Source organism: Hemibagrus wyckioides, linkage group LG19 (genome assembly GCF_019097595.1).
Source record: "Hemibagrus wyckioides isolate EC202008001 linkage group LG19, SWU_Hwy_1.0, whole genome shotgun sequence".
Taxonomy (NCBI): Eukaryota; Metazoa; Chordata; class Actinopteri; order Siluriformes; family Bagridae; genus Hemibagrus; species Hemibagrus wyckioides.
The window spans coordinates 15,526,604-15,670,782 of NC_080728.1; the positions used below are offsets into that span (position 1 = coordinate 15,526,604).

Consider the following 144,179-nt stretch of genomic DNA (forward strand, 5'->3'; position numbering starts at 1 on the left):
GCCTGACTCTTGCAGTTCTGGGTTATGACTTGCTGCATCCTTTGGTAATGAAAACCATTATTCAGCGCACCACAGGCACCACAGTGTGATAGTATAGCTGATATGTGCTTCAGCAGGAATAGCGTACTTAACTGCCTGCCACCTACCTGAAAAACACCTGACCCAAGGTCTCTAAAACACAGCGGGTGGAAGAGTCTAACAAATGTGAGTCCAGCCAGCCTCGACTCATCCTGGCCCAACACAGAGGGCACAAGGGTTTGTCCAGCCATCTCTTATATACAAATTTTTATGATGAAAAAAAAATCTATCAAATGTGCAATTTGTTTACACTTGGTTGAGGTGGAAAAATTAGTCTATTAATTAAAAAAAGAGATGAAGTGAGTAATTGAAATGGATTTTTCAAACAGAAAATAATTTAAATATAAAATTAAACATAGCCAAAGACAGCATTCATGCACTGTTTTTGTTAAATGAAACAAAAAATGTTCTGTTCTCAAATGTTCTGATGACATTTTGATGTAATTTTGCATTTAGAATATTTTTAGCAAGACTATAGAAACAATTTTTTTTCTTTTGTTCATTTTCTGAATATTTTTTCACTGTGAGAGATGTAGAAATGTCAAAAAAAAAAATTGAGGAAGTCAGAAAGAAAGAAAGAAAGAAAGAAAGAAAGAAAGAAAAGTCTACAAGCATTCAAAAATAGATAGTGCCCCAGTACCGAGCCCAGTGGAATGCCCAAGGCTTAATACAGTGCTTCTTTTGTATATTTGGAATCTTAATTCTAATATAGAGGAGAAGTCTGAAAATAATCTTTTCCTTGGATGTGTAAATATTTATATCAGATATCATTAGAAACAGTTGTATTTGCCAAGTTTGTGTGAATATATGACACTGGTTTTGCAGTAGCTCTCTCACAAACAACACACACAAATAGCAAAATATTAATGTAGCAGCATATAGTTGTAGATGATAAGTGCATATGCTGTGTAGCCTGTGGTATCTAGATATTTATATGTTCTATATGTTAAGAAATATGCATTATATATTACTATTAGTCCATAGTCTAATGGCCTCTGGAAAGAAACTATTCTTGAATCTAGTCCTTTTGATATGCATAGATTTGTAGCACCTCCCAGAAGGGTAATTTTAAATAAAATAGAATGAGCGAGATGTAAAGGGGCCGGTGATAATTTTAGCTGCTCATTTATTGACTCGAGCCGAGAACAAGGCTTCAAGGTGGGCAGGTCTGCTCTGACGATCTCCTCTGTGGCCTGGACTATCTTGTGCAGTCTGAGTTTGTCTTGCTCGGTGGCTGAGCTGAACGAGACAGTGATGAAACTGCAGCTCTGACTCAATTACAGCTCTGTAGAAATGAGTTAGCAGCTTTTAAACAGTATATATTTGGTGCTATTTTCAGGATTAGTCTCCCATTTCAGGTCCTGAGGGATGAAGGTTCCCAGAAAGCCGAAGGATCTCATGCTGTTTAGGATGGTGAGAGGCTGGTAAAGGCTACCTTCATCTCCATACTTTTAAGAGCCATTTTTTTTGTCTCTGCACCTTAGGATAAGTCAAACTACCTCCCTCCTCTACGCAGTCCCATAGTTCTCCTGTACGAAACAGATGATCATCATGTCGTCTGCAAATTTCAGGACATCTTGTGTATTATTTAAGGTTTCAGCCCTCTAGAAATATCAACTGATTAATGATGCTGTATAATAATGATGGATAATAACATGTACAATGTACATGGCATATAAGGGTTACGCCAACCAATTATCATTCTCTCTGACACACACACACACACTCCTTGAGGTTTAACACATGCGACAGGGTGTTATTGCACACAAGCTAGATTAATTGCATAGTTAGGAGTCAGATCTGTTGACTGGGGATAATTAACCTTTAATATATTCATGCTAGAAAAAAATAGACCAATCTTTTTTTTTTAGGAAAGTATTTAAAGACATGAAATAGAAATGCATGTCCCTAGACGATATCTCCTTTCCGTCTTTCAAGATATCCATAAGTTTCATGCAGTATTTTATATTTGGATTCTAGCAAAGTCAGACTTCACACCATGCTTGTGTCTGATGCTACTATCTGCATTCTGCTATGAAAAGCTCTGCCAAAGAGAATAATTTATGCTACTGTGTTATTTAGAGTAATAACAACTTATCAAACGAGTGACAGTCCTGATCGGAAAAACGTCACAGTAAGCATAAGGAACCTTCTAGGATGTGCTCGAGTGCAGTGACATAAAGTGTCTGCAGTCCAAGTCAAGCACACAGCAGCTTTGTAAATAGCTTAGTCTTGACCATAACGCATTTCTCCATCACTGTCATATCTGTCTTGTAAATGCGTTTTCGGCAGGAACCGGGTGGGTGAGCGTCGATGAAGCGCGCTGGTATCGTGATAAATGGAGTGATATGTGCACTCTCTTCATCCAAACGGATGTTTTATAAAAGGCAACTGAACTACTGTGGATTCATCAGCTGTCAGGCGTGCTCATCGCTCTGCCCTTACACTGAACCCAGGATCCTGTAAAGACTCACCACAGACAGTGAGTGACAGAAGGCGAGATGAAGATGAAGATGAAGGACGCCGGTGGATGGACGCCTGTCCATTCGTTTATCTACTCGGATTTATTCTGTATTCTTAGATTCTTTATCAATCTGAGTAATCCTGTGAAGTCCAGGAATGATCTCGTGGGCAAGATAGTTGAGGATTACACATGCAGGCTTTAATTTCATCACATGTTCTACTTTATAAATATCAAAGACACGCACAGAGTTTAATAACTTTGTATATACTTGCAATCTATTTCCAATTATTTATTTATGACCGCAGCTAAATAATGCAAACCAAATCAAAGCATAAACTAAACTGAGTTCAGCAATTGTTTAATTAAAATATATTTCAAATTTTCCATAGTCTCCCATAATAACGTTTAGCCTGATGTTTAATCCGTCTTTAGCATCAGGATTATATGGTAAATACGGATTATTTGAATTAAATTCCAATTTCTGATGATCGGAGACACTACTGTTATCTGTTAGCGTAACTACAGCCATATCTTCAGGCCATGTTTGACGACCCTTTCACTACCTTGTGTCTCAATGCATGTGCTTCATGATTTAAGCCTTGCTCTGCAGTTAGGGAGATTAAAATTATATATATATATAACATGCTAAATTGATTTTGATGCAACAGCTGTACTGAAAAATGAGAAGGTATACAGCAAGTTGGTGGAAAAGTCTAATAGGCTAGTTTGCATTTTTATACAAAATCCAATTAACTAGATACACAGATTGGCTGAAATTATGGTTCTGTAACCTTGTGGAAACCGAGTGGTTTGTATGTGTTCAACCAAAAGGTGTTTTCCAATTCCTTTAGTTTCAGAACTCCAATGTCTACTGTATAGCTTCATATTCCTGTTCCTGGCTCACTGTGAAACCCGATGCTATGTTTACACATGCAGCAACCCGCAGAGACAAAAAGACCTTTCATTTTCAATGAGAGCTGACGACTTCCTGGGACATGAGCGACAGTTGCAGTGACTACCAATGGGAGTGAAGACAGTAGAGCACATGTGATCTGTGGCAAAGAACACACACTGCTTCTCCTACATCTTATATGATGCATATACAATAGAGCCTTTTTATTATTATCACCACTCATACATTATAGCACAGTGGAACTCTTTTCTTTGCATATCCCAGCTGAGGAAGTTGGGGTCAGAGCACAGGAGCAGCTATGATGCAACACCTCTGAAGCAGAAAGGGATGAGGGGCAGTGGCAGTGCTGGGGTTTGAACCCCAACTTTCTAAAAAACCCAGAGTCTGAACCACTTGAGCTACCACTGCCCCAGAGGACATATACTGGAGAATTATATACACACACCAAATCTCCCTTCAGAATGTTTCATTGTAGCAGCAAGAAAACTGATTGGGTGTCAAGTGGAAAATGGACTGCTAGTCATTATGGCAATGTTGTTACTATGGTGACTTCATAGTACACAGACTAGTGACTTACTGGTGAGCTATAAAATCACTTCTTGCGAGGTTTAGGATGTTTTTCTGCTCACATGTTTTTGTTTATTCTGACGTTTGATGTGAACATTAACTGAAGCGTCTGACCTGTGTCTGCGATTTTTATACATTGTGCTGCTGCCAGATGATTGGCTGAACTGTGCAGGTGTCCCTAATAAAATGGGCAGTGAGAGTATGCAATATAAATGCATACTGTTAAAATCCTGGCAGGATACAAACTAACTAAAATTTGAAAACAAAAATCGAAACTAAATGACCAATCTTAACAATTAAACAATTTAAAAAAATCTGATTACATCAAATTCAAACGTGAGAAATAAAATTTAGATTTGATTTGATGTGATTGTTCTTGACCCAGCTCTTTCCATTTACATGACTCATGTGTATAACGCCGTGACAAACCAGGAGGAAAAAAACGAGGCAGAGTAGTCAGGAGAGGTGAGATGGAGACTACACCTTTAGTGATGGAGAATGGAGATGTGACTCTGTTGTTGTTTCAGTTGTTTCTGTTGCCCTTATCATTGAATTTTGCCTTAAGAACTGTATTAATTTATTTTGGCAGTGGAGCCAGAACTGTATCTTTCCTCTGGCATAGCCTGGGAAATGTCTTCATAGACCACATGGTTTCTTTAACTACTTTCTTTAAGTGATTGAGCATTACAAAGCAAAGCAACACAATAACAGTGTGCAACACCTATGGAACCAATATATAATATTATTATTATTATTATTATTAACAACAACAACAACAACAATAATAATAATAATTATTATTATTATTATTATTATATATTGGTTCCATAGGTGTTGCACAAACTATAATAATAACAACAATATTATTATTATTCTTATTATTATCATCATTATTATTATAGTCCACGTTTGTCCACCAACTCATCCTGCACGTTAAATTGACAAAAAAACAATTTCTTTATTGTGACAACAAAATGAGGTTAGCAGCTCTAATTAACAACAATGAGTATTTAAATAGTTAGTAATGGATAAAAACCAAAATTACAGTAAAGACAGTGTGAACAATATAAACAATTGTGCAGTGACAGCATACTGTTATAAGCGATTATGGTGCAAGAGGCTGTTCTTTGTAACAGCCTCAGTATTGCATGTGGGGATGTTGTAGCTTAGTGGTTAAGGTTGGGCTACTGCTCAGAAGGATGTGAGTTTGAATCCCAGGTCTGCCACCCCTGGGCCCCTGAACAAGGCCCTTAACCTCCAATTGTTTAGCTGTATAAAATTAAATAAATTGTAAGTTGTTCTGGATGAGAGCAAATGCCAGAAATGTAAATGTGGGTTCATTAAAACAGTAGAGGTACCATTGTAACAGTGTAAACATTATATATACACATTGTGATTGTTCATAAAAAATATAAACTAAAGTGCAGCATGTTATACTATTATAAAATAAAGTGCAAAGACAATGCCTTATACAACAGTGTTGCACGTGTGTTCATGAATTATCCATGAATTTCCCCACTGAAATGAATGGTGGAAATCATGAGCTAGGATACACTAGCAGCACACTAGCAACCACTTAGCAGCACCCTAGCAACCACTTAGCAGCACCCTAGCAACCATCTGGGATACCCATGTAACCACCTGGAATATCACAGCAACCTCCTAGCCACACACTAAGAACCACCAGGGAGACATAGCAACCAGTTGGCTAGCAACAGACTAGCCATCAGATGGAATAGCATACATACCACTTAGCAGCACCTTAGCAACCATCTGGGATACCCTAGAAACCACCTGGAATATCACAGCAACCACCTAGCTGCAAATTAGAAACCACCGGAGATAACAACTACCAGACTCTAGCCATAAGCTAGCAACTTTCCAGCTGGAATGTCAGAAAAACCACCTAGCAAAACCGTAGAAGCCATGTCACATAACCTAGCAATCTCCTAGCAGCAACTTTCTAGCAATATCCTAGCAACAATCTTAAAAAGATACATCCTAACAATTGCCTTGCAGCACCCTAGCAACCAGGTGGTATACCATAGCATCTCCTAGCAATGCTTTAGCAACAACATTGCAACATGCTAGCAACTATCTGAAAAATCATAGCAGCTACCTAGCAACACCCAGGCAACCATCAGGTAATACCCTAACAACCAGCTAGAATATCAGCTCATCCACACACTAGGAAGCACCAAGGATACCATAGCAACCAGGTGGTATCATAGCAATCTCCTAACAATGCCCACACCTGGTAACACCCTCCAACCACCTAGCAACACCTTAGCAACTACTATACCTAGCAATAAATTAGCAGCTTTTTAACAACTGAGGAAAGCTGCTCAACTGTTCATTTTCTTTCTTTAATCATTGTGCACAGATTTAGAAAGTAACAGTTGTTTCCTCACGCGAGCCAGGAACTACTGCTGCTGATTCCAATCCGGTCCAGACATTCCAGCTCTCACACTCATCACACTCATGTGAACACTTACACACCTGTTTCTAGTTCAGAATCAATCATCATGTCAGTTTCAATCATGCTCATTTATTCTGCATGCCAAGTTCAGCGTTCAGCTCTGTGGCAAATCTCAGTGTTTGTGTTGCGTTTGATTTCACAGTGCTTTTCTTTTCATTTGATTTTGCATTTATTATCCTCATGTTCTTCTTTTTGTTTGTTTGTTTTTTGGAAATTCAGGGTAACTGATGCCATTTTATACATCTCTGCTTCATGACAGCATTTCAATGATCAGATAATAGAGATATTTTACCTTATTTCAGAGTGGCCTGTATCAGATGTGGAAAAATCTGTTTACACCTTTATCCAGTCTGTGCCAAATGGCAATGTAACTGCAGTCTCTGATTTCTAGCTTTCTGATTCCTTTTAGATGAAAGTGTAGAGTTGGGATTTTCTATTGGATTTCTAGGGTACCATTTTCTAAGCAGTCTAATCTGTCTGTGCTCAGCCAGTACTCACACGCCCTCTGGCTGCCTGGGCCAAAACCAACACTGATTTATCACTGACCCTGTGGGCCAAGACTCTGGACCAAGTGTGGATTTGGCTTGGTGCAGTAGCACACCCTTAATCTCTCTAATGAGGTGAAAAGGCCATGGGATTGCAGGCAGTCTGCAGCCTTCTCAGGCCAAGGAGGAGCTAAGTGAAGGAGATCTGTGGAAGATTATCACAATCAGTGGCAAACTCCGTAATATCTGCTGCCCGGTTTTCCTTTTTTTTTTATTAACAAAAGCAAAGCAAAATGTGACTAAAACACTTCATATATTTTTTTTCCCTTTGGTGCTGGTGTGGCATCATCAAGGAAATTATTTTACTAACCTTTAATTAATTTTATAGTAAAGCTCTAAAACCATTTTTACCAGAGGGCAGAAGATATATATATTCATACATATATAATGTGTGTGTATATGTATATGTTTTTTTCTAGCCTACTAGGGGCAATATACAGTGAGGGAAAAAATGATTTGTTCCCCTGCTGATTTTGTACGTTTGCCCACTGACAAAGAAATGATCAGTTTGTAATTTTAATGGTAGGTTTATCTGAACAGTGAGAGACAGAATAACAACAAAAAAAATCCAGAAAAACGCATTTCAGAAAAGTTCTACATTGATTTGCATTTTATTGAGTGAAATAAGTATTTGATCCCTTTGCAAAACATGACTTAGTACTTGGTGCCAAACCCTTGTTGGCAATCACAGACGTCAGACATTTCTTGTAGTTGGCCATTTTTTGTAGTTGTAATTTGAGCCCACTCTTCTTTGCAGATCCTCTCCAAGTCATTAAGGTTTTGTGGCTGACCCTTCAGCTCCCTCCACAGATTTCCTATGTAATTAAGGTCTGGAGACTGGCTAGGCCACTACAGGACCTTAATGTGCTTCTTTTTGAACCACTCCTTTGTTGCCTTGGCCGTGTGTTTTGGGTCATTGTCAGGCTGGAATATCCATCCACGACCCATTTTCAATGCCCTGGCTGAGGGAAGGAGGTTCTCATCCAAGATTTAACAGTACATGGCCCCGTCCATCGTCCCTTTGATGCGGTGCAGTTGTCCTGTCACCTGGGGATGGTGTACTTGGGGTCACAGGCGAGTTGAGTTGATGCCAAAGAGCTGGATTTTGGTTTCATTTGACCACAACACTTTCACCCAGTTCTCCTCTGAATCATTGTTCACTGGCAAACTTCAGATGAGCCTGTACATGTGCTTTCTTACCTTGCGGGCGCTACTGGATTTCAGTCTTTCACGGCGTAGTGTGTTACCAATTGTTTTCTTGGTGACTATTGTCCCAGCTGCCTTGAGATCATTGACAAAATTCTCCAGTGTAATTCTGGGCTGATTCCTCGCCGTTCTCATGATCATTGAAACTCCATGAGGTGAGATCTTGCATGGAGCCCGAAACCGAGGAAGATTGACAGTCCTTTTGTGTTTCTTCCATTTGAGAATAATCGCACCAACTGTTTTCACCTTCTCACCAAGCTGCTTGGCGATGGTCTTGTAGCTCATTCCAGCCTTGTGTAGGTCTACAATCTTGTCCCTGACATCCATGGACAGCTCTTTGGTCTTGACCATGATGGAAAGTTTGGAATCTGATTGATTGCTTCCTTCTGTGGACAGGTGACTCTCCCTGAGAGTGCTCCTACTGTAATCTCAGCTCCTTACCTGTATAAAAGACACCTGGGAGCCAGAAATCTTTGATTGTTAGGGGATCAAATACTTATTTCACTCATTAAAATGTAAATCAATGTAGAACTTTTCTGAAATGTGTTTTTCTGGATTTTTTTTGTTATTCTGTCTCTCACTGTTCAGATACACCTACCATTAAAATTACAGACTGATCATTTCTTTGTCAGTGGGCAAACGTACAAAATCAGCAGGGGATCAAATAATTTTTTCCCTCACTGTATTCATAGAAATGTTCCAAAGGTAAATGTTGATATATGTGTATCAATATGTGTGATAAAAAGGGAAAAACATACAGTACTGAATTGTGGCAATAAAATAATTTATTTGTTTATAATGATTTAAAAATGTCTGATAATGTTTGATTTCCATTCCCTGGTAAAAAAAAATAAATAAGTTAAATCATTTAAAGAGTTAAATTATTTTAAAATGTAAGAAGTTACAGTTTATATTACTGTAACATACGTGATAACAAGAAAGATCAGACTTAAAAGGGAATCTGGGTGACACCGGATTACAGCACCCCAATGTAAAATGCCTTCCCACATCCCTGCATGGAAGACAAAACCTCTGTGTGTATGTGTGTGTGTGTGTGTGTGTGAGAGAGAGAGAGAGAGAGAGAGAGACTACCTCAAGCTGTTAAAGACATTTTTTTATGCATCCTCAGTACATTGACAGTAGCAGGACAGGAGTGGATTGAGAGTAGTTGGTTGTTTTAGTTTAAGTTGAGAGAGAGAGAGAGAGAGAGAGAGAGAGGAACCTGCAGATGTAATGGAGCATGATGTCGTTTCCTCCAGCACACAGATCAGCCACAGATGGACTGGCATATTAGTGCTGAAATGAGTTCCTCTCTTCATTCGAAATGGCCCAATGTCTCAATGTCTCCATTACATCAGCAAAGATCGAAATCCTACCACTACAGGGAATGTATAGGATGAGACATTGAATTTTGATGCTGTAGAGACTAAAGCTGATGTAGGAGTGCTAGAATAGTAGTGCTCTGGTCTGATATGAAAAAAGGCAACTTCAAAAAATGTATAAAGGAAGCTATAAATGCCAGTGCAGAAAAGAATAAAGAAGAATTACAAATGTTTTGCATAAGCACATATTTAATAAGGCAACATCCATCCATCGTCTATACCCACTTTATTCCTAATTAGGGTCACGGGAATCTGCTGGAGCCTATCCCAGCACACATTGGGCAAAAGGCAGGGTACACCCTGGACAGGTTGTCAGTCCATCGCAGGGCCACATATAGACAGACAACCACACACACAAGCAATTTAGAATCACCAGTCAACCTAATGTACGTTTTTGGCCTGTAGGAGGCCTGCATGTTCTCCTTGTGTTTTTGGGTTCTTCTCTGGGTACTCTGGTCCCTCCCCCAGCCCAAAATCATTTCTTCTAGGCCAGCTGACATCACTAAATTGTCCGTAGTGTGTGAATGAGTGAGTGTGCGACTGTGTTATGTGATCGGTTGTTGTTCGTCTAGGGAGTCCCCTACATTTTGTCTCAATTCCCCTGGCATAGACTTGTGGGGGGTTTTTCTACCCAATTTTGTCATCTGCCAATTTCAATCCATTACACATTAGCCATCAACCAGTGAGAGAGCGAAGGCTAATATGTGTTTTTTCCAAGACCCATAAACCAGCCAGCTACATCTGTTTCAACTGCTGCATCATAGGGCAGCATAACCACCTAGGAGGAAAGCACTATCTGCCCTCTTCCGCATACTTGAGCTCACAGATATCCATGATTGGCTAATATCTCTGTGACTGACAGGAGATCCAGAGATGACAGGAGATCCTTTTGGCTCTGGTGTCTTTGGGATTTGAACTCAGAATCCCCAGACGAATGAAGTAGCCTTTTTATTTAGGTCTAACTAGAATATCACAAAAACTCTTCCTGAAAGTCTTTATTCCAAAAGGCAAAATGAGTCAGCTTTAGATATTTTTTTATGCTGCCATGGCTCATTTCACTTGTCACCAAATCTCCCGATCTGCGCCAGCCTTTTCAGTTTTCAGAAGCCAAAATCAGGAGCCGTTATGCTTCCCCGATCAGACTCCAGACTCAAACCGAACGCCCCCGGCTCCACGGAAGACTTCCGCTTTCCCTGCGCGAGCGCAGCACGCACCCATCTGTTTTCTGCACCCTCTTCTTAGCAGCATGTGGTGGTGGTTTGATATCAGTCTAATTCTTTCAGAAGACTCCTCTCAAGTGGTGATCTAAATGCTGTGTAATTTGGAGAGAAAAGGCAAGCTGTGTGTGTGTGTGAATGTTTTTTTGTTTTTTTTTCAGGCTGTGTCAGGTCTCTGTTAGCAGAACGGGCTAATTATGGGCAGAGAGTGGGCTGCCAGGACCGGCTGTCTCCTACTTTCGACTTGTTGCTTATTTTGGTGAAGTGTTGCCATCCAGATAATAGTGGCTTGCAGCTGTGGCTTTTATTACCACGACTACACACAAGGGAAGGAAACCACACACGTGTGTACATATATATAGACACATACTGTATATACAGACTGATGTACATGGACACACCTACGAATGAGCCAGCACACACACACACAGACACACACACACACAAAAGCAAAATCTACTTAAATTCATATCCATACCTACTCACCTTCACACACAAATAGACACAGCAACTTCCTGACGCTTCAGATATTCATCAGACCGGTTTATTACTGTGAATTGCAAACAAACAGTACCTGCTGTACCTTTTTACAAAGTCCTGATTAATACAGCACCACACACACACACACACCTTAAACACAAGCCATTGCACAGCACAAATGTGTCACTCTAGTCACACAGTCTGAAAATTGACAGTGTGTGACAAGAAAGAAAGAAATTGTAGTTTCTTTTGTTGGTTGGTTATTAAAGCTCAGATCTAACACTAATTCATCAGTGGATAAATGATGTCAAAGATCAAGGAAAAAAACACACACACATGCACACAAGAAGAACCTCATCAAGCAAATGACTCCTCAGAGAAGAGGTCACGGCACACCATCCGTCGTCATGGTTACCACTATTCTACCCATCAGAAACAGTGGGATGCTGACCCGGATCAGGACACCTTGATCTGTCCTCTACGTTACAAGGCTCTGTTAAATGAACGAGCGCCTCACACACCGGGCGATGGTCCCTGCTAGCAAATTAGGTAACTCTGTACAATGAGCCAAGCCAAAATTGATTATGCCATCGAGAGTTTAATCAGCGCTTTCTCATTGAATTAAAGCATCCTAAATGGTTTATGTAATTAAGGTGTTAGCCTGGATGAGACTACCAAGTAAGATAGCATTGTTCCAAAATACTCCCTGTGTAAAAACGAGCATCACCGGCCAGTTGGGATCTGACTCTTGGGATCTGATTAGAATCTCAGCTGACTAGAGGGGTGTTAAAACAAATTCGGACATGCATGCCAACTGAATCGTTATAGACTCAACAGCTGCAGATTCATCCATCCAATGCAGGTGAGACACAGCAGCTCAAAAATCATGAAAAAGCAACACAGTAAAATACACCAATCAGGCATAACATTATGACCACTGACAGGTGAAGTGAGTAACACTGATGATCTCCTCATCATGGCACCTGTTAGTGGGTGGGATATATTACACAGCAAGTGAACATTTTGTCCTCAAAGTTGATGTGTTAGAAGCAGGAAAAATGGACAAGCGTAAGGATTTGAGCGAGTTTGATGAAGGGCCAAATTGTGATGGCTAGACGACTGGATCAGAGCATCTCCAAAACTGCAGCTATTTCCTTTCATGGAAACGGTATTCCCTGATGGCTGTGGCCTCTTTCAGCAGGATAACGCACCATGCCACAAAAAAATGGTTCAGGAATGGTTTGATGAGCATAATAACGGGTTTGAGGTGTTGATTTGGCCTCCAAATTCCCCAATCCAATCGAGCATCTGTGGGATGTGCTGGACAAACAAGTCCAATCCATAGAGGCCCCATCTCGCAACTTACACAACTTAAAGGATCTGCTGTTAACATCTTGGTGCCAGATACCACAGCACACCTTCAGGGATCTAGTGGAGTTCATGCCTCGACGGGTCAGGGCTGTTTTGGCAGTAAGAAGGGGACTAACATAATATTAGTTGGGTGGTAATAATGTTATGCCTGATCAGTGTATGTACTGTATGGTAATAGGAATTGAGGGAAGTCATGAGCACCGGCAGCTCTATAGCATATAGATAAATATATATCTCATATCTCCCCTGTCAGAGTAACTCACTCATGAAATGCTTTCAACCTTTCAACCTGACAATTACGCCATGCGTAAAAAGCATATGATCTCGTCCATGGAAGCCTGGAGAAAAGCCTCAAATTTGATTTCCTTCACCTTCAAGCAGGTGATTGGGTTTTTTTTTTTAGCAATTTCTGTAAGACTTGTACAATCAATTGACTCACTAATTTGGAGGACTGATTCAAATCTTAATGTGATTGACCACGGCTTCATCCTTAATGTAAACGGCCACGGCTTCATCGCTCCTGAAGGTTTTTTTTAACCGAGGCTCCGAAAAGGGGAGGCTGATCAGAAAAACGAGCTCGTCTCATTACCGCTCTCATTATCATTCTGTACAATCAGCGAAGCGCAAAAGAGCTTGGGGAAAACTTCACGAAAACTGGAGTTCAGCCTCAGAAAAACAGAACGTTGGGGAGCAAGGCAAAGAAATGAATATGCAGAAATTCAAGATGCCATTTTAGTTAATTCCTCAACCAGATGGCATGTGAGAGACGTTTCAGGAAAATATATTGCTGAAAGTAACAATTCTTCTGTATGGAGTGAGCTGAAAAGCTACTATTCTTGCTCCTGATGTGTGTCAGCTCTTGACATTAGATGCAGTTTAATATATTGATGTTTTGCCTTGGACTTTTTTTTTTTTTAATGGATAAACTTTCAAGACATTTTTTCTATTACTCTCTGTCTGGAGTCTGGAGAGCTGATTTCCGTGTTTCTCAGTGATGGAGTGAAGGTTTTATATGGGAAAATAATCGCTTTCATTGACAAATATGTTGCATTTCCTCTGTGTGTGTGTTTAAGGGGACAAAGATTGCAAGGTGACTCTGACACTGGTTTTGGACATAAAAGTGTATCTCATAAAATTTGTTCTATTCACAACAGTCACTCTAAGTCAAGTCACCAAGTTCTTAAAAGAAAAAAAGAAAAAAACAGATTAACTACCGTGTCTGCTAACAACACACCGTGCCAATCTCCCCAAATACACACCGACTTCCAGGTTAATTAAAGTTATTTACTCGTCCTTGAGGGAAGATAAAAAGATGTCACCTCCTTCTCACGCCTGTTTGTTGCTAGGAGCAACACACCCTGCCACACTCATGGCTCCAGAAATAGCGTATTGTGCAATCTGGAAGGCAATAGCTGAGGACTCGATAAGTAAGAGATGGGATGAAGAACCCAGTATCAAGATGGGTCGATAACATAATGGAGGACAGTAGCAGAAGGACAGGGGAAGGGTGTGAGGGGTTGAGGGATACGGATACGCTTGACTGGAAAACCATTTCCACATGAAAAACAGCTGCTTAGAGGCCACAAGATGGGTCATTAATGCAGCCAACAGCATGAAACAAACTACCGCTCGCCCCGGAAGGTTGTTTACAAGTCATGGAGAAGGGCGAAGGCAATGCTTTTGCTACTCGGCTGCTCACTTTTATCGAGATGCATCCATACATTCTATAGGTTTCACATTTAGCTGAATTTCACTTCTCCAGGAAACCCGGCGAGCATCATATGGGCCTGTTTCGCTCGGGCTGTTGCCATGACGACCGGCCCCATTCGATGATGCGCATGAACCTCAAAGCCTCGTCTTCTATTCACAGATTCTCAACACTCGAGCTGAAAAAACCCGGCAGATTGGATTCAGAGCCAGGGTTCGAAGAGAAGAATGTGCACGGATTGAGAAGGCGCTCGTTCTCGTCCGTGATGGGAAGTATGTTCAGATGTCTTTCTGAATAAACCATTAACTACTTCTTTAGCATTTTTCTTAGGTTTCTCAAAATGCTCTGCCGTGGTCCATCAGAAAGACTTGCTTCTTTTTTTTTTATTGCTTTTTCAGGGTGGTAACATCTCCATAAATATCCACGCAATACTCCTAAAAATCCATGCAACACCTTATTTAACAGATCCCTGACAGAACAGCCTCCACAAGAATACCAGCGATTTTAAAAACCTGAAATGTCTACTCGAAACTTTTTGGGGTTTTTTGTGTCTAATTTGCTTCTCGGGTTCGTTTCACACGACTCACACTAAAAGTGTGTGAATGCTGTGATTTGAGACTGGTGACATCAGGGGCTTGGAGGTGTTGCCATGTCAACATTTCAAGCAATTATTATTATTTGCATGAGCGTTAACCCTTGTGTGGTGTTCGGGTTCAAACTGACCCATTATATTTCTACTGAAAGAGTTTTGCGTTTGTTGTAAATCATCAGCGTTTGCAGACAGACTTCTGAACCAGTGACTGCAATAATCTTTCATTTCTAGTGCTTCGATTGTTGTTAATCACCTGGATTTGCTAAATCAGTTCATAATATTAAACATTAATTGAAACATTGCTCTGTTTCATTTTTTATTTTATTTATGGCAGCAAGCTCTTTATTATAGTATATTTTGTTAAACAAATTATAACTTTAAAACAAAATCAGATGACAGTTTCATGTTAAAGGTGATCTAGTAATTGTAAACAATAATCAGAAATCGTATCTATATTGTTTGGGATTGAGTAAAGAACAGAACCAAAGGGTCCAAAAAGTGAACATAACACAAGGGATAAAATAACGTGCAATTACACAGTTTCGGGATCATGTCCATCAAATTTAAGATGCTTATGAACAAGTATCTCAGAGAGCAGAAATGGCTTTGATATCACCTTTTTCTATGAATATAATATAAACTGAAAATTTATATATAATATATATATAGACAGAGAGTGAGAGAGGGTGAGAGAGAGAAAGAGAGAGAGAGGGTGTGAGAGAGAGAGAGAGAGAGAGAGAGAGAGCTTTTGTCAGGAATTTTACAATAACTATAAAAAGTTTTACAGTAAATAATGAGCCAAACTGCTCTCTCTCTCTCTCTCTCTCTCTCTCTCTCTCTGTCTCTCTCTCTCTCTCTGTAGCAGAAGGGAAACTCTGTTTTGCTCCAGAACTGAACTAAATTAACTATTCAACTATGTTATGTTTAATCCTAATTTATTCAAATATTTTAATATGTATTCATTGAGTCACCTCAATTTTCTTACATATAATGGTAAATAAAGGCTTCTAAGCCCTGGCTCTGTTTTTCATACTTTGTATCAATTTATTCTCTCTCTCTCTCTCTCTCTCTCTCTCTCTCTCCTATCTTTTGCTTTCTCTATTTCCTTCTCCCTCGCATTCTGCTCTCTGCCTTGCTCGTTTTTTGTACCTATTTATTCTGTCATTCTCTCTTAGGTCAATCCCACGGATTTCCCCTTTTAGGTCCTTGAGTAAGATCCTCGATCCTTAAACTGAAAAACCACACTGCTGATGTTACTCCTAGGGTTAATATTATACTTCGTTTGACTAGCTGCACACTGAAATTAGCTCACAGCAATGAAGATGTCTGTGAAGTTTTTCTTCTTTCTGTGTGTAGATGTAAAGGGATTTGTTTAGGATTGTAAACTACACTATCTTCACGAAGCAGGAAGTACATTTGTAAAATCCTCCACACTGTGGCCGGACGACTGGTATACATGTGTTATCAGGGCTAAGCCATGCCACCTGTATTTCAAAGATAAAAAAGGCATTTTTAACACTCTCTTGCTCACACACACACACACACACACACATGCACACACATACACACACATGCAGGTGAAAAGGACAGATTAAGACATGGACAGATTGAGAGTTCCATATTAGCAAGGACATGCTGGGAGCACCGGTCACCGCCCAAATAGTGCTCCATCATGCCCTACTTTTAGCTTTCTTCATACTGGGCTTGGTCTCACAAGCACCTGTTCAATATGGATATCAGCTGGCCTACACACACACACACACACACACACAAATAGAGCGTGATGGCAAACGTGGCTCCGCAGTCTGATAAAACTGAATCATCACATTATTTAGAGTATTCATCTGTACAAAAAGTGGCATACACTTTATAATCAGCTCAAGAGGGTTAAACAAAGGAGAAAAATATTGGCACCCCCCCACACACAAACCCAGAGAAGAGCGTCAATTCACTATGTTTGTTCATGAACATATAATGAATAACTTTTTTCTGTGTGTGTGTGTGTGTGAGTGTGTGTGTGTGTGTGTGTGTGAGTCAGAGACACAGGTGGTGACAAAGACACGCAAGAAAAGTTCGATTCCCCGCCCCCTTCCCTTCTGTCCCATCTCCTTTCACCTGTCGTAGTCTGACTCTAATTACGGTGGGTAGGTGTGTGTGTGTGTGTGTGGCATGGGAGGCAGCCCCTAATTCTGCCACACTTGTCTTGGCATTAGGAAACTGTCAGACAAAAACACTTTCAAAAACATTTGGAGTAATGAAGCAAATGTCCATCACCCAGGCAATTATGTCCCATGCTGGTGCACTTTCGCTCTGTCTCACACACACCATCATGAACACACGCATCAACACAAGCCAACAGCATATCGGTTGGCTCCAATAAAGACTGAAGGATCCACACCGTCATAATGAAAAATGTAATAGCTTTCTATTCCTTGGAGTAAAAAAAAAAGAAAAAAGACGCAAACGGATTAAGCGGCCTTTCACCAGCCTGTCAATCACATCAGCTTCAACAAAATCCCCTTTAATCTACAACAATGATGTCATCGGTCTGCATGGACAGAAAATTTCCTGGACTTCAACAAGATACAAAGACATGGTCTGTCTTTTGGATTTAGTTACCTGGATGTTTTGCATTTTAAAGCAGCATTAAGTGACGTTTCTGATTAAACAAGTCCTATCTTCACCGTCTGTGTGTGTGGAGTTTGCATGTGCTTTGTGGGTTTCCTCTAGTTTCCTCCCCTGATTGGCATCCTGTGTGTGTGTGTGTGCCCTGTGATGGACTTGTACCCTGTCCAGTGTGTTCAGAGTCCCATAGAATAAGCTCCAGGTTCTCTGTGTGCTGTAAAGGATAAGTATTACAGAAGATGGATGGATTTTTATCTCTTTTATCTGTTTACAGTAATGTTCTTAAAAGTCAGCAGTTCCTGTAATCACTCATGTTATTCTCTCTCTCTCTCTCTCTCTCTCTCTCTCTCTCTCTCTCTCTCAAATTGAATAAGATTGAATATGTAGCTTGCCATTTTATGCCTTCCTCTTTTTTACTGAAGACTTTCTCCTGGTGGAAAACTTACTGATGTCTACAAAACTAGAACACTAGAAACTCCGTCCATCAGCCAGGGGTTGTGAAGGCTAACAGGTGCTGGATGGATGTACTGAAACATTAACAAGTCTTCCTCTTTTAATACATTCATAACTATGTATGCTTCACTACCTGCATTTTAAGAAAAAGTGTCCAGAACTGATCTTTTCTACTATGGTTAGGGGGCGGAGCTAAAGTGTGGGCCAGACCAAAAATATGTAAATAGAAGCTTGAACTGAAGAAATATTAAAATTATGTAATTTAATTCAATTAATTTTTTTTTTGTAAAGCACTTTTAACAATGGACGTTGTCTCAAAGCAACTTTACAGAACATAAGAAATATAGTAAAGTACAAAAAGTTCAAGGTTAATATTAGATATAAGACATTTAAATGTATTTGTGTTTATCCCTGAGGGGGGAAATAAGCCTGGGGTGACTGTGGCAAAGAAAAACTCCCTTAGATGGTAAGAGAAAGAAACCTTGAGAGGAACCAGACTCAAAAGGGACTCATCCTCATTTGGGTGACACCAGAGAGCGTGAATTATCATAAACACTGGAATTTTTTACATTATATCTAATACAGTTATCCAGCCTCAGTGTTTGTCTTGTGAGAATTTTGCATTCTGTATGGAGAAATATGTCTGTTCATTTATATATACATATACAAATTTGTATATTCTCTCTCTCTCTCTCTCTCTCTCTCTCTCTTGTATGTGTGATGCGCATGAGGACACACTCATAGTCACTTAGATCTAGACATGATCATGATTAAGGTTTATGGAAATTTGCTGGTTACAAAGACTTCATTTTACTCAACAAAGAGAGAAAGAGAGAGAGAGAGAGAGAGAGAGAGAGAATGACAGAATGAATAAATACGAAAGATGAAAAAAATAGAGCAGAATGTGAGATGTGAGGGAGAAGGAAATTGAGAAAGCAAAATATGAGAGAGAGAGAGAGAGAGAGAGAGAGAGAGTGAGAGAATGACAGAATGAATAAATACGAAAGATGAAAAAAATAGAGCAGAATGTGAGATGTGAGGGAGAAGGAAATTGAGAAAGCAAAATATGAGAGAGAGAGAGAGAGAGAGAGAGAGAGAGAGAGAGAGTGAGAGAATGACAGAATGAATAAATACGAAAGATGAAAAAAATAGAGCAGAATGTGAGATGTGAGGGAGAAGGAAATTGAGAAAGCAAAATATGAGAGAGAGAGAGAGAGAGAGAGAGAGGGAGAGAGAACTGGTACAAAAGATGAAAAACAGGGCAAGGAATAGAGCAGAATGTGGGGGAGAAGGAAACGGAGAGAGAGAGAGAGAGAGAGAGAGAGAGAGAGAGAGAGAGAGAGAGAGAGAGTTTGGCTCATTATTTACTGTAAAACTTTTTATTGTTACTGTAAAATTCCTGACAAGCTAGGAACAAAAATCATGCCTATAGATGCACCCTAAAGAGAATTTTCTTGCACATACTAAGAGCACCTAGAGGGCGTGTCATCTCATTCTCTTGCATGTAGGGCATCCTCTGGAGCACAGCATCTCATTTCCTCCCCGGGAAGGGCACCCCGGAGGGCATGGCATCACATTTTGTTGCACATAGCCGCACCCTAGAGAGCATTTCATCACAATTCTTTCCATATGAAGAACATCCATTGGAGTACTTCATCACGTTTTCACTGTAAGGGCACCCTGGAGGGCATTTTATCACATTTTATCTACTTAAAGGCGAACCCTAGAGGACACTTTTGAATGTTTTTCCCTACCACATGGGGCCACCTTTTGCCCCAGCGAGTTCCCCAGAGTTCAGTTAATACATTTATTTATTTTTCCTAAGAAAGACGGCAGAAAGTGAGCTATATTACTCTAGCAGTGCCCTTGTTTTAACCTTGCCGTCTTGTTCTAAATGTGAAAGTCTGTTTTGCCAAAACAGCAGAAAATGAACTAATTTTTTCATCACTGGATCTGACTGACACATGACTATGTTACACATGTGTACATATCACATACACAAGGTGTAGCCATGACCTCTGACCCCAGTAAATTCCTTTAACCTCCATATCTGCAGGGTTTCCCCAAAGTAGCTACCCAATAGAAAAATCCCCCATGAACACAACTGTGGTGTTCAAGTGTGTGTGTGTGTGTGTGTGTGACTTTGTATCACACCAAGCTGATAACTAGAAAGAGAAACAAGCAGAGGTGAGAAAGAAGAAAGTATCTGGAATCTGACTTCACTTCAGATGAAACAGGCTCTCCATTACACCAATTAGCCCCGGAGAACGCTAGGGGTTTTGCAGGAGCTGCTTCACTGATTAAGCCAATGAATGACTGACGAATTAAGGCAATTTACCCATCAGATGCTTCGTCTACCTAAGACGGCGAGGTAATTAAGAGTAACTGCGTATTCGTCTGTGTGGTGAGGGATATCTGTTTGAACAAGCAGCCCCACACAACGACAGAGCAAAGTGGCTAATTGGGAAAGATGAGGTCTGGCAAAAAAGACATCAAGTATACAGCTGCTCCAGTCCACGTTCACATGCCTACAGAAGCTGTTCATTATTCATCAGGAGGTGAACTTGTATTAGATGTATTACAGAATGAGAAAGTGATTTACTAAAGCGCAACACTTTTACTTTTTTTGTTCATTATTTCTGAGATATTAGTGCATCGAGGGTCATGCTGATGTCACAGGGAATCCTTTTTCATTGCCAGCGCAGTTACGATGCCCTTTAATAGGAGAAGACTTTTCAGATATTTTCTCACAGAAAACCGTGTGGTCAAAATTACAGTCCGAATTCAGTGCACTTATATGACGCAGTTGCATTGAGTTAGAGCAGCGAATTCGGCTCGCCTAGTACGCGATCTAGGAGATGACGGTTGCCATGGCAACACAAACAACATTTTTTTCTAGAGTTTACTAGAATGGTATGCAAGAAAACGGTGTTTCCAGACGTGGAAAAGGTCAGAGTGCAGTGCTTGGGGTGGTGGTAGCTCTGGGTTAGGTTAAGGCTCTGGGTTGTTGATCTGAACACTGGGTTTAAAGCTCCAGCACCCCCAACCCCATCTCCTCCAGGGGTACTGCATCATGGCTGACCCTCAGCTCTGATCCCAACCATCCAAGAATGGGATATGCAACAACAACAAAAAAGATTTTCACTGTGCAGTAATGTATATGTGAAAAATACTGGCTTCTTAATTTAACAGGAAGTCTATAGGAACTCAAAACCCGCTGTGTGTAAACTTGTTGGCAAGAAAAGCATCACAAAACACCAGTCCGACAAATTTGCAACAACTGGGAATGTCCAGATGGAGAGGACTCTCAGAGGAATGTTTGCAAGAACCTTGAGAAATCCACGTCAGAGCAACGGAGGTTTCTACCAAATACATACTGTATGTATATCTATTTATACACACACACACACACACACACACACACACACATTACAACTACTTCCCTCTGTTAGGCAGCAGATGAAAGGCTGAAAGAGATGCATGGAGGACGTGATAAGGAGTCACACAGAGAAACATTCGAGCTGGAGGTCAGCGCAAACTCAGCAGCCAACTGAAATCAAAAGGACACGCCAAAAGAAAAAGTTTAAAAGCCGCTATCAGTTCTGTCAGATTCTATAAGAGATGCAGAGGGAGTTATGAACAGGTGAGAAGAAGAAAGAAGAAACCGAAGGATGAGAGGAGGAGGGAAGAGATGCTTTGGATCTCGAGCTCTGTAATGGAGCCGTCCTGTGCGTCATCCCTCCTGGATTAGAATTCCGGCTCGTATAAATAGGAGGGATATTTTTAGTCCTTTGGAGCCAGTCCTCTCCTTCCCGCTCTGCCTTTCCTGAAGAGTATTAATTACCAACCATCCTTTCAGACTAATAATATGCTTATTAATGCTCTAACCAGAGTGAATAGGAAGCGCTGTATGCGAATCCACACCATTTTAATGACTCGGGCCATTAAAAGGACAGCAAAGGACGCAAACAATTATAGCGGCATCAACAAGGAGATTCCCAAAGGCCTTTAATTTCATTTTTAGCAGCATGTTAAACTATTAAGCTATTAAAAATAGCATGGATTCAAATAATAAGCAGTTAAACAGCAAGAAAGTGAGAACATGGAAAAATATAAGAGTGAGAGAGAGAGAGAGAGAGAGAGAGAGAGAGAGAGAGAGTCAATATTATGTCACCGTTATCCAGATGGTCTGAGGAAAAACAAAATCTTTTGATTAAAACATTAATAATCAAAAGGCACTAAATAAAAGACATGTATCTTTCATTCTTTTTTCCTTACACATAACAATCCAACAAAAGTGTCAGATATTAGCGATCCTCATATCAGCCTGGTGTACTATTTCTATTAAAAATTATTTTTTGTTTATGTTTTGTTTTTGTTTTTAGTGAAAAATTTCCCTGATGATGAAGCAAAGTGACCACAAAATGAGTGAATGACTGATGGAGAAAATTCTTTCATATTGCAGCTTTTCTTCGCACTGAAAGACAAACAGGAAAGGGCAGTTGTATAGTCCCTGCTGCCCTCAAGTGGTGCAAAATAAAACTGCACTTTATTGAAGTCAGGGGTCTCTAGGGGTCAAGTCCCAGAGCAACATCATACTGTATTCTTATTAATAAATATCCGCTTGTCTGCCTCTCTCTCTCTCTCTCTCTCTCTCTCTCTCTCCCTCTCCCTCCCTCCCTCTGTCTTTCTTCTCTCTCTCTCTCTCTCTCTCTCTCTCTCTCTCTCTCCCTTGCTCCATCCCTCCCTTTGTCTTTCTTCTCTCTCTCTCTCTCTCTCTCTTTTTCTCTCCCTCGCTCCCTCGCTCCCTCTGTCTTTCTTCTCTCTCTCTCTCTCTCTTTTTCTCTCCCTCGCTCCCTCCCTCCCTTTGTCTTTCTTCTCTCTCTCTCTCTCTCTCTCTCTCTCTCTCTCTCTCTCTCTCTCTCAGAATCAGAGCAAAATTGATAATTTAATTGATCATTTAATTGATACTCGTCTTCTATTTGGCTCGGTTTCACACTGCACATAATTAGAAACCAGCAAGCTGAAAAAAGACAGATTTGCCAGCCGTGTGTAAAAATCCCGAAACACACTTTTACTTTTTCTTCTTCAGCCCAAATATCTAGAACACATGGCATTTCTACAGCACTTCAGCTCTATACTTCAGTTTAACAGCTTAACAGCATGCACCTACACACAAATCACTGCCTGTAACCCAGAATACATGGCATGTTTGGTGCGAGTCAGTTCCAAGGCACTAGTTTCGGTTGGAAAACGTCTAAAGAACAGCTCCAAAGAGGAAAAACACCAAGCTTCATTTCGAATGGACTAAACACTGCATATGTGAAAGCATTATTACATGCATCTCTTACAGGCAGTGCTTCACAAGCAGACAGTGCTTCTTGTTTCTTTACTTGTGACGCTTTCCATGATAGCCACTGTGTAATGATGCAATTATGACCCAAACATATCACTTCCCCTGCCCCATATAATGTACTCTTTAACACACACCCACACCGACACACAAAAAATCCACACCTGCAGATTGTTAGTTCTCAAAACACTTGCCATTATCATTCTTCCCTTATTTATTCATTCATGAATTCATGTTTAATTAGTAGCCCTTTCTCAAAAGTCACTTATTGATGGTTTGTTGCTTGGCTGCACATCTGCACATCTGCACATCTGCACATCTGCACATATACAATAAGAAATAATTCTACACTGAATTGACATCAATCAAAATGTTACTGTATGTGACTGTATAACACATGCTTAATAGTTGACGTTTCATATACGGACACATTTTATAGAAATGTAATATTATAATCATAATCATAAATGAATATTAGGTATTATTAGGGGGCCAAGCACCATGAATCTTTTTTTATCATCTTCTTCTTCTTCTTCTTCTTCTTCTTCTTAACTGCTTATGCAGACATGAAACTGAAAAAGTTTTTCTTCTTATTATTAGTATTATTATTATTATTGTCCCATTTATTAATAATTATCGATCTGAACCATTAGTCCTAAAGACATTTTACTTTGTTATTTTAATATTTTAGTCCACCTTCTGTTAGATAATTTACATAAAACATACATTTGGGTTTATACATGTGCTGCACATTCTAAAACATGCATGGTTATGAAATGAGATAACACTTTTAACACTGTATATTGTCACAAAGCTGCTTTAGAAAAATACAAACATTCAGGATACGAATGCTAAATTTGATGGTGATGGTGGTGAGGAAAAACTATATATAAAGAAAAAACCTTGCAGGGAATCAGACCGAAAAGGGAACCTCATCCTCATCTGGGTGACATGAAAAACGTACATTTGCAAAGTAGCCCTAGGACCTTTGGTGTATCTTCACAAATCTGGTGTTGGAATAATTTCTAATTTGGTTCCACATCGTTTTGTGAGTCTGTATGTGTATATCTAATTATGACTGAGTTATTTAACCAACATGGCTGCATTTTTGATTCAGAGGCTGAAAAGTTCATTTATCAACAATCTTCTGTGGCCAAATATAGCTTGTGGCTATAATTCATCATCCACTATAGTGAAAAAAATGTAATAATAGTAATATATATATATATATATATATATATATATATATATATATATATATATATATATATATATATATATACTATATATATATATATATATATATATATATATATATATATATATATATATATATATATATATATATATATATATATATATATGATTATTATAGAGGCACTAATTAGACCCATAGTTTCTACACTAACCTGCTGCAAGGCATTGTGGGATTACAGGTGTGTTGCATATTCTAAACCTGATTATGATGATTATAATATGAGATCAACATTGTCACACAGCAATTTTACAGAAATCTATAAATCCTGGAGGAATTTTACATTTATACCTAATGAGCAAGACAGTTGCAAAGGAAAACTCCCTGAGATATTTGGCAGACGCCCTTATCCAGAGGGACTTACAATTTATCTCATTTTATACAACTGAGCAATTGATGGTTAAGGGCCTTGTTCAGGGGCCCAGCAGTGGCAGCTTGGTGGACCTGGGATTTAAACTCACAACCAGTAATCCAACACCTTAACCAGTAAGCTACCATATCCCGGAGATGATAAGAGGAAGAAACCTTGAGAGGAACCAGACTCAAAAGGGAACACATCCTCATCTGGGTGACACCAGAAAGTGATTATAAATCATTTCCCTGTGTACTAAATGGTCAAAAAGTGTGTTTGTGTAATCAGGAAATTCATTCCAAGTCTATTGGGTTGAAGTTATCAACTGTTCACTTACTTGAGTTCCCACCTAAGCTAAGATGTGAATGATGGGAGTACATGGTGTCCTGAAATCTATAAATCAGGGTGTATTCCCATTGTACTCACTCCCAGTGTCCTAGCGATAGGCTCCAGAGGTTGGCTCTTTGTGTATTATAGTAAATATTAGAACTTACTGGCTAGAGGAAGTAATAAGCAGTAAATAAGTGGTATGTGTGGGGGTGTGTGGGTGTTTATTTATCATTATGCACCATCAGTTGTGCACCTAGCTGTCTAACCAGGCTTGTATTCATTACACTGCATCAGTTAGAGGCACATGCTGAATGCAGTATCGCTCATTAGCATTTCTTATGCTGCACATGCACATTGCTGTTGCTTTTACACACACAGTGTGCACGTGTTTGTGTGTGTGTGTGTCTGTGTGTGTGTGTTATGTATTTGTGCAGTGTGCCGTAACAGACTAGCTGCCAATGATAGTTATTTGTCATCACCACCACGCCCGCAATCTGTCCTCAAATTGTCTTGTTTCCAAACGCAGCCGATTGCATTTTCTGATACGCCAACCGGTCACCTCCATTAACCTCAGACCTTCCAGATGGATGATGTGGAGCTTAAAATACAGACACATCCCATGGACTCAACAGCAAAAACAGCAAATAAGTTCAAAACTTACACAGCAAGATATGGTAGGGGTTAGAAAATGGAGGCATTCATTCTTCTCCCAAGTCAGTGTCTAATTTTAACACCTGCACAATTCATGCCTCAGGTGTGAAGCCACTTTGTATTAGACGATGTGCTTCTCAAATCTCGTATCTAATCATCTCTTCCCTCGCTCCCTTCTTTGGCTTTTGTGGCAGAAATATGCGATTTAATTCAGGTGGTGCCTTGCCTCAGCCATTTACATCTTCATCACAAATAAGCACGTTATCCGTGAGACATTCACCACTTGCTCTTTTTCATTAAACTTGAATTCCGTTTAGCAGAGCAGGCCGGTATGTAACAAAATAGCGCTGAATAAATGGAGATTGCCTCGTTAATATTTAAATCACAGTGGCTAGAAATGTTATTAGGTGGTCCAGTAAGTATTCAACAGGTTAAAATAGGTTAAAGTTATTGTTACGAGTCTCTTATTGTCATGTTTTTATGCATTTTTGTTTACATCGCCATATGTGTATTGTTTTGGTTCGTGTTCATCATGCCTCCCTTGTTGTCTTGTCATTGGTTGTTCGCCTCACACACCTTGATTAGTCTCACCTACACTGATAGTGAGATTTTGTGTCGTACAGAGGATAGCGTAGCTTCATGGCCTGAACGATGCTGTGCGGTCATGTGTTGTGTCTAAATTCTATTTATGTGGTGACAATTTAATGTGGTGCATGTAGTGTAAGTGGGTGTTAAAGGACAACTCTTTCAGCATCTGAGACCAGTAGAGCCGAGACAGCAACTGAACTTAAACATGCGGGCCTTTGTACCTTTGACCACAGGATCTAGACCTTTAGACAGATATGCTACTGGACGATCAACACCACTATGCTCTTGTGCGAAGACTCCCACGGCCGTGCTCCCATCCTCGGTGACATAGAGATAAAATGGAATGTTGTAGTCAGGAAGCCCTAGAGCTAGAGAAAGTTCAGGGATTGATTGAAGTTAACGGAATGTTCATTCCACAGCATCAGGAATGCCTTTGAGACAGGGTTGGTGCAACACTTTGCTGTGGTCAAGCATATATTGCCGGCAGAAATTAATCAGTCCCAGACAACTGAGGATATCTTTCTTTGTTTTGGGTGGATGGACTTCCATTGTGACTCTCAGGTCATCAGATGAGAGTTTGCACTGTCCCTGCACCAGAGGATTACAGAATTAGAGTTTTGAAAGCGAGGCCTTAGTTCAATATCTGGAGCATCAGAAGTTGTGGGTTTTTTACAGGCTTAAAAATGTCCAGAAAGGAAGAACTTTCGCAAATTGGTTCCAACCAGAACAGAAAAAGGAGTTAAAGGCCCCAAGTGGAAAACAAGAAAATTTCCAAAAGATCACAAACAGTTGTGTATTTTCAGTTTACGCTTTGATTACCATGTCTCTATAAACCCTTTTCGTTGCCTGTATTTTTTGCCTAGTCCTTTAGAGTGTAGAGTGTGGATCACCTGTCCTGTGCTTGTCTTCCAACTCTGAGTATTGCCTAGCATTTGGGACTTTCTGCTATTCCTAATAAACTGACCACCTGTAAGCCTTGTATTCTGACCCAGCTACATGATTTAAGCTTGTGCTGTTCTAAGAAATTCATTAAACACAGGGTGCTGTGATGTGGGCAGACTTATAGGTACCACTCCATCTTGATTATTTAGGTGTTTTATTTCTCTTATATGACAAGAATTTAAAAATGGCCCGTTAAACTTTATCTGTTTATAGTTGTGTCTAATGTTTTATTTGTGAAGTTAGTTCTTATCAATGGCATTACAGCAGCTAGAAACTATCCTTGTCTCCTCACCAATCTACAAGTCAAACTGCAAAACAAGCATTACTCTGTTCTGAAGCTGTTCCAGTGTTATACAGCTTTACTTCTGAATGTTACCAAGCACAAAACTGCCAAATAAATGTATTCTCATCAGAAATATCACCACAACAAGGAACTCAAACATTTTATCCCCACAGTGAAACATGGTGGTGGTAGCCTAATACTGAGCCCTGTCTTGTTTTGGTTGTTTCTCGGACACTGGAGACTCCTTCCAAAAATGGCAATTAAATGTATCCTCACCAAAAAACATCACCACATCATCCATTTTTAAATATGTTGGTGAGTATCTCTCCCATTGTACTTTTCCACCTCATGTCTTGCACTGTTAAAACGAGGAACTCAAACGTTTTATACCTACAGTGAAACATGGTGGCGGTAGCATAATTCTGAGCGTTGTCTTTGGATTGTTTCTCTGACTCCATATCCTGTCGCTAACTCTGACTTTTTTTTGTATGGCCTCCTCTAGATAATCATTGTTTTGTTGTCATATGCTTCTTTTTGTAACATCACTCTGATTTACTCTTTCTCAGAACTTTGTCCCAGACTTGTTTTGATAGCTCATATTCATGGTGTTTCAGTTCCAGTTGTAATATTAAAATCATGCAGAAAAGTTCAAGGGGTGTAAATACTTATGCAAAGTACTGAATTATATTATTGTTTACGCTTGCAATTCAGATCAAGGTGTATTTTGGCTCTAAACTTGGAATACACCTACTGACCAGCAGGGGGCATTGTATTTCAAAACAAAAACTTTAAACTTGGTGCTATTTAATAATAATAATAATAATAATAATAATAATAATAATAATAATAATAATAATAATAATAATAATAATACAAAACCAGTGCACATTTTATGAATGGCAAAATAGCAAATAAAATTTTAATATACCTGCACAGAATCAACAAACAACAGGGTAAGTTGTTTCCAAACACATCACTTATATCATCCATATAAAATCACTATAAAATGGCACTCTTTAATACTGCTTTGCTTAAACTTCTATGGGTTTTTCAAACATTCCCATGATAAGTGGTACAAAAGTCTCTCTCGCCAGATCATGCAATGCTGTCAGTAGGCACAGCAGGAAAAAATCAGGATGAGCTTAAGCCGGAGCCATGTTTCTCGTCTCAACCTATGACTTATCAGCAAGAACGAAAGCCTTAAAACTGGGGAATTTTTCATTTCTCCCAAAAATAAGATGTGTTGGCAAGGAAAGAGAGAAAGTGGACTAAATAAATAAAAGTTGTAGTGGCTTCAGTCATTTTAGGGTAGATGTTTAAGCATATATTTCTATATTTTTTTTAAAAAGATCACGTCAATCTATTTGGCTGTTTAGACATTCACTCACTTCTCATACATTCTCTAGCATCACAAAAATAGAAAGTACAAAAAAATACTATTAGCAGGAAAAAAAGAGCCACGGAAATAACACTGGTGAGTCAATGATCTTATAAAAACAGCGGGTGGATAGTATGCGAACATGAGTGTTTGGCGCGGAAACTTAGCAATACTCTGATGTGATGTGTCATCTCGATTGCTCGTCAAACAGTGAGACAGAAATATGTGAAATGATTTGGCACTGTCAGTGAGCGCTGTCTTTCCTCCAGGACAAGTCTCTGAGATTAGAGAGAAAGGGAGTGTGGGATAAGTCCATATTAAGGCACTGTGACATGGAAGGGGCTTCCGGGCACCATCTCATCACCCCATTTGACGATTAGGATGTAGTCTCCTTTCTCCTTGACTGTATATGTGACGTTGTACATCCTGTTACCCATGTGCTTGACATAGACCTCTTCACACGGAGTCTTTGGCCCGTGCACACCCACCATCAGCATGTTTGTCCCTGCAGAATTAAATCATAATGATTAATAAGCCTACTCAATTAGGGTATAGTTATAATTTAATCATTCCTTGGGGTGTACAAACTTTTGCACAGCAACTGTAAGAGCACATTAGTGCAAAGATATATCTGTGACTTTAATAACAAGTCTAGTGGATTTTCACTACTGGTTTCTGTGGGTTAGGATTACAGTGAAGAGAGGTGTGGTCATCTCACCAGCTTTACTGCAGTCTACTGTGAAGGTGTTCTTCTGACCGATGAAGGCTTTAGAGAGACCGGATCCCCGTGACACCACTTTGCTGGCATCGGATGAAAATTTGGGCAAAGACGCAAAAGAACCGGCCATGGTGGATGACTTCGTGACTGTCTCCACCAGCACAGACGAGGTCTCGTGGAGACTGTGTCCCCCAGACAGACGTGGACCTACACACAGCGACAAATAGAGACACATTTTTAAAGAGCACTGCTGTTTGCTAATAATACTGCATGGAACTGGTCTATATGAAAATATTACATAGATACTGTGATAAATTAACACACAGAAATGCCCATACACCTGTATAAGGCAAGCTAGCCATGTACTGTATCTCACAGCACTGTTAGCCAGCCACACTATCTAAAGATTAGTCTAATAATCAGATCAGTGCTTGGTTTTTAAGACATAGCTACTTAGACTAAAACTTGCTAGCTTCTTGTAAATAGATTTGCAATTCAGTTTAACTAGCTACTAAACAGAAAATCGTCCAGTTATACTAGCAAAGTAGCTACCATTAGCCTTTTATGTAGACCAGTAGCTAATGTCAATAGCAAGCTAGCTAGCCTTAGGCAAACTAGCATATTGTGGAAACCAGTATTCTGTATGAAGCTAGCTTTTAAGCAACTATAGTCAGCTTCACTACTTATATCAGGCTGTTATGCAGTGTAGCCTAACGCTAATCACAAGGTTGTTAGCAAGTCAGATAAAATTAGGAGTAAAGTATAGTGTAATTACAAGGGTTGCTAGCTAACTTTTGACGAAACTATTGTATTGTAGCCCTCACACTCACAAACTGGTGGCATGTTATAATGGTCTCATAGAGGAAGAGCATGCTACAAGGAAATGTCACAAAACTAGCTGTAAATATTAGATATTTCTGCTGTGTCTGCATTCATTTTCTGTCGTGTATTCTGTTAGCAAAAACTAGCATAAAAATGTTCTTAGTATTATAAAGTTCTTAATTTGCATCCACTAACTCATTAGCAAACTCTTTACTTATTCACTCTCTCTCTCTCTCTCTCTCTCTCTCTCCCCCACACACACACAAACATTCAAGCTTTTTATAGAAACCTCCAATTCAGCAATATTTAGCTCTACAGTGTGACTAGAGTAACACAGGAAGTGCAAAGAGAGCACAGCTATACAAAAAAATAACAATAATTTCTTTCTTATACTCTAAATAAAGTAGATCAATTTTCACAACACAATGTCTCACCAGAAACTTTAGCTTTGAAGGGGCTTCCGACGATATGCTGTGGTCCTCCGTATTTAATGGAGATGAGGTAGCTGCCGGGGGCCATGGGTGTGTACGTGACCTTGTAACCCTCGGGACACTCTTGGCAGTCCATCTTCACCTTGGAGGGTCCGTCGATGGTGACAGAGAGAGCTCCGGTTCCAGCGTTGACTGTGTTGACAATGAATTCCGAGGGCACACCTTTGAGAGATGGAAAGAGAAGGGATGAAACCTTTTCAGTACTTAACACAAGAGGAAATATTTCCTAGCATCAGCATCAACCTGTATCTTATGGGTTTTTTTCTCCACTGTACAGCAGAACAGGTTCACAATTAAAAATAGCCCATATGTCATTTATTCTATAACACATTATAACTCCCAGTATGGATATTATACGAGAGCCTGTAGTCTAGTTCATTAAAACAGTAGGATTTATTGTTACCACTGTGAAGTTGATTATTTTCTAATAACCACACATCCTGAAGCAGTCTAATGGCTAAGAGGATCAGGAGAAGGTTCTTCCCTCAGGTCATCAGACTCTTCATTACAGACATGTCCACATTAAGATCCCTTAGGAGCCCATAAAGACTCCACTTACTCTTTTTGCCCTTTCTTTTCGGTTACTACATGTAACATTAATTCCTCATCACTGTTCATATTGTTTCTTATGTTTATTCATTTCTTAAATTAATTTAGTTACATACACAGTCTAAGGAGGAGCAGGTCGGCTTCTCATTTTGCCGCATATAACTGTGTATGTGACAAATAAAATGCTGAATTCTAACTCATGAATCTTGAAAATGTTTACAAGTTTTGAGAACAAGGTATCGTTTTTTTTATTAGTTCATAGTTACATGTGGAACATCTATAAAGCAAGTGGGTTTCTTTAATCACTTATGTTATAGAAGTTAAATTCTACTGTACATAAACATTCCTTACAAAAAGTTCTGTGATCTCTCCCACTGAAGTTGTTACTTAGCGAAGACTATCGAAGACATAATAGAATAGAATGGATGCATTAATATAATCCTGTGATTTATCTTACAACCGCAACTACATTCGGAGTTGCCTTAATAGAAAGTTCATCAACCCTTTCCGACTAACAGAATTGAGAATTTAAAATCACTGTGCTGTAAAAGAAAGATAGAAACTTCTCAACTTACAGTATTTTACCTTACCTTTACCTTATTTTACCTTTTCTGTGAAACAGGGGCTTGCTCTAGTATAATATACAGTACACTTTGTGTTCATTATTGTTTTTCCTGGGGTGTACAAACATTTGCACTCACCTATATTTTGACACACTGCTCCTGATACATATTAATATAAGGCTGTGTGTGTGTTTTGCATGAGTGATGTCGGTTACCTGTAGTTCCTCCCTCCAGCCCTGGGCCAAAAGCAGACACCATGCCCGGGTCTCCTACTTGACCTGGTTCTCCCACACGGATCTTAAAGGGGCTGCCAGGAATATGGCTTCCATTGAAGCGCACATCGATGGAGTGGACACCATTCTCACGTGGGATGAAGCGAATCGCATGCTTGTCTGAAGAAAGGAGACATAAAGTGTTTTGAAACAGAATGCTCTCAAAAGACATCTATTTGATTGTGTCTGTGTGTGTGTGTGTGTGTGCGTGTGTGTGTGTGCTCACCGTTGTCTAGTTCTGTGATGTAGCACTCCTCCACTGCCCCAGATGGTGTGTGAACCTTGGCATCAATCATACCCCGTGCTCCGTTCAACTGCACTGCAAAGGAAGCTTCCTGGTTCACTTTCAAACCCGTTTCCTATAAAACAAATAGGAATAGTGATAAATACATTTCACTGTGCTGTATTTATGAAAAACGGAACCTTTTTTTGAAGGCATTGATTTATAAATCAAAGGCACACATGGGTGCCGTCTCAGTTGCAGTAAAGAGAAAGATCAAGACAGGGTTTTTATTCCTTTAAGTTGTTAATGTTTTAGGAGATGTCACGTAGTGTCATATACCAGCAATGAAATTAGTCTCACCTACCATGCTTAACCTTAACTCTAGCATCAAATCATCTCTGAATGGTGTGCACTTCATTAGTCATGTATATGTATGTGTGAGAAAGAGCAAAAGAAAGAAAGAACAAGAGACAGAGAGAGAGAGAGAGGGAGAGAGAGAGAGAGAGAGAGAGAGAGAGAGAGAGAGACAGAGAGAGAGAAAACCCACCTGTAGGCTAGTAACAGTAAGTCTTCGGGCGTCGTCAGACAGCGTCGCTATGGGAACGATGAATGGACTGTCTGGGATATGCTCATCATTGAATTTGATTGACACCTCATAGTCACCTGTCAATCATCGAAACACACTCTTTAACAATCTCATTAACACAACATGGATTATCGAGACATCACTAAAACATATTTACAAATGAAGTTTAAATAAAAAGGTGACTGGCTGTGACCCTGTTTAATTCGATCTTACCAGGCTCTTGGACCACATAGGCCACTCCGCAGGAGCCGTCCTTCCTGTCTTCAAATGAGATCTCAGCTTTACTGGGTCCCTCAACAGCGATGGATAAACCACCGGCACCTGCTTCACGCGTCCAGATACTGAACTCCGCTTCAAAAAAACCCACAAATGAGTCTCAGTGATAAAAAAAACCCTGAATGGAGCAGTGTTTAATTTAACTGGGCGTTAGTCAACATCAATGTAAGTGCACTTAACATACCTGGCACTCCGGCTACTCCTCGGTCGAGACCGGTACCACCTGCACGCACTTTATGGGCTCCTCCTTCCCCCAGGGGACCTACGGTGAACTGGAAGGGGCTGCCGGGGACGTGCTGGCCACGGTATTTCACGTTGACTGTGTGAGGGCCCATCTCCTGGGGCACAAAGCGCACACTGTAGGTGCTGTCTTCACCCTCGATGATCTCTGCATCCTCCATTTTTCCAGTAGGGCTCGTCACCTGAGCCGTCATCTCCTGAGTACTAGCCTCACCTGAGAGAGAGAGAGAGAGAGAGAGAATGAAGCAACAGAAAAAATTTATAAACTTAACTAACCTATTGACACAGAGTCTAAATTTGGTCTGACGGTAAATAAACCTAAGTTCACACTAATGTCACCCCCCTTCCTACACACACACACCCTCGGATTGGCGGGACTGGATGCCACTGAAGGGCCCCATGAAACCTCCGAACACATCTCTGAAGGGATCTCCTCCAAGCTGTGTGCTCTCCTCCACACGCACTTCGCGTTTGGTTTCTCCTGCCCGCGTCTTGCTGATCTCAGTGCGCTCGGTGCGTGTGTATGTGTGGCTGCTGCGCGTGAAGGTGCGCGTTAGCCTTTCTTGGGCCGACACCATCTGAAACCAGTTTCCTGCAGGACGCACGGGTCCAGAGAGAAGGAGGAAAGCCAGAGTAAGAGAGAGAAAGAGGAAAGAAAAAGCAGTAAGACAAGAGGAAATCAGGACAGCGAGAAAAACCTTGCATGCTGTGCCTACTTTTTATTCATTATCCCTTTTTTTTAAATCATTAGCTCTCATTAAAACAATAAGCAGGTGAAAAAGTGGGAACAAAGAGCAGGTGGTGTGACAGATGGAATAAGGTGCCGAAAGGAAAAATAGTACTTGTCCTCCAAAGTGTTTTTTTTTTTTTTCCTCTTCCTCCACTAAGATCTTAATTCTGTAACGGCTCGGTTAAGCTGTAAATTCGCCTCACCTGGGATTTTGAGGTTGAGGTCGCAGGTGCTGCCTACAGTAGCTATAGATGGAGCCTGCCTCCTCCGGGTGATGCTCTCCTTCATCCTGCCCTCCCCCAGCACCTTCACTGTGAATGGACTTCCTGTAGAGAGGTGGCAAATAACAAACATCACAAACTGCAAACTTCTCATTTCCCATATGTAGCATCATTAAGGCATCCAAAAGCTTCAGTGCAACAATATGGCTATGGCTCAAATACAGGACAATTCCTAAACTAAGGCTTCATAGTGAATGATGAAAAGGAGACTTTTTGGTTGCGTTTCAGTGTGGTACGACTGCAAAGCACTGATGAAAGTGGAATGCGTTATAACAGGAAATGAGTCATTTCTGATCTAAAATAAAAAGCAATCTCTTACGGATATCACGCGACGTAAGAGCAATGCAGTGAAGGTTCTGCTTTTCTATGTGGCATTTATATGTCTAATGAAAAGCAATAGCATTAAGTGCACTGTTTTTCACTTTATGAAAAATAGCATTAAGTGCACTTTTTTTTTACTTTCCTGCTGTAGCGGCTTTGCTTTAAATGTGGATTGCATTTACCTCTGACAGCACATTATTTTTGAATGTTTTCCACTGAAGAGAATTTTGTATTAAATGTCCTGTTTTTCCATGTGGTGTGTTTTCTGTAGGTCACTAATAAAGGGCTTGAATGGTTTTTTTGTTGTTGTTTTTTATGATGTATTTGAAATATAATGAAAAGAAAATAATGGCTTTAAATCTTTTAAAGCCAAAGAAGCCAAAAAATGGAATTCGTGGCTGTTTTGTGGTTCCTATATTCAGCATTGAATGTCTTTGTCATGTCACACTACACAGTGGTGGTTAATATGAAGCTCACATGAAAGCAGACACTCAGGGCTTTAAGAATTTGTAGTTATTCCAAAGTATTACTGTTTTTACCTAGCCTAGTAAGGGCAATATATTTAGAAAAAAAATTGCTTGTTCATTGATTATCTTCAACCACTAAATTTCTGTGTAAGTTTATTCAACAGATGGAAAAACCACATGTCTGACACTGAAAGCCAACAGAGTCCAGACTCATTTTATATCAGACTTGCAGAGATAAAGTAATTCATTTGTTTATACTGATTGAAAATGACCCATAAGTCAATTTCAATTACCTGGCACGTGCTTGTCCGCAAACTTGATGTTGATGATGTAGGTGCCTGGCTCTGTGGGGCAGTAGGTCACTTTGCATGTCCCATCCTCGATGTCCTCACAATTAATATCCACTTTACTGGGACCTTCGATTGAAAGACCCAGACCACCGTAACCTAAAAGATGATGGAGAGATATTCACCCTATCATTATATCGATTATGAGACCTGCTCAGAAAATGTAATACATGTATGTGTCTGTGTGTCTGTGTGTGTGTGTTAATTATAAATATTCACAGACTAGTATTTAAAAGTGCAGCATGGCATCCCACAAGGTTCTGGTTAAAGCCTCCTAATGTTCTCATTTACATTTCTGGCATTGGGCAGACACCCTTTAAGGGCCTTGATCAGGGGTCCAGCAGTGGCAGATTGGTGGACCTGGGATTCAAACTCACACCATTCTGATCAGAAAACCAACACCTTAACCACTAAGCTACCACATCCCCCAATTCTCTTTGTGTACATATCCCCAAGAATATATAGTCGACTTTCCTCTCTTTGCTGATGACACAGCTGCACTTACCAATATAGCTGTGTTTAGCATGAAATGGAAGACTGTTTTACGATGGTAAATGAATGATAATAAATCCGTCCATCTATTTTCTATATCGTTTATCCTACACAGGTTTGCAGAGAGCCTGTTAGACCTGTTATCGCAGGGCACAATCTACACTCACACATTCACACACTACGGACAATTTAGAGATGCCAATCAGCCTACAACACATGTCTTCGGAGGAGAAAACCAGAATACCCAAAGGAAACCCCCAAAAGCTGTTCTGCTCTCAAAAGGGTTGCTGATTTCATCCCACAGAATACATTTAAAAAGTCAAAGCTAAGTCTTCAAGTTACAAAGGCTGGATATTAAATTTAGATGATTTCGCACTTGCTGATTTCCTGAAGCATTACAGCCCACCCCGAGCATCGGAAGCAACACTGCTGAGAATGCTCTTTTTTTCTTCTTCTTATTTTTACATTATTCTTAATATCCAGAGAAAAGTCAAACCTGTTCTATTTGGACTCTGGAATGTTTTTATTTATTTATTTATTTATTTATTTATTTATTTATTTATTTATTTGCACAGCACTTTATGATTTTAGTAAAATGAAAAGTTTATTAAAAAAATATCCTGCAGATTTTTTTTGGAATAAGATGTCATCTTTGCTTAAAATAAATATCATCTTTGCTTAAATACAGTCTTTGTTCAATTTCATCTTTACAGCTCCACCTATTATGATTCTGTGTCTCGTCAATTGAAATATGGACTCTCACCTGCGTTTCTGGTGTCCACGATGAACTCGGCCACCTCAAAGGTCTGTCCCTCCACCAGACCTTTACCGAACACTTTCACTTTGCTGGCGTCTCCGATCTCTGACTGCCCCACCATGATCTTGAAGGGGCTGTTGGTCACGTGTTTGCCGTTCTTCTTCACGCTCACCACGTGCTCGCCTACTTCCTTAGGAGTGAAGGAGATTCCTGAGGAGAAAACAGACAGAAGATGACTCCTCCATGAGCTGATCATTAATAAAGCATAAAATCTCAAGAAGTAATGGAGTGAAGTGGTATAAAGTGTGTGTTTTTGCATTGATTAATTATTTTATCTTCACAAGTCTGAGTCAGGACTCTGTTGGCTTTCAGTGTGAGACGTGTTTTTGCGTCTGTTGGATAATTTTAGTGGCTGAAGATAACACCCTCAAATTTTAGATACTTATGAATAAACACCTCATAGATATGAAATGGTTGGATATCACCATTTACTATAAAGACAGAAACATTTGTGTGAAAAAAAACCTAATAATTATGGATAAATATACTGTATGTAGTCTCTAACAGGCTAGTTAAAAACAAAAATACTTAAGACACAACTGAAAAGAAGAGGGAAGAGTTAATTACAAACATAGAGGCCTAACACTCCTAAAAACACTGCTCCCACATTAGAAAACAAAGACAAGCATTAAAAGAGAGAAGAGAGTGAGATTCAGTTGGTTTGCTCACCGATGTGACGATTAGGAAGTCTCTTGAGCAGACAAGGCTCTTCGTTTCCAGATGGAGCTCGGATGCTTGCGGTGAGAGAGCTCAGGTCCGTCTCTGTTATCTTCAGGGACACGTCTGTAGCTGTGCCCACGTTCAACTGGGACGTTCTCATGGAGTCATCTCCTTCACAAGAGAAAGAGCGGGATGGATAAGGATAAGAAAACCGAGAAGAAGGATGAAGCAGGAAGGAAAGATGGAGGGTTTAGTGTAGAATTCAATTCAATTTTATTTGTATAGCTCTATTAACACCTCATCCTCATCAGAGTGACACAGAAGAGTGTGAATTACCATAAACACCAGAGAGTGTGATTAGGAATAATGTCTTTTCTCCAGTTGCATACAGACAGTTGGAGTTGAATAACCAGGAGCTCCTGAGCAACTTATAAATTAGCTCAACATCAGAGTTCTTAATACCATCATTTAACTGTATAGTAATATTATGTAAGATACATAAGGGCACAAAAGGAGTGCTGTTGTTAGAAAATAATCAAAAACTGTGTGCTGTGATAAGCGGTGTGAAACCTTGAAGAGTTTTACACACACACACACACACACACCTGTAATCTTGGCTGTAAACGGGCTTCCAGGGATGTGCTTGTCATCAAATTTGACGATGATATTATAGTCTCCTGGTGCAGTGGGCAGGTAGGACACGGTACAGGTGCCATCTTTATTGTCCTTACAGTTGATCTCTGCTTTAGACGGACCTTCCACTGCCAGAGACAGTCCACCTGAAACCAGAGAAAAACTGAATAATGAAGCAAGGGACAGCAAACAAAACTCAAAAAACCTTTAGAGGAGTTAAGAAAACACCTTCTCCTGCATCCTTGGTGACAATGGTGAAGATCGCAGGTTTGTTAATCATGCCGTGACTCAGGCCAGGCCCATACGCAGTCACATGACCACTGTTTATGGCATCGACGTAGAACTGCAGTGGACTTCCTGTTGATGGAAGTAAACAGAATAAATACGTGGCTTCGCTTTTGGTACACGGAAGTGTAACATAATAATGACACAAATATATATAGATGTAGATAAAGAAGTGATTTATCACCTGGTATGTGGTTGCCATCATACTTGATGTCCATCTCGTGCAGTCCTTTCTCAGTGGGAGCGTATTTCACTGTCACCGTGCCGTCCTTATTGTCGGTGATGTGAGGCCGGGCTGTCTTCCCAGAAGGCATTCTTACCTCACCTAAAGAGCACACAGTGATACATTCATTCCTCTGGTGCTACATGAACTGAGACGCTAAGTTTTTTCGGGAATGTTTTTTGATAAATCATTGCATTTGTACATTGGCACCCTTCAAGAAAAAGTGCAAAACTGATTATATAAAAATGATGAAACTAGCTACTCCTTTAACAAAAATAATTCTCATACTTTATTGTAAATTATAGTATTTCTAAGAGTGATGCAGTAGGTAAATAACTACTCATGTTACTGTCCTCTAGGTTCTCAGGATTCCTCCCACCTCCCAAAACCAAGGACGTGTGTGTCTGTGTGTGTGCGCATGGTGCAGTGCAACTGACTGGCATCCCATCCCAGGATGTATCCCAACCCCAGTGTTTCCCTGGATTAGCTCCACTGAATCCCTGACCAAGATAAAGTTTTCTAAAAACGATGAATGAGTCTTTTCTCCCCGAAACATATATAGAAAATTCTTAAAATCTCCATCAAAATATATCTTTAAATCATGATAAGCGTCTTTTAACCCAGAAAATAACAATCCATGTTTTTAGTGGTAGAAACACCTTGCTTATTGGTCATCTCAGTCTCTGGATTTGACCTCTAATGGAACTTACTAGAATCAAAATGTCCACAGATGTTCGTGTCCAGCATTAACACAAATATGAAGTGTATTTAGTTGATTATTTAAAGCTCAGTATTTTCACATAACAAGGTTTTAATAATGATGTGGATGTTTTCAAAACTAATAATGCAATTATTAGTCATTTCAACCTAGCAAATGTAGCAATACAAGTTTTTTATGAATAAAAACATGAATATGAATAGACATCATTTTATGAATAGACATCAGACCTCAATTAACCCCCTATATGCGGTCTGGAGAGTCATTATGTTATAACATTGAGCTAATTAAGCTCAAACTATCACTTATTGCATGCTAATACTTCATTAAGGGTGCCAATAATTTAGAGCTGATATCTAAGATCTCGTTTTATATGGTTTACGCTCGGATCAAACCTGTGATCTCTCCTTTCTGCACTGTAAACGGGATGACCAGACTGAAGGGTCGAAGCATGGGCTCCATGCCATTAATAGCTGTCACGGGTTCCTCTGTGGCCTGAAACAGAAACCGTTTCATATAAGCATCAGTGACTAGTAAAACCATCTGAGAGGATCCTAGTCAACAGAAACAAGAAAGCCATGCACAAAAGAAGTCAAGAAGGTTTCAGTTGAAATGCTGACTTAGGTAGATGAACTGCAGTTGAAATGTTGCAGCTGAAGTGATTTTGAAGAGAAGATGGATGGAAAAGGATGGCTGAGGGGTTAAAAACCAGTGCATGAATGGGATGGAGACTGTATAAAGGAAAGTTGTGGAGAGGGCTTTAAATGTGTACCCAGTGAGGGGAGTAGCCCTGGTAAGGCGAGTAGGGCTGCTGTAACTGCACTTTATCGCACGGCTCCTCTATTATAGGAACGGTATCACACGCCTGGAGATGGAGGAAGTCACATGGTTAGTTGGCTGAATTCACTCTCATGCATTTTATCTGCCACTCTTGCCAGCTAATCAACATGACCCTAGTACACAAATAAGCCTCTTAGTTACAGTTACAGTTATCTCCTGAAATTTCTCCTGAAGGTGCAGGTTGTAGCTTTAGATGTACTTTGTGACACAGCGCTGCTAAATGCTCAATTCTGATTGGTCGAAATGGGTTGATCGTTGCAGCAGCAGATTTATATTAATGTTCTCACTGTAGGCTTCAGCAAAATGCTGTGATATAAGAGGAATGCTGTTATTGGATAATTATCTGTTTATGTAGAAAAGCAATGTTTTTTGTTTCCTCATATATGCAAATATATGTAAATTTCCAAATGGCAAAAAATCATAGCATGCATTTAGAGTAAATAGTATATAGAGTGTCTTTAAATGAACTTCAAATGGTTAAATGTTATGAATATTGATCAGGACCATTTCTAATTGGTTATCAATCACAAAGTTCTAATCGGTCCATTTTTTTCTATTCCAGACCCCAACACATTTTATTTTCCAATCCAACTCAGTAAATACCGACCACATCACTGGTTTACGAAGGTCCTGACGCTGTACTAGAGCATAAATCGCAGGTTCACAAGAACTATCTGATCTTTACATCCTGACACATCTCAATTTCACATAATACAGCAAGTGCTCACCACCACATGGAAAGGGCTGTTGGGGATGTGTTCTCCTCCAAACCGAATGGTAATGATGTATTTCCCGGGCTCTGGAGCCGTGTAGTAGATATCGAACGTTCCATCTGAGTTCTCGACCACGTCCACATCCAGTTCCGCTCCGTCGGGGGTGGACACTTTGCATGTGACTTTTCCCTTCCCAGCAGCCTTTGCATCTACAGTGATGACCGTTTCCTCGCCGATCTGAATGGTGGGTCCGAGTCCAGAGCCTGGTAGGGATTTAACATTTGATTATTAATAATAATACAAGGATGACTTTTTGTCCAGAAACTTTTCACAATATTAAGTGTTGAACTACTCACCCAGGCCATGTCCTCCAATGGAGACTGCAAGCAAACATTACAGATAATAGTATTAGTAGTTAGCTAGTTAATTCTATTGACTGACGTCTATTTCACAATCATATGAAGTCCATAGCATGACCAAAGCAAGCAGAGGTTTTCAGATTTGGTCATATGCTTACCTGTGACCAAACACTTGCTGGCATCTCCAGTGGGCAGCGCATGGATGCGGTACGGAGAGAACGGAATCTCGTCTCCTCCATATTTGATGGTGATAGTGTAGCGACCTGTCATGTCCGGCACATAGGACACTGTGTAGGTTCCGTCTCTGTTATCCCTGATGTTCGCTTTCTTTGGCTTTCCCTCTGGATCCTATTCAAAAAACATGCAGTTTAACAAGCAAGTACGTCGTATGTGAGGGCTTTTCACACTAGAAATAGTTAACTCTGGGTCATTGTAACAGAATCTTGTTTGGTGTTTCACACTGCTAATATTTTACCTGGGGTTAAATCCTGGCTAATCATAATCTAACATTTTAACATCTAACAATTTTTTGTGTGTGTATTTGCTTGGTCAACAGCAGGATAAATACAGCATGCAACTGCTGTAAATATCAGCTTGTGCTTTTTGATCAGTGAGGAAAAATGTCAGCATGAAAATCCTCCCTGGCCTTTTTAAGCCTCCCGAGAGGCACAAAGACAAGAAAACAGAGAAAAAGACAAAAGATAAAATAAAACTTGAATATTTTACTACTGTTGTGACTGTATGAAGCAGGATATGAGGAGACGGGGTAAGCTGTAGGACTACTTGGTGGTTACGGTGTTAGACTGACTGGTTGTGAGTTCAAATCCCAGGTCCACCAAGCTGCCACTGCTGGGCACCTGAGCAAGGCCCTTAACCCTCACTTGCTCAAAATGAAATAAAAATGTATGGATAAGGGCGTCTTACGGAAATGTAATTAAATTTCTGCTGCTAAGCATCAAGCCATAGCACCACTACAAAAGCTCTGCTATATCTGCATCAGAGCAGGGTTTCATAACCCGGCAGTACTAATCCCTCTTCTATATTACCAGCGTGAAACGTTCCTCCAGCCGAGGTTAAAAGCAGGGTTTATAAGGACAATATCCTGGGGATTAAGCTCAGTGTGAAAAGCCCTTATGTGTATCATCCACATTTCAAACTCATACATCAAACAACATCAAGCAAAACATGGCTCTTGCTCATGGATATATGAATCTACAGCTGATATCATTCCCATCCCCTAACTTTAAAAAAAAAAGAAGAAAAAAAGCAACGAATATTGTATGAAAAATATGTTATCTATGTTTTAGGGAGCAAAGCTTCTTTATTAGTTCGTTATGTAATGGAAACCACATTGAATAATTAGATCACACTCAATGGAGTGTCAGTCCACAGAGACCAGCAGAGGTAGAATATTACAAAAAAAAAAAAATGAAGGATTTTCCTGAATTAAAATACATATTTTCTGTGCATTTCGCAGTGTTATTAAATATTTAATCTGTTACACTACAAAAAAAACGACATCCTATAATCCTGAGAGGTTTACACAACCAAAAGCACTGAGGCTGATGCTGAAGCGAGTGCTTAGCATGAATAATTAGTAAATTACTGACTTTTATTATGTATTACTGAAACAGAAACCAAGTAACAATCTTAAGGTTTAAGGTTTAAAAAAGGTAAACACTTAAAGAATCTACAGTAAAATGTAAAGAATTAGCTACTATTTCATCCTTAAAGCATGGAGCGTGGAGCATAGAGGTGGTGCAAGAAAGGGTTTTTACAAATACCACAAAAACTAACAATGTATTTCACACATAATATCATGTGAAAACACTGTAAAATGTAAAGAAAATATATATTTGGAGAAACACGATCAGAGCGCTGTAGAAATTTCATTTCTGTACTTGCTCTAATACGGTATCGTTTCTATAGTAACCACATACATAGGGATTTGCACCCAGGTTCGAAAAAACTACGTATGATTGTTGAAGATTTAAGGTGTTGTTTATTAGGAGACGTTTATCTAGCAGTTATAGAGGGACTCTCTTCTCAGCACACTGTTTGTAAGGGTCTAGTAAAAGGTTTCTGGCATAATTCTTTACAACAGACTAACTGAATTTTGTCTTATTGACTCCAAGAGCGAGACAAAACAGAGGCCAGTTGAGGGAATGACGACAGCAGGCATTATTTTGTTTCATGGATGTAAAAGATAATAAACCGTTACCAATTCTGACGTCACTGATAATTTTAAAAAGAAAAACTGAGATCCCAACTTGCGCAACAGTAAAAGCAATCATCAGGTGATACTGAGATTGAATACTGACGATGGATATGAGAGACCATGCACTCTTTCTCCAAAAAATAACAGCAACACTAGAGTCTGTGAGCTCATGGGGAATTGTTTCTTGCCATTGTCGCCTCATTAGGGATAAATTAAAATTGATCATTTCTATCTATATTCCTGTAAAGCTGCTCTGTGACCATGTCCAGTGTTAAAAGTGCTGTACAATTAATATTGAATTGAATTGAATTGTGCTTTAGTCATAAGTGCCCTATGATTCAGCTGTTCAAAAATATGTGGCTTGATGGTTTCATGTGTCATGAAAGAAGCAGGTTGTAAGAAACTACTGGGACAATTCACTACCAGACCACCAGAGGGGGTGCTGGCGGGGTGAACTGCAATTCCTTGTTCGGTGTCATGTGTTTAGGTCATGTGTCATGTCACCTGTTAGTAATCATCCCTAATGTGTTGCATTATTTATACCTGCCCTTATTGTTAGTTATTGTTTCACCGTCACTTGTTTCTATGGTGATTTTTGTTATCAGAATCAGAATCAGCTTTATTGCCAATTACTGTGGGTTTTACACGTACAAGGAATTTGCCTTGTTGTATTGGTGTATTAAAAAAAATATACATAAACATAAAAATCTAAGAATTTTAAGTAAGGCTAACTGTGTAGAAAATCTAGATAATAATAGTGCAGTATTATACTGTATTAAAAAAGTGAAGCAGTGCAAACAATTAAATTACCAACGCTACAATCAGTGCAGATGGAAACGTTGACTGTACATCAATTGTACATTAGTGACCAGTGCAAAACTCTCAGATTGAGGTAAGAAGATAAGCTAGAGGTGCAGGTGCTAATGTCCAAGAAGGTGGATAAGAGACCATGGTGGGTCCTGCATGTTGCTGATGAGGCCAGAAACTGTTTTTATGGCATGAATTATATTGAGTTCTTGTGTTTTTTCAGTCAAGTTTCCAAGTATTGTTTATTTAAGTATCGTCTACTTTCTGTTTTGTGTGTCACTTTGTGATATTTTTATTTATATAATTGAATTGTCCAAGTACTGTAGTTTCTTACACCGGTGTTTGTAGCTGTTCTATGATGGCAGAGAGCTGGATGGCGGGTGGAAATTGTAAGGTGACCAAATTTGGGAGAAAATCAGGAAAAATCCAAACAAACAAAGAAACAGAAAAGGTTTGTGTTGGAAAATTGCTGGGGTATAAGTGGAATAAAACACTTTTACATGCATGTTTCCTTTGTTTCGCGTAAAATCCTCAACTTTGTGGTGGAAATAATAACTCTACTTTGTGTCTTACTCCTTACTTAATTCATCCCTTCAAGAATTATCAAAAGGCATGCTTGCACATGAGTAAATACACTCTAACAGCACATTTGTTTACAGCATTCGTTTCTGAGTAAAGTTTCCACCACTTCCTGTTGTGTATAAGGCGTTATACATGTTCATGGCATAGCGCCTGAGCCATTAGTCCTGTTACAGGAACTATAACTCCCAATAGCCATCTCAATGTTTGTGTCACTTGTTTAGCTGAACCCTAAATGTTCTATCTGAGTGTTTTCACTAAGAAAATGTAGAATTAAGAGATTTTAGAAGTACACTGACAGGAAAAATAACACATCCACTGGGTAAACTTATTCTCTGTATGTTTCTCAAGCGCCTTACGGCATATGATACTCCACTCCAGAACTCTGCTTTACACTATAAGAGGTAAAAGTATAGGGATCTAGGTCACTGGGTGCAAGAGGGTATGGAGGCTCAAAATCAGGGAGAGGAGGTAAGGGAAGGAGGGGGGAAGACGTCAGACATGATGAAAGGGACGGAAAAAGAGGGGCCCGAAAACAGGCCTTACACAGCCTTTCTTAAGAATATAGAAGGGGATGGTGCCCTTTACAATATGGCTGTCCCACACCCTCCTTCCCCAGTCCTCCACATACAGAGAGACCTCGCGCCTGCACCCATCCGGATCCTGCAGTTGGGGTCAAAGGTCAAGATGTGGAGCAGGAGTAATGAATTCTAGTCATAGAATAAAGTGTTTGAGGAATAAAGCTGAAGAATGAATCATGTGGCTCACCAGGATTTGGACAGTAAGGAGTCCTTCACCAGCGTCACGGGCATCGATGGTGAATTCTACTGGAAGGCTGGCAGGGACACCAGCGGCATTCAGACCAGGTCCGCTGGCCCGAACTTTACTGGCATCATGAGCAGGCAGGGCTTTTACCTTAAAGGGACTAGTACAAACCAAAGAACAACAAAGCAATGGTGTTAAAGCCTTGTTAGATTAGTGATCATGAGGAAACTGATCATTAGGGTAATGCTGTAATTGTAATGAGTAGATTGCGAATAGGACAAGATCGTACCTGCGCGGTACTTCCTGGTCAGCATATTTAACATAAACGGTGTAAGGGCCGTCCTTGGAGGGGGTGTAAATCACAGTGTGAGTACCATCACCGTTATCTGTAATGCTTACCGGCTCTGTCGCTCCTACAGGGGTGAAGTATTGAAATGATTAGATCAATAATGTTAAAATATTGTTATTATTGAACAATTAGATCAATTGTAGGTAATCAAAGTGTAAAATAATGCTTGGTGTTAGCTCCAAAATTATTGGCACCATTCATGAAAATTTGAGTTTTCGAGTTCATTGAGTTTTTGAGTTCATTGAGTTTTGATTTTGATTCTCAAATGCAGTTTTTTCCTTAGCAGCCTTCCAATGTTTAATAGCTTCAGTTAACACCATTGAGGCTCTTGTTGGTACACATGTCGTCTTGGACCCTTCAACATGAAGGAGATCGCAAGTCTCCCTATGATTCTATATTCAGGTTTGTTTTTGTCTAAAACACTGATTTCGTGATGTTTTTTGTTGTTAGTTGGATGTCTGATTAAGGAAATGATCTTGTTGAATAATGTCCTTCACACAATGTTCCATCTTTTTATTATAACTTATAAGGTTTGATATTCAAACCTCTGCTGAAGGACTGAAGGGTGCCAATACTTTTGGAGCATTTATCAAAGTCATAGTGTATTTAATAAAAATAAATGTGTGTATGGTATGTGTGTCGTGGGTGCAGTAAGCTTTTACCAGTTGGGCTGTAGAGTAGCACCTCTAGTGGGGCCAAGCCAGCGTTACTGCAGTCCACGGTGAAGGTTTGTGGAACATGAGCTCGCACACCATTTCCTAGGCCTGGGCCAGAACACCTCACCTTACTGGGATCCACCAGCTCTCGAACTGGGACTCTGAATGGACTGCCTGTGTGGCAGAAACATCCAACATGCTATTTAACACAATCCTACACTCTTAAAAAAAGATCCTTGAGGTTCGATATAGACCCTGAGGTTCTATACTTGGCTAATAGAAACTTTTCCCAAAAAAGGGTTCTGTGTAAAACCTTTAAGAGCAATGAACATTTTATACTAAACAGTTGTGTAATTCAAAGAATGCTGAAGGTGAAATCAGTGCCATTAGTTTTTGGAATTGTATCTAATATGAAGATAACTCTGTGAGATGTTTTGAATAAATGTTTAGGAATAAGAAATTCCTAGGAAAAGAAGATCAAATAGTTTATCAAATTTGCGAAATAATTAAACCTGAACTGACAGAAACAACTCAGTAAGGGAGAAGTTTTTTGCTGTTAGACAATTTCTTCATGACACAATGCTGTTGTTTTTATTGAAATACATTTAAAGTGTGCTTCAATTTGCTGCATTTTCTTGTCAAAATGTAATAATAGTAAATCATGACAAGGAGAAGAAGAAGAAAGAAGCACAAAATTATTCTAAAAAGAGCCATGAAAATTGGATTCAAACAACCCCATTGGGTTCTATTCAATGTACGCTTCATAATGTCTCCATTTTGCAGGTCCATATCTGAAGCAAGTGACAGAACCATTTAGGTCCTATATAGAATCATTTCTTTTAAGAAGAAACAGTCTTATTATTGTCACATATACATCACAGCACAGTAAAATTCTTTCTTCACATATCCCAACTTTGGATGTTGGGGTCAGAGCACAGTATCAGCCATATTGCAGCTGCCTTGGAGCAGACAGGGTTAAGGGCCTTGCTCAGGGTCCCAATGGTGGCAGTTTGGCGATGCTGGGGCTTAAACCCTGATCAACAACCAAGAGCCTTAACCACTTGAGCTAACACCACCCCAGAATGTAAACCTAATAAACCTAATGAAGCTCTCAGGCTACTACTAACTAATACTGATTTATCTCAATTTTATTACCCTGCTCTCGGGTTAATGTAGAAAAATACTAATAAAACAACAAAGGAAAGCTTTGAGATTGAAACTTTGATTTGCCTATCCTGCAAAGGGAATATCCCACCTGGGATGGGAAGGCCTCCAAATGTGATGTTAACGTCATACTCTCCAGGAGTGAAGGGAATGTACTCCACACTGCAACTGCCATCTTTATTATCCTTACAGGACATCTTAGCCTCAGATGGGCCCTCGATGGCCAAGCCCAGGCCACCTGTACCAGCACCCCTGCAAAAAGAGACAGACAGATGCTTTCCATGATTTTTATGCCAAATGCATTAACTTTTCAGAATCTATTCCCAGATCCAGACTTGACAGCACGATATATTTCAGAGTAATATTATTTAAGATGAGAAAACTCAGTAATAAGTCAAAATAAAATATGTACCTGGTCTCCACAGTGAAGCAGTTGGATTTGTTGACTAAGCCCTCTTCCAGACCTGGTCCATACGCCCGCACACGGGTCGGGTCACAGCCTTCTGCTACTGACACTCTGAACGGGCTTTTAGGAACCGGCACGTCGTCATACAACACCTCGATCAAGTGCACTCCTGGACATACACATGCACACCATGTTACACTGTATGTGTAGAGTTAATGGGGTAATTAAAGGTTATTTCTTTTCATCAGAAGGAAACTGACTCTGTCACTGCAGCTCTAAATGCAATATACTGTACATTAGAACCATATCACTTTAATCTGTACAAAATCCTTATCCTAACCATGCAGTGCTTTTAGGAAATTGATCCTTCTTGTGAAATTGTGATCAGAAATACAATCAGCTTTTTTATTTCTACTAATGTCTCGTCATTTTGTTTGTAGAGGACGGTTTATGTACTTCATTAGTATTATTAAACCAGATATTCGGCGCTCTTCAGTTTAGTTTAATAAGATTATTTTGTAAGAATGAATCTGTAATGAGAAGCTGAATATGAGCATAATGGTCCATACTGGTATGAAACACTGGAATTGTATCCAATCAATTTTAGATGCTTATGAACAAGAACTTGGGCCATCTCATATATTTACATTTATATCTTTGAAGATATAAACATGTGTGTAAAAATAATATAGGCTATGGATATTTTGCCTCTACTTTCTAGACTACTTTCACATGAGCCACTCTACCATTGTGGAGTGTGACATGACAAACACACACCCCAAAAAAACAGATAAAACCAAATTCCATTTTTTGTCTGCTGGTAAAAAAAGAGTTTATATCTTTAGGCTTGTCAAGCATATAATTAGAGCTCAAAACCGTGCTGCTTGTAAAATTCATTAGACCAACCGTACTACCCTAAAACACCACAGGTTGACGCAAATCTCAGCATCTTGTGTTATTAAATGATGCAGAAGAGGAGATTGAAAAAATCTGGTTTCAGTTCATTACTTCCTACATCCAGGACCACTCTCACTGGCTAATCCTTCAAGCTCAAGGCCAGAGATGTTGCTGGGAAGGAGCTGGACTCTCTAACAATAGTGTCTGAAAGGAGGATGCTGTCCAAAGTACGTTCTTCATCTTGTCCATCTTGGACAACACCTCCCAACCACTCCATAACATGATGGTTATTCCAGTCTGAGGAGTACGTTCAGTGACAGACTTATACAACCACAATGCACCAGGATGCCACAGAAGGTCATTTTGCTGTGGCCATCAAACTACATAACTCCTCCCCCTGAGCATAAGACACATGGCTTTTGATATAGTTTTAGATGTTCACGCCACATTTATATAATATAAATATTTTGGTTAACTTATGTGCAATCATTTTTCAGTGCCATAAACTGTTACATGTGCAGTAAATTGTATAACTATTATAGATAGATTGAAGTAATTTCTAAAAGTGTCCCAAACTTTAAACCAGTCTAGAAACAGAGGCCTCTCTTACCATCCTCATAAGCAGTGTACTCCACTCTGTAGGTCCCATCCCCTTTATCAGTGATGTATGCGTCTGTGCTGGAGCCTGAAGGGTTAATGATACAGGCTTTGATATGGTTTCCTCCGGTCAGATTGTGAGTGCGGCTGTCCACAATAAAGTGTGTTGTGACCTCTCTGAGGACCCCTGTTAAGCCACACAAACACCAGAAAAAACTTTACAACACACTATACACAAAACACAAAGACATACATCAGCAACTGGATGCTAGCAATTATTCCCTCTTTCATTTAAGAAAGCTGGACAGACTATATCATTAAAGCACCGCTGCATCACCCTCATTAGCTAAATTTTGGAAAACAAGATAGTAAATTGTAAATGGTAAATGACAGCTTTGACGTAACTTTCTTCTGTTTTTAGGTATTTACCCCAAGCAGGTAAACAGATTTTTTTGTGCATATTATTATGGAGATTATTATGTATTGCAATACATAATAAATAATATTATGCAATAAAATTGAAACGTGGCCCTTGCTAAAAAAGTGTATGGATGTCCAATGTTTCTGCTGGGCTAAGAAGGTGTACCTCTAGGTTCAACTCCTGGTCCATAGACTTTGATCCCGCTGGTGTCGACTGCAGGATCCACCTGGACGCGGGCAGGAAATTTTGGCACAGCATGTCCACCATATTTAATGGTGATGGTGTACATGCCATGGAATGGGGGCACGTAGGTGATGGAGTATGTGCCGTCGCTGTTGTTCTGGATGTGCACTTGAGCCTGGGCACCCGAGTCTGAGATGATCTCGATGGTGAGATCAGCATCCCCAGCTTTGGAACAGTCCACAGTGAAGGACGCAGCCTCGTCCACTTTGCCTCTCTCTAAACCTGGCCCGCTGACCGTCACCTTGCTTGGGTCGAATACAGACTGCACCATGGCTTTGAAGGGGGAGCCGGGGACGTGCTGATCGGCAAAAAGGATGTTGATGGCATATTCACCCGGTTCAGTCGGCAAATAGGATACGGAGCAGGAGCCATCTCCATTGTCCTGGCACTCAATCTTGGCCTCACAGGGACCCTCCACCGTCAGGCCTAGCCCACCAGTGCCAGCGCCTTTGGTGTCTATGGCAAATGGAGCTGGTTTACCTACAATTCCTCCTCTCAGGCCTGGGCCATAGGCTCGCACCTTAAGTTGAACAAAATGCATTCAAATATTATTAAATATATATTCATCATATTTAAAAGCAGACCTTTTACTTCAGACAGTGGAACTGTGTGACTCTCCTACTATGCACATGACTGTGGTATGTAATAGATCTACTTTGTTGTTGAAAAATGCAAGTTTTCCAGATGTACTTAAACTAACCCCTGTGGTCAAGCACATTCTGGCTCATATCTCCCTAGACAAATTAATTACAACTCCAACATCATCTAGTCATTTACTGCAGCGGTTAAATATTCTGCCGTGTCATATTTGATTCTCAAGTCTAAATAGGTGAATAGTATGAGATGGAACATGTGGCTCACAGAAACTCTGTGGGATACTAATGACCTCATTGGCCAAGTAATTTTATCCTCAGTTAATTAAAGAAACAGTGAAGTCAACACTCATGCACATATGCACGTGCTCACAGACACACACACACACACACACACACATCAAGAGAAGGTTAATGAGAAGGAACAGGCACAGAAATGTTCTGAGGGAATGCTGATGGACACATGGCATTAATTACCAGTAATGAAGATTCTACATTAATGCTCAATTACAAAGCCTCAAAGGCTCAAGGGAAGCTGCACTCAATTAGTTACATCTTGCAAGCTGGTCACTGCTGCTGTATTAAACTGAAAACATTCCTCGTCTTTAAAAAAAACCAATGAGCAGCCTGCTGTCATGTAAAAACATTCCTGAACAAAACAAATATGGATTGTTCATACCCAAAAAAGCAAAGAAAGATCTGCATGCTGTCTGCAGGACATAATTACGATAGGCAGTAAATTTGATCATACCGGTCACTGACACTTGGTTGCTCAGTCAGTGTGTGCTGCACATTTTCATATATCTGCTCACACATTCTTTATAACAAAGAAAGGCCTGTCCAAATTCAGCCAACTTTTAATACATTTCAGATCTTGGCCCCAAGCAAAATGCAGTCAAATGATTTGTGACTGGTTCAAAATGTAACAGCACACACTGTGATTCCCATCAGAGTAATGGATTATTGCAAGACCACCATATGATCAAATCCCCTTAGGTCATTTTGAGAGACCTCAGCAAACTAGATTGCACATAATATGCTGTGCACATAGAAGAATGCATCATGTATGGATGGGTGGATGAATTCATGGATGTTTGTGAATAAAAAGATTTGTGGATTGGGAGATATACAGTGGATGGATGGATGGATGGATGGATGGATGGATGGATGGATGGGTGGGTGGATGGATGGATGGGTGGGCATAGTGATGGATTGGTGGATGGATGGATGGGTGGGTGGGTGTAAGGGTGGATGGATGGATGGATGGATGGATAGGTGGATGGGTGGATGGATGGGTGGGTGGATGGGTGGGTGGATGGGTGGGTGGGTGGGTGGGTGGATGGGTGGGTGGATGGGTGGATGGATGGATGGATGGATGGATGGGTGGATGGATGGATGGATGGGTGGATGGATGGGTGGATGGGTGGATGGGTGGATGGATGGATGGGTGGATGATGCACATAATATGCTGTGCACGTAGAAGAACGCATCAAGTATGGATGGGGGGATGAATTCATGGATGTGTGTGAATAAAAAGATAAGTATGTGGATTGGGAGATATACAGTAGATGGATGGATAGATGATAGATGGATGCATGGATGCATGGGTGGAAGTAGGAATGTTGGTGAAAATATGTGTATATGGGTGTTTACAGTAGATGAATGAATGGATATGTAGATATGTTGATGGATGAATTTATGGATATATATAGATGGGTATGTGGTTAAATGGATGGATGGATGGATGGATGGATTGATTGATTTATGGGTATTTTTGGTGGATGGCTGGATGGATGGATGGATGGGTGGGTGGGTGGATGGATGGATGATATATAGGTATGTGGATGGATGACTGGAAGGATGGATGGATGGATGGACAGATGGATGGATGGATTTATGGGTATTTTTGGTGAATGGATGAATGGATGGATGGATGGATGGATGGATGGATGGGTGGCTGGGTGGATGGATGGATGGATGGATATATAGGTATGTAGATGGACGACTAGAAATAAAGGTATGTGGATGGATGACTGGAAGAATGGATGGACGGACAGACGGATATGTAGGTATATGGATGGATGGATGGGTGGATGGATGGATGGATGGATATATAGGTATGTGGATGGATGACTAGATATATAGGTATGTGGATGGATGACTGGAAGAATGGATGGACGGACAGACAAATATGTAGGTATATGGATGGATGGATGGATGGATGGATGGATGGATGGATGGATGGATGGATGGATGGATGGATATATAGGTATGTGGATGGATGACTAGAAATATAGGTATGTGGATGGATGACTGGAAGAATGGATGGATGGACAGACGGATATGTAGGTATATGGATGGATGGATGGATGGATGGATATATAGGTATGTGGATGGATGACTAGATATATAGGTATGTGGATGGATGACTGGAAGAATGGATGGACGGACAGACAGATATGTAGGTATATGGATGGATAGACGGATGGATGAATGGACGGATGGATGGGCGGACGGATGGATGGACGGATATGTAGGTATGTGGATGGATGGATGGATGGATGGACATATATACAGAACTTCATCTTGATTATTCACTTTAACACTTACTTTAGTAGGGTCAGGAGGCATGACCCCTTCCACAGTAAAGGGGCTTCCTGGCACAGGGTTCTCATCATAACTGATGTCCACTTTGTAGGGTCCCTCTTCTGGGGGAATGTACTTCACAGAATGCACTTCATTGGCAGGTCCAGACTCAACCTTGCATGGGATTGGCCGACGAGAAGGTGAAAGGATTTTCACATCCACTTTGCCCTGGCCACCGGCTCCACGTGTGTTAACGGTGAACTCCTGATCTTTTCCAACATCCACTTCTACGCAACACACACATCACAGAAGAGTCACAGGAGACATACACATAAAATACACATTATATGCGTCAGATGGAATGTCTGCTGACTTACTGGTGTTAAGTCCTTGGACTTTGACCTTGCTGAGGTCCAGTGGAGGAGCAACAGTGATAATGAAGGGGCTTTTAGGGATGGCGTCACCTCCATGGCTCACGGAAATGATCATGTTACCCTATAAAATAACAACAGGAGAAATATAAAAATATTTATTCTACTATAAGTGAAGGCAAGTGTTGCACTGGGACAGTTTAGTTTTATTGATTCAGGGTGTAAAATGTGTATCTAAGTAACCTGATATTCTGTCAAATTTACTAGAAGGATACTTTATTAGTTATCTTTAAAAGTAAAGTGCTGGTATTATGCACATGGACAGCAAAATGCTGCTTTCTATGTTTAAATACAACTTGGACATAGGGCCATTACTCATTATACTTTAAAACACCTCTCTTTTAACATACATATTTGTTAAGGGAATATCTAAAAGTGGAAACACCGCATGACTTTCAGACTGTTTAACATCTATCAAACCTCTATTAAACTGGGCAGGAAGTGAGCACCATATGTCACAGAGGGATTTAATATGTCATGACAAATCTGCTCACATCTGACTCTCAGTCATCAAGCAGCAATTAACACTTTGTCAAATCAATTACCACACACTACATTTATAGCCACGAGACCTTGAATTCATTAGACCACTGAAAACAGCGGCTGTGTGGGAGTTGATGTCCCTCAGCAAACTTCCTTCCTCCATCTGTTTCTAACACATTACTACACGTGTACTAAGAGTTCAAGGTTTTTATTTTATAAAATCCTTAAAAAAAATGCTTATCATAACAAACACTGACAGGACTTAATTGACCGTGATAGACCGTGAACAGAGTATAGAAAGTGTTTAGAAAGTGTATAGATAGTTTATAGACCCTAAACAGACAGTGTATAGAACGGTTATAGACAGTTTATAGAAAGAAAATAGGCTGTGTATAGAAAGTGAATAGACTGTATAGACAATGTATAGGCAGTGTATACAAATTATATAAAAAGAGTATAGACAATGCACAGAAAGTGTATAAAAAGTGTATAGACAGTATATCATCATTGTACAAATAAGGATGAGTTTAAAACTTTGCATATCAAAAAGAAAACATTCGTATTTTTTAGCAAATAAGCCTAAGTAATTTAGCATAATACCATTACTGTGTTTGTTTCCCTCGTGATAACAAGCCACAAACATTAACAAAGAAATTAGTTCATAAGTTTGCATCTAATTCTCCATATTTATTCCTTAAATCTCTGTATTTAGTATTTTTCTGCTATATTTGTTATTTGATATATTTTTTGTTATATTTTGTACCCTAATTTGGGTTTTGTTAGTATTTTTGTTATATTCCTTCCTATTTTATCTATTACTGTGTTTGTGGATCTATCTATCTATCTATCTATCTATCTATCTATCTATCTATCTATCTATCTATCTATCTATCTATCTATCTATCTATCTATTTATCTATCTATCTATCTATCTATCTATCTATCTATCTATCTATCTATCTTCCTTTCTTAATGTGATATAAATGATTTCTAGTAATTCGTATTCACACTCTATAACCTCAACCTATACACTGAAAAAAAGCTTGTTTAATTAACATAATACAAATATATAGATTCAGATTATTTTTTTTAAACAACAACTCTATAGTCTACAGTTTTGTCTGAAACGATTATTTTAATGAATTAAATGTTATTTTTAATATATTATAATTTTATATAGTAACAATGTGCACATGAACTAAAAACACAACTGTGCTGTTATACACAACAGCAACCCATTTGTTTCATATATAGTTATGTGTCATTATTATCATTCGAAGAAGAATAAAATACGTCCTCTTTTTGGAAAATAATTGACTTTGGGATGGTGTCACACTACGGCATGTTGTAAGTGTCAGTGTAATCTCGCACTACATTTGCCCTTCCTCTTACCTGCTGTAGCGCAGTGTAGCGGACAGTAAAGGAGTAGTCGTGGTTATCGATGATCTCGAAGTCACTGACAGCCTCTCCTTTAAGCGCTCCTGTAAAGTGCACCTCCGGCGTGGCCTTGCCTGCTCCTTTAGTGTAGATGGTGAAGTGTGTTGGCTTGCCCACTTCTACACCTATACCCATTACACACAACATCATATAAATCACGTAAATCACTACCACCTAGTCTAACAAACTTCCTCACACACTGTACCACAGACGCAGAACCGTACCAGTCTTGCAGAGTCCCGGACCCTCCGCTCTGACTTTATTAGCATCGTGAGAGGGATCCACTTTAATACGGAAGGGGCTGATGGGTATCTCCTAGAGGTGACAGAAAAATTTTGTTACCACCGTTTTGAAATCTGAGGAAGATGCTAACGTTAATAAGTATGAGAATCATACCTGATCAGCAAACAGCACCATGATTGTGTATCGTCCAGGGCCTGGTGGTGTGTATTTGACAGTGAATGTGTCGTTGTCATTTTTGATGATGTCGAAATCGATGTCGGCCTCGGCAGGGCCTACCACTCCGGGAGCGCACTTAATCCCAATGCTCACATCTCCTATATGATGGAAGACAGAGAGGATGATTGTATACAGTTTTGAGACAGGTTGCATACACCATGGTGAAGAGATAGATAGATAGATAGATAGATAGATAGATAGATAGATAGATAGATAGATAGATAGATAGATAGATAGATAGATAGATAGATAGATCAATAAAATAAAAATAAAATAAAATTATTTATTTATATTAAAAATAATAATATAAAAAAATATATTAAAAATAAAAGATTTTAATAAGATCCAGGACTCCAAGGATTTTGAGATTTTTTTGCCCACATGGTAAGCGTCTCATATTTTTCTCTGCTGTCATTAAATGAACTGAAGCGTCTGCATTTATTACACTATGACTAAATTATTGACATAAAATATAATGACAGAAAAAATATAATACGGTTCTACTACTAAAATCGGCTTAAAATCCTGTAAGTGAACTCACATTACTGTACTCTTTGGGATTCCATTCAAAGCCATTTTTATTTTATTTTATTTCCACCTGCACCGATGATTGCTGACTCGTGAATCGTTTAAGATCAACACAATGTGATTTTTGCTTACTCATGACGTACAAGTGTTTGTCCTTTGCTTACTTGTGATGGTTTTGCCATAATATTTTTAGCATTTTCATGTTTTTCTCTTATTTTACCCATGAGCATTACCTAAATGGTCTTTAGAGTGACTTTTGCATGTACACCTCAGTATAAAACTTGACTATTTTCAACTTTTTAGACAACAAGACCCCAAGGCATTTTTTTGTGCCTGCTGATTCTTCAGTCATTTTGATTCTGGTGAAGCTGCAGTGTTTTAATAGACCAGAAAGGTTTACAACTTATACAACGTGCCTCATGTGATCTTATGCCTAGTTTTCTGTGTGCATGCTGTGATTATGAAAACTCCCTAGAGTCTTAATGCGATCTAGAACTGAAAAAACAACATCAAATATGAACATCCAGACAGTTTTGGATGAATGATCTAAACTCTGAAAGACCTAGGTCACTCCTCTTGTACCAAACTCAACTTATACAGTTTCTATAAACAGTTCAAACCTGTATTTATTATAAGAAAAAAAATATTTACACCATGAGAGCTGAAGCAGTAGTAAGATGTTCACACTGACCTTGGCCAGCCTCGCTGCAATCCACAGTGAAGTAGGTGGGTTCATTAGCTTTCAGGCCACTTTTCTCCACACCCGGTCCATACACCTTCACATTCTCAGGGTGGCTGCCCTCTCCAATGTTCACCTGAATTTTATTTGAGACAAGGACGCACTGATGTCAAAACTCCTTGTAGTGATACTGTACTGATATGACATTGACTGATACTGTATACAGCTTTTCACACTAGAACTAGACAAACAATTACATAATTGCCAAATCTGGGGAGACTCTGGACCTCGCATTCTGAATGCACTACCATCTTGTTCGATCCATCTTGTCTTTATATGTAATACATTTTCTCTCCATATGAAATCTGACTTTTCTTGGTCACTCTGATGTGGAGCGCTGAATAACTGGGTATTCTGTGTATCAGGACAAGCTCTTACCCTGAATGGACTGTTGGGTACATTGACCTCGCCCCAGGTGATAATGATGGTATGTTTGATGGGTTTCATAGGGATGTAGATGCAAAAGAAAGTGCCATCACCATTGTCTGTAATTTGGATGTCGATAGGGTAACCTTCAGAGTCCTAAAAAATAAGCACTAAGTTAAATACAAAGGCAACACATGAAATAAAATGATTTCTGGCATCTATTACAAAATGAAGGGACGCGTGTGGAAAACAGCTAATAAAATAAATTTAAGAGACTCTGGATAGAAATGAAAGGTTTCTGGAGGTTCAGCGCACATTTATACAGAATGCATGTGGATTTCTGTGCAAAGAAATTACTGAAGTTAGATACCTGAGCGTAGATCTTCAGCTGACCCCTGCCTGCACCCTGAGCGTCTATAGTAAAGTCGGCTGGTTTGTTTACGATGCAGCCAGTAGGCTCCAATCCAGGACCATAACATTTCACCTGCATCAAGAAAGAAAAAGCCGTCAGGACTGTCATTATGTGTGTTTTTGTAGCATTATCAGATATTATGGTTATCATTATGATTATATATCCTATATAATTATTAGTGCTCGTGTAATATCAAAGTGAAATCAAAGGGACAGACCTTCTCAGGAAAAACATCATTGGCTGCAGGAAGGATATGTGCCATGAAGGGACTGTCCTTAATGTCCTCATCATCACAGATAACATGGACAGCATAGTCTCCAGGCTCTGTGGGCCAGTAGAGAACATCACAGGAGCCATCACCCTTATCATCACACTCAATCTTAGCCTGAGACGGGCCTTCGATGGAGAAACCTACACACACACACACACACACACACACACAAACACATTAATATCATGGGAGAGAAGCTTAAGTTTGCATACCTATGCACTATCCTACCATTTTGTAGTCTAAACAGTGTGAGTAGTGTGTTGACATTGAAAACACTAACAAGAAAACATGAATTATGGAATGTCAGCGGAAGAGGGCGGAGCTACCAGGCACTGACAGTGGATGAGAAAAGAATTCAGAGAAAAAGATGGCCGATGACACAAAGGTGGACAAACCATCTTACAAAAGTCTTTTAAATTAGCTCATGTTATGTGATTTATTTTTCAACATTTAAAAAATTTGCTGCATTCTGCTAAAGCTAGCGGCATCACATAGCAATGTGTTTGAGATTGCCATCTGTCATCGACTTGCAAACGGCTTATACCTCCTATTAGTACCATCAGTGTTTTATTTGAGATGAGAAGACTCATAACTAAAACTCATACACTAGACTCTAATGTACATAGTGCATAGTGTAAGTGCATAGTGTATAGTACATCATTTGGGACACAGATAATAAATCCAAGTCATCCAGACCTCTCACCATGAAGGAGGAATAAAGACTATCAAAGAGCCTTACCCAGAGTTCCAACCTCCGTCCCGATGGCCTCCACAACAAAGTCAGCTGACTTGCCCACCATGCCTGTCTCCAGACCTGGACCCCATGCTCTCACCTTCTGAGGTCCTGCATCCTCACTGATCAAAACCTCGAATGGACTACACACACACACACACACACACAAATACAGAGTAAGCAAGGTGTATCACACTTTTTTTTTAATCATACACATAGTGATTATAATATGTATAGAGATTAATGTAGTTGAATGCCCTCACCTGCGTGGGATGGCGTGTCCTCCCCAGGTGATGACCACAGTGTATTTTCCTGGAAAAACTGGGTAGTAGTTACACTCGTACACCCCATCACCCAAGTCACACACCTTCACTGGTTCATCTCCACCCTCTATATCGTAAAAACAAAGATCATTTGAATAGAAATAACAGATATATCTCATCAGGAAGCAATCAGAAAGACAAAACAGTTGTTTTCAGAATTCACTTACTTGGGTTCTTAATGATGACCCGCAGGTCTCCGCTGCCTGCCCCCCTGGTGTAAACTTTAAAATCAGCCACCTCCTTCACCCGCACGCCCTTGGGCTGTAGACCTCGTCCAATGGCCCGGCAAGCGTTCGGGTTACTCGCTGATGAGTAAGGAAAAAGGTTAGGCTTGTACACTAAATAAACTATCAGACGCATTTAGACACACTGACATACAGTAAGACAGAGCTGTTGGGTTTTAGTGTTAGTTTGGATGAGCATGACACTGCATATGGAGGTAAAGTATGGGGGGGGGGTTATATGCAAAATTAATAGGTCAAGCACAGAGTTGGCATGTATACGTTATTTCACAGATTTCAACACATTCTCAAATGCTAAAGCAAGACAGCTCTAACATATCATGCTAGCACAAACACGTTTAGGATTCTGTTTCATAATGAATTACTACAACAAAAATGCAGTTACATATAAATAGAATGATTTTTGTTCATTTTGAGCAAACTAGCTAAGAATATCTAACCTGACAGGAAATCTGAGAAGATATTTATGTCATAAATATAAATATAAAAGTTCAGAGTCTTTAATGTTAAAGCTAGCAAGCTAGCTTACATAATCTAACAGCAGCTAACATAAAAAAAAGGTTTGTCATCCATGTTAATATAATATATTTGCATTAATTACTGTTAATGTAAGTTGAGATAATGTTAGCTAACCTGACGGAATTTCAGAAGATAAATTAAATACATTAAATTAATCCACAATTAATCTGGAGCCAATCCCAGGAAAAGTAGAGCATCTTTACTGTTAACATTAGCAAGCTAGGTTCATAACCTTATTGAGCCTGGGCACAAAGTTGGAGATTTCACACAGAATTGTGCTAAAGGCCTTTTTTGTTGTTGTTTTTATTGTTTTTGTTTTGTTTTGTTTTCACTCTAATCCCAGAGAGCTAGCCAAATTAATATGAGCAGACCTGAGAGTTATTCATAATCTTCAAAGCTAAAGCTAGCCAAGCTAACAGAATTTCAGCTAGCCAAAGAGATGGCTTCTGAGGAGCTTATAAATATAAATATTAATAATCTTTCCTGTATACAAAGTATACACAATACAGTAAATGAGGATATAGAAGACATATTCAAACAATGTACGTAAGCAAAGCTAATATGAGCTAAACTGACAGAATTTTAGATAAGATTTAAAGGTTATACATATTATTATAAATGTTAACACGTTAACACGTTAGCTAACATGAGGCAACTTGACTGCTAAATTTGACGTCTATTTACTTTAAGTTTCTTTGACCCTGAGAGGAATTTGTTATATAGCTAGATGGCCAGAACAAGCTAACTGAGTAGGATATGACATGTTGTTTTAAAAAAACAGAAAAAAAATGGGTTTCATGTCATAAACTGGCTCCGAATTAAAGCCCTTTTCAAAAAGCAAACTGAATCAATTTGTAGTTACAGCCTCACCTAGACAAACAATAAATAAATAAATAAATAAATAAATAAAGACAGCAAAAAATATAGAAAACAGATGATTTGTGTTTGAATAAGGTTGAAGTCTTCTTGTTGTGTTAGTGTTAATCAAAAGCATTAAATACACAGATAATGATGATGATGATGATGATGATGATGTAGCAGTAATAACAACGATGATGAGGATGATGATGATTTACTAGACGTTCACTTTGACAACAGCCCCCTTATGCCAGATCAAAGTTTTGACAATAATTGACCATAAATTCCATGCGTAATATTTTGTCACACAACAGTTAAGGTTATGATTATTAGAAATTAATTCAAAAGGTTGGGTTCAGTAATTATTAACTCATACATTATGGATATGTTAATTTTTGGAGTTAGCAAGTATTACAGAATTAAAGTTTCAGATCCAGCCCAACTGCACAGTCATGCAGCTGAAAATGGAGCGCGTGTAAAGGTGATCGTCTGGTTTTCTTTCTGCGGGATTAAACACGAAGCCGCAGCAAATTGAGTGTTTGTCTGTTTCTAATCTCTCACACACTCCTGCATACATTCCAATCCCTCCCTGCTGCAAGCTGTGTGGAAGATTTTGCTGTCGCAGATGGCCAAGCACTGGAACATGCCAAAAAGCCAGGGGAAAGAGGGTTTTCAATCCTGATGGATTGAAAAGTCAAAAGAGGGACAGGGAAAGACAAATAGACAGACAGGGTCAGGGATGGACAAGGGAAAGACAGAAACGGTCAGGGATGATTTGGGAGAAACCAAGAGGAACATAGGATGGAGGGAAGCTAAGCGACCAAGCTTGCGCAGGCATGTGCCGCACCCCAGCGGGCCGTACTGACTTGCTCGCCTGGGTTTGGGCGGCGTTGGGGGGGGCACTTTCTTGGACTTTTCAGAGGGCGGCGTGCGAATAGACTGAGGGATTATCTGAACCGGGGAGCCGGCTGGCACGCTGCTCAGAAGAGCTAGAATGACACACAGGCGAAAGAAAATACAGCAACACTTTCAGAATATGTGTGTGTGTATATATATATATATATATATGTTTGTGTACCGAACCCCCGGAGCAGAGAACACTTAGAAAACCTCCGGTGGTACCCAAAAACCACGTTCCAGCCTGGACACTCACACAGCATCACACAGTCAGCATACACATATTTCAAGAAATTCATTCATCACAGTCCATCATTAGGTCCCTCTCTGGAAAAACATCCATCATCCAAACCACATTACGCACTTTAGTGATTATGCAAACAACAAGGGATTGACAAGAAGGGACTATAATGGTCAGGGACAGATAACAAAGGACAGAGATTAACAGGGAATGGGCCGTCTAATAGGCCTGGGTTGAAAGTAAAAAGGTCCATTTAATAAAACAGGGAGGTGTAGAAGGGTGGGTGTAAAAGTAATTACACTTGATCAGGATTAGATAAATCATATAGCAGGCATGTTGGGTTGTCAAGTCTCACCCTCTGAGATGTGCACAGTAAAAGGACTTCTGGGTATTTGCTGGCCAGCAAATGTTACATAAATAACATGAGGTCCTTCCAGTACAGGGCCGTATGTGCAGCGGAAAATGCTGTCGCCTCGGTTCTCCAGTATGATCTCCACCGTGTCCCTGCGACCCTGTGAGTCCACGATGATCACACCCACGTCACCTGCACCAGCACCTGAGAGAACACACATATGTTTTCATGTAAAACATTTAGAAAGTAAGCAAAAAGCTATCCTTTATTACTCTTTGCTTTGGTGAATGTAATTCATTTACATGTCTATGTATACTTGTCTACCTGCAGTATAGATGTCGAAGTATGTGGGCTTGTTGGCCACATTGCCCACTGGTTCCAAGCCTGGACCACGTGCCTGCACCTTGTTGGGGTCTCCCAGAGCTTTGGACACGTTCACAAGGAAGGGGCTGTTGTTAATGTCTTGCCCAGCAAACAACACCTTCACCTGGGCACAGAAAGAAGCAAACATTTCCTTTAATATGTTTGTGAGGTTTGCATTTGTTTTCCTGGGGGGGGGAGCACAAGACATGGCAAATTTATAATACCAATACTTCACCCTTGAGAAGAGATTCTAAAATACAACAACAATCTGAAGAATATAATTGAATAAATAGCCCAACGTCCATTCCATTACTGTCATAAATCTGTCATTGGTTGCCCTAATGTGTCACAATTAGCCTCAACCTGTTTTGGGTTTTTCCACCTTAACAGGCTAACAGGTTCATCCAGCTTCTTTACCGGCTTCTACAAAGCCAACATGGTGGCCTCAGGGTGAAAAACTCAAAACAGGTGAGACTGATCATGACACATTATGGCAACAACCAGTGACAATACACTGGTGGAGACATGACAGGAGTCAAAACACACCAGCAGCATAAACAAAACAAACGCATGAAAACGCTAAAAAAAGCGGGCGACGGCGACGTAGCGCTGCAGGCTGCTTCACGTGCTGCGTGGCTCGGCTCACTGCGCTCGGCTCAAGGGGGAGATTTGTGACATTTACCTTATAAAGTAAGTATAAATATTTACTGACATCGTAGATTTTACAAGAATCACAAAAATCTAGCTCTAAATATCAAGTGACAAGAAAACACGACTGTGAGTTAATGAATAAACACAAATCTGAAAATTGTGTGATAAAACTGGGACATGGCCTCCTAAATTCCCGAAGAAAATAGAATAAAAAAAAGAAGACTTTGGCAGACATTCATGACTCAGTCACTGGAGATTATGGTGGTTTTCACACTGGGCATGCTGGCAGTGGTTTAAATGTGAGCGTGATTGTTCCTGGCTCCCCACAGTGTTGGTCTGGCTTCAGACTCACTTGATTCTACCAAACCCTAGTGGGTTTGCGTTCATCTTACATCAACACAATGTGCATTGAAATCACAACCATATCGACTCAACAACGTTTTTGTATTTTTATTATTATGGTCCTATTATGTGAAGTAAGGCATCTCACCACCACAACATTGCCCAATCATTAATGCTACACGTTTCATGGAAACTATACACATACACAGGAACTGTGGCATAGTTTCAATTGCCACCTCCTCTCTGGTTCTGTACCATGGTGCTCTTCCCATGCTACCCCACATGACAGCTTTCATGTTTTTAGACTAAACTACCAGTGTGAAAGCCTCATATATTGCTGAACAGCTAATTGTTTTTTTGCTAATTGTTTATCTCAACTGACAGAATGATTATGTGATAATTACATGTTTAACAGATTGGACTATTCCTGTTCTCCCCCTTCAGTATGAAATAAGAAAAAGGTTGGGTACCTTATGAAGACCCTCCACTTTGGGCAAATAAACTACAGAGTAGGTTCTGTTCTTGTCGTTGTTGGGGATCACCCGAGCCTGGAGGAAGTACAGATGACAGACACAGGTGAATTTTTGTGATCTTCATGTGATCTAGATTTGTACACTCTACGCTAATCAGGACAATAAGGTATAAGCTAAACGTTTAATAAATAAATCAGATCTGACCTCCTCTGTGTGGCCCTCAGGATCCTCGATGTACACCAGCACCTCGCCAAGCCCCGCCTCCACGGTCTCAACTATAAACTCTGCTGGTTTTAACACCATGTTGCCTCTGGGCTCGATGCCTTAACAGAGAGAAGGATAAAGACATTAAGACAAGTCAAAACTAAATAACAAAGACAACAGGGTGGATCTGATTTGAGGGAAAATAATCCCTCACCAGGGCCGTAGGCTTTGGCTCTTTTCGGGTGCAGAGTTTTGGAGCGCAGTGGTGCACCGGGCTTCAGTTTGGCTTTAGGGAACTGGGACAGGTAAGTCATGACAGAGTGCTCATCCACATTCGGGTCCACAATCTCCTCAGGAGCTATAACCTGTGCAGGGCAAAGGTCAAAGGGGTTAAAGATTGTTGATTAAGATGGAACAATATCTAATTACATTTTTTGCAAAAACGATATGGAGTGAAATGCTTTTCAGATGTCTGTGTAATAATAAAAAGTATACAATTAGAATCAGAGAATAGAAATTCAGAAATAAAATAAAAATAGAAACAGAATCACATGAACAAGCAAAGGCAAATATGTATGGAATAGTGCAGATGTATGCAATTAAATTGTGTGTCTAAGATCACAGTTGTAGTATTCTTCCAAGCTGAAGTGGTGTAGATCATTTACTCAGTCATATTAACTCAAATAAAACACACATTTTAGTAGTAATTCTGTAAAACCTGATAATTAAGGGTTAACAATGCAGCGATAATATAGAAACAATCAAAAATACATCCATGACCTGAATACAGCTTATTGTTAGAACTGGATGATGACTGCATTTCTGTGTAGCAGGGCTGCAGTGCACTGATTTAAGTCAAATCAATAGAATAGGAAATGAATTTCACTTCTACTGAAATCAGCATATTATTCTTTAACCCTTTTTACCATCTCGGCAACTCTGATATTAAATGAGTCAGGACTCTGTTGGCTTTCAGCGTGTGACATGTTTTTCCCTCTGTTGGATAACTTTACACAGAATTTTACTGGCTGAAGATAAACACCTTCAAACTTTAGATGCTTACGAACAAACACTCGGAGAGCACAAGTGGATTTGATATCAAGATTTTATAAGGATTTTGCTCTTAGCAGGCTAGATATAAACAGAGATGCATATGAAAAATTTTTTAAAGCCCTGAATGTCTCCTTTCAAAGGAACCACTAAGCACCATTGGGGAGTGCTTATGCACTGCTGAACATGGACACATCGAAACAAGAGTTGAAATTTTCCATTTTCTATCCACTAAAAAGCTCAAGTGCAGTAAGAGAGACGCAGTGACGCACTTTTCAGTGTGGTGCATTATCCTCATGTCTCAAAAGCACTTTAAAGCAGCTGTTCATTTCAACCCTTACTAAAAGAACACATCAGAGTTCTCACTGTAAAGGGTGGAGCCTTCAGATAGAGCAGAACATTATCATGATCATGATCACCTTCACTTCATATTGGCCCTGAGAAGCAATTCCTGGGAAAACGGCGGTGACTCAGAAAACTGAAGCACCATGTTAAAAGCCACTTCAGTTGAGGTTAAGGGGCACGTCAGGGCAGGTAGAGCGGAAAGAGAAAGAGAAAGTGAAAATGTCTAAAGTGAGGAGGAACAACAGTATGGAATCCGGAATGGTGTATACATAAAATCTTATCATACTACTCGGTTCACCTAAGTGGCACTAAGATGTTCTCTTTAAAATAGAAAGAAGGAAATCCATTGAGCTGCTGGACCACGTGTGGTCCGGAGAGAGCTTTTTTCTTCATCATGTTAAACACTAGTTCATTTGCACTGCATAACTAATATGCAGTTCCATTTTAAAGCTCGGTGTCGTTGAACATTTCTCACTGCATTTTATTCTCTACTTCACACCGACTCAGAGACACGCAAAAGGTTTGTGCTCGAATGTCATTTAGTAGATGAGGAGTCTAGTTCTTCCAACCTGCTATGTGAGATATTAAGAAGCTTTACGCTTTTCTCACATGCTGTGTCAACAACCAAACTAATTCTTTTACAATACAGTATAATCCCATAGAGATGTTTTATATTAATTTTCCGACTGCAGTATAATTACTTTTCTGAATCACTGTGTCTCTTCTATCCTCTCACACCTCGCTTTCACACCATGCTGTTTAAGTGGTTGCTTTATTTAACCCCTGACTGAAAGGATAAGAGCCGTCTGAAAATAGTGTCCCTAGGAATTTAGCACAGCTGCAGAGGGGCACGGAGACAGAGAGAGAGAGAAAGAGAGACAGAGAGGGAGAGAGGGAGAGAGAGAGAGATTAAAAATTGTATTAATAAGAGATCAGTGTAACAAATAGGTCATGACTCATAAACCTTTTCTTCATTTGGTAAAATTTGCTACGTCTTACATGCAGCAGAATCGTAGAAATTATTCATATTATTCCATTCGTTCATATTTTCCTCAATCGAAGAAAAATTCCACAGAATGATGCAGATTCAACATATAAATGGATTTGATTAGGGATGATAATGATGATGATGATGATGATGATGATGATGACGATGCTGATGATGATGATGACAGAATCTTGCTCCTCAAAGCTTGAGAGATGTTATCGACAGTGAAAATGTGTGAAAAGAAAAAAGGTTGCAAAAAATATTCTGTCACCAGAATGGTTCCATCCAACTGGCCTTTTAATGATAAAAAGGTGTGTATCATCTTTAAAAAATATTAATAATAATTTAAATAAATAAATAAATAAATAAATACAAATAAATAAAAAATTATAAATAAATAAAAAAATATAAATAAATAAAAATAAATAAATTAATTAATTAATTAATTTGGTTTATCACAAAAGAAATCTGCCCTTGTGCCATTTCTATAAATACAAAAATGTTTGTATTTGTTTACCTTTGTAAATCTTTACAAAAGTGACAATTAATTGAAACTGACTAGCTAACTGTCACATTAAAGTAACAAATTACAATTTTATGAAATATCAAATGACAACATCAGAATGCTAGCTTCTCCTATCTCCACAGAACTTCTGGAGTTCCAGCAGATGGACCTTCATGTTCTTCATGTCACTTTTGGCCAGACTTCAACTCTCAGTGGTTCAGAACTTCTTGAGTTAAAGAATGAAAGAAGTCACTGTGTTTATCAGGGCATTTACAGGTGAAGAACTTCCCAGCCCACAGATCTGTGCCTCAACACGATCCTATTCTCTTGATGCTTTCAAATATGCAATGTTTAGCTCACTTGAATTGAACCCTGCTGTGTTTCCTTCCTCGGTTTAGTGGATGTGATTTGATTCTGTGCAACATGACTCGAAGAAGTGAAACAAACATGTTGTGGTTTGGGTTGCAACATTTTTTTGGTAGAGCTGAGAATCTGGGCCACGAAGCTCAACGTGAGCCAAAGAACAGAGCTGCTGTGTATTCAGACAAAAGAGAAAATAAACACTGGATGTGGTACACAAATGCTGTAAACTATTTATTCATATAATCAACTAATCGTTTATTTAGCAGTGGCTCTTTATTTTCTGCGCTTGAGTGAATATACGTGTGCTTAGAAAGTTTGTTTATTGCTCTCTGTTGCCATAATTCTGACTAATGAACAAAAAGGTTTTACCACACCAAACAAACAGCAAACAAACAAACAAAAAGTATCAGAGCCAGAGTAAATTGAGGCGCCAATGTAGCCATTAGAGGACAGTTCGTATGACTTCATGGTTTGTTTTTGCACAGTAAGGTGTGGTGAGACCCACTATATGGCCAAAAGTTTGTGGACCACCTGACCATCACACCTATACAGCATGTGGTTCTTCCTTACACTGTTGCCACACTGTTGGGGCAGGTGGTAGCTTAGTGGGTAAGGTGTTGGCCTACTCATTGTGTGAGTCTGAATCCCCGGTCCACTAAGCTGCCACTGCTGAGCCCCTGAGCAAGGCCTTTAACCCTCAGTTGAATAAAATGAGACAAAATCTAAGTTGCTCTGGATAAGGGAGTCTGCCAAATACAATAAATGTTGTCTAAAAAATTTTTGTGTACTGTTACATTCCAGTTTAACTTCATTGTAAATAATAGGTCCAAATCTGTTCCAAAATAACACACCAATAAAGATATGGTGTGTTAAGGTTGGAGTGGAAAAACTCTGCACTCTTACACAACCCGAGTGAACACTTTTGGGATGAAATGGAACACCGACTGCACCCCAGACCTCCTCACCATCCCAACATCAGTGTCTGATCTCACTAACGCTCTTATAGCTGAATGATCACTAATCCCCAAAGCTATGCTCCAACATCTAGTAAAAAAAATCCTTCCCAAAAGAGAAGAGCTGAGCTTATTTTCACACTAAAGGAAGAATAAATCTGGAATGAGATGTTCTACAAGTACATATGGGTGTGATCGTCGAGTCTCCATCGAGGCTGAAGGATGTTTATAGTGATAAGCAGGAAGCAAGATGCTCCTGGGGTTAGTTTTAATCATTATATATTGTATGTGATATTTCAGGGTTTGTTTTTATTCACAATAAATGTGCAAACGCTCTGTAAACCTGCAACATTTTCATCACATGGAGAGAAAACACTGTACAATCTGTGTTCACGTTAAAAATATGTGATGCTGTACAGTCCAAAATCCAACACTGCCAAACTTTGTGGCACAAGATCTAAGTAAAATACATACACATGCTGGATATGCTACTAAAACAAACTGAGCATAAATCAAATTCTAATTACAGGAAAGTTATGATGTGGGATATTTTATATGCTGTGCAGAGAAAAAGGAGATATTTGATCTTTGATATTGGAGGGGTTTTTTTGGAGCTACAAAGCTGTTTATTCCTTTCCCTTTACTCAATTTGTTATTACTATTTAATTTGAATAATTCTTTTATTTTATTACTGCATTAAGAATATTTATTTATTTGTTTGTTTGTTTAATGTGTTATTTATTAATGAATACTTTATTTGTATTATTTTAATGACATTTTTATTTTCTGTTTTATTTGTTTACAGCTCATTATTGTTATTATTTTTTATATTATTATTTTTATTATTACACATGTAAGGTTCAAACTAATGAGGCCAGGGACTAATCAAGAGCTTTTAATGAGAGGACAGAAAGCCACAAAACCTAATTACATGCCATGATACTCACATAATTACAGACTCGGTGCAAACACAGTACAGCAATCCCTACATGATGTCACCCTTAAGGTTTCCTTCTACAAGCTTTAAATGAATGGTTGTGTCTTTCATCACTAGTGAGCCTGATTTCCTTTCTTGTATTTAGTAAGCCTGACATGACAGCCTTGAGTTTCACAGAAAAAAAATCATTTAGAGTCATGACAAGATTTATATTCGGCTCCAGGATAAGACAAAACTGAACAGGATCAGACTTTAGACTAAAAAACTGAACTGATAGTATTATGCAGCTCACTGATCGAACCTAACACTGCACTTTAATGGTAAAGCTGCACCTGTTCCTCTTTGCCATGATCAGAATATTTATAGAGAGATTACATGAGTGAGTATGAGATCTGCTGCCTACCTGAGGGACACCAAGCCAGTCATCAGCCTGCTGCATGGCCTCCCTGGCGTTCTCCACTGGCTGATTAGGGTCCCACATCTCCCAGTCAGGACAGAGACCTGATCAAGGCACAACAGGCAAAGAAAGACAGAGAAGCAGAGAGAGAGAGAGAAAGAGAGAGAGAGAGATTAATCACAGTAGAGCGACACCATTCCTTTAAGTTCCACGACTCAGCCTCATGTCATTGCAACAGTCATAACAAACAATTTAGCACACAGGTTTGTATGCAGAGTGTGGAGCTAAATATGCTTCGATGAAAACGCACTAGCAATTTGCACTCTCATACCATTTTCTAATAGTGTAGAGGATGACCAGGCATCAACTATTCCGACTGACATCACACTGGAAGCTTACAATCTAGGAATAGCTGAATGGTTAAAGGGATGGTTCAAATATTTACACTTCTCTTCCTGTCTGAGTTGCACCAGGAGGAATGAAGCTTTAATCTGGATACAATTAATTACCTATAAGTGTACTTCTGTCCCAGCTCAACCTGAGGAAGTATAAAACTAGTACTGTAGTGGGATTTAGGGGTCACCACAGATGATCACTGATCTCTGCTTTGGCCAAGGTTTTTATCCAGGGTTGGGGTCAGCATTGAGAGTGCACCGACTCATCCAACCCCTTATGGCTTGGATGACTCCCTGCCTGGGAATCGAACTTGGCCCGTGGCAATGAGAGCACAAGATTAGTACACTACTGTATTAAATAATACATTTTAAGTGTACATTTAAATATACTAAAATATATGCCCACAATTTACTTAAATTACTCGTGTATGCTACATTTTCCTAAGGACTGGCTTATTGTAAAGACACAAGCTAGATTTAGTATTGGAATACATAGTAAAGAATTAGAGAAGCAGTAGTAATAATATTAGTAACAGCAGCAATAGTGCTAATAGTAAAGGTAGTGGTATTGAAGGTAATAATAATAGTAATAGTAGTTGTAATTGCTATTGTTGTAGTAGTAGTGCGAATAATAGTAGATGTGGTAGTGGAAATAGTAGTAGTGGTAGTGATAATAGTAAAAGTTGTAGTAGTGGTGGTGGTACTAGTGGCAGAATAGGTAGCAGTGGCAGTAGTAGTGATAGTAGTAGTAGTAGTAGTAGTAGTAGTAGTAGTAGTAGTGACAGTGGTAGTAATAGGAGTGGTAGCAATGGTTGTAGTACTAGTGTTGGCAGTAGTAGTGATAGTGGTAGTACAAGTACAAGTGATAGTGCCACTGGTAGTAGTGGTAGTAGAAGTAGTGATAGTGGTAGTAGTGATAGTGGTAGTGGTAGTAGTGGTAATAGTGATAGTGTTAGTAGTGATAGTAGTGATGGTGGTAGTAGTGACAGTAGTAGTAGTGGAAGTGACAGTGGTAGTAGTGGTAGTGGTAATAGTGATAGCAATAGAAATGGGAGTGATAGTGGTAGTAGTGTTAGTGTTAGTAGTGATAGTAGTGAAAGTGGTGTTAGCAGTAGCAGCGATAGTTAGTGGCGATAGTGGTATTAGTGGTAGTTGTAGTAATAGTGCTAGTAGTGGTAGTGGTAGACGTGGTAGTAGTAGTAGCAGCAGTGATAGTGGTAGTAGTGGTAGTTGTAGTAATAGTGCTAGTAGTGGTAGTGGTAGACGTGGTAGTAGTAGTAGCAGCAGTGATAGTGGTAGTAGTGGTAGTTGTAGTAATAGTGCTAGTAGTGGTAGTGGTAGACGTGGTAGTAGTAGTAGCAGCAGTGATAGTGGTAGTAGTGGTAGTGCCAGTAGAACTGGCAGTAACAGGAGTAATATCAGTAGTAGTATCAGTAGTTTTATTAGTAGTGTTAGAAATAAGCTGTTGTGTATCGGAAGCCAGTGGTTGCTGCTGTGCAGGTAAACCTCACTCCCCTGATCTCAAGAGGCGAACTAGCGACTGATGCTAGAGGCTGCAGTCTTTAGCCTCCTTGTTAGAACACCGGCCTCCCATGCTGGAGATCCGGGTTGCAGTACACTTGCAATATGTGGAACCCAATAACATTACTGTTAAACGTATAAGATCAAAATAAGATCAACAGAAAAGACAATTCGATTATTTGTATAATAATCCTCAGCCAAAATGATTGTACCAGTGGTACTCTGCTGCGTAAACCCTGAACACACCACCAGCTCCACTGTGCCTATGTTCTCAGTACAGAACCTCCAGCTCTTTTCACACCTCCAGTACGTTAATAAATCCAGGCAATCTAAGGTAACAAAATAACTTCCGTAAGCAAATGTTACTGCTACTCTCCCGGGTGATATGAATGCAGAGATGTGTGATTATTAGGTGCTGGATAACGATCTGGCAGGGTGTGAGGGGCATTTGGACTGAATGTAACTAACGATCGTGAAACCACGAGACACCAGCATCGCTGCCAAATACGTATATCAGAACCAGATTCAGGTTGTTTAATCCTTTGGAACAGCAAGTACTGAACACTAAGCTCACACAAGCCTGTGATTAGCTCAAACGGCCCACATCCTGCTGCCAAAAGTGATAAAGCAAAAGCTTTTTCATCACTGTTTAAAGGCCCAAAGTGGCATTCAGACCCTTTTGAGAATAAATAGGGCCTCGAGTTAGCCAGCAAAAACAGACAGCAAGGTAAAGCAGAGCTGGGCTACATAATAAACACACCCACACGACCACAAGACCACTTACCCTGAAGCACTATTTAAACACACCCATGGACACACAAACAGTAAAATGCCGTGTGTGTGTGTGTGTTGCAGAGGATTGTCAAACAGCTGCACATGTTTTCACTTAATTGAGTTTGGGTTGTTGCCTCTGATACTCTTAGAAAGTCTCACACACACACACACACACACACACACACTTACAAACACCTGTACAACCCAACCAACCACAATCACTGACCCACTAATTGAGCCCAGAGCAGGGTCAAAAGGCTAGTGCTAGTCTGCAATGCTAAAATATTGTTAGCGTTTCCTTATTAGGTGGGCTGTTTTAATATTCATATTCAAAGAGCCAGACAGAATTGTGCAGCATCTACCTATAATTACAGAATAAAAGGCAAGATTAAGAACGTCAGCTGAACAGTGGTGTATAAAAACACAATCCAGCAGCCAGTAGTAGTAGTAGCAACAGTAGTGGTAGTAGTGGCAATAGAAGTACAGTAGCAGTAGTGGTAGTGGTGGAAGTAGTAGAAGTAGCAGTACAAGAAATGGTAATGCTAGCAGTAGTAGTAGTAGTAGTAGTAGTAGTAGTAGTAGTAGCAGTAACTGTAGTAGTAGCAGTAACAGTAGTAGCAGTAGTAGTACAGCAGCAGTGGTAGTGGTGGTAGTAGTTTTAGTAGTAGTAGTAGCAGGTGGTGGTAGCGGCGGTAGTAGTAGTGGTGGTAGTGGTAGTGGTGGTGGTGGTAGAGTGGTGGTGGCGGTGGCCGTGGTAGTGGCGGTAACGGTGGTAGCGGTGGTGGTGCAGCGGCGGTGGTGGTGGTGGTGGTGGTGGTTTGGTAGTGGTGGTGGTGGTGGCGGTGGTGGCGGCGGTGGTGGTGGGAGTGGTGGTGGTGGTGGTGGTGGTGGTGGTGGCGGCGGTGGTGGTGGTGGTGGTGGTGGCGGCGGTGGTGGTAGAGTGGTGGTGGTGGTGGTGGTGGCGGTGGTGGCAGCGGTGGTGGTGGTGGTGGTAGTGGTGGTGGTGGTGGTGGTGGTGGCGGTGGCGGTGGTGGTAGTGGTGGCGGTGGTAGCGGTGGTGGTGCAGCGGCGGTGGTGGTGGTGGTGGTGGTTTGGTGGTGGTGGTGAGTGGTGGGTGGTGGTAGGTGGTGGTAGTGGTGGTGGTAGGTGGTAGTGGTGGCAGTTGGTAGTGGTGGTGGTAGTAGGTGGTAGCGGTGGTGGCGGCGGTGGTAGTGGTGAGTGGTGGTAGTAGTAGTGGTGGTGGCAGTAGCGGTAGTAGTGGTAGTGGTAGTAGTAGCTAGGCAGCAGGTGGTAGTAGTAGTAGTAGCAGCAGCAGTAGTAGTAGTAGTAGCAGCAGTAGTAGTAGAAGTAGTAGTAGTAGTAGTAGTAGTAGTAGCAGCAGTAGTAGTAGTAGCAGTAGTAGCAGTAACGGTAGTAGCAGTACTGTAGTTATAGAAGCAGTAGTAGCAGTGGTAGTGGTAGTGGTGGTAGTAGACCCAAACCCAAGGATTTTATTAATGCTCGTTCTAATACACTATCGTTGCAATAATAACCACTCCTTCTCAAGGAATAGTGATTACAGCAGGCTTCCAAAGGACTAAAAATACTGATAAAGGATGTTATAAAAGAATGATATTGAAGATTTAGATCTCTCATGTGTTGATATGGCGAAGGCTTTATCTATGTAGCTTTAATGGAAGGAGTCTCCATTGTCAGTGAGCTGCTGCTGTTCGCGTTCCACCTGAGGAACGTCGGAGGATGTTGTGCCTTGTGTGTAACAAACTGCATTATTAAGTTCAAGAGAAAAAGTGAGAGAGCAGCTGTTAAAAGCTGTTTTGGTGTAAGTATGGGGTAGAGTAATTAGAAAGGGATCAAAAGTGTCATTCTTTGTTGCTGTGGTATAAATTAGCGAAAACATTTCAAGACAAGCTGGTGCTGGAAAATCAGCTTTGTGGTGGCAACAGCAACTCTTCACATCAGGCTGCATGGCACCATCCCATCATTGATTATTGTTCCTACAACAGCAGGCTCGGTCTGGTTTATTCCATATTAAAAGATGTGACATTTCATTGATATAATAAACCTGCTAGCAAGTGCAGTTCTGCATGTAATGGAGTTTACAGCACCGAGTCCGAGAGAAAACACCATTTACGTCCTTCTCGTTTTAATGCCTTCATCTTTTTCCGCTGACGATTTCACTAATTTCACAGATCAAAGCTTATGTTCAGGCTATATCTGTGCTGAGTATAAACAAAAAAAAATTATACTCATGCCAGGGGTAAGTCGTAAGATGCTTTCACTGGATGAGGAAAGCAGATGTGTGGCAGCTGTGTAGAGAAACCCAGACTGGAGTCTTGGGAAATTTATTTCCTAAATGCTACAGCATGATTGTGTGTGTGTGTGTGCACTCCACGTGATCATAACGTTTAAGTAGCTACATTATAAAATCAGATACGCAGTTGAGTCACTGGGACTCTGATGATAATCAGTGAGGGTCAAATTATCAGGCATCTAACAGGGTCCCAAATTTTGCACGCAAGGAAATGCTTTTAAAACTTCATACGTTATTTTAAGAACAAACTGGACCAGTCCAGTGGTCACCAGTTTGGAAGAGACTTTTTTACCATGATGAGTATGGATGAGTATGAATATTTGAGTGCCATTAATGTCCCATTTATATTTTGAAAGATGTATGAAAAGTATCAGCACAAGACATTTTATCTAAAATATAAAAATTAAAATTAAAATATAAAATATCTAAAATATTTATACTTTATTTAAAATGCATTAATAGTAGTATTTTCCGCATTAATATCTGAATACATTAAACATCTCTTTCTTGAGACATGAACACATTCACTCCTATGTACTGTAATATTCCATAACAGGAAGTTGCATCATCCGAACTTTCTGTTGATCACCAAAAAATTCCTCATTCGTCTTTCTCAGTGCTATTTTTCACTACTGAAACTTTCAAAGTACAAAACTGTCCTACAAATTAAAGATTAAAAGTAGCATATTTATTTCAAAATATCCAATTTTAAGTAAAACATTAGAATGTCTTTAATGCCATTAGCATTTATGCTAGTTAGCAACATTTTGAGTGTTTGCTAAAAACTGCATTAAAATCTAAACCCTATTTCTTCGACCAGAGCAAAGACACCTTGTTTTGAACGTTTAAGGACTACATGGCACCAAAATGATAGAACTCTGATCGTTGTACACACTCTAAATGACTACAGATCAAAATCAATGCTAAAATTAACTAGAGCTGGAATTCTGCATGGCTGCTATTCAGAGATCACTGTGTAAAGACCAAGCATCGAAAAAGGATAAAAGATTCTTTTATACACAAGGACAAATGCTAAATGTCAAGCACGCTGGGTCGAAATGGTATGATCTGATGCCGTAGCAGGGACCCCTGAAAAGCCCCGCTATCCACAGCCCTAGTCTGAGCCGCCATCTTATGAGTCACTAGCTATAACAGAGTTTAGTGGAGCACACTGGAGCTTTCTGTTCCTCCTGGATGAACCAATTCCCCACATAATTAGAAAACACACCTTACAAAATGCCATATGCTTGCTTATATCTGTTTCTGCCAATTACTACACTGACATTACACTTCCTGCTTGCAGAAATGACCTAGTTTCTGCCTAAGGGAGGAACCAGAACACCGTCACTAACAGAACTCATTTTTACTTGTACACTAGGGTTCGAAATCAACTTATTGGGACATTTTCAATCAGTACGAACAGATGAATGATTTTATCTCTGGGAGTCTGATAGAAAATGTTCCAGATTCTGTTGATTTGTGTGTTTTTCCCTCTGTTGGATAACTTTTGGAGAATTTTAATGGTTGAAGATAAACACCTTCAAATTTTAGATGATTATGAACAAGTAAAACAAACTACACTTACGATACATTACATACAGGACACTGCCATGTGTTCTACATTTCAAACCCATTTTCATATTTCTTTGATGAGCGTGTTGCCAAAAGCCTGCCCTCTTACTCGCAATGTTCAGGTTGAACCTGTTTAATCTAATTTCAACCAACTTAGAAAGTCATTAGCTTACACACGACACCCTGAACAATGAGGAAAAGGATTTAGTCAAGCCTCTTAACAATACCACACCTTCTAATACAGTACTGCATATGTTAATTCAGCAAATTTATAAGATGTGTCAAGCACAAAGCTGTGTCATTTTCTTCCCTCACACAATAACACACTGTTAGCATTTATCCTGTTATGAATTAGCATGTAAATCATCAGCTTTTAGAATGCGTAAACAGCTTTTTAAAGGTTTAATTATAAAACAAGTGAGGAAAGATAAATAATAATTTGCTAGCTAACTCAGATCACACATTACTAACAATATGCTAAATCTGACTGACTAGCTTAAGCCATCCTTGTGTATAAGATTGAACAGACTCTATATCCAGTCTTAAAGAACTATAATAATTTTGAGAATTTTTTACCACTAAATCTAGCAGACAAACACAGGTCTGAAGAGCAATGTCAGAATTATCAGTGTCTATATATTTGTTGAACATGTTCTATCGTGTACATGTACTTATTTAGTTGATACTTTAATCTAAAAAGATGTTTAAAAGAGCAGCTGATTTGCTCGAACCCAACACTGGAAGCTTGGTGATGCTCGGCTCTAAACTCATAACATTCTAAACAGTAGAACAAAAAGCTTGCAATTTTCAAACTCTAAAGGCACTGAAGCCCAGTTTCTGTGATCATATGGGATTGACGACTAAGGATCTATATGATATTATATGAGAGAGAGATTATTATTCATGTGAGGATGAAAAATATCTGTGAGTCTTTTTTTCACATATACATTACAGCACAGTGAAATTCTTTCTTCACATACAAGCTGGGGTTAGGGTCAGAGAGCAAGGTCAGCCATGTTGCTGTGCCTCTGGAGTAGAGAGGGTTAAGGGCCTTGCTTAAGGGCCTGACAGTGGCAGTTTAGTTTTGAACACCGAGCTTCCAAATAAACAACCTAGAACCTAGTAATATTTAAGTAATATTTCTTTACTTTTATAAGAGAATCGAGTTCCCTGGTGGTCCAGAGGCAGGATCCTATATTCTCACTGCCGTGGCCTGGGTTTGATTCCCGGGCAGGGAACCAGCCCAGCCATTGAGGGGTTAATGCTCAGTGCTGGTCCAAGCCCAGATAAAATAGGAGTTTTGTGTCAGAAAGGGCATCCTGTGTAAAACCTGAGCCAATTCAAATATTCAGATTGAGTGATCTGCTGTGGTGACCCTGAACACGGAGCAGCTGAAGGACAACAACATTTAGTATGAAGCCATCAGGGTTGGGCCTTAGAGCATGTGGCTTGAAGTATAAGAAGAGCTATACTTTTCATACATTAATCGTTAGTCTAGTCTGTTTAGTTCTAGTCTCTTTTCCAAGAGAATCTGTTAAGAGGAAATAAGCTAATGAGGATGCCAAAATCCACCCTGCAGTCATTAATCACAGCCACTGTATAGCCATTTTTACCCTGATACCATTACAACAGTACAGTCCAAAACAGGTCCTAGGTTATAACTCAAACATGGCTGGAACCATGGACTCACCAGGTGCACAGTTGTCCACCAGGGCTCCCAGCGCTTTGCCGTCCCTCCAGTCACGGTGGAAGTTGTTGATAGGCAGCTGAGGCACTTTGTTCTGGATCCAGCCCAGAAGGCGCTGCTTGGGAGTGAGCTTCTTGGCATCTTCATCTTCCTCGTCCTCCCACATGGGCATGGAGATGGAGTAGTGCAGGATGAGGGTCCATATCAGTCCTAGAATCAGCTTCAGGTTGCCATCCACTATGGCTTTACTGTCTGCATACAGAAAAAGTGAAAGAACTTAAGTCTAGTTAATCCAAAACAAATCTTCTAAACAACGATTACACACTTTTAATTTTAGTACCTCGTACTGATCCAGTACTAACATTATTACAGTAAGCGGGATTGCTCTTTTCAACATTTTTTTGGCACTCTGTTGTTTGGAAATACTTTTAAATAAGATAACCATCTCAGTCCCATGTTTTAACATGTTGTACAGGGTTTTATTGTTGCACTATACTTTCAACTCAAAAATTTTATTTTACTTGCATAGCGTTTTTAACCACAGACATGGTCATGAAGCAGATTACAAAAACATATTAATTCAGGATAAAATTATGGATTTGAAATTGATCTTTCTAATCGTTTAAAATAATTGTGCTTGTATTAAATTAAGTAAATATGTAGACTCAGAAATATTTTCTTCCCTGTGGCTGAATCCCAAATCTATTCTTACAGGCATGTAGTGCTGTACATGTTAAATATCGCTATGATTGTTAAATAAACCTTTTTCTGAACGCTTGATTTTGATTGGTCAGAAATTGTTCTGTCTGGACTGTAGTTCAGCTGCAAGGTTTATATAAATGCACACTTTCTGATATGTTATTGTTATAGTAACAAGAAACACAGGGACTCCTGGATATGGTGGATGCACCATATAGATGAAATTTTAAATAAATTGTAAATTGTATTTTTTAAATATAATATATACTTAATATATTATATTATAAATATATTAAATAATATTTTTTATAAATTGTAAATTTCCCATTGGGATGAAGTATCTATCTATCTATCTATCTATCTATCTATCTATCTAAATATTTTTAAAAATCTGTTGTTAATAATAAAAAATAAAAGTCTTTTTATAATAAAAAACATATTATACAAAACAGACCAAAAAAATAATCTCTAAAATAAATAAATAAATAAACAAATTAAAAAAAAAACCCACACACTCCTCATTTCTGTAATATTGGGAGTGTCTGCACTATTATAAGAACGTGACTTTATTACACAGTAGATCAGGTCCAATACGCCTCACCTGGCTATTTCACACTCACACGCAAACATTCACACCCAGAAACAGCTGAGGCTTTATTCCACTGAGGGAAGTGAACGGCTCTTCGTTTACAGTGTTGCAATGAGGCGCTTCCTTGTGGAATAACTCCAGATTCGTTTTGCTCACTGATGCTGAGTATGAGTACGGTTGTGTATCTGTATCTGTGCCATCTTTATACGACTTCCTACTCTGAGACATGATTTCCACACACTGCTGTTTTGATACGTTTCACATCTGGGTCCGTCAGTCAGGAAACTGACTTTACATGCGTTTATAACTGGCACGTCTGACTTTTTCCACTGCGCAATGTTCTCACCTTGCTCCTGCGCTCGCTCAGAGCATGACTTCATTTGCTTTCACTCGTTACTACACTATTTGCCTCTCTATTACTGCCACAAAAATGACACTCGCTGGTGGTGACCTGCCAGAATGCCGGAGTGTCCCACGCCACGCTTTAGACTCGAGATAGGATCGTGAATCAAGATGGACACTACTGAGCTTCAGAGTAAAGCCCAAGGGCTGATGTCATTTAACCTTGGCTCCACATAATGAGGTCACTTTAAATAAAACACACTCGCACAGAAATCTAAACCAGACGTGGCTGCAGCCCCCAGTGGAGCTGACTAACGCGAACACTTCAGCACGCTCTCCAAGAGCGAATTCATCATGCTCAGATCAGTCCGATCTAATGTTACTGCCAAACCAAAGAAAGCATATCTCTCTCTCTCTCTCTCTCTCTCTCTCTCTCTCTCTCTCTCTCACCTTACTCATCTGTTGCTCACTTTCCAGCAAAATACATCTTACTCAGTATTTCCATGAGTCCATTTTTAATAGATTTTCCTTTCAACTAATATATATGCTACTGTACATCCTCAGGAAATCCCATGTTATATCTAAAGGATAAATGAAAGGAATAATTCAATATTTTTTTAACCTAATTTTATCTGCTAAGTGTGTGTGTGTGTGTGTGTGTGTGAGAGAGAGAGAGAGAGAGAGAGAGAGAGATCACCACAATGTTTTCCCCAGTCGACCTTTTAGAAAAGATCACTTCAGATTCACTTAATTGAAAAATGAAAACTTTAATGAAAGTCTAAGGGCAGTTGCTGAATTATTACATTTACATTTCTGGCATTTGGCAGACGCCCTTATTTCATTTTATACAACTGAGCAATTGAGGGTTTAGGGCCTTGCTCAAGGGCCCAGTAGTGGCAGCTTGTTGAACCTGGGTGGAAACTGATTGCTCTCTGAGAACGAGAGAGATAGGAACAGAGTGAGAGAAACTGAGGGTGAGAGAGAGATAGTGAGAATGATATACTATGGCAATAAGTAAAGTGACAGCTGAAAAGGGATGTGATAGCTTATTGTTTAAGGTGCTGGACTATTGATCAGAAGGTTGTTAGTTTGAATCCAGGGCCCCTAAGCAAGGCCCTTAACTCTCAATTGCTCAGTGGTATAAAATGAGATAAAATCTAAGTCACTCTGGATAAGGACATCTGCCCGAATGTAAAACTCCCACCTTTACACTTTTACATGAGGTGTCTGATGGAATGGATGCTTAAGGGCAGTTGATGAATTTGTTTTTTTGTCCAAAGTACATACTTTCAGAGAGCACATGCCATGATAAAAGGGATTTTATCGTTTTTCACCCTTTTATAAATGTGACCATAAGAACTGAATATCACTTTGGGGCATGCTGTTAGAGGAAAGCCATGCTTGACTTTAACTTTATTGCTCTAGTGATAAAAAAGGAGATTAAAGTGGTTTTCACACTGGACAAGTTTAATGAGGTCTGAATCTGAGTGGGATTGTTCCCAGGACTCTGCAGGGTTGATCTGGATTCAGATTCACTTAATTCTATCGAACCCTGGTTAATTTTCGTTCATCACAAGTGCGCAAGAACACAACCAAATCGAATCACCATATTTATTATTATTATTATTATTATTATTATTATTATTATTATTATTATTATTATTATTATTATTATTATTACTTAGGTTCTAGTATGTGCAGTAGTTCATCTCAACTCTTCTGTGTCCCACAACATTCCCATGCCACTCGTGCGACACGTGTGTTGTGAAAAGTAATGATGTCATTGGATAAAGCACACATGCAGGTTACTTTAGTTCCTGACCAAGTGCAGACCCGAGTTCAGTACCGGTCCAGTACCGTGGTCAATTGACAGCTTTCTCATTACCAATTTTTCATGTAAACCCTGCTGTGTTTCAGACTAATCTGCAAGTATGAACGCCGTCTTAACCTACACATACACATCTTTGGTTCTGTCTCATATCTAGACTTTATGTCAGGGTCCATCTGTTGTAGTTTTCAGTTTGCATTATATAGTTGTTTTACACCGATCAGACATAACATTATGAGCAGTGACAGGTGAAGTGAATAACACTGAGTATCTCCTCATCATGGCACCTGTTAGTGGGTGGGATATATTAGGCAGCAGGTGAACATTTTGTCCTCAAAGTTGATGTGTCAGAAGCAGAAAAAATGGGCAAGTGTAAGGATATGAGCGAGTTTGATGAAGGACCAAATTGTGATGGATAGATGACTGGATCAGAGCATCTCCAAAACTGCAGCTCTTGTGGGGTGTTCCCGGTCTGCAGTGGTCAGTATCTATCAAAAGTGTCCTTTAAGTCCTTTAAGTAATGTACAGGACATAAAGGATCTGTTGCTAACATCTTGGTCCCAGATTCCACAGCACACCTTGATGGATCTAGTGGGGTCCATGCCTCAATGGGTCAGGGCTGTTTTGGCAGCAAAAGAGGGACCAACACAATATTAGGCAGGTGGTCATAATGTTACGTCTGATCGGTGCATATGGTTTATAGACAGCTATGCTTTTTCAACATCAATAAATTTATGCAATTTTTCTCAGAAACATCCATGGTAATCTGACATGCTCCATGGATGCAAAGACTGTATTGAAAAACACTGGAGTTTCCTTTAATGTAGACGGCACATTAGAGATACAAAGGGTCAAAAGTCTCACAAAGCAGGAAGAAAATATGATGAAAAACACTGCTGCTCACAAAACACAGCTGTTTTACAGCTGTTCCACATTGACATAGATCTTGAATCTAACAAAACCTGTTGCATGGAAACAATGTTACTCAGTTTTAAAAAAAGTGGCCAAACGTGTAAACACACACACACATACACACACACACACACACACACCATGTGCTCCCTGACAGACACAAATAATCATAGCACAACCCTTCCTGTTGCAGAGTTCTATTATTGTTACCGCTCCTATGCAAAATACAGAGGCCTCAAAGTTCATATAAAAGCAAAGGAGGATCATATTACACACACACACACACACACACACACACACTAAACAACATGTAGGAACAAGTCTGGTCCACTAGCTTTTGACCACATAACACTTGTCACCCAGTTTTGTTGTCTACGTCTCTTTAGAAGTGTGATCAAGAGGGTCTTTGTCTATCGGTGACTGACTGCAGGAAAATCCAGACTACAACATGCTACATAAACACACACATTAAAGACGGCCTTTCATCCCAAAACACACTGCTGCTATTTATAGATCCACCTTCACCGACAGATTATTATGATGACTTTCTTTCTGATCTATTTGAGTCATTTGATCCTATTCATTTGAATGATTCAGTTCCAGGGCTCAGATTCACAAAAGAATCAAAGAGTCAAAGATTGTTGTTTAATGGAGAAATGAACGTCGCAATAAACACTCTCTTGATTATGTAATTTTTTAAAGAGCCCTGATTTTACTGGAATGAATTTTAGTCACTTAAAGTTGAATCCCATTTAAATCACAGGCCTTAAATCTATTTGAATCATTTTTCCCCTTTGTGTTTGAATTATTCAGTTTTCATCCATTTAAATCATTCAGGGAATCATTTAATTGAATCTATTTAAATAATTCGGTGTTATTCATTCGAACGATTCAGTGATGATCAATTTCACTCAGTTCTGCTCTTTTAAATAATTTAATTCTGATGTATTTGACTCATTCACCACTATTTGTTGGAAGCATTTTCTAATCTATTTGAATCATTTGAGTCGATTCATCTGAATCTTTCTGCTTTTCATTTTTCAAAGTTATTTATTTGTAGTTGTTTACTTATTTATAGAAGTGGCATTCACTTCGGAATCATTCAGTTAAATTCATTTATTCTCTTTTGTGTTTTCATCTTAATTTTCCTGAATCAGTGCTGATCTATTTGGGTTTTTTTTATAAGAATCATTTTTAATTATTGAATAATTTGTAAAATTCTAAAAACAAATAGATCAGAACTGATTCATTCAAATTTTGTTGAAATCATAATTAATAATTTATACATTCTTAATTAAGATACATTCTTAAAAGATAAGTTCTTTTATTGGAATAATCTGGGTTTAATTAATTAATAATTTGTGAAATAATTGATTAAATCTCTGAATATGAATCATTTTAATCATTTATCTTAATTGTTTATTTTAATCTATTTGTTTCTATTAGAATAATTTGGGTTTCATTAATGAATAATATGCCATTAATTATTTGGCTCAGATCTGATTCATTTATTCAGTTCTGATATTCAGTTCTGATCTATTTGACTCATTTAATGTTTGTTTGTTTATTTCTTTAGTTGCCTGTTTGTTTATTTCTTTAGTTCTGATTTGAATGAATTGTGTCTTTCTTCGTTTTTTTAAGCCGAACAATTGCTTCTTCTCATAAGACGGTGATAAAACAGCTGGACTTGAACGCACTTAATGAAGGGTATTGTGAGCTAAGCGTGTCCGCTGTGCATGCTGGGAACTGCAGGCGGTATTGATGCCATGTTCCTGGAATTCCATCACATTGACACACACAACACGGCCCACTGAGCGCACCACTGAGAAAAAAAAAATCATACTTTTCCTCTAAAAACATCCCTCCACTAGAGTACGTAGTTCTCACTATCTCTCTCACTCTATCGCTATCTCTCTCGCTCTCAGAGAGTAATCAGGAGGAGAAATGGGCCTGGGATGCAGCCAGACGGCTTGTCTTATAAAAGCGAGCGCCTGTTCCTCGGCTGTCTCCTTCAGTGTGGCTGTTTCACATGCTAAGCGATGGTCGCTGGTGCTCGGGAAAACCAACCAAACAATGCGCTTCTTCAGGCCTGGAGGAGTCAGAACAGTGTCCATGATCCTCTTGGAGGAGGCAAAGACAAAAGACACTTATATTCAATAATACTTTGACTCCAGAAGCATTCAGAAGTCTTCCTACGCACACACATTTTCTGTAATGGAGAAAAGAAAGAAGGAGAAAGTGTGTAATGATGGAAATTAGACACTATGACCTTTTTGGGGCATTTTGGGCTTGGAGTTCAGAAAGCTAAAGATAGATAGAGAGAGAGAGAGAGAGAGAGAGAGAGAGATGTAAAGAGTGCATTGTTTTGTGATTTTTAATTACATTAAATTCATCTTTAAATTATTAAATTAAATTATTCATCTTCACTTTATTATATTGAATTCAGAGCCAATCCCAAGAAAATTGGACCTAAGTCCAGGAATATACCCTGTGGGAATTCACCCTGGATAAGATGCTATTAAGTTTGCCATCAAAATATGATTTCATTGCTTACACCAAACTTCATTTCAACGAGTTTCTAGTCATTAGTCAAGCATTATCAATTCACTCACACTGATCAGCCATAACATTAAAACCACATGTATAGGTTCCCCATGCACCACCAAAACTACTCTGATCCTTTCAAGGCATGGACTCCACAAGGCCTCTGAAGGTGTGGTATCTCCTACTGCTAACCAAGATATTAGCAGCAGATCCTTTAAGATGTGAGGTTGGGTCTCCATGGATTAGAATTGTCTGTCCAGGACATCCCACAGATACTCCAGTGGATTGAGATTGGAAATATTTAAAGGCCAAGTCAACATCTGTTCCACAAACCAATCCTAAACAACATGGAGCATTATCCTTTTGCAATTATCCACCGCTATTGCCATGGGAATATTATTGCCATATGCCACTTTCAGTGGTGGACAGGGGTCAGCATGGGTACTCTGGTTGGTCTTATGCAGCAATCTGCGACACACTGTGTGTTCTGACACCTTTCTATCATAACCAGCATGACCTTTTTCAGCAATTTGTGCTAGAATCGATATTTTGTGGGGTCAGAACAGACGGGCTAGCCTTCACACATTCCTGCATCAGCCTGATCTTCCAGATCTGGAACCACTGCAACCCTGGCTAAGCTGTTTTCGAAGATAAATTCATTCATTAACGAATAAACATCAGCTTTAATGCTTGCTGCATCATCACTACTACCTTTACTGTCTACTATTACTACTGTTACTAATACTATGGCAGCTCTTTCTGGCCTGGCTACAAGCCCACACTGCATAATTTTGTGTTTCACACTTACAAACAAACCAATCAGCTAATTCACAACCTTCACTGAGTTGTACTGACTGTGTTTGACCAAGAAAACCCTGGATTTTAGAGATTTTCCATGCCCAGGTTTGGGATCATGTGCTATAAAGTAATGAATGGACCTTTACCCAACTATACTGTATATAGTTCCTTGTCAGGGTGTGTTCCATTACAAATAGTAGGTTCATAGAGATTCCATATTAGACATTAGCCGTTTAGTCTGCAAGCTAACGAGAGTCCTGTCCAGGGTGTGTCAAGTTTTACCACAGCTGGGTCCAGTATGAGCCTGACTAGGCACAATGCTTGTATGATTTGTAGCTCAAATGATTAGCATTTGTAGCATTCCTATGTAACTCACTCTTACTTAACTATTTTTGTTTAATTGCTGCTTTTTCTCTTCTCCCACAACTATCCACAGTTGTTTCTAGTCTCATGATGGACCTACAAATTACACCTTATATAGCAGTTGAATCCTAAAACATAGAGATACTTGGATTGTGTTCATCCTCACTTCTAAGTCACTTGAGGTAAAAGCATTTCCATCACCCTTGGCATGATGCCCTTTCATTTTTATTTTTCCAAGACAGACCACGAACAGCCGTGTCCTCAATCTACTGCTGTTCGCTCTACTGAGTCACGACAGCTCTGCCCAGCACTGCTCACACCACATCATCAACTTTCCTCTTGACACCAGCGGTAGTGGGCCTCATCAGCTCCAGCAGAGAGGAGGTGGAGAGGCTTGTGGAATGGTGGAATGGTGTAGAAACAACAATCAGCCTCTTATTGTGAACAAAGCAAGCCCTTCAGGAGGACCAACGCCGATGACTTTGATTGAGGAGACATCAATGTGGCAATAATTACAGATCTTGAAGTACGGGTATGGCTGAGAACCTCTTCAAGGCTCTGCAACACCAACACCAATAAAATCCCAGCACCCACTCAATTTCTGTCCCATGATTCAGTTTTGAGTCTTGAGCTGCTTGAGGTTTGCACATTTGAGACGGCTTTGTAACAAAAATATATTGTGAAAAGTGTATAATATAAGGGTTGTGCATTATGATCTGTCGTATAACTATTCATTTGACTTTTACCATAGCCAAAAAAACACAAACTTCTTTTCCATTCTCTTACATTACTTTTTATTTGAAACTTTTTTATGCAGGTTTCTTCAGTCCTTTGTCATTTTCACACAGCCTTGCAGTAGATTTTAGACCTTTATCTACAGTGCCCTTGTGCTAGTTTCTATGTTGCACCACAAGACCTACAGACACCCCTTTTCTATTCCAGTGTAAACATGCTTATAAATAACACCTCGGCCCCGAGGCTTGTATATCAGATTCATATCGAATGGAGAAAATCGTTTTATTAATAATATACTGCATAGGTGCCATGAAGTCTACTTTTGTGTAAACAGCCACATACATTATTTAAAACCTCATTCAGAAGTGCAGGACTGCTTTAGAGTGGGACATAACACACACACACACACACACCAAAAGGTCTTCATACCCCGGAGCTTAAAGAAATTAATTGAAGCACTGGAGCACATGATGTTCATATCATAGGAAAGATCTGAACCCAAAACAGTAAACAAGAAATGAGCTGACAGACATTAAGCAGGGCTCTCTCTTACTGTCGCTCTCTCTCTCTCTCTCTCTAACTCTCTCTCTCTCTCACACACACACATATACACACACACACAGACACACACACAGGGTCCATGTGGAACAGCAGGCTTATACACAAGAGCAATGGCTTGAGTTAAATGCTGTAACCCAGAAGCCCTTCTCTCTCTCTTTTTGTCTTTCTCTATCTCTGTTTCTCTCTCCATTTCTCTCTCTGTCTTTTGCTCTCCCTCTCTCTCTCTACCTCTCTTTGTCTTTCTCTCTCTTCTCTCTCTGTCTCTTGCTCTCTCTCACTCTCTGTCTCTCTCTCTGTCTCTCTCTCTCTCTCTCTTGCTCTCTCTCTGTCTCTCTCTCTCCCTCTCTTTCTCTTTGTCTTTCTCTCTCTTCTCTCTCTCTCTTGCTCTCTCTCACGCTCTCTCTGTCTCTCTGCTCTCTCTCTCTTCTCTCTCTCTCCCGCTCTCTCTCTCTTTGTCTTTCTCTCTCTTCTCTCTCTGTCTCTTGCTCTTTCTCACTCTCTCTCTGTCTTTCTCTCTCTCTCTCTCTCTCTCTCTCTCTCTCTCTCTCTGTCTCTCTCTCTCACACACACACACACACCACACACACACTATCCCTGAGCCTAAGGTTTGCTTATTTCTTTTGGACTTTGGCTCTATCTGCTCTCATTACTGGCTCACAGTTTAGAGATCAGATCTCAAGGAACTCTTTGAAGTATCAGACACAAAGCTCTGGGTTTCCTCCAGTGGACCTGAACGCCCAAGCTTTGAATAATGACCATCAACAATCTGGAAAAGAAACACCTGATTTGTTTCACACACAATATTTCAGTTAGTAATGCATGCATGTATGCATGGATACCTTCAAAGCTCATGATCATAAAATACTACACACTTTTGGATCAGATTTTCATTCTATATCCAACATTTTCTTCTTCTGCAGGAACTACTCTGTAGAGTAGAGTTGAGAGATCGACACGTCTTGCCGCAGAAACAAGTCTCAGGTTGAATCAGGGTTTTTCCCCCAGTGTGCTCAAATGTTCCAAATGTAATGTAAGAACCTTCAGCAGTTATAGCTTCGTCATTTCTGTCTTATACGTCTCAGCACTGGCTGATTTTAAGGATCTGTCAAAATTTCAGCATGATTTTAGGACTGTACATAAATGTATTAAAGGGAATGCTGTCCTAATTTCATTATAATTCATTATGACACTGCAAAAAATCTTAGCAACTCGAAATTATCTTGAATGAGGTCCAATTTATCTATCATTTTTCATTATAAAATACAATAAACCAAATATCTGACTATTACACATGGCACTAATCTGATATCCAGAAAATAGTGGATCGGATCCCGGAGGAAACGTATCAGATATCGGAACCTGGAACACATCATAAAAGTTGGAAGTGGATTTGAAATTTATTTTTGAATATACATGGAATATAAGGGCTGATTTTTATTATATTTATACTTGATTATGCAGTGTTTATAATATAACCAAACGTGAACGACTGAAAGAGTTAAACTGTTAAGTGCATCACTGGTCTCTTTTTCACAATAAAAGATCCTCCAAATTTACTCCAAAGTGGTGTTTAATATAATGCTCATATGAAATGAGACTCAAAGGGTTATTAAAAGGTGTAGATTTTCATAAGTATTTCTTATGAGTATTTTTAACTAGCCTACTAGGGGAAATATATTCATAGGAAGAAATATTTCTATCTTCAATGTTAATGTTAATGTTGATATCAAACCCATTTCTGCTCTCTGAGGTGTGTGAAGTGAAGCGCTTGTTCATAAGTATCTAAAATTTGAAGGTGTTATCTTCAGCCACTAAAGTTCTGTGTAAGGTTTATCCCACAAAGGTAAAAACTCACGTCTCACACTGAAAGCCAGCAGAGCCCTGACTCATTTTATATCAGACTCACAGCCAGAAAACCATACCAAAATGTCTGATAGGTCGATTCCGAACACCAGTGTACTGGTAAAAAGGGCTAAAAAACTTTCAGTAGTATAAAGAAAAGAAGACAGAGAACAATATTGGATAGGTTTTAGAGTCACTGACATCTCATTATTGGAAAAGAAATAGTCATATTGTGCCATCTGTAGTGATTATTACTATTCTTTTACTTAATGTTCTATTAGAGAAATCCTTTCATTGTCTGTTCTGCTTATACTACACTGGGAACCTGGAGTCTGTCCAAGGGTACAAGGCAAGGGACACTCTGGACAGGGTTCTGACCCATCACACACACAACAAACAATTTAGAGATGCCAATCAGCCTACAACGTATCTTTGAACTGGGCGATGAAACCAGCGAACCCAGAGGAAACCCCTGAAGCACAGGGAGAACCACTAAACCAGACCATTTTAATGCTTAATTTCTAGACAGAAACAAAATTCTAAACGTCTCCATCTAAGTGGAATAAAACACATTCTGTTATTAGGACACAACTTCCTCTGTTCATGATAAGATAGGAAAGAATCATTCTGGGATTTCTGGGAGAGCTCTGTTTTACATCAGAAGCTGGACTTACTTTAAAGAGACAGGGATAAGGAGGAGTAGGGAGGATTCAGCGAGGTGGTGTGGGGTGAAAGCTTTCTGACAGCGAGGAGCAGGCAGAGATGTAGGTCTAGGATTTATAGAAGAATACAGGTGGGTGGAAGTTAGCTAGCTGAGAGGTGATGTGTCAGGCTGTGGATTTCTCCTAAGCTTCTTTTAAAGAGGGACCCTAACCGTTAGAGAAGAAGTGTTCTAGTAACACCAAGGGGAAATTTGGTTCCAGTTATGGAGAGAAAGTGCGGTGAGAGGAAGCACACGGGTTTCCTCGCTTCATTCGTTTTCACACAACTCGAGAGGAAACAAGTTTCCTGTTATGTGACTTTCTCCACAGAAACGCTTACAGGGTCACAGACAAAACATCCTGAACCCATACACACTCAAACTAATCACTGTGTGTGTGTGTGTGTGTGTGTGTGCGCATATACGTGCCTCCACTATTCATTCCAGAAGCAAAGATCACTGTGGAAGGAAAAAGTGATTTCATGACCATATCTCTCTGTCAGAAGAGAGTAAGAAAGCGAAGAGAACAAGAAAAAAGACGAAGGGGAGGAAAAGACGACAGCATGGCTGCCTGCCACTGAAACTCATTTTTTCCACAGGGTTTCCCAAGGACAATGGATGTGTGGGATATAAAAAAAAAAAACACACACACACACACACACACACTTTCACACACAAAGTAACAAAAGAAACACACAATTGTTTCAAGTCTTTTAACCTAATGTTCGAAGATTCAGATCCCTTTTCGCTCATATCTTCCCTGCGCTCCCAGGCATATCCGATACAAAACTCATCAGCCGGCAAAGAGAGAAAATACACCTGCGGAAAAAATGCAGCAATGCTTCATACAAAAAAAAAGAAAACAAAATTCAGGAGCAAATGGACTAAAAGTGAGCTGTTTTAGCTCTACACAAAAAGAACAAGTAGATAAACTATCAAAAACATGATAAAATAATAAAAAGTCTTTCTATAAACCATTCTGTCTCCAGACCTGATCTGAAGAAGGCACTCTATGCCATCTGTTATAGCGGATACATGTGGGTGTGAGGTGTTGTGTGAAAACGCTGCTCAGAGGCTATGAAAGACGTTGAAGGAAGTTATTAAATGAAGCAGTGGAAGTTATTAAATGAAGCTCATACAAAAAAAAAAGACGCAGAAACAAAGAAACATCTGTGAAACTAAATGTTTTGAATCAAATTCCTTTTACTTTCTTATTTTGTTGATGGGGTGTGCAAACTTTTGCACTCAACCGTAATGTTCGGAAAATAAATGCTGATTTATTTTTTTTGTCCTTTGCTCCTAAATTTTGTCAGTCTGAGTTTAGGAGTTTATGAGTCTTCTCCAAGCCTCAGGGAACGTGACGGTAAAGCTGTCTACTTTTACATCGGGGATTGTATCGCCTGCCAAAAGTGACTCAAGCCGTGGAACCCGTGCAAAGTTGTTTCGTCTCTGGGAAAACTCTTTTGGGATAAATCCAAACTGGATTTTAAGAAGAATGTTGAATATGGATTTCCTGAAGTGGTATTAAAACTTTGAAGCATGTTTTCAGGGCGGTGGTATCTCAAGTGGTTAAGGCTCTGGGTTGTTGATCAGAAGATTGGGGATCAAGCCCCAGCATTGCCAAGCTGCCACAATTAGAAAGAAAAATAGCCTTTAATTGTCACATATACATTACAGCAAAATTCTTTTTTCGCATATCCAGCCTTGGAGGCTGGGGTCAGCCATGATGCAGCACCCCTGGAGCAGAGAGGGTTAAGGGCCTTGCTCAAGGGCCCAACAGTGGCAATTTGGCAGTGCTGGGGCCTGAACCCCCGACCATCTGGTCAATAACCCAGAGCCTTAACCACTTGAGCCATCACCGCCCAATTAGGCCCTTGAGCAAGGGCCCCAGGGATGCTGCATCATGGCTGACCCTGTGCTCTGACCCCAGCCCTCCAAGGATGGGATATGTGAAGAAAGAATTTCACTGTGTAGTAATGTACACCGATCAGCCATAACATTCTGACCACTAACAGGTGAAGTGAATAACACTGATGATCTCCTCATCATGGCACCTGTTAGTGGGTGGGATATATTAGGCAGCAAGCGAACATTTGTCCTCAAAGTTGATGTGTTAGAAGCAGGAAAAATGGACAAGCGTAAGGATTTGAGCAAGTTTGACAAAGGGCCAAATTGTGATGGCTAGACCACTGGATCGGAGCATCTCCAAAACTGCAGCTCTGCAGTGGTCAGTATCTATCAAAAGTATCCTTTAAGTCCTGTAAGTGATGGGACAACTTACAGGACTTGCTGCTAACATCTCGGTGCCAGATACCACAGCAAGGCATCTGGTGGAGTCCATGCCTCGATGGGTCAGGCCTGTTTTGGCTGCAAAAAGGGGGACCAACACAATATTAGGCAGGTGGTCATAATGTTATGCCTGATCGGTGTATATGTGATAAAGGCTACTTACTTACCTATTCCTGGTTACACAAACACATTAGACACACATGTGCCACCTTATGATGAACATTGGATTAGGTTAGGATTAAGTTAGACAGTTGATCCACAGATGTTGTCTAAATAGAGAGGTAACACCGCCTGCTCCCAGGTTTTAAAGCAGCAGTGTGCAATCTTATCAACATATTGACATATTACTGGGAGGAAATTGGAGAACCAGGAAGAAACTGCACACAGACAGTAACTCATAAAACCTAGGACATCAAGCTGTACCCAGTATACCATGACTTTCCTCTGTACCTGTTATTAATTCATAAAAGGTGGAGGTTTTATCTTTGGCTTAAAGATCTGAATAAATCAATTCAGCTCCATCACAGAAGTATCAAGAATCTGATTAAAGAAGATGTTTTTCATGCTGTTACATTCAAGCAACACCAAAATCCCATTGCTCCAGGGTCACTACAGGTCAAAAGCACATCCCACTCTGTCCCCCAGTCAACCCTGCATCTAAAACATGCCATTTCTCAAACTGTGAGACCGAAGGAAAAAAAAAGGCACAGGCCTGACCTTTCAGAGCTCACTTCATTTATCACTGTCTGGCTTGTATAAACACCCCGAGATGTAAAGAGCAGGATAGTGAGGCATATGCTGACACAACCTCACTAACACACTGGCTAAGGTGAGACAGACCGATGTGGCCTACAGGAGAGAGAAATCCAACTGGAGATCTTTATATGCACTCATGCTTGCAAACACACACACACACACAATCACTCAAAAAGTATACAAATATATACACACACAAGCCTATATCATTCATTGTGGAACGTGTGTGTCCAAACAGGTGCAGTGTGTGATGTCCAAATAAGGCGACACATGACCAGCAGTCTCTCAGTCTGCAACACATGCGCCTGTCCAACCTGTGATGACCCGAGTCAGGAGAGTTAAAACACACACACACACACACAAATGCTTACAGCTGACACACACACACACACACATAATGAGTCCAAAAGGACTGGGAAAGCAGCTGGATAAATTTCAGAAGTGTCACTAAAGCTATCAAGCTCTATTAGCAACCCGGAACATTCCTCAGCCTTGTAACTACAACCTTTTTCTATTAGTTGCTCTGGAGTCACTAAATAATGCATAGCTACTACTAAATACATTTATAATAATTATTTAGAGACTGGGGTTAGAAAGTCAGAACAGAACACGCTGTAAAAGCACCAGCTGGAAAAACCAGGCAGGAATCTTTCGGACACTGCATAGCTCTTTCTTTTTCTTTAATTAAATAGGGTCAGGTTCTTATAAGAAAATAACTGAGAAGAGTGGAAAGCTATTTCTTTTTCCAATAACAGCGTATCTTTTCATTTTCTTCTTTCTAACCCACCACTTTATTTTATTTACTACAGAACATGGCATTCATTTTATCTGATTGTAGTTGCATTTAATGTTGTGGAATGTCCACGAAACAAACTCCTCTTACTATTCAGTCGTTCTCTCATCAGATTGTCCTTTTTTTACTTTCTTTCAATGTTAGTTTATGTTATCGAGAAAGTCCTCTGTACTAAACAGATAGAATTTTAGAGGATGAAGGTCACGCTTTCACATTTTAAATGCTTATGAATAAATACTCTGGGCATCTCAGAGAGCAGAAATGGGTTTAATATCAACATTTACATTAAAGATAGGAACATTCGTGTGAAAACAAACCATTTTGGGTCTTTTCTTGAACTTTTCTATGAATATATTGCCCATAGTGAACTAGATAAAAACAGAAATATTACTCTGAGTGTCTACTTTCATAAGAACTTCATATTAACCACCACTGTGGAGTCTGACATGACAAAGACATTCAATACTCAACATGGACACAACAAAAACAGGCACAAAATCAATTATTTGGCCTCTGGGAAAAGATTTATTCAGCACATTGTTGACCAATCAGCATGGAGAATTCCAAAGCATGGTACACTTAATAGTGTTACACTAGTTTCTATTGGCAGTTTCATGCAGCTACACTACAAGTTATAAAAGACCTCTAATAGCACACACCACAAACATTTACTTATACAGAATGTCCAATTCAGCAATCTTCAGTTCTCCAAACGGTTCTGTATTTTTTACGTAGTTCATATTAAACGTCAGAAAGATAAAAAACATGACCGACAGTAGCAGGTTCTGACTCTGTTATATCTGTGTGGTCTGTTCAGCCTCCAACAAAAAGACTTTTAAACAACCGGACCATGCTCCAAAGTGGAAAAGGATCATTCAAATTCAGCGGTACAACACGCCAATGCACAATTACCAGGAAATCTAGCGCTAGGTTACGATTAACGTGTTGGCCCTTACTCATTTTCGTGCGATATAAAAGGAGCAATGTGAGCAGCAGGAGGTTTTTAGGGCAAGGCTTTTGTGAAGGCTTCCTCTCCTACAGAGGGTCTGTGGTAATTAGTCTTCCTCTCTCTAGGAGCCAGAGAAAAACCTGACTCCTAAGTAAACAGTGAATAAACGGTTGGAATAACTGCGTCAGGACGCAGGAGACCCGCACTGAGTGGGAACCCACGAGTGTGGTGCTTCATGTTTGATGAAAAAGGAACCTCAATAACCGCGAAGGATACTACAGTTTAATAAGCCTCATTTTTTCACTTCCTGCTATGTTTTATTGAAACGTCCAGGGTGTAAAGCGATCCGCCGGACTGAGCGAGCAGGAATGAGGAAAAGGGAGCTGAAATTAGCTGGAAATTTGTCAGAAGGCTTCAGGGGGGTTAGGGCACTCAGGGACAGACGCTCCTTTCTTCCAGTCAGCTGCTGTCACAGCTGTTACCAAGCCTGACCAAGCAACAACTGATGGGGTCAAAAACTTACAGTCGACTCCCACTCTGCATTCGCTCTACTACACTCCCAAAAATATGACTCCTTCGTTCACAGCAGGAAGTTGATACAAGAACCTGACACAAAGCATGCTTTGTCTCATTGGCACATGGAAGACATTTCTGAAGACGTTTCATATTATAACATTTGCTGCTTCATTTCTATCTGTGCCTCATTCTTATGGACCGTCTACACTATAACACACGCATTACAATTTTTAATTTCCTTTCTTAACTGGATTTACTTTCATTTGTAACTGCTCTATCATGGTCAGGGTCCAGTAAACACTGGGCATGAGGCAGGAACACACCCTGACACCCTTGATGTGATGCCAGTTCATCATAAATACACACACATACACACACATTCACATAATTATTCACACTGCGTAGGCAGTTTAGCATAACGAATCAACCTAATAAGCTGAGTTTCCCAATTTTTCAAAATACACATCATCGTCTATAATGGATTCGGTTAGATAATCCACACTCAGGGGGGAAAAAAAACAAGTAAACAAAATGCTAGTGATGAAAACTTATACTCGAAGCAGACCTTGCAAAAGAGTTAGCACTGAATTTTAATTACTTGCCTCTCAGTTTGTTTTAATACATTTCTAACTATGTTTAACTGTGGAAAGCACTGACAATTAAATAAATAAATAAATAAATAAATAAATAAATAAATAAATACATTTTTGTTTCAAACCAAATATAAGCATTGACTCATTTTGACTCATTTTGTGCCTTAGGGTTTCATTTTCAACTAATCAACATGATAACAATCTAATAATTGAAACTAAATAAGGACACAGTGATTGTATGATCCATTCAGATAAAACAAAAGCTGTGCTTTAGAATGCCTCATTGAGCCCTTCTGGCCAAGAGCTACAGGGTTGCCATGTCTCTGCAAAATATCCATGATAGTATAGCATAAGAAACAAACAAAAAATCCCACACAGTACAGAAAAACGGAGAATCACGTATTTTCCTTTTTTCTTAGTCTTTGTATTAAACACAAGTATGTATTTTGTAAGTATGTATACAAGTATTAAACACGCATTTTTAATTTGTAGTTAGCAGTAAACCCTGGTGACATTAGACGTTTCAAGGAACCAAATGGTTTCAATTGTGGAGGCTGGAATGAGCAACAGGTGGAAGCAGCAGTGGTGGGGATGGGCGCTAACAATGACCGGAAACAACCGAGACAACCGGCCATGACTGAGATCCAAAGTGTTTGCTCTATTATAAAGAGTGAAAAAATTTGTGCACCCCCTACTCTAGCATGATGATGGACTTTAAGACAATACATGTTAGCTTCTCTGGCTTAGTGGTTAGCACTGTTGCCTCACAGCAAGAAGGTTCGAATCCTGGGTTTGAACAGGCAGGGGTCTTTTTGTGTGGAATTACATGTTCTTCCCGTGCCTGTGTGGGTTTACTCCGGGTATTCCGGTTTCCTCCCACAGTCCAAAAACATGTACATTAGGTTAATTGGTAATTCTAAACTGCCGATAAGTGTGTGTGGTTGTCTGTCTATATGTGTGGCCCTGTGATGGACTGGCTACCTGTCCAGGGTGTACCACTGCCTTTCAACCTAATGTGTGCTGGGATAGGCTCCCTAATTACCCTAATTAGTGACTCTAATTAGGAATAAAGCGGGTGTAGAAAATGGATGTTAGACTCTCCACTTTTCTATATCTTGAGCAAACTGTAATGGTTTGAGCTTTTATAAATGATTTATATGTATCTATTATATATTGTGTGCAATTATTATTTGTGTCTGTGCTGACTGACACCTTGTTAATGATCTTGCTAATAAATATAAGAGCTTAATTAAGGTTATATGGTGTAATATTCGAGCTGTAGTGTTTTACTGGGTTTTCAGTGGCAGAACACCTTGGTTTTTTTTTTGCTTAGAAAAAGTATAAGTGGGCACTAACATTTGCATTCAATTCTGTTTCTAAAGCAGTATAAATTTGAGAAGAGCACAGTGTCTTTCTATGACACACACACACACACACACAAAGAGGGAGAGGGGGGAAAAGATAAACAGTATTTTAAGATGAATCTGCTGAGTCTGCTGATTCCTGCTGAGTCGAGGCACACACACACACACAGACACACACACAAATGTTTAGTTCAAGTCACAGACAGATATAAGCCACCATGCTGACACATTAGTGAGGATCCCTCCTCTTAAGTTCCTTCCTGTAATAGACTTCAGACGCTAGGAAACAAAAGATATGAGGAGCAAATGGTTATGTAAGACCAGGGGGAAATCAGTGTGTTTACCACATCCACCACCAGATTCGGTTACTTTGCTGAAACCGAAATTAGAGTCAAATACACAAAGCACTTCAGAAACACTCAAAATGGAGTACTGTAAATCGAACATCTGTCTGCCTGCAGCTGTTAGACAAACACACACAAACACTTGCATACACATGGTTACAGATTCCCAAAAACAGCTCTCTGGGAAATATTCTCAACATTTCGTCTAGCTGCTCTGTTTCAGATGCCTGTTCAGCTCCTTGGAGGATTAGAGTATGACTCAGACTGCTGCTGATGTCTAGGAGATGGAGGAATTCTTCTGGCAACCCAGGGTCAGCCAGTCGATGACATCATCAGACTGCTGCTGACAGACCCCTGTGCCTGATACCGTCGACACCAGACACGGCCGACAGCGTCCACTCGGGCTACTGGCATTCGCAGCCACATAATCGCTGCCATGACTCTCACTTTACGTATTTCCACAGCTGAACCATAGTTCCAAGCTATATATAGCACGGCGCAGTGGAATTCTCGATTCTGATTGGTCAGAAGCTGCCGATTAATTTTCTGTAAAGGCGCCTCTGGAAATAGTTCCAGCTGCAAAGCAAATGACAGGTTTATATTAATGCACTTGTTCCAGTTTCTACAGTAACTATTTACAATGTAAGGACTTGTAGTCTATTTTAAAGGCTGGAACGCGTTTTCAAAATGTCCGCAATGTCGACACAGTGAAAGCATATGTGAGAAGAGGTTTATTTAGCATGTGGAAGAACTTTTAAGTCTTCGTTATGAAATGCCTTACAGCTTCTCTTTATAACTGTTATACGTTACCTAAGTGACAAGAAGAACTAGTTTCTTGGACATTCCACGATATTACATGTAACAATAAATCAGTAAATTGCTGTGCCATCCTTTTATTTGAAAATAATCAAGTTCAGCATAGTTATACTCCTTATCCTTAACATCACATTATACCACCATAACTACTATGTCCTGTCATGCTTTATTCCTTACACAGCATTATTCCTTGATTATTTCTCTCACCTACTTTAAAATGCTTCTACACTGATACGTTACCCTTCATTCTGAACAGTCATATCACATTATTTTTATGCATTATGGCATAATTAGAAGATTAGCTGCCACTTTACTATAACATTTATGTCTGATGTTTAGAGTTTGCTTCTTTTTGTACTGCGTTAGTGCTGACTTCATCGTTTTTGCGCTGAGTATGGGTGAGCAACTGCACCACAAGGATTTCATTGTATACAGACGCTTAAAACACTCTGTATGCCCATGACAGTAAACTCCAGCATGACTATAAACTTCCCAGTGGTGTACTTAACCAATGAAAATCCATGTAGGTGTAGGTGCAAATCCGTAGAAGACTATAATTATGGTTATATCCTCCACTCTCCAGCATGCGCTCGCTTCAAGTTCAAGCTTCTTTCGGCTGAACTAGTATACAACAAGCTAATTTACCATCTCTGTACGAAAAAAAACTCAGAGTATGTATAATCCATAGTGGGCATGAGGTCAAAAAAACTTCATAACCCCAACTTCATAATTCAGAATTTTTGGAATTTTGATCACATACAGCTCCAAAATATTCAAATAAACTTTACTGAAAGTTTAATCACTCCATAAACAACGAGATGCTTGCAAGAGATGCCAGAGAATCAAGTAAAACAATGTACATATAGGATTACCTGGTACAAATGATTTGATGAGTACAAGCTTCACAACAGCAATTTATTAATATAAAGTAATGTAATTATTTCATTTTCAGGTAGGCTGAACGCTAATTACTTCACTGAGCAGCAGGCAGAATATGGAAACATGTAATCAGTATTTGTTAAGGGAAGACAGGAAGGGAAGATTAGACGGCACTTGGACAATCAAATTGTGTGTGTGTGTGTGTGTGTAAGCGTGGTCATTCCACTCAAACATTCCATTGAACTGACTAGCTGACACATGGTAACAATTATTTTATCTGAAGAGGAGAGTGAACATGCACACAGAGCGAGTGGGGGTTGTATATTATATATACGTTGGGGGTGGAGGTAAGGCTAACACTATCAGTCTGAGTGCTAGATGCTAAGATATAAACTGTAGAGCTGCCGTTAGAGAAACTTCCAGAATCAGCCAGGCTCAGGGAAATCACTTTACTTAATCACCTTCCTAATTTAACTAACTATAATCAGGTGGTTTTAGTATTCCCTCTATGTCAGTTTTGCTATCGTACCTTCTGATTCTTTCCTGCTAATGACACCGGAGGCTTTCGAATTAGCCGAAAGGATTTAAATTAGCAACATGACCACTAGCATCTTTCTCAAAATCGGTTGATAATTCCCTCTGAACATTCAGACCACATTTAACTCTAAATCCTGCTGAAAAGAAATTTGGCCAAGCAGTTTTTTAGTAGCTGGCTAGATAACCGTTTTTCTCCAAAGGTTATCTTAGCTGACTGGGTTATCTTTAGCGCTCCAAAAAAAAATAAATAAATAAAGCTATAGTATGAAAGTGTCACAGATTTAGCTGTGACATTAATAGTTTTATCAGATTATGAAAAAGAGTAGAAGAGATATTTTTTACTACAGATTTAAAAATATCTTCAGATAAGTGTTGTTTACATAGCTGTTTCCTTTGGCCTTTCTTATCTCACTCAACACTAAACCCTAATAAACTGAGGAGAAAAGGATCTGGTTAGCAGGATTACTGTGTATCTGAGGGACCCTTTGGCAACAGGCACAACAAAACATTAATTATCATACACAAATGTGCTTTTATTTTTAATTCACAAGAAATAGAGCTACTGTATGAATATTTAGCTAACCGACTCGATAGTGACGATTTCATCCGGCTTTGCAAAGTAGGCTAGCTAGCTACGTTTGCAACGGTGCTTTAAAATGACCTCAAAAAATATTATTAGAATGACTGTATAAAAACATCTTTGATTGAGCTAGCAAACTCAGCGATTTCATCAAGCTAAACAAAAGTAGTTTAGCTCACCACCTAAGTGCTTTAAAGTGACTTCACAGCCAAAATGGATTTTTAAAAAATCTACTAGGACAAACAAAAGGAATCACAGCTACAATCATGTAGAGCCAAACAATATTAGAAATATTAGAGGTTCATGAGCCATAGTGTAGCTTTCTAGGGTTTATTTCTGCACTAAAAATAACTTTTGATCGAATTACAGTATCAGAGAGAGAAAAACCAATGCACTGGTTGATTATTCTCATTCACTCACCAATTCCCTTTCTCCACTACTAGTCTTAATTCCAGCTGTGTGGTTTCCTAAAGACATCTGGATCTGATGCAGTTTAAGTAGAGTAAATTCACATTGGTTTCCAATTGATGCTGTCATTCAGTGGGATCCAATAAGTCTTTATTGACCATCCTAAAATCCCTCAGCACTGCTGTCAGATTTGATCATTTGTGTTATTATTATTATTATTATTATTATTATTTTTATTATTATTAGACATATAAGCAGCAATGCTTGGGCCAATGATTCAATAGCCAAAGCATACCAGAAATAGTCAAGTCTACGTTGCTTCATTAGACTTTGTACACCAAACATGTGTCTAAATTCTTTTTACAATTCAAAGAAGATGGAAATATCAGTAACAGATATTCCATTTCCATGTTCCACACTTTTGGGAAATTGTCACATTCCAAAAGGAGGCCCTGATGTCAGCTCATTGGTTCAACATTTCCTGGAAATCGTGGCTGCTACTTAAGTAACCTTTCAGCCCTGCAATTCATTTCCCCCTCTCTGTCAGTGTATTCCCCCCAGCAGCCCCCTCTCCACCCCACTACGTTTAGCTTGGGGTCTATTTCCAGCACCTGTCAGTGGATAGACCCCAGAGTCCAGCTGTCTCTGCATCAATCACCCACTTCAGAAAAGATCTAATACAGGGCATTTAAACCACAACCACCAGTACATCATTTAGCAAAAGACAAAAATGCTCAGACTGTTTCGATTTCCACTGAATTGTGGAAGGCAGATCATCAGGAATGAAGAAGAAGATGAAGAAGAAGTAATGCTAGTTTATTTGTTACACCTGTCTAATAGCCTCATTTGACCTACAGAATTGCATGAATGTGTCCAGGTATTTGCATGGGATGCTACAAGATAGAGAACTGGTTGCTTTGCTGGCTATAAAGTCTTGTTGCATATATAACTATTTCCATCTCATCCCAAACTCTGGTTATTTGCAGCCAGCTGTCCAAATGCCCTTGGCAAATTCGTTCTGTTCTATAATCCAAATCAGGTGCATCATTCTATCAGACAGGTGTACCTAAGAATATGGCAGTTTGGTGTATGAAAGTGTTGATAGCTTGGCAATGTGTTGAGAACTGGCACTGTCTCCTGGAGCAAGCAAAAATCACAGTAATGCTCCTGGTATTCCATGCTGGAAGTGTCCAAGTGTTGAGAAATTGTAGTCTTGAAAAGGTCCTGGCCTTCAACGGTCTTCAAATATACCATGTTATTATTGATATCAGGTTCTTATTATGCTCATGGTAAACTTTCTCTGCTCACCTGCTCACTGTCACGACCAACCTGAGCAAGATGCACTATAGACTGATCCATTGTCCACCAAAATTTGGGTCATTTCAACAGAATTGTGCAGAGGAGCCTGGATTCATCCAGTCAAGTCAATTTTATTCTGCTTATTTACAGTCAGCTGCCGATATTCTTTCTATGATCCACTCTCAGTACTTTCTTGGAATTCACTAAAAACTGTGCTTAGGTAGAAGTTCAATTAGTGTTAAAGCATTAAAAAGTTCTCAGATGTAATCCCACCAAAGATGAGCCAAATTTGCATTTCACCATTCTTGTTTGACGCAAAGGTCCACAACATAATTTGGAAGATTTTCGTTTTCTATTTAACCCCTGAAAGCCAGAGATTTTGAAGATGACTTTATTGCTGTTAATGCCCCCAACATTCGTTCATTCATTCATCTTCATGACCATGTTATGCTGAAACTTTATCCTGGGAACGCAATATGTGGAGCCATCAATAGACCCTGGATGAAGTTGCTAGTTTGATTTAGACAGTGTACCTTCCAGCATGTGTAGAGCAAATCGGAAAAAACTGGAAAAACCAGAGAAATCCCACACAGGGATTGCACACAAGGAAAATATGGGAAACTACACACAAACAGTAACCCGAGCTCAGGAGTAAACAGGATTGTGTCACAAAAAGATTACAACATGCTACATCTAAAGCAACTTATTTTCCCAAGCTCATTGCTCAAATGAACCGTTTCTTTCAGTACAAAGGAAACATTTTGAAGCATCTACTGAGCAAGATATATAGTCATTTTAGCCACTGATGCTATTTAACTTACTGGTCAAACCTCACTGTATACAATACAACATAACACCATATATTTATAGTCCATGGACATAAAATACGTATACATGCATGACCCTAACCATGACAGTGCAGACTGTAATTAAAATCAGGAGTTTTGGTACCTCTTTTGAGGTCCATCCTCTATCAGATGACCCCACAAAGAGGGGTAGCAAGTAGTCCATGATAGATGCCCTTCTGGAAATGTCCATGTCATCCCCAATGACAGCTGGCCTGAACTCACTGCTCCGGCGCTTATGTCTGAGTCTGCTGACCTATTTTCTTCTCCCTCTGCACTGTGGTCACTTTGAACACACATCTGCTCCGAATCAAACTACGTCCCTAAAGTGTGTATACTCCAGAGCAGGTCTACTGGCTCATCTTTTGTGCCTCCATGGTCATCATCGAAAGCGTATATGACCTGTTGCCATTCTTCCAGTTTTGTATCCAAAGTAAAAACTAAAGCACTAGTGAGGGCTGCATGAGATACTGAATGGAAGGGCTAGAATTCATTCAGTCATTCTTATGACTGACAAATTACAGCCTTGGCTAAAAAGAACTCAACTTCGCTGCTTGTATTTTTTCTTATGACCTTCCCTGGTACTATTGTTCTTGGTTGCATATATATATATATATATATATATATATATATATATATATATATATATATATATATATATATATATATATATATAAATCACTGCAAGCCATTTCTTAACTCCAAATAGTAAGATTTAAGAGAGGGAGGCAGGTCCATTTGCTCTAGCCTTTCCTGGTCAGCACTATAACCTCAGAATGGTGCTCAGAATTCTCTCACTAGAGATATGGAGAAGCATGCAGATTCTTCTCTTTATTATTTAGTCAAGCCAATCCCAACGGATAGCAAAGGTGATTTATTTTTATTCTCTTGGCTTTGATTCTACCGAACGTTCTGCCAATTTTAAATCCCTTTCCAAAAATGTTGATCGATTACTTATTGTATTTCCATCAGATTCTATGCAAATATTCTGTAGATGACATCATTTTTAATATCTTCTGTCAGATCTTTTGATTCTACCAGTGGATACAGAGAGGTGGATGTAAAATGTGAGAAAGTGGGAGCGAGGTCTCGGATGAGGAAAGGAGCCTAAAGGGAGCCACCAGGAATGAAAACTGCCAATACATTAACCTGTCATGGGGAGCAAAATCTCTACTGGCACCTTTTGAGGTGAATAAAAACCTCACTTCTCTCATCATTTTTCTACTATCACCCCATGTTCCTGTCATCAGACAACTGTGCCTGCTGAAAACATTCATATCCTGGCTGAACTATATGTTATCTTATGTACACTGCTTCCTTAGAGGTGTGTGTGCGATTTTGTAGCGTACAAACGTGGGACCGTTTCTATTCTGTTCCCACAATATAAACAAAGCCTTTAAACAGTGTTATTTTTAAAGCTCTGACTTTGCATTGCTTAATATCCATACATTATTATATGGAGGTCATTTTACAGACGTTTAGGTTTCATGGAATTCACTTATGCTACACTTCTGGACAGCATTAAAAAGAAAACACAACTGATTTTCCAGAATAACTCCCACGATTACACTGCCGAAAATCAATTCTATTCAAATGTCATTTCTAAGCCAACAACAGATTTCCACATGAAGTATCACACTGAAATCCTTTGAGCATGGATCGTGAGTTGGATTTAGAGCACACACACCCTCCAGCACTGGACACACTCACTTTCTACACTTTCTGACCAAGCACAGCTGTGTTAAATCTGTGTGTGTGTGCGTGTGTGTGTGCATCTGCACAACAATCCACTACATAGTGTGTCAGTCATGCACAAGGATAAACTGTTGTCCATGTTGTCTAGTGTTGTTTGTCTTTTAAATCAGAATTAACAAAACACACAGATTTCTCTAGGATGATGCCATCGGAGCAGAACGGCTGCAACACTGTTAATGTGACGGATGCATCCGTTTCACTCACCAAAATGATAAACAGGCAAACACTAAATGGGACAGAAGCAATTCATTATTGCGTGATAAATGTAATGAAACATTCACTAAGATTACAGATACAGATAAATATGTAAAAAAAAAAAAAAAATGCAAACGAGAGGAGATCCAGCAAATCTGGCAAACCACCAAATCTGGCAACAATCAAGCTCTGCTGAAACGAACTAAAACACTCAATATTCATTAGAACAGATTAAATCTATCTAAATATCAACTATTACTGTGACATATTAAAAACACCATTTGCAAACCCTTGATGTGACAGTTGTAAATCTTTGTAAGAAGCGACTGTTCTGATTCATCAAAACCCACAAAGTCACATCTGCAGCATCTGGATTCAGCAGGACGCCAGCACCACATTCACCACATGTGATTTGTTAAAAGTCCGTTTGCATGCTGTAACCTTCTTAGAAGCAGATAATAATGAGACAAAAAAAAAACATATAAAAACACAAGGGTGAATAGGCACTGGTTCAGTTTCATCACAACAGTCGGTGTGCTTTTAGACATGCCTTACAATGAACAAATGATATTTTCTCCTGGATAGAGCGGTAGTGAGCATTATGATTCACTTTACTGAGTCGACTCTTTTAAACTACCAGTTTACATAAGACAAACTGTATGAATGCTATGTTGGATTTGATCGATTCAGTGACCAGAGATATTGTCGAGCTATGATTCTGAAAACGATTTTTTTCATTGGACAATACCAAATTTTAATGTTACTATACGAGATTAAACGAATAAATGTAGTAAGTCATTCGCGTAGTTTAATTACTGAAAATACAAACAATATCATAGCACTGTCTTTGATATTTCAGCTCATCGGAATAATATTAAACAACACAAAACACAAAAAATTATATTTTCTGCTTCATTGCTATGAATTCGTTTGTGAATCGACTCGGAGATCGATTCACTTCAAAGAGTCGCGGGACAGGAACCGATTCGCGAATCACTCGCTGCTACACTGCACATGCTTCAGTTCCACGCCGTATCAAACCCAGTCCAGGGCTTACCTATAGACACCAGCTTGATGTGCTCCCTTTCGAGGAACTCCAGCGCGACGGACACGTTCTCCAGCTTCATCTGTCTGAAGTTGGGCCTGGCGTGGTACTTCCTGTACATCTTTTTCTGGCTCAGCACCTCTAGGAGCCCGATGAGCTTGAGGCCATCACTCAGGTCTTTCTGCAGGTCTACGATCTTCTTGTTCACGCACTTCAGGTGCTCGTTGCACCATCGGGTGAACGTGTTCTGTTGGATCTTCTTCCACGGCGCGTCCTCGGCCAGGTCCTTCTCGGTGGCGGGCATCTCCTCCTCTCCGCCTCCGTCCTCGCCGTCCTGGTAGTAATACTGCGGCGGTTGCTGAAACTGCTGCTGCTGCTCGTAGTACGCGTTGTTGCTCATCATGATTTTTTTTCCTGGGTTTTATAGTGCAGGCAGTCCGTACGGATGGGGCGCGCGCGGGCGCGCGTGTGTGTGTGTGTGTGTGTGTGAAACTTCACCGCAGGCGGAGAGCTGAGAGAGCGCGGGGCAGTGCCAGGCAGTGGCAAAAAACTTTATAAGTCGGCGGAAAAAAAGAGAAAAAAAGTTGCAAGCGATGAAGGAAAATCAAGAAGACGGGTATGTAGCTCGTGAGTTCTTGCTTCGTTCTGCTCCGAAACTTGTTTCACAATTTGTTGTTTTTGTTCCTTCTTAAAACTTCTTTTAAACAACAGTAAGAAATCCTATCACGTCCCAAACAGCCGAAAAGAAGAAGAAGAAAAAAAACGGATAGGAAACGAAGAAAGGGAACGGGAGGAGACGTGCGCGCGCGGCGACGTGGAGACGCACAAATGGCCCGGATCCGCTCGGGTGGTTAAATAAAGCGAGGGCCGAAGAGGTGCTTGTTAAAAACACACACACATGCGAGCGCGCGCGCGCGAGTGCATGAAGCTCGCGTCACTCGGCTGGACTTTTCGGCATGCCCCTGTCATCGTGACCATATAGAACCGGTGGGATGGAGTGGTGGTAGTGATGGGGGGGGGGGGGGCTCTCCAATCTGAATACAGATACTCACGCGGTGTCCGATTGGCTCACGCGCACCGCGGGGGATGATGATTGGCCGAAGCCCCCTCGAGCGCCGCTGAAGTTGGGACAGTTCATATTTTTAGGCGCCCTAAAATTGGGCTCAGGGGAGGCTGGAGGTTCTCCTGTTGTAAACCCAGTGTGCATTGCGCTCTCACTCCCTCTTAAACAATCGAGGCCAGGAAAAGCAAATGACGGCAGAATCTTGTAGAACAAGGTGGTCTGATTTAATAACAGCGCGCGTGAGCGCATATTAAAGAAAAGTGAACATGACATAGGCAGAAGTTAAACTGGGATTAAAAATGAGTACAAGGGGGATGACAGTGTGTTTTTTTAAAAAATTATTTTACTCTGTGCACTGACATCATGGAAATGTGATGGCAAAGAGATTCTAAGATCTCTTTCTGTCCTAAGGGCTTAATTTAATGAACTACAATTTTGCTCAGGCTCGAGCTTATAGTTTAATGTTTCCTTGTTTGTCAGTTTTGATATGAAAATATCTTCCTAGTCTTTTCTGGCAAAGATACTAGGTACAGCAAAGCCTTTCAATGAATAAAACAAACACATGTTGCTTTGATGAAAGACAGGTTTATACCGTGCCAATTCTTAATTCATTTTGTTTTAAGTCACACGCACACACACAATGAGACAATCCTGATAACATTTTGGATGAACAGACTGCAATTAGTCCTCTAACAATAAATCTGTGAGTCTTAGGAAAATTTGTACATATTGCTTACGTCAGCGAGCGACGAGATCCAGGTTTGGGGAGCTAGGGTAACGAGAACATGTTTTAAAGTGAGTTTGATGGAATAAAGATATTTTTCCTGTCGATCAGTATGTGTCTAAGTTTCACCATCACTTTTGCTATCGCTCACACTCTGAGATTTTATTAAAAAATGTAAGACATTAACAGAACTTTGTCGTCAACCATCTTTGGTCACAGTGACACTTGAAGTTGATCCACAGATTTTTGTCTCAATCCAACTTTAAAAACTGTACAGATTTCAAATTAAATCATTTCTTCATAAAGCGGCGTGAATCTGTATTACATCATCATTATCATCATCACCATTACGCCATGCTATGATTAACATTTCCAGCAAATTATAGTACCAGATCTCATCTCTCCCACCCTACAGTTACATCCCTGGACATACGATTTGTTTATTAATAGTGCATGTCTATTTAACAAACCTATTCCAGACCAGGAGATCTCATCATCCATATCAGACTTGTATTTTATATCAGTCCATTCTGTTTTCTAGCTTATGATCTATATGTTCTATATATACATACTGTATTTATGGCAACATGGTAAGATCCGTTTTCCGAACACGGCGGTTGTATGCCATGTATTTGAAGCATACCGGGACTCTGGAAGTGAGTTTGTGTGACGTGATGAAATGATAAGGAGGTCTAACAAAAGCTGCTGAGCTGCACAGCTTTTCATAGAGCTCTTGTGACGTATGATATCACATTTAGCTTTATAACCTGAGGGGTAAAAAAAATATTAGGGGAGCTACTGGATGTAGCAGATATGTAGTAACTAAATTCATGTCACAGAGGTTTTGATTCTGATTGGTCAAAAGGTTGAGCAATTATTAATGCAACAGCATTTGGTAGACACCCTTAACCAAAGCAACTTACATTTTTTTTTAGACAACTGAGTGATTGTGGGTTAAGGGCCTTGCTTAGGGGCCCAGCAGTGGCAGCTTGGTGGACCTGGGATTTGAGCTCAACACCTTCTGATCAGTAGGCCAACACCTTAAACACTAAGCTACCAGCAACAGCTTTTAAACATCATTTTGTTCTGTCGTTTTAAACTTGGTGTACACTATTAACTCCAAACCTCATAATTACTCTACAAATTCATTAGACAGCACATCATACTCACCAAAATCCATGGTCACAAGCCATTTTTGAAGCAGTCTTTATTGTCTCCTAGGACACACAGATAAGAAGCCTTTATTTTTGTTTGTCTTTTCACCTGCTCCCTGTTCAGGATCACCACAGTAGATCATTTGGTCCGCATGGTTATAATTTTGGCACAGGTTTTACGCAGGATGCCCTTCCTGATGCAACCATCTAATTTTATCAAGGCTTGGAATCAGCACTGAGAGTTAACGCTTCAGTTTGTGGGTTAGCTCCTTGTCTGGGAATCGAACCCAGGCTGTGGCAATGAGTGTGCAGTGATCCTGCTGCTGGACCACCAGAAGACTTAGTTAAAAAGCCTTTATTTATTTGTCAGATATTCAGTCCACATATGCATTATGAATATCTCAGCTTGTTAGGAAGATGGAGTCAGAGTACAGGGTCAGCCATGATACAACACCCCTGGAGTAGCGAGTGTTAAGAGCCTGGCTCAAGGGCCCATCAGTAGTGCCAGGGCTCGAACCCCATCCTTCCAAACAATAACCCAGAGACTTAACTGTTTGAGCTTCTACTGCCAGGTTGTTTCTATTTGGATCCCTTTCTGAAAGAAAAAAACATTCTGAGGCTCTAACCTTAAAGGATTCCCACAATGACACTGTAACAATGAAAGGATTTAGATTTAGCCTAATAGCAAATATCCTCAGCCAATATCTTTTTCTACTAACATTTTGTAAGATAAAACCATGACGACATATTTATGTCAGTTTTAAGTCCAAAATCAACCCAGATTCTGGCAGAAAGGGTTCTTGAGGGGATCTTTCGATATCTGTGGATCCTAGATCTCCATAGCTATCAATAAAATAGGGATTGCTTAAGTATAAACTAACAAAAAGCCAACAACTGTTCTGGGTTTCTATATAAAAGCGTTAAGGATTCACACAAAAGGAACAAACCACAGGGGATATTTTGGTGTTATATTTTGTATAATACAAAATAATATCCTCAGTTTAATATCATTCCTCAGAAATTGTTTTATTTTTACATCCAGATCACATACTTGTATGAAACACTGGAACCTACATTCCAGGTCAGTGGGTTTAAAGCCTGTGGTTTTGGGCGTCCAGTTGAGAGCCGCCACTGTGGTGGTCGGAAATGATGAACATGAGAAAGGTGAGACTCCGAGTTACTGGAAGTGGGGAACCCCTGCAGTGTCATGTCACCACATACACACCACATATACACACAAACACACACACACACACACACACACATTCTTTGAGTTGTGAGCAGTGAAGAACAAGCTAATTGTCTCCACTATGTGACATATGCAGTCTAAAAATAATCCTGAGGCACTCCCAAGTTTTCACGTATGAAGTCATCCTTCTGACTTATTATCTCGGTATGTTAATGGAGTCTCTCAATCCGAGTTCTGGGAGCAAATCCGAGGCCTGGGAGTAAATCCAAGGCGATGAGGAAAATCAAATGATATCACCTTGCACAGGTCACAGAGAGTACAGAGTGATGGTGGCAATAAACATGGAGCAAAAAAAAGGCAAGATGATTCAAAGGTTGAACATTCTCATGAGACTTACTGCACAAGTCTGGCAGTTTATGATCAGATCTTTCTCTGTCTTTCTTTTTGCCCTGAGAGAGTTCGTACTGGAAGTGTGAGTCATATCTGTTACGATAATTAAATGGGAGGGTTTAAATGTAAGAACTAAAAATATCTCCGGAATGATTGTTAGTGTTGAGTTATGCGTTTTATCACAAGGACTCGTTAATAGTTTAATAAGACTGATGTGGAGCAGATGATTACAAACACACATTAAAGGCAGCTGTATTTGTGATTTCTACCATTTGTTTTTTCGTTCAAGTCTGAAAAGCTTTCCTGGATTCATGCCGTGTTTCCTCCGGATACCAAAGATGGTAAAGAGAAAAGTTTTAAAGCCTTTCGTTTTCATGAAACGTACGGTTTATTCTGTCATTCTGTGTAATCGATCGGATAATTAGCTGTGTGCTCTAATAGGATAAAGATACACAGTCCATCATATTCAATTTCAGTATACCTATGACTGTATTTTACATGCAAGGATGATGAAATGAAGGGTCAGTGAAGCAGGCTGATAAATATCAGTCCAAATAGAGAGCAATTCGAGGGGCCTTTCATTTACCGTGTAATCATCTGACACAATTATTACAGCATAAATCTGTAGTCTCAGCTAGAAAGAAATCAGCACCTGAAAACACATTACTTAACAGTAAATGATTTAGATAGATAGATAGATAGATAGATAGATAGATAGATAGATAGATAGATAGATAGATAGATAGATAGATAGATAGATAGATAGATAGATAGATAGATAGATAGATAGATAGATAGATAGATAGATAGATAGATACACTATATTGCCAAAAGTATTCGCTCACCTGCCTTGACTCACATATGAACTTAAGTGACATCCCATTCCTAATCCATAGGGTCCAATATGACGTCGGTCCACCCTTTGCAACTATAACAGCTTCAACTCTTCTGGGAAGGCTGTCCACAAGGTTTAGGAGTGTGTTTATGGGAATTTTTGACCATTCTTCCAGAAGCACATTTGTGAGGTCACACACTGATGTTGGACGAGAAGGCCTGGCTCTCAGTCTCCACTCTAATTCATCCCAAAGGTGTTCTATCGGGTTGAGGTCAGGACTCTGTGCAGGCCAGTCAAGTTCCTCCACACCAGACTCTGTCATCCATGTCTTTATGGACCTTGCTTTGGTCACTGGTGCACAGTCATGTTGGAAGAGGAAGGGGCCAGCTCCAAACTGTTCCCACAAAGTTGGGAGCATGGAAGTGTCCAAAATGTCTTGGTATGCTGAAGCATTCAGAGTTCCTTTCACTGGAACTAAGGGGCCAAGCATAGCTCCTGAAAAACAACCCCACACCATAATCCCCCCTCCACCAAACTTTACATTTGGCACAATGCAGTCAGACAAGTACCGTTCTCCTGGCAACCGCCAAACCCAGACTCGTCCATCAGATTGCCAGATGGAGAAGCGCGATTCGTCACTCCAGAGAACGCGTCTCCACTGCTCTAGAGTCCAGTGGCGGCGTGCTTTACACCACTGCATCCGACGCTTTGCATTGCACTTGGTGATGTATGGCTTGGATGCAGCTGCTCAGCCATGGAAACCCATTCCATGAAGCTCTCTGCGCACTGTTCTTGAGCTCATCTGAAGGCCACATGAAGTTTGGAGGTCTGTAGCGATTGACTCTGCAGAAAGTTGGCGACCTCTTCGCACTATGCGCCTCAGCATCCGCTGACCCCGCTCCGTCAGTTTACGTGGCCTACCACTTCATGGCTGAGTTGCTGTCGTTCCCAAACACTTCCACGTTCTTATAATACAGCTGACAGTTGACTGTGGAATATTTTGGAGCGAGGAAATTTCACGACTGGATTTGTTGCACAGGTGGCATCCTATCACAGTTCCACGCTGGAATTCACTGAGCTCCTGAGAGCGACCCATTCTTTCACAAATGTTTGTAAAACAGTCTGCATGCCTAGGTGCTTGATTTTATACACCTGTGGCCATGGAAGTGGTTGGAACACCTGATTCTGATTATTTGGATGGGTGAGCGAGTACTTTTGGCAATATAGTGTAGATAGATAGATAGACTGATAGATAGATAGATAGATAGATAGATAGATAGATAGATAGATAGATAGATAGATAGATAGATAGATAGATAGATTGATTGATTGATTGATTGATTGATTGATACTTTATTGATCCTGAAGGAAATTCCAGATATCCAGCAGCAACAGAGACAGTATCACAAGACAGGTCGTAAATCAGAGTTACTAGGGCAATGCTAAGAACAAAAACTACAAGATATATAAGAAGCAAATAAATACAGTAGATAAATCACAATTTTTAAAAAAGGCTGATCCCAAAAATAAAACCATATCATGATTGCTTCATTATATTGAAAGTTGCCGCTTCCTGAAGGCCAACACAGAGAAGATGAGGAGTAGCTTCTTCTAGCAGGACATTCAGGTCCTCAACCAGGACAATAAGTAGAATCTGGGCTTTTCTGGACACACTACCGGATTTTTTTTTTGCATTGCAATTACACACATTGCCACTTTATTCATAATCATCATGCTGTACCACCAATCTGCATTCATACACATACTGTATATTTTTATATTTTCCCATAAACTTTCTTCTTTTTCCCATCTGTATGGCTAATTCTGTTTTTATTGTCATTTTATTGATAGTACATTTTCATTCTTTCTTTATTTTTTTTTCCATTGATTCTATTCTCAAGACTGCTGATAAGACACTTTTTTTAGTGTGTATGGCTGTGTGTGAGAAGTAAAATTGAATTAGTTTGCTTTCTATCAACATATAGATTTTCTTCCAAATGCAACTGCTAGGTTAGAGCGGATCACATCCATTTAAACTAGTTTGTCTTTCTCATTGTGTTCTCCAAAAAAATCTATACATTTTTACAGGCGGCAGGTTAGCACGTTCGCCTAGCACCTCCAGTGTCCTGGGTTCGAGTCTCGCTCCCGCTCACTCTAAACACTAATCTAGAGTTTGCACGTTCTCCCCGTGCTTGGTGGGTTTACTCCGGGTGCTCCGGCTTCCTCCCACAGTTCAAAGACATGCTTTTAGGCTGATTGGAGTTTCTAAATTGCCCGTAGTGTGTGAGTGAATGAGTGTGTGTGTGTGCCCTGCGATGGGTTGGCACTCTGTCCAGGGTGTATCCTGCCTTGATGCCTGATGACGCCTGAGATAGGCACAGGCTCCCCGTGACCCGAGGATAGATGATGATGTAATATCAGTGTTTCAGTATGTTGTGATTCAATCCAATATCTACATGGACAAATCTGAATTTCCTCTCATCATATGGAAAGTTGAAGGTTGCCATCAAAATACCATTCAAGATAAGATAAGATAAGATAAGATAAGATAAGATAAGATAAGATAAGATAAGATAAGATAATTTAAAACTTTATTGATCCCACAGTGTGGAAAATTCAATTGTCACAGCAGTTCAACAGACAGTTAAATTCATAGTAAATGAACTATTTGAATCATAAACTATTTGAATCCATGGAGAAAGTGTTGCATCCTAGCTGAGGTACATAATTATTAGTGCAAGGTATTTTTGTTCCAGATCAGTGGGACTGAAGATTAGGAAATTATGAAACACAATCTGGCAACCCTGGAAACCATAAAGTTAGCCATGCAGTTCTAAAAAACATTTTGCAAAGAAAACAAACAAACCATCCTATGTGTAGTCCAGATTTCTGATATACAGGTCATCAGCATAGAAAAGACGACTACATGGATAAACTACTTTATTTCTTTCAAATCATTTACAAAATATACAGTTAGATTACCAAAATACATAAAGTTTTTACTCGTGTTTTTTACACAAATAGACACTGTACAGTACAGTTTAATGAAGCAGGGTGACACACAGACAGTCAACAGCATCTCCACACAGTCACGCGTATACATTTCAAAACATCATTATATTCCACATTTCAGCCATTTCCTTGACATTTTTTGTCCTGCTGAACCAGAGCCGTTTGAGAACATACTTTTACACACTTTTACATGTTACAAAACGGAAGAAAGTATAAGTCAGCGTATTGGAAGAAACTCATATTCATAAGCATCCAGGAAAACATATCATCATGTGACCAGAAACCAAAAAGAAGAAGATGGTTGCAGAGCTCTATCAGATACTGATACAACAATATCATCACAACTCGAAAGAGTCACTCAAATGAGTCGAATCTTTCTGGGGATCATATTTGTCATTTATGTTTAACTTTAACACTTTTACAGTTATCAAGGCGTAAGATTTATGAACACTTCCTTTACAATCCCATAAGACAGAGGTGTACAGTCTTATCCAGAAAGGGTCATGTGGGGGCAGGTTTTCATTCCAACCAAGCGGAACCTACACCTGAGTCTACTGACTCTTTTCGGATAAGTCTGCACACTAAGTTCTTGGTATTAACTAGGTATGTGTTTAGTAAAAACTCTAAAGTACTGGGTTGGACAAGATTGCAGGTAAGACGGTAAAACATTTTAAGAAAATACACTAGAAAAGTTCTAGCTATTAAACAGATATACAAACTACTATGGTGCAAAAGGACGCTATGTACCAAAGAAAATTTTAACTATAAATGGATAAAAATGGATATGGTATTATTTTATGGTTAAATGTATTGTTAGTATTGTTTTTAGCTTGGACACGTGCAGTTGGTACTAACTGTATGCTTTGTTCTTAACCTGGAATTATGTCATTTTTAACTCACATGCTATAAAAAGTGAGAAAAACAGAATAATTTCCGTCTTTTGTTAACGACAATCTAGCCAACTAACATTAATAATATGACTGATGTATGATTTCCTCCTCAAAACTTTATAGCCAGTGTTACAGATTCAACAAGATAAAATGCCTGTATGTTGAACAATCTAAAGCAAATACTAGGATATCTCTTATATAGGATATTTATTTTAAACATAAACAGAAAGTGCTATTTTGTGAACAGCCATGTTGATACGACGTCGCATGCTCTGGGTTGAGGAGCTCTTCCTGACTTTCAGAGTAGAGGATAGGAGATTCTTTGGTTTTCTTCGGGGAATTTAGTCGAATGCAGCCAAAAATGAATGAATGAATGATTAAATAAACGACTAAATAATGTGTTTGAAATTGTACCACACACATACATAGTCACTATCAAGAACTTAAGGGACTGTATAAAGAAAAAATATTCTGAATAACTTTAGAGATGCACGTAGAAAACATTTAACAATACAGAACAAAACAGAGTAGAGAAGTGAATTGATCATTTCTACAAAAGTCCAAAAAATAAGATCATTCTCACCAATGCAAGATTTTCCAAAAAGACTCATGCTCTGCGTGGCGTTTTTATGAAGAAGAAGAAAAATCATCAATGCAAGCGCATCCACAGTGAGGAACGTGCAAACACACATTCGCTTTTACAGGATTTACAAGCGCCGCTGCAGACTGTCGCCTCTGTTCATTTTATTACAAGGAGAAAAAATAAACCGATACAAAATCCCAAACGTCTCAGCCGACGTGACGATGCTTTAGATTCGAAGGCTTCATGTTCTCAGTATATCCCACCACACCTGCATAACTACTGATAGTATTTATAATACAGAACAAATGACCACATTTTCCATAGAAAAAGAAGTGTTTACTGTTGTAGCATGCATTATAAAGTCAGACTGTTAGCAAATCAGGACAGGTCTAAAGACAGGATCCTGGAAGACCAGGAGGTACGCAGTGTATGGGAGAAACACACCTGAACTGATTTCATGTTATGAGTCCTCGAACACTGTTTATGAAAGAGGCACAGGATTTTACATGAGTTCATTTTTCCTTAGCTAAACGTCGGACTTTTGGGGTTTTTCGTTTAAAAATTAGTTCATTTGTACTGTGTGAAAGGGTTAAGTAAACTAAACAATACAGTAATAATAAAGTCATTATAATAAGGAAATGAATTAATTATGTTTTTCAGTGAAAACCACGAATACTATTTTTATTGTTTTATTTCTCAACTTGCCAACACGTCAATTTTTAAACTCTTAGAATTAAATAAGTCAGTTCCTGTTATCACTTACGTTATAGCAGCTATACAGTCACTGGTTTTTTATTTTCTCCTTCTTGAAGTTTCTCATTTTACCAACAAACAAACTACACGGTGCATTAAAACTACAGCTTTACCACTGACACTGGAGACTCCTTCCATAAATACTACATAAACACATCCTTACAGAAAACTTCACCATATCGAGATTTCCTTTTCAAATCAAGTTGATCAAGTTAATGATTTTACTGTCAGAGCTTCTGTGGTCTGTAACTCATCAGGACTGAGCTGCTGTGGTAGAAAAGATATTGAAGATATTTATAACACTGCTAGCAGTAAGCATGCACAGATAATCAGTTATATACTAAATTGTGATATATATATAAAACACTCTGGAATGTTTTTGTGCTTTAATATTCAGTCACTGTGTTCTATTGGTTGTGTATAAGCCACTAATTTGCTTTTAAGGCCTGAGTTTCTAAAAATGATCACAACGTAAAAAGGAGAGAGATATACAGTGTGATGCTCGTTCTATCAGTTAATTATAAAGTTCATGATGCAATGATGGTTTATTAATCCTGAACTGCTGAGGAAAACGATCAAGATTTCATTTAGTCATTATATGTTCAGCTACCTAAACTTCTCTCTATAAGGAGAAAGCTCAGGTGAAGGACCAACATGGGATCTTTTATGGGCTTTAGAATTTGATTCATTCAAAATCTCTTGAGAATTTGAGGTTTAAGGACCAGTGGGTGCTGGGTGTGACCAGGGGTTTGAACCTACGGCCTTCCAATTACATTGTAAATAATGTTTACGAAATTTTAAGGATTTGCTTAGAATATATTAATAATTTATTATTAATAGAGTATCTGATGCAGTAAGAGTATCTGATGCTTAATATCTCCCACTATGTCACTGTTTGACTGCATACATAGTTAACAGGGTTTTTGTTCTTGCTTCTAGCATATTAATAATCTATCATCTGTATATAGACACATGAAGCACTTTTAATGCGCATTACAGTTAACTTTGAAACAATAAATTGCTTCAGTGAACTTCCACAAAGCCACCACTGCTACTATTTTTTTTGAGACTGCACAGGGGGTTAATCAGATTAATATTCTCAGGTATCATTCACTGTTTTTTTCTTTAGACAAAATACATTTTTTAACAGAAATTGCATCATTTGTGTGCCTTCGCGTTTAAAAGTTCTCCGAAATCTTTAGTTCTTTGGTCTGTCCTCCATGAGGAGCCCTTAAAAGGGAACCTACGAAGGGTTTTACGTGCCTCTATAAAGGACAAAATGTCTTAACCATTCCTTGAAGAATATGTGAAGCTGCATACTTTTAGAGAAAGCTACTGTTTTTGTGCTACACGTCTGGTGATGAATATAAATATTATTCGATATTTGGTATTTGAAGTTTTAGGGATATTTTTCATGTTTCAGCTCTGACCCTTTTTGACGCTGAAGGGTGAATCCGAAAGGCATCTTATATTTCATACATCAGCTCCCATTTCAGGGAAACAGAAATAACAGACAAATTGGATTTGCAGTAAATCCAGAGCCTGTCCTGGAAACACTAGGACACACAATGATGGATCACACACATTTTACTTAGATTCGATTCATCCTTATCACCATTGACGATTACAATTAATAGCCAAGTAGCTGATTGAGAGCTTACCTAACAGTGTGCTCATGTCTGTGAAGAATCTTTAACACTTTTTACCAATACACTGGTGTTCCCTGACACCATATGAACATAAATCAACTAATGGGACATTCATTTGTATAAAGGAAATGAGTTATATTAGTTATATAGAGTTATATTAGTTTTATGGCTGTAAGTCTGATATATTAAATGAGTCAGGACTTTCAGTGTGAGACGTGTGTTTTCCCCTCTGTTGGATAACCTTACACAGAATTTTAGTGGTTGAAGATAAACACCTTCACATTTTAGATGCTTGGGGCATCTCAGAGAGCAGAAATGGGTTTACTATCAACATTTACTTTGAAGAAAGCTACTTTTGTTTTTTAGAATTTTTCTATGAGCATATTGCCCCATTACACAAGATATAAACAGAAATATTTATGAAAATTCCCAAAGCCATGAGTGTTAGCTTTCTCAATATGATCCAGAATCTCAGTTACTGTCTGAATTGAGGTATTTATCTGAATGTTCATCATGTGCCTGTATGGGTTTCTTCTGGATTCTCAGGTTTCGTCCCTCCTTCCAAAAACGTAGCAGTGTGTGTGTGTTGCCCTGTGATGGAGTGCTGTACCATTCAATGTGTATTCCTGACTCAAGCCTAGTATTCCCAGGTTGGCTCTGGATCCACCATTAATCTGACCAGGATGAAGCAGTTACAGAAAACAAATGAATAATTTTATTATTATTATTATTATTATTATTATTATTATTATTAGGTATAATCCACTGAAGTCCGTAGGTGATAAAAGATTTCTGAGCCAAAAATCCTACCATTTGTTTATTTTCCCTCTTAGAAAAACAAGGTTCCATCTAACAAACTCACGAGGAACCGTATTGAAGCTGCATATTTGAGGAAATAGCTACTGTTTTTGTGCTACAAATCTCTGTACGGTGGTCTTTAGTGTATCTGTGAAATAATGCTGGCATGTAGCTGATTCTGAGACACTTCATATTGTAGCTCTGATTCATTCATTCTGTAGTTTAACCTCACAACTATTGACATTTCTTTGGTTCTTATGTTGATAGATTGAAAATCTCCAGATATATATTTATATATGTATATAATATTATATCTAGAGACATTCGTAGACCTTTTCGTTCGCTCCTTTGGGCAGGAAAGAATGATGCAATGGCACGAGGATTTCATTGATCAAATGCATATGGTCCCTTGAAATATTGAATATATTTAAAGTTCACTAAAGTTTTTTTTTTCATGTGAGTGGCATACAGAGCCAAATCATTGTGAGCTGCACTGTATTATGTGCTTGAGAGGAGTATTTGCTCTGAAATATAATAAGGTCAATGTCTCATGAAATGTTCTTATGTTCACTAGACTTCAGTTTTGTTTTGTTTTGTTTTGTACAAAAATAACCCTATTTTTTATGTTTAAACCGTCGTTAAACTCGTTACATCAAATCAAGTTGATTACACACATATATATATATATACATCTATATATAAAATATCTATGCAACTTAAAGTGTTAGAATTTTATACAGCAGTTAAGTTAGTAGTGTATCAGTGTGACAGGTTTCATTGAGTTTTAGCGATAGATATCGGTTTTCTTGCTACTGTCTGAATAATTCTGCATTCTCCATAACATCCAGAGTTGAGAACGGAAATGGAAATACTCTACAAATTGATTGATCCCACAGTTACAGTAGGTACGGAACATTTACATTTAACATCGGTGCTGGTTAAAACTGTCTAACGCATGCTTTAGAACAGATACTTTCTCTGGTGTTAAATCTAGCTAAACATGAAAATATCGTTATAAAGATCTAGCCGATATTTGAGAAGTGACATACGACTGGAAGATTTTCAGGATCACATATCACATGCTGTCACGGCACATCTTAAAAGCAGCGCGTCTAAAGCCAGAGACGGTGTCTAAAGCGAGAGAGATGTTTGAAGAGTGTGTCTGAGGGTGAGATTGAGCACAGCCAGAAGCAAGAACCAAAAGCAGCACTTGTGAATGTGGTGTGTTTTTGTTTTTTTCCTCCTGTTTCAGAAGTCCTTAAGTACGATTATAGCAGTGTGTGTGTGTGTATGTGTGTGTGTGTGTGTTGGTGAGAGATAGAAAGAGCGCGCATACGTGAATGTATACCAAAGAGAGGGTAAGCAAGCAAGTGGATATGAGATGTTGACCTGATCGAGGTCACTTCCTGTCCAGACTCAAGCGAACGCTCGGGTCAAACTGGGTACGAGCAAAACGGCTGCTGCTGCCATGGCAACCAGCATAACCAGGTTCCAGTCTCCTTCTCGCTCCTGGATCAACAGGAAGAAGAGATGAATTCAGAGGTTTCAGAAAAACAAAGATCATTTGTCAGTTCATTTGGGGGGTAATGGTGTGTCTGTGTTATTGTTTTAACAGCAGATGTTCTATTGTTTACGTTAACATTACTCGAAATGATTTATAAGCGCTCCAGACGTCAGAGGGACGACACGTCTGCTAGAGAAAGAACGGGTTCTCAGTGGGTCTTTGGATGGTCAGTGGTTCTAGCATTCTAAACAGAAATGTACCTTCTGAAAGGAAACCCTCTGTCAGAGACTTCGACATAGAAACGTTAGATACCCAAACTGTGACGTGTAATGCATTAGAATTTTATTGAAATGGGTTCTTCATGGGTTGTACTATACAAATAAAACTAAATTGAAATTTAACTGCATTGAATTGAATTGAATAGAATTGATAAGAATTTAATTGAGGGTTCTGTGTATCTTTTTAGTACTTGGGGCAGTGGTATCTCAGGTGGTTAAGGCTCTGGGTTGTTGATGGGAAGGTTGGGGTTCAAGCCCCAGCACCACCAAGCTCCACTGTCGGGTAATTTATCAAGGCTCTTAACCCTCCCTGCTCCAGGGGCACTGTATCATAGCTGCCCCTGCGCTCTGACTCCAACTTCCTCAGCTGGGATACATGAAGAAAAGAATTCCACTGTGCTGTAATGTATGTGTGGCGATAATAAAGGCTTCTTCTTCTTCTTCTTCTTCTTCAGCAGGCTCCATCTTGTAGTTGCTGTAGTTTTTTTTTCTTTTCAGAAGCTCCTAGGTGGCAAAACACAAAATCTGTGCTAGTCTAGAAAGCAAAATTAACTTCGATCTCTGCTCTGTGATACTATAAATCTCCAATCTTTCCTTCACAGTTAAAAAATATAGTCTATTGTTACGTATGTGGGTGGTGCAGTAGGTAAGTGGGGCTGCCTCACAGCTCCAGGATCCTGAGCTCAGGTTACTGTTTATGTGGTTTATCTGCATGGGTTTCCTTTAGGTTGTCTGGCTTCCTCCAATTTCCCAAAAAATACAGGTGGGCAGATTAGTTATGTTGGGAATGTGTGTGTGTGTGTGTGTGTACTCTAGCCAGGGTGTATTCCCACCTCAAAGCCAGTGTTCCTGGAAAAACCTCCAGATCTACAGCAACCCTGACTATCCTGGACCAAGCTGTCACTGAAGATGAATATATGAACAAAACCAACTACAGGAAATAGCTCAGACTCCATTTTCCCACATGATAAACATGGGAGTTTAAGATGAAGTGCTGTTTGATGAGGATCTTCCGGACAGTTCTTGATTAGCAAGAAAAAATGGCAGTAAATAAAAAAATGAACTGCATTCTGTACTATTAGCCACCAGCTATCACCTTTATCAGTGTGAGTCGGCTAATAAAAAATAATAATTAGAATGATCTGAAGGCTATGTAATAAGGTTGACGTTTCATATTCAACATATTAAGTCATCTGTGATGGATTGTGGCCACAAATTGTGTAATATCCATGAAATATTTCAGTTTGTAGCTTCTAGGTCACCACAGAAGCATCACACGGATTCATTTACATTCATCATGAGGCTCAGCACTTTAGAAGAAGTGACCCTCATTTAGAAAGAAAGCCTCTGTTTATTCAACAAACACTCCACAACGTGTGGATTCGAAGAACTAAATATATTCCCTGTGTGACCCACAGAGACGTAGACAGCTGAGAGCAATGACCTAGTAATGACAGTAAACAAACAGTGTTTTTCTCTCTGTCTCACTCTGTGTGTGTGTGTGTGTGTGTGGTGTGTGTGTGTGTGTGTGTGTGGTATGCTCTCGGTGACGTCTAAGGTTGGCCCAGGCTGCTCAGTAATGTCGAAATAAAAGTTGAGTCACGTTTGCTCATCTCTACAGGTCTCTACCAGTCTCAGGGTGAACGTGACACACACACACACACACACACACACACACCATTACTTCTTCTCTTACCGAGTGTGGAAACTGCACTGCATGAAAAATAAAACCCTAATGGATTCATAAATCTCTATTCCTGACTGTTTCTACGCACAAACTTCTACCAATTTATCATGATCAGAGTTCACCACTGGTTCAGGCTCAGGTCACTGCTTGGAAAGTTTCCATAGAGGTTTATATATCCAGTCCTGGTTTTTTTAGCCGCAGTATGAAGCCAGAACGGCCGGAGGCAAGACATTTCTGTTCGCCGTGATTTTATCACATGCTTCACCAAAGCGAGCTCGATGGGGGATCAAAAGGAAAAGCAGCAGGACGACTTCCATGTGGATTCATTCCACGATGCTGAAACATAAACACGATTCCATTTAACTGTTTATTGCTAGAAACTCTTTTAAGGTTTGATATTTCCAAAGTGAGATAGACATCTTCCAGTGGTTTTGTTCCAAATCTGATTCGGCTACACGAGATCAAATCCTTCAAGGGTTCCTTTTTTTGAGAGAGCAAGAGAGAGAACATATTTTATTTAATATACAAAAGCTAGGATTTTTTTTTTTTGGGGGGGGGGGGGGTTCAAACCCGCTGAAGAAAGCCAGAACAGTTGGAATGGAATGAGGCTAGAAGATGTTTATGTACGCAGAGTTTGTGTTGAAGAAATGGTTCCTGTGGTGCACCAGAAAAGCTTTCATTATACCATTCAGAGCTTGTGAGTTTGAATACTGACAATGCTACAGCATACTCTTCGTCCACTGTAGATCAGAGGGACGCTGGAGAAATCCTGGGCATGTGTGAGCTCATGTATGTGGAAGAGGGCAGATAGATCTTTCCTCTGAGTGTGTTAAGGTGTGCTGTGATAAAGGGAGCTTCACACTCTTGGGTCAGAAGTGATGTATGATAGAGGAGAGCTGGCTGGTGAGTGGGAATTGACAGGTGACCAGTTTGGAAAGGAAATGGAAGGCAATCACAAAAATGGTAAGAAAAAAAGATCCTGTGGAACCTTTTTATTTTATCTATAGATTCTTTATATTATCTATAAATCTGCTTTGAGATGATGTCTATTGTTAAAAGCTCTATAGAAATAAAATTGAATTGAATGCTTTTTGTCTGTAATTTGTCCTAAATTTTTATTTTTCAAAGTTTCTTTCTTTTTTCTTTCTTTCTTTCTTTCTTTCTTTCTTTCTTTCTTTCTTTCTTTCTTTCTGCCCCCGCCCCTCTCTTTCCTACTTTCTGTCTTTATTTATGTCTTTCAGTTCTCAGTGTTAGATCATTTTAATGCTCATGGAACCTAATAAAGGCACTAATAAAATAAATGGGATAAGAATGACTAATTAGGAGATCTATGTATATAATATTCCATGTAGAACCCAATGACAGACGCTATTCTTTTCAGAAAAAAAAACAGTCCTGTAGAAATATAGAAATGTACAACCATTGACCATCCAGTGTATAATTAAGGAGCGCTTAAGGAGTATAACATGCAGTATTGCTGGAAAAAAGGTTCCTCCTTAACAGTTGTAGTCTTAGAAGAGTCTGCTAGAAAGCTCTTCTTAAAGGGAAACCATTGTAGACTTTCACACAGAAGGTTTTCGGAGGTTTCTCATGAAGACGAACCAGGGTTAATCTGAGAGGGTAGCTTTATGCTGTAGCTTTTTAGACTGATTCTGTGAATTATGTGAACCTCCACCATGAGACCCATTTATTAGCCAGTTCTTTATTCCTGTATGTTATGAATAAAATAATCCAGTCTGTTTAATTATTCTTTTTCATTTCAAGTCAGGAAAATAGCTTCTTGGTAATGCTAATCACCTCAAAATCTTGAGACTATGAGAACAATCTTAGCACAGTTTACATGATTTACATATTTATATATTCAGTCATTGAGGTGATTGAATGCAAATAGGAACAAAAAGCCTTATGTGCAACAAAATTAGCAATTAAAAAGTAAATTACAACAAATTCTAATGTAATTAATTGCAATGAATATATTTTTTAATTTGTAAGATATACGTGTGTGTGTGTGTGTCAGTCTGGGAAAACTCATCACTTGGTGAAATTTTAATATATATTTATTTCTACATATATTTCTGAAAATTTAAAGTAATTTCAGTCTTTTTTGTTGTTTTTTCAATTTTATTTTATTGTAATATTTTGCTGGAATGCAGGCTCAGCAGCATCGGATGGGTTTTCCCCAGACTGCTCCACACGTTCAGAATGGTTGTGAAACAATGTGCACATCCATACAAATACACCAGCAGACTGCAGCATTCACCATCTACACTGCATCCGAACTGATCATCCATTTCTTATCTACACCATCGCTCATTTCTTCAGTTTGTGTATCCAGAAGTCAAATTGAGATGATCATAGAGAAAGAAAAGGCAAAGCGCCGTACCTTTCCCTCTTTAGGACAAGAGCTCCGTCCAGCAGCACCATATCAGCGCCATTATTACAACCATTCCTATGAAGGGTATGGAGAGAACAGGGGACTCAGATGGAGGACAGGAGTTCTGAGAGGGGAAAACACAAAAGATGGCAGGGGTGGATGGGGGGAGGAGGGGATGGAGGAGGTGGTGAGAGAGAAAAAAAAACGAGGTGAGAGACAGCATGCATGATATGAAACAAAAAATAATCCAACGTGAGCACAAGGGTTCACAACACATACAGAATATATACAGAGATATATACATGTAATGCGTGCCGAGAGATGGAATGAAGAGGAGATGAATAATCCAGGTGAATAGAAAGAAAGAAAGAAAGAAAGAAAAAAGAAAGAAAGAAAGAAAGAAAGAAGACAGGCAAAGAGAGAGAAAGAGAGAAAGTCAGACAGACAGACAGACAGACAGATAGATAGATAGATAGATAGATAGATAGATAGATAGATAGATAGATAGATAGATAGATAGATAGATAGATAGATAGATAGATAGATAGATAGATAGATAGAAAAAAGAAAGACAGTGTGAGAGAAAAAGAAAGAAAGAAAGAAAGAAAGAAAGAAAGAAAGAAAGAAAGAAAGAAAGAAAGACAGTGTGAGAGAGAGAAAGTCAGTCAGACAGAAAGACAGATAGATAGATAGATAGATAGATAGATAGATAGATAGATAGATAGATAGATAGATAGATAGATAGATAGATAGATAGATAGATAGATAGATAGATAGATAGAAAAAAGAAAGAAAGACAGTATGAGAGAAAAAGATAGATAGATAGATAGATAGATAGATAGATAGATAGATAGATAGATAGATAGATAGATAGATAGATAGATAGATAGATAGAAAAAAGAAAGAAAGACAGTATGAGAGAAATAGATAGATAGATAGATAGATAGATAGATAGATAGATAGATAGATAGATAGATAGATAGATAGATAGGCAGGTTTTTAAAGAAACATCAAATTAGTTCAGAATTTGATATTGTGCAGTGTGTGTGTGTGTGTGTGTGTGTGTGTGTGTGTGTGTGTGGTGATCACAGGGTGTATGGTCACACAGTGGTTAGAAAGCAACAAAAGGAAGCGATGGCAGACCACAGGAAAGGGAGAACAGAACAAAAACACTGCTATTAGAAGATGCCAATGATGGTTAAATTACAAGATGAAGACCTCACACTCATCCCAGCAGTTCTATTGAGTCAAAAGCCATTTAAAGATCTTTGTCCACACAGTAGAATTAGTCCATGCAAGCAGAGGAACCCTGAGAGCATCACACAGTAAGCAGGCTAAACATGAGAACACTGGCACCATGGAGCGCGAGTGAGGGATGTGAGACAAAGTACTCAGACTGGACGGACAAAATCTCTTTCATAGGATTAAAAATCAGGAATCCGATCCGATTTAAGGAATCCGATCAGTGTCCATTATTTTAGTGCACATTGGTACACAAGCATTGGTATGGCTCAGGGAAAGCGTGTTCTCAGATTTCTTTTAAGATGCAGATCTTTTCTCTGTCTCTTTTAAGTTTGTTCTAAGTGTTAAGATAAGTTTGTTTTAATAGAGCTGTTGGTTTATTAGAATACACACAAGTGGACAAATTGATATAGAACAAAATGTGCAAGAAGAAAGCCCTGGGCTTCCAGTTGAATATTTGAGTGCAAAAGTTACAACAATTAGTAAAAGACAAGGAAAGCGTTTCACAGTCAAATAGGGTACGTTAAGATATTCATAGAGTAAACATATTTTTCGAGACTAAATACAGGATTTAAAAAGGGGAACTTAAATTAAATCACGGAGCAAGCGTTAGTATTTGATCTCTGGCTATGTAAGTATTCGTTGAGGACATTTTTGGACTGTTGAAACACACACAAGGGGACAAGTTGAGACAGAAAACACAAAGCCAACGATCGATGTGTGTGAGGATGTGACCAGCTGATCAAGCTGAGACACACACGCTTGACCAATGATGAAGTGAACATGGACGCTGGGAGACAGAGTCTTCACTGATGACTGTTATCGCAAGCGTACGAACAGACGCATGTTAGCATTGAAGACTGCACTGCAGAGTGGTTCATTATCCAGCAGCGTAACTTAAATTTCATCCTAAGCAAGCAAAACTTAAGATCCATGTAATCTAAACTAAGGAGTGAATCATATTTTAATTACATCTTGTCATATGATAATTAACTGTTCACCAAGTTACAAGCACTTACCTGGGCCTTCCTTCCTGCCAGCCTATCGAGCTCCGCCCTACAGCGCTGTAGCTCCGCCTCCAGCTCGGCCCGTTCCTTCTGACTGCTCTCGTAAAGTCCTTGCAGCTCGACAAGTTCGCCTTTTAACACCTCACACTGAGAAAGAAAGACAGGACTCGGTCGTAGAGAGGGTACAAACTTTTGCCTCAGCTATATCTTGGTGGCTGTATCTTACCTCTCTCTGGACCTGGGATGCTCGCTCCTCAGCCTGTTTTAGTTGGTCTCGGAGAGTGAACACCTCAGAGAGCTCCTCGCTCCTCTGCTCGGGATTCGCAGCTTTGTCCTCACTCGAGTTCTTCTGGAGACTCGAGTCCTCTTGATGGGTCGTCTGTTCCGTTTGTAATATGCTCATGTAGACCTCAGCCTTCACTGCCTGCTCTTCGTCCACCTTCTGACCGTCCTGCTCTTCTCTAAGAGCAGAGAAAAGGAAGCAGCAGAGCAGCTGTGTTACAGAGTGTGGTAACTAGTACTGGGTAATGATGTGATCATACATGAAAACTTCAATTCATATTTAAAAAAAAAAAAGGTTACGGTTTGGTATTGCTTTCTTTGGATACTTAAGTGTTTTTAAAGAAGTGTGTGTGTGTGTGTGTGTGTGTTGGAAGGAGCAGTAGATCCTATTCTGCACAACAAAATGACATTATTTTATTTCCATGCTGTCTAAGTAAAAAACAAATTATCCATGAAAGAAAGAAAGAAAGAAAGAAAGAAGAGGAAAAGAAAATGAAAGAAAGAAAGAAAGAAAGAAAGAAAGAAAGAAAGAAAGAAAGAAAGAAGGAAGGAAGGAAGGAAAGAAAGAAAGAAAGAAAGAAAGAAAGAAAGAAAGAAAGAAAGAAAGAAAGAAAGAAAAAAGAAAGAAACAAAGAAAGAAGGAAGGAAGGAAAGAAAGAAAGAAAGAAAGAAAGAAAGAAAGAAGGAAGGAAGGAAAGAAAGAAAGAAAGAAAGAAAGAAAGAAGAGGAAAAGAAAAAGAAAGAAAGAAAGAAAGAAAGAAAGAAAGAAAGAAAGAAAGAAAGAAAGAAAGAAGAGGAAAAGAAAGAAAGAAAGAAAGAAAGAAAGAAAGAAAGAAAGAAAGAAAGAAAGAAGAGGAAAAGAAAATGAAAGAAAGAAAAAAGAAAGAAAGAAAGAAAGAAAGACACATGGGGATCAGTTTCAGTATCCCTAGAATCTAGAAGTCCTGAGCACTTGTTGTCTGCATGCTGTCCAGCTGGGTGGCCGATCCTGTGTGGGGATAATAACAGAATGGTAATTCAGTCACATGACCTAAGCCTCAAAGCCACCATCCTAAACATTCCTGAAGTGAACAGTGTTACTACACAAACTCAGCAATAAATCAGCCAGGCTCAGGGATGTGTCTGCTACAGATCTCACAAAGGCATGGGCTTCAACCAGCACTGGAAAGTAAAGAACTCTGTGTACTCACATTAACAGTCCAGGAGAACATGCTTCACTGAAATGGTACTTTCTGAGTCATAATACTTTTACGTTAATTTTAACTTTATTGTATTTACATTTTGATCACCATTGGAGAGTACAAAAGAAATGAAAAGACATTCAATGCTGAACATGGACACAAAAAACATGAGCAAATTCCTTTTTTTTTGGCCTCTGGGGAAAAGATTTAAAAGACTAATAACACAAATTTAAGACCCAGTTAAAATAACGCAGCTTCCTGCCAAAAGTCTAAACTTCATACACTAAATGCTCAATCAACAGCAATGTCTGAAAAACATGTGTTAATTAACATGAAGTAGCTAGCTTACTAACAAACACAACAAGCTACAGAAACCACAACAGTATTTGGTTAGTTATCTAGCTAGATAATTCTACCTTTCTTTATATACTGTAGATCCTCGAGTGGTTGGTATCATCAGCATAGCTCTGTGAAGGGACTCTGTGAAGTTCCTCCACACAAAACTCACTCATCCATGTCTTTATGGACCTTGCATTGTGCACTGGTGTGCAGTCATGCTGAAACAGGAAGGGGTCATCCCCAAACTGTTCCCACAAAATTGGGAGCATGAAATTGTCCAAAATGGTATGCTGAAGAGTTCCTTTCACTGGAGCTAAGGGGCCGAGCCCAACCCCTGATAAACAACACCTGAATTCAATGATTTGGAGGGGTGTCCCAAAACTTTTGCCAATATAGTGTATTACTCACAGTAGCAGTATGGAATTTTGTACTTTTTCCACCGGTGGCTGAAACTGAGTACGCCATCGCTATGGAGCACTGAAACTCCCAAAGCTGTGTGTTTAACACGGTTAGTTTGAAAAGAGAATAATACTTATGGAGGACACAACAGGATGACGAAAGAAAACATAGCTTCTGTTCTGTAGCTGTCAGCAACTGTTGGGTGATCTCTAAATAACAACAGTGTTCATTTGTTCTGCTATTCTATACTGTTGTGCAAAAGCAGTGAGTGGGAACTGAGGAAGTTCTGAGGAAAACTGAACGGAAAAATTTTCTTGTTCAAAAGCATATTCTACTCTGCAGTTTCAAGTAATACAAAAGAACCACGTCAAAGCAATAATTTAAGAGTGATTGTTGATCGTTCCAAAATTCTTTCATGTCTCTCCATATGTATTACATCCAGGATGAGGGATGCTGTTCAGTGTTTTATGTCTCTGTGGTAAGTGATTTGACAGAACTGCATGAGAGTATGTTTCATTTTTTTGGTTTTGTAACATGAGGCTTTTTTTGAGAGAAACCAACACAATTATTAGCAAACATCTGTTTGTGTGCAGAGGCATATGGAAAAGAGAACAGAGTGTCTTTAATACCCAGTTCTTTTGTCATCCAGCTAACCAAAATGAGCTAACAATGCAATTTTGCTGAGAGGATTTTGAATCATATTCATACACATGTTCCAGATCACCTAATCTTCAATACTGAAACTAGCTAGCTAGCTAACAAACTGGCAGAGAACTGTAGGCCACGCTAATAAACATTCATAATCCTCGCTCTTTAAGCTTGCCAGAAAACTAACAACATGAGCCGTGTGAGGGGATTTGAAGGCTTATAAATGTTTTTAATCTTAATAGACAAACTGGCAAACCACTTGGCATCATTACTGAGAGACGTTTTGATGTTTTGAAAGTTTCACCACTAAAGCTAGCTAGCTAGCTAATATCCTGATAGTATTACTGAAAGATTTAAGCTGCTGTTAAAGGTATTCGGCTAGCTTACATAAGCTAAACTGACAGCAGTTCTGCTAAGATTTAAGGATACGTATAAAAAGTTACTGAAAATAGCTAAATTTAAAGGATATTTTACAACAAAATTTTTAAAAACAGGTGTGTCTGAGTTTATATAAGACACATCCATCTGCATATAAGATTTATCCATCTGTCGCAATTACAGACACGTCTATCAGCAATCATATGACGATTTACCGCCAGTCTGTCATCACCTGACAAACCATACCAAGTGAAACAGCTTAGATTTCCCCCTCAGGAAACACCAGATGATGAAGGGAGAGGTGACATATTACATGATATAATGGCATCACACATCACCTACATGAATACGTAGCATTTATAAGACAGGGCCATTAAATAATGAAATAAAGAAAAGGTTTGATTTCAGGTTGGTTTTCATTGTTACTCAGTTGACTGATCTCTGTGGGTGTTTGATTGACAGACAGTGTGGCCACTCACCTGTCTCTCTGCTGTTCCAGCAGCTGCAGTTTCTCAGCAAGATGCTGGTTGTCGTTTCTCAGAGTCTGACACTCATCCATCAAGGAGCGACATTTATCCTTCAGCTGGCCTACCTCTCCTGTCCGATCACAAGACAGGGACAAAATACATGTTTTAAGAGTAGCCAGAAATGGATGAAAACAGGGCTCGAAATGATTTGATTTGACAGTGTAATATGTGAAATAAATGATATAGATGAATGAATCGATGAATAGATTTAAATGTTTTTAGCTAAAAGGAAAATGAATACAAATCAATGTATTACACAAGATACTGAAAATATTTGTAAGTACAGTATAATACAGTACAGTATAGTATAGTACAGTATAATGTGATGTAGTGTAGCATAGTGTAGTGCAGAGTAGTCTAATAAAGTATAATGAAATAGAAATAGCCTTTATTTGTCACATATACATTACAGCACAGTGAAATGCTTTCTTCGCATATCCCAGCCTTGGAGGTTGGGGTCCGAGCGCAGGGTCAGCCATGATACAGTACCCCTGGAGCAGAGAGGGTTAAGGGCCTTGCTCAAGGGCCCAATAGTGGCAACTTGGCGATGCTGGAGCTTGAACCCCTGATCTTCCGGTCAGTATAGTATAGTATAGTGTTGTGTAGTGTAGTCTCATAAAGTAAATAAATAAATGTGATGTAGTACAATAGTAGTACAGTACAGTCGTCAAATAAATGCTGATTGATTGATTGATTGATTGATTGATGTAGCAGAGTAGAGTAGAGTAGAGTAGAGTAGAGTAGAGTAGAGTAGAGTAGAGTAGAGTGGAATATAATATGGCAGGATGGTATGATGTAATTTGTGTATAGTTTTGTTTTGTATTATACTTGTATGTCAGGATGTATCCTAACGCTGGCATTTTTAACAAAAAGAAAAATAAATACATATAAATATATCATACAAGATACCAAAATATATACAGTACAGAATAGTATAGTATAGTGTAGTAAATGACACTGTACTGAAGTGTAGGATAGTATATTGTGGTGTAGAGTAGAGTAGAGTAGAGTAGAGTAGAGTATAATATGGCAGAATGGTATGTTGTAATGTGAGTATAGTTTTGTTTAGTATTGTATTGTATTTCACTGTATGACAGGGTGTATTCTAAAAACATGGTATAATGTGGTACAATACAATATAGTATAGAACAGCATAGTATACTGTAGAATAGCATTACTGTAGTAATGGTACATTAAAGAGTATTATCCATAGCATCCTGTCCATACGGTACAATGTACTGTATTGTAGACCTGTAAAATAGTAAATATAGTGTACTTTGTGCTATGTAGTGTAGTAAAGTTTAGTATAAAATAGTATGACTGGATGCTATGGTGTGGTACAGTACAGTGTAGACTATATAGTATAAAATAGTGTAGCATCGTCTAGTAAAGTATAGCATAGGTTAGCATTGAATATGATGCAATACTGTAGTATGATATGGTGTAGCTGACCATAGAATAGCATAGTATAATGAATCACACTTTACTACCATCAACAAGCTTAAATTGAGGGAATCTCTAGGAAGGGTGATGTACTATCTCTCCAGTACAATTCCAGGCCAAGCTGTTCTGGTGGCTCATGGTGGTTCTACACCTTACTAGCAAACTTATGTTAGTTTTATATATAACATGCCCCCCCATGTGTACTGTATGTGTTTTATTTACATGGCCAACACAGAACAGCAGCTTGTTGTTGTTGTTGTTGCTTGGCACATAAGCTAGTTATTGTTTACAGATCCTCCACCAACACGACCTCCTCCGGCACCAGATCACACAGGAACAACCTTTATCCATCTTTCCCTGCTGCCAGGGCAATGTGTGTGTTATGCATGAGTGTGGCCCAAAGGGCATCAGAAGGTCATGCAGAAAATTCAGAGATTAGCTCTAAACATTTTATCATGCTCTTTCTCCATCTGAGCCCAGATCAGATAAGAAGATGAATGATTTAGGCCATGTGACCAATGCTGTGGTGTTTAATTCAGTATGCTCCTCCGGGCTGTGTGCAGAACTGAAAGGCTTGCTGTTTACAGTTTCCATCTTAATATAGATGAGCTGAAGCCACTGAGCGGGCTGAAGGAAAGCAGAGAGCATCAACGTTCCTGCAAACTCTGAATGTAATGCCTCACCAGAGGCCCTCTCTCATTACGACATTAAAACATGCCATATGTGTTTCAGAGCTTGCACAAGCATTAAGAACTATGGCCAAATAGTACACAAACATACTGCAGGACTACAGCAATGCCCACTGTTTTAAACATCACAACAAAAAGGCTATTGTAAGGAAAGGCAGGTGATCTAATATATTTTCCATCAGTGAGCAAGTTTGTAGGAAATTAAAAGTGCACTAAGGAGGCATAAATCAGCTTTTTTTCCTTCCACATAATTATGTAGTCAGTGTGTTGCTTTATGAGCATTTGTAGCATTTCTGTTAACTTGGAAAAAGCCAGATTTAAACAGGCTTTTCAACAAGAAGCTTATGAGAACGGTGTCATGACAAACCTTATGTAAACCATAAGTAATCTACTGTATCATAACTGTTATAACGAGTGTAAACACACTAACACACAGGCCAGCTGAGAGAGGAAACTGGAAAAAATGTGACACTAGAGAAACAACAGATGTGTGACCGTTCCTCCTCTCAACAATCCTAGCTTATCTTTATGGACAGATCATGTTACTAGAAATCCTCCCTTTTTTTTATCTCCTAAGTAATTAGTTTCTTCTGAATGAACAGCACATTCCTTAAGCTTTGAGACATCTCCTTGTGTTAGGGATTGTGTATAGATTATACAGTCGTGTCCACTTTATTAGCAACACATGTAGTTATCTAATCAGCCAATCATGGGGCAGCAGCACAATGCGTAAATCCATGCAGCCAAAGGTCAAGAATGTTAATATTATACATCAGAATGAAGACTGTGGAATGGTTGTTGGTGTCAGTGGGCTGCTTTGAGTATTTCAGAATCTGCTGATCTTCTGGGATGTTCAGTCTCTGGAGTTGACACAGAGTGGGGTGAAAAACAAAAAACATTGAGGGAGCAAAAGTGAAAATGCTTCGACAGGTCAGAGGATAATGGCCAGAGCTGCTCATATAAGCACTCTTTACAACTGTGATGAGCAGAAAAGCATCTCAGCATGCACAACACTTCTAACCCTGAGCTACAATAGATGGACTACAACAGCATAAGACCACATTGGGTTCCTATTCGGTCAGCTAAGAAGAAGAATGTAAAGTGTTCCTGGGTACAAACTGACCAGAACTGGACAGTTGAAGACTGGAAAAAGACTCAGTGATTTAGAACTACAGCTATTGATGAGAATCTGCATGATTTTATGCATTGTGCTGCTGACATATGATTGGGTGTAGAGGTGTTCCCAATAAAGTGGACAGTGAGTGTAGTGATAATATGCAAATATTGGGCTAGAGATAATTTAAATCTTAACTTTAGCTCTCTTCTTGTTTGCATATCACTCAGACTCTGTTCCTTCCTCCTTATCTATTTGAGTTTAGTAATGATTTATGATCTCAAGTTAAACAGCCTAGAGCGAATACTTTTACTTCCACAAGAGAGACTGACTCCAAATGACAGCATTTCTAACCACTGAATGGAATAATGATGCTGTGAGATGCAACATCAGAATGAACAGCGTAATTTCTCATCATTTAGGTCTAAAATAAAAGAATATGTGATGAAAGATATCAGTGATAAGTAGTACACAGTGTACAGTAAAGGGTTGCAGTAATGACGTTTGGTTGACATCTACGTCGCTGGGAATAGTCAGGGACCTGTTCAGTTCATATTACTATTAGATAGAATAGCTTTTAAGATCTTTCTTACACACACACACACACACACACACACACACACTATTCACGAAAGGAAACTTTGTAGTGTTCTTTCTTTCTTTCTTTCTTTCTTTCTTTCTTTCTTTCTTTCTTTCTTTCTTTCTTTCTTTCTTTCTTTCTTTCTTTCTTTCTTTCTTTCTTTCTTTCTGTCTGTCTGTCTGTCTGTCTGTCTTTCTTTCTTTCTTTCTTTCTGGCCCAAGCCATTTTGATGATTACATTTTTACCAGTGTATGTGGTTTAATTTAATTAATTTACTACCACTACTACTAATCATAATAATAATAATAATAATAATAATAATAATAATAATAATAATAATAATATGAATATTTGTGTTATTTCACTGTGTCCACAGTTTAAAGGACATTAATTCATTAATTTATCCATCAGTATTCAGGGCTTGAAGTAAAACTGAAGGGTTTTTTTGTAGAGCTGCACTTGACCCTTTCTTTTTAAATCTATATTTGTTTGTACCCCTCAGGGCTTACTAACTTACTAATGCTAATGAGTTAAGTTGGTTCTATTTCACAAAAATATAAACAAACTAGTAGCCTAACTGAAACCATTGCAACCCTGACCAGGCTGTTACTAAGGATAAATGAATTTACTCAGTTGTTCTTTGTCCCTTTGCCCATCTCTTTATAGCTACATCTGAGACTTGAATACAGTCAGGCACAGTTTCAGTGTAACGTCCTATAACTCAACTTTCTCTCTTTCTTTGTGTGTAAGAATTTACTATACACACACACACACACATCTGTTAACTCTCCATCGTTTATTATCAAGATTTATCGTATCATTTACCATTAATCCGGCTCAACAGCGACGCTCTCTCCAGTGCATTTTCAAGCACGGGGGTGTGTATAAAACCTCCACCACTAACCAAATTTACATCCTACCTCCAAAATAATCAGACACTAAAAACTGCTGTAATGATTCACCTACACAGTCGAAGAGCTGAGACAAGCTTGAAAAGTAAGTATCTAAACAAAACTTAACTCTTAAATCAAACCTAGGAGCAAAAACCTGAACAAAGACAAGAGTGGTTTCTCCTTAGCCTAAAAATGACTAGCAGGACAAAGGAAAGCCAACATTACAAAAACTTTTAGGATTCCGTTTTTCTGGTTTGCTCCAGGCACAAAAAAAAAGCAAGGAATACAACACCAGTTCATGCAAACTATGGAGGTCTTGCACGCTCCCCAGACTCTCGTATACACACACACTGGTGCACATTCTCTGAGTAATAGGCCCAGTGGATGTACACTATGTTTCAACAGAACTCTGCTCTGCTGGACTCAGCTGCTCCCATAATTAGAGGCAGTCATATTCCAGTAAGAGGTTTCTGAGAGTGGGCTTGCAGTGGGTTTGTGAGTAGATTTTGTTGATAGTGCCCTGATCCTCCAGAGGAATGCATGACTGGGTGGTCTCTTCCTTCAGATCATGCAAAAAAACATGAGATGGCTGGTGGTAGTTGTAGTAATATGTTTAGTTGCTTGTGCTTTCCTCTTAATCAGAAAGTACTGATTTATACAACAGATAACAAAACATGATTAGCAGTCTATTTGCTATACTGTACTATAAGATAGTAAACAATTGTATAGTGGAGTAGAGTAGAGTATCGTGTAGTAGAGTAGAACGTATATAAAAAATAGTATACTATAGTGTAGTATTATATAGTGTAGTATAGTATAGTGTTTAGTGTTTAGTGTAGCAGTGCCTGCGTAAAGAGGTTCAGGTGCATGCAGTCCAAGACCAGCAGGCTAAGGAACACGTTTTTACCCCACAGCGGTCTCCTAACTGAACTCTTCAACCCCAACTGATGGTAATATCCCCCCTTTACACTGATAAACCCCTCAAAACTGCAATCCATCACTGCATATATTCTCTGTGATGGCTAGACGACTGGATCGTCTGCAGAAACTGTAGCTCTTGTGGGGTGTTCCCGGTCTGCAGTGGTGAGAAGTACCCTTTAAGTCCTGTAACATCTGCTGCTAACATTTTCTTGCCATATATCACAGTACACCTTCAGGGATCTAGTGGAGTCCATGCCTTGATGTGTCAGGGCCGTTTTGGCAACAAAATGGGGACCAACACAATATTAGGCAGGTGGTCATACTGTTATGGCTGATCGGTGTAGTATAGGTTTAGAGTAGGACAGAAGCTAACAGTACCTGTGGTATGTTATGGTAAATCTAGTGATATAGTAGATTGGAGAGGCAGCACAGTGTAGGTTTGGTGTATTATAGTGTAGTAGGATGTGGTAATACTCCAGTGCTTGCTCTTTATTTCGGTCTTTGAAACTGAATATTATATCGTAGTAAATTATAGAATAATATAGTGGAGTGGAGTGGAGTATAACTGACCCTCTGTGCCTGTTCGTTCCTGCTCTTCCCTGTGCTGACTCTTCATGGTGATCTCGGCACGCAGTGTAGTCAGCTCTAACTCATACTCCTGTGTAGTGTTGTGAAGTCTCTGCAGCTCTGCCCGCAGCCTGCACAGCTCCTCCTGCAGGAGGGCGATGTCATTCTCCCGCTCAGCTGCGGCCTCTTCAGCCGCCTGCTGCAGCTCCTGCACCTCCTCCTGCGCCACTCGCAGCTCCTCCTGGGCTTCCCATAGCTCACTGGCCTTTTCCTCTTCCAGACTGTCCAACTCCTCCTGCACAGAGCGCAGCTGGGCTACAGGGACAGAGAACGGAAAATGGAACAAATTATACAGCGCTGATAAAACTGTAAGGTGTAAGCTCAAAATGAGGTCCTGGTTTGTTATTGCCTCCAATAAAACAGTGCCTATTTGGTAATATAGAGTAGCATAAACATGTGCATACGAAAGCAAAACAATCATTAAAAGGTTTCTCAGCTGCGTGTGGTCAAAAGAATCTGGCTTTCTCTTAAGTTGCCTAGGACTTAATCCCAGGTCTGTGTTAAGTGAATTAACAGATACTACAGCTGCGCTGGAAAACGGCACTAAATCCAACCTGATGACATAGGACACATAAAGCATGTACTACGTACTCAGTATGAGTTTTTTCTGAAGCACCTCAATAAATCTGGGCTAATTGTTTCATTAATGTGAATCACAGCTGAATTGTGGCAGCTTTAACAAGCTTTAAAACCAGCCATGAAGCCAAGAGTCGAAATCTGCTGCTTACTATATAATCAGTTAAAAGCATGTAGAGTAATGTATTGCATTTTTGGAGTAGAGTTGGGATGAGTTTTTCAAAAAAAAAGGAGGACAGAAGACAAAGTCCAGGACAGAAACTGAGTATCTCCGTAATTATGGAAAAATTAGACGTAATTATTTTTTCATAGGTTTTCCACAACAGGAAAGCCTTCAGGATAGAGGACATTGTGGTTTTCAGTAACAAGCTTTTTAACACTTTTTTAAGCATCAGGATCTACACACACACACACACACACACACGCACAAACAGAGCAACACCTTCTCAAGTCGGACATGAAACAGGAAGTTGCCCCGAGCTGTCACTTCGTGCCTTAGGTGATGAATGCAACCTGAATTAGTTCAAGCATAAAATCAGGATTGTGAATAAAAACTCTCTCGGTATTGGTCTGACTTTCTGTAACACATATTTCCTAGCTGTTATATGATCCAGTCTAGTGTTTAAAATAAGGAGTACCATCCATAAAGAGAGCATTAACAGAAGCAGAAGAGCCATTCTTTATTCCAGGCAGAGTTATGAATAAGAAAATGGGCTCTATAAATCAGACCAGATGTTTGGTTCCACCAGGGACAGCGTGACAGATTAGACACGCATTTGCTCATTAGTGGTCATCATACTGGTCAAAAAAAAAAAAAAATAGGAAAACAAAACAGATCATTCATCAACATCTAAAGACTTTGTCGGCAGTTTATGAATGGGGAAATTGAATGTTGATAAGTTGTTTATTAAAAAAGGGGACTTTGGGCTCCTAAACATTTCAGAAAGTCACTATTAATTACTATTGTATATAAACTGAAATGGTTAGTTTTATATTACTGTATTGCATTTTTTCTATCAGTTCCATATGAAGTCAATATGATTTATGATTTGTTGGCTCATTGGCAACTGCTTTATTTCCATTCATCAAAACTACAACCCAAGATTCTGCAAAAACCCAGTTACTGTAGATCCCCAATCAGCCATAACATTAAAACCACCTGCTTAATATTGTCTACATTCCCCTCGTGCCACCAGAACTGACTATATGAAGCATGGACTCCACAAGACCTCTGAAGGTTTACTGTGGTATCCGGGACCAAGATGTTATCGGCAAATCCTTTAAGTTCTCTAAGTTGTGAGGTGAAGCCTACATGGATTGGACTTGTTTGTCCAGCACATTCTACAGATACTCAATGGGATTGAGCTCTGGGGAAATTGGAGGCCAAGTCATGTTCTTCAAACTATTCCTGAACATTGACTGCAGTGAGGAAGGATGCATTATCCTGCAGAAAGAGGACATTTCCTCACAGTAAGGAATACGTGGACATGAAGGGGTGTACTTGGTCTGCGGCAATGTTTAGGTAGCTGGTGCATGTCAAAGTAACATCCACATGAATGCCAGTACCCAAGGTTTCCCAGTAGAACATGCCCAGTGCTTCACACTGCCTCCACTGGCTTGTCTTTTTTCCCATAGTGCATCCTGGTGCCATCTCTTTCCCAGGTAAACACATATACACACACCTGGCCGTCGACATGATGTGAGAGAAAACTGAGGGCAAGAAGCGCCACACATACACTACAGAACGGTGGAATTCTTTTCTTCATGTATCCCAGCTGAGAAAGTTGGGGTCATGATACAGTGCCCCTTGAGCAGGGAGGGTTAAGAGCCTTGCTCAATTGCCCAACAGTGGAGCTTGGTGGTGCTGGGGCTTGGACCCATAACAACAACCCAGTTCCTTAACCACTTGAACCACCACCGGCCCCATCATTCATCATACCAGGCCAGCTTCTTCCATTGTTCCATGGTCCAGTTCAGATGCTTGTGTATAATACAAGGCTTCACAATATGAGGACATGCCAGCTGTCAGTGATATCATGATGAATTATGTCATCAATTATGTCATATCAATATGTTTTGCTGTTGTGGCTTATAATAGAAGTTTAATAGCTTCTGGATGTTACATTTTTAAATTATATCACCTTGTATGTTTAATGTTCTGTTTGCATCCTTAACACGTTGTTTAACAAAAAATAATAAATAATAATAATTAAAAAAAAGCCTAATTGGACATCATCCAGGTTTTATAAATGCTATTAGATGGTCACTTTATTTTTTCTAAATATACACTATGTTGCCAAAAGTTTTGGGACGTCTGCCTTTACATGCACATGGATGTAATATGGAGTTGGTCCACCCTTTACAGCTATAACAGTTTCAACTCTTCCGGGAAGGCTTTCCACAAGGGTTTGGAGTGTGTTTATGGGAATTTTTGACCATTTCTCTAGAAGCGCATTTGTGAGGTCAGGCACTGATGTTGGACGAGAAGGTCTGGCTCACAGTCTCCGCTCTAATTCATCCCAAAGATGTTCTATCAGGTTGAGGTCAGAACTCTGTGAAGTTCCTCCACACCAAACTCACTCATCCATGTCTTTATGGACCTTGCTTTGTGCACTGGTGTGCAGTCATGTTGGAACAGGAAGGGGTCATCCCCAAACTGTTCCCACAAAGTTGGCAGCATGAAATTGTCCAAAATGTCTTGGTATGCTGAAGCATTAAGAGTCACTGGAGCTAAGGGGCTAAGCTCAAACCCTGAAAAACAACACCTGAATTCAATGGAGGTTGGAGGGGTGTTCCTTTTGGAAATATAGTGTATATCACCATGCATACAGTGTTGTGAAATGTGTCATAATGTGATTTTTTGACACATTCTCCATCCATAAAACGAGTCAGTCAGTATTAGGAGTCAGTGTTAAGATACCTTGAAGCCTTTGGATCTGTCTTGTGAAGCTCTCAGCCTGATTGGCACTGGCTAAGCGCTCGTCCTCCAAAAGCCCTAGAGAGAAAGAATGAGTGAGAAAACTGATGCTGTGTGTGTGTGTGTGTGTGTGTGTGTGTGTGTGAGACAGCTGGTCGCACACGGCAGTGACAGCTGAGTATGTTGATTGGGAACTCCCAGCAGTGATATCACAAAAACAACATGCTTACTACTTATCACACACACACACACACAGACACACACACACACACACACACCCTGCAGCTCGTTGTAGCTCTCCTCATGCCTCTGGGACACCTCCCTTGCGTCTTCCAGCTCCAACATCAGCTGAACCACCTGTGCTCTCAGCTCCTCCAGTTCCTCCTCCTCCTCCACTTCTCTTGTCTCTTCTCTTTCTTCATCTCCAGCTCTCTCCTCCTTCCCTTCCTTCTCCTCCTTCAGGCCTTTCTCTCCATTCCCCACTTCCACCTCTTTCTCCTCCTTCTCTTCATTGTCGTCCAAGGATTCACGCTCTTTATCCGTCAGTCCATCGCCTAAACCCGGGAGCTCGGCTTTCAGCTCACACAGATCATCTGAGAGAGAGAAAGAGGCAGAAACGCTGTGAGATACTGAGACTGTCAATAATTATAGAACAGACAAAAAGATTACGCCAGATAGCAGATGATGAGAAAATACACACCATCTTGGTGCAGTTTGTGAAATTAGAAATCATCACATCATTTAGTTACTTCCTCTTTGCAATTACCAGACCATCACCTTTCACCTGTTAACTATTAAGGATGGTTTACAAACACACACACACACACACACACTTTCTCTCTCTCTCTCTCTCTCTCTCTCTCTCTCGCTGTCTGTCTCTATCTTGCTCTCTATTTCTCTCTCTCTCTCTCACACACACACACACTCACTCTCTTTCTCTCTCTCTCTCTCTCTCTTTCTCTCTCTCTCTCTCGCTGTCTGTCTCTATCTTGCTCTCTATTTCTCTCTCTCTCTCTCACACACACACACACACACACTCACTCTCTCTCTTTCTCTCTCTCTCTTTCTCTCTCTCTCTCTCTCTTTCTAACACACACACACACACACAATTAACAGCACTGATCGTAAGCTTTAAAAATCAGGAATGGAGCCACCTAGTGTGAAAAATGGGGATAAAGAATCAGAGTGCAATGTGAGAAACCGAAGACTTACACAGTCTCTGGTGACTGAAAAAATATTTTAAATAAAAAAATAGGAGATTTTAAATTTTTCTGATTTTTGATCATATTATTTACTTACACCCTGGAAGGGGGGCAATTAATTTTGTATAAAACAAGACTTAATTTCCAGCTCTATAATGGTGAAGATGATGGTGGTGACAATGATGATGATGATATTATTATTATTATTATTATTATTATTATTATTATTATTATTATTATTATTGGCTTTCCAGAGTTCCTAACTCTGTATAAATACGTGTAATACACCTCAGAGAGATGGTGTGTGGAGAAGCTTATTTTAAGAGTGGCAGGTGTGGCCTGACAAAGGAAGGCAGACAGCTGTAACATTTGTGCCTCCTCTCACCCCTCACCACACCATTACACCCCTCCACACACACACACACACACACCTGTGTGAATGTGTGACCTGACGAACCCTCAATCCTCCCGACACCATAGAACCATGTTATTATGTAAATGTGAGTACAACTGTGCTCATGAAAGAAATCACTGCAGGAAGAAATGAGACTGTGAGGAGACAGAGAGGATGAGGAGGAGCTTCTTCCTGCAGGACATTTGGGTCCTCGGACAGGACGATAATTAGAATCTAGATTTTTTCTTTACTTTTTTTTAACTTAAGACAACACACTACCTCTCTCTATATATATATACACTACCGCTCGAAAGTTTGGGATCACTTGGATATTTCAGCTTGATTTCAGCTACGGAGGAAGACTCCATCAGCCAATCCATCTTGTGGGAGATGCTCCAGGAAGCATGGGGTGAAATCTCATCAGATTATCTTGATAAAAATTGACCGCTAGAATGTCCAGGCTGTAATTGCTGCAAAAGGTGTTTGTTTTTTTGCTTTTTTTTAATGAAGGCAAAGTTTGACATTCAAATCTTATTTTATTAATAAAAAAAATTATTAAAATTTTATTATATTTATTTATTAATTCTATTTTTGATGATGCAGACTGTGTATGGTTGTTTATGTGGCATAATAGAACTAAATAATTACATTGAAAAAAAAATACAATCATAAATTTTTGCAAATCTATTTATTTTTATTTGACGTTGTTTAGCATAAACATGAGCTATAATCATTTGTTCCTTCACCAGCTGATTTCACCAGCTAGGTTTCTTTCTAGAAGTGAATATGATTTTTAAAAAAATCCACATGGAAAATCCTC

The 144,179-nt window shown here is 39.4% G+C and overlaps 2 protein-coding genes across 13 annotated transcripts in view; both read right to left on the reverse strand.

Moving 5' to 3' along the window:
• Window positions 1-28,722: 28,722 nt before the first annotated feature.
• flncb (filamin C, gamma b (actin binding protein 280)) lies at window positions 28,723-107,843 on the reverse strand. 6 transcript variants are annotated; one of them, XM_058416781.1, is made up of 49 exons: window positions 107,130-107,843; window positions 79,245-79,493; window positions 70,988-71,085; window positions 65,658-65,808; window positions 65,444-65,562; window positions 65,237-65,314; window positions 63,735-63,897; window positions 63,414-63,614; window positions 62,787-62,909; window positions 60,469-60,606; window positions 60,242-60,368; window positions 59,985-60,121; window positions 59,192-59,385; window positions 58,933-59,046; window positions 58,575-58,718; window positions 58,149-58,272; window positions 56,867-57,027; window positions 56,695-56,785; window positions 56,426-56,595; window positions 54,497-54,614; window positions 54,144-54,406; window positions 50,863-51,460; window positions 50,290-50,463; window positions 48,789-48,951; window positions 48,468-48,628; window positions 47,219-47,386; window positions 46,497-46,620; window positions 46,211-46,367; window positions 41,997-42,186; window positions 41,836-41,859; window positions 41,495-41,742; window positions 40,699-40,791; window positions 40,322-40,421; window positions 39,170-39,310; window positions 38,929-39,057; window positions 38,673-38,846; window positions 38,077-38,238; window positions 37,354-37,557; window positions 36,045-36,197; window positions 34,886-35,008; window positions 34,314-34,544; window positions 33,897-34,166; window positions 33,650-33,787; window positions 33,398-33,513; window positions 32,854-32,986; window positions 32,571-32,747; window positions 31,187-31,405; window positions 29,931-30,137; window positions 28,723-29,717 (listed from the first exon to the last, which is right to left on the reverse strand). In XM_058416781.1, exons 1-49 carry the CDS (start codon window positions 107,518-107,520, stop codon window positions 29,530-29,532), a joined length of 8,319 nt encoding a protein of 2,772 aa, XP_058272764.1. In that variant the 5' UTR covers window positions 107,521-107,843; the 3' UTR covers window positions 28,723-29,529. The 6 variants fall into 6 exon arrangements, with proteins under 6 accessions (XP_058272764.1, XP_058272766.1, XP_058272765.1 ...); XM_058416783.1 differs by lacking the exon at window positions 62,787-62,909; XM_058416782.1 differs by lacking the exon at window positions 40,699-40,791.
• A 7,552-nt stretch (window positions 107,844-115,395) lies between these two features.
• Window positions 115,396-144,179, reverse strand: part of ccdc136b (coiled-coil domain containing 136b) — a 44,107-nt gene continuing 15,323 nt past the window's right edge. For 5 of the 7 annotated variants that reach the window (XM_058417532.1, XM_058417530.1, XM_058417531.1 and 2 more), the window contains 8 exons: window positions 142,042-142,356; window positions 141,767-141,841; window positions 138,214-138,525; window positions 131,956-132,073; window positions 128,476-128,710; window positions 128,262-128,396; window positions 126,010-126,124; window positions 115,396-121,666 (listed from right to left, as the gene is read on the reverse strand). In XM_058417532.1, the coding sequence (XP_058273515.1) occupies window positions 126,020-126,124; window positions 128,262-128,396; window positions 128,476-128,710; window positions 131,956-132,073; window positions 138,214-138,525; window positions 141,767-141,841; window positions 142,042-142,356 (1,295 nt within the window). In that variant the 3' untranslated portion in view covers window positions 115,396-121,666; window positions 126,010-126,019. The remainder of the gene's footprint in view (window positions 121,667-126,009; window positions 126,125-128,261; window positions 128,397-128,475; window positions 128,711-131,955; window positions 132,074-138,213; window positions 138,526-141,766; window positions 141,842-142,041; window positions 142,357-144,179) is intronic. The other 2 variants (XR_009207404.1, XM_058417533.1) reach the window with 2 other exon arrangements.

Bases quoted from the DNA above. Each gene is read 5' to 3' on its own strand.
- flncb (XM_058416781.1), bottom strand. From the start codon at position 107,520: ATGATGAGCAACAACGCGTACTACGAGCAGCAGCAGCAGTTTCAGCAA. The intron at 56,786-56,866 runs GTATGATTCTCA...TGTCACCTCTAG, and splicing joins TGGTGCTGTTTGCTGATCAG to GAGATACCCATCAGCCCCTT. The intron at 37,558-38,076 runs GTGAGCAAACCA...TTTTCTCCTCAG, and splicing joins ACTTCCTAATCGTCACATCG to GAATCTCCTTCACTCCTAAG.